Raw genomic sequence first — 102,054 nt, forward strand, 5'->3', positions numbered from 1 at the left:
AGTTAAACAAAATAACATACACAACACCTCTGGCACAGAGATGTGCTTAATAAATGAGCCTGTTTCCTGCCTTAGAGGGAAGGAGGACTGGGGAATTACGCATGAGCCCAGAGATAACTTGCCGTCATGCTCAGGAATAGTCATGAATTCTATGGGCCAGAAGAGATCTGCATCTTGAAAGCCCTGGGAAAGTCACCCTTCTCTAAGATTTCATTGTTCTTTAGCCATGAAACAGAAAATTTCTGCCTTAAATTTCAAGCTCCCTTTTTCAAATCACATAAAGCAAACAATATAAATAATAATTGCTCAGTAGGTTGAAAGACTGTACCTTTAAAAGCCTCATAATGGGAGAGTCAGAAGGAACTAGAGATCTCAAACTCAAATGACCAGAGAGCACGAGGCAGGTGACATATATTTGTGAAGCCAGCTGGAGAGAGACTGCAATGAGCTGGAGAGGGTGTGTATTGACTTACGGCTTTCAAATAAAATGTAAAATAATTATATCATACAGAGCTCTTCTATAGCACCCATTTGACCCTGAAGGCTGTGGCAAGTTAGGAGTCCCCAAACCCCTTACTTAACAGAGACCAAGGCTGGGGCCCAGAGAGAGGCTGTGACTTGCCCAAGATCATCCAGAGGCAGGCCTGTGTCCATACTGGAACTTCTTCCCTCCCTCAGACCGAGGACAGTTTGGACACTTCAGAGCCGGTGTCAGCAGCTCCTTAAGTGGAAGAATTTCTTCTCCTTCCCTGGGGTGAATGAAGAGATTGGGTGACAGGTGGCAAGGCTGCCTGCCACCTCTCACCCTGGTGTGCTGGTCTCCATCACCTCTCTCCATAGCTGTCTCAGGAAGAGAAGTTAGCTTTCCAGTGCCTTCTGGGCCTCCCACCAGCCAGGACAACTTAACCAGAGGGACTAGCTAGGAAGCCAGGGATACCCCCTGAAACTTTTATCTGCTCTTCACAAGACCCACATCTGTAAAACAAAGATAAAACAACACATTTTACAGATAATAATACCCACAGCAAGCACTTACATTACTATGTCCCAAGCATCCTAAGCAGTAGGAATCATCATCCATTTTGCAGATAAAGAAACTGAGGGACGAAGAGGGGAAGTGGTTTCCCCCTTTCCCTCTAGACACCCTAACTAGTATGTGGCAGAGCCAAGAGCCATCTCAGACCTTTGCCTCAAGTTCTTTCCACTGCATGCTGATGTCTCCTTGGGGTGGGGAGCACCGTTAGGGAAGAAGCTGAACCTAACTGTAGTGTGTTTTTGAGGCCAGAGGGATGGGAAGAATTCTCTCTGACTCTGGAAGAAAGAGACAAACTGTAATCTCAACAGCACAAATCTCCCTGCCTCCACTGACTCAGAGCCTCTCTCCCGGGCAGTCTGCAGACCAGAACATGGACTCGATGTGCCATCCACGGTCAACGCTGGGGACGCGCTAGGCCCAGCGCACATTCGGGGCTGCTCACCTTGTGTGCTGAGAGCTGGGTGTCTCAGTGGGTGTGGCCCTCTTAAGATGAGCTCCCCGCTTGAGCCTCTGCTGGGAGCAAAACTGATGGTTCCTGCCTGGAAAGTGGTTGCGGCGCCCACGCGGGGTCTCTTACAGTTCCGAGGGTAGACCCTGGCTACATCACTTCCTGAGCCCACCCGGGACTTGGAGGTAGCTCTAGAGACTGGAGGTGGGGGTGGGGGTGGGAAGGGGGCGGGACCTCACTGGAGTGGGGGAGGCCTTGGTGTAGTGCGGGGACATCCTGGGAGGAGTTAGAACAAGGAGGGCGTGCGGAGGAGGGAAGGGAGAGGAGGCGGAGCTGGGGGACCCAGACAGTTAAAACGGAAGGGGGGAGCACTGGTGAGGAGAGGGTGGTGAGGAAAGCGGGAGGGTGGGCGGGACAGAGCTGATATTGAGGGCCTTGGGTGGGGACGAGGCGACTTCTCCCCTGCGTTCCCAAAGGTTCATGGTCAGGAATTCTCTGCTGTGGCATTCTCCCGAAGGGCCGGTCGGTCTGAACCCGGTCCAGCAATCTCTGAGCCTCCCTTCCCCGGCTTGGAAGGGGCCGGGGGGCGGAGCCAGAGAAACGGTAGGGGGAGTCTGTCGTCGGCGCCCCTCCAGTTCCCGCCCCGCAGTCCAGCTGAGAGAACAGATGGATGAAGCCGCGGCTCACCTCGGGGACTCCTTACCCGCTGTGCGCCGAGATGCAGACTGAGGAGGCGATCTGGAGCCCCTAGCTCCCCCCTCTCCCCCCGGGCCGGGGGGAAGCGGTAGCTGTGTGCCCCTTTCCGCGAGGAGAGACCGGACGCGGACCCCACGAGTCCTAGAACTGCTGGGGCCGAAAGCCCGCTTGTCGCGCGGCGCACCCATCCTCAGGGGCTTGGCCAGGACTCTTTCCACACCGAGACCCCTTCCTGGGCTTCCAGCCTGGGTGCATCTGGGGAGGGAACCCCCTCCGGGCAGCGCCCCGCCCCCCGCCCCCGCCCCGCCGACGCCGCATTAGCATGAGCGACGCAAGTGGCCCGGGCACCACTCGGGGGCCGAGACTCGCCGCGTCACAGCCCCGAGTGTAAAGGGAAAAAAAAAGAGTAGGCAGCGGAGGAGGAGGCAAGAGCCGACGCGAGGGGAGGGGAGAGCGGCGGGGCGAGCAAACCGCGGGCTGGCGGCAGCAGTATGCCCCTCGGCCGGCACCGGCGGCCTCTCAGCGCTGCGGGGGCGGCTCCCGGCGCGCGCGAGGCACAGCGCGCTCAGGCTCCGGTCCCGGCCCCTGGGCCAGCCCTCCTTTCCTGACTAACCCTGAGCCCAGCGGCGGCGGGCTCGGGGCTTGGTTCCGGACAGCGGCGGCGCCTCGCCGTGTAGGGTCCTTGCCTTTTCTGGCGCGCAGGGTCCCCCGAAGTTCCGCGCCTTCGTCTCTGCACTGCAGGGCGCCCGCGCCCGACCCCGGCGGCAGCGTCCTCGGAAGAGCGGCGGGGTGGGGGTGATGGAACCGGAGGCCCCGGCGGGTCAGGCCCCGGCGGCAGCCAGCAAGCTGTCGGAGGCGGTGGGCGCGGCACTGCAAGATCCCCGGCGGCAGCGGCGTTTGGTGCTGGTCATCGTGTGCGTGGCGCTATTCCTGGACAACATGTTATATATGGTCATCGTGCCCATCGTGCCCTACTACGTGCACGCGGCCAGCGAGAAGCCCACCCCGACCCCCAGCCCAACGCCGCCCACTCCGACCAACGCCAGTGCCGTCACGGTCAACACCTCAGAGCCCCCGACGGCTGCTATGCCGGCCAAGTCTATTGTGAAGCCCCAACACCCCAGGGACAACGAGGACGTGAAGATCGGGGTGCTGTTTGCCTCCAAGGCCATCCTGCAGCTGCTGGTGAACCCCCTGAGTGGGACCTTCATCGACCGCATGAGCTATGACTTGCCACTGCTTCTGGGCCTGGGCGTACTGTTCGCCTCTACGGTGATGTTTGCCTTCGCGGAGGACTACGCGACGCTCTTCGCTGCACGCAGCCTGCAGGGTCTTGGCTCAGCTTTCGCGGATACGTCTGGCATTGCCATGATTGCAGACAAGTATCCGGAGGAGCCAGAGCGCAGCCGCGCCCTGGGCTTGGCGCTGGCCTTCATCAGCTTCGGAAGCCTAGTGGCGCCGCCCTTCGGAGGGTTCCTCCACGAGTTCGCCGGAAAGTCTGCGCCCTTTCTGGTGCTCGCCGCCGTTTCGCTGTTCGACGCCCTATTGCTGCTGGTGGTGGCCAAACCCTTCTCGGCCGCGGCGCGGGCGCGAGCCAACCTGCCAGTGGGCACGCCCATCCACCGCCTCATGCTGGACCCCTACATCGCAGTGGTGGCAGGCGCGCTCACCACCTGCAACATCCCCCTCGCCTTTCTGGAGCCCACCATCGCCACGTGGATGGAACGTACGATGGCAGCATCCGAGTGGGAGGCAGGCATAGCCTGGCTGCCGGCCTTCGTACCGCACGTGCTAGGCGTCTACCTCACCGTGCGACTGGCGGCGCGCTACCCACACCTGCAGTGGCTGTATGGCGCCTTTGGGCTGGCGGTGATCGGCGCCAGCTCGTGCCTGGTGCCTGCCTGCCGCTCCTTCGCACCGCTAGTGATCTCGCTCTGCGGCCTGTGCTTCGGCATTGCGCTAGTGGACACCGCGCTGCTGCCCACTCTCGCCTTTCTTGTGGACGTGCGCCACGTCTCGGTCTATGGCAGCGTCTACGCCATTGCCGACATCTCCTATTGCGTGGCCTATGCGCTTGGGCCCATCGTGGCGGGCCACATCGTGCACTCGCTTGGCTTTGCACAGCTTAGCCTTGGCATGGGCCTGGCCAACCTGCTCTATGCGCCCGTCCTGCTGCTGCTGCGCAACGTGGGCCTCCTGAAGCGCTCCCGCTCGGAGCGGGACGTGCTGCTGGATGAGCCACCGCAGGGTCTGTATGACGCTGTGCGCCTGCGGGAGCGCCCCATGTCCGACCGGGAAGGCGCGCCTCGCAGCCCGCCCGGCCCCTTTGACGCCTGCGAGGAGGACGACTACGATTACTACACGCGCAGCTAGCGGCCCTGCCCCTCCCCTAGGCCACCCACCTGCTCCCCAACCCACCCCCACCCGCGAGTCAAGGGGGCTCCTCTGGGCAGCTCGGGCTCAGGGCTTGCCACCTCCAGCGAGTACCCAGCCCCTCGGCTGTCTTTATTTCCCCGGCCCGAGTCCCCTCTCTAGAATCTCTTCTGTGTCCTTTCTTTCCTCCAGCCGGGCGTGGAGCACCTAGGCACGTAAAAACTGACGTGCTTCGGGAAAAGATGAAGAGACGCGCTGGCCGCCACGTCGGGGCTCCCCGATGTAGAGCCGCGCCTCTGCCTGTCCTTCCTTGCGTTCCTTCCAGTGCCAACTGGGCCCGCTGCACCACGGTGCCTCCGGGCCGGTTCAATAAACTATATCTGTGCGAGGCCGAGTCTCTTTACTGATGGGGGTGGGCGGCCGGGCAAGGGACCAGGGAAGAACGGGAGGATGAGCTGTGCCTCTAGCCCCAATCCCAGTCTCAGTCCAGCGGGGACGCTGGAAGCCCGTGGCTCTTTTGCAACCCGGAAAAGGAGATACGGAAGAAGCGAACCCAACAAGGGCTCTCAGGCACGAACACTCTGGTGCACACACCGCCCTCAGCCCGCCGCAGCCCCTCCCTCACCCAAGCCCAGCGCTGCGCTCCGGGGCGCCGCCCCGGGGAGCCAGAGAAACCGCTCCATCCGGGTGCGCTGGTCCCGCCCCTTAAGGACACACCCTGAATCAGCCACAGAGCTCTACACTAAGGCGCCCAAGCTAGCTGGTCTTCCACTCGAGACTGGCAGCCTGTCCCGTCCAGGCTCCAAGAGAGAATGGGTCCGAACTGTTACCGGGCAGCCGAAGAAAAACCGGCCGTGTCTTTAAGGGCTCGGTATCTGGAAACTGCGCGTGTGGGCTCTGTGTGTGTGTGTGTGTGTGTGTGTGTGTGTGTTCCCTAGAGAGCTAGACTCCATCCTACGAGGAATACAGGGAACAGTTGTCGATGTGTCAACTGGTCCTGGCTGTGCAGACTTGAGTCAGGGCTGGAGAGGATGCGAGTATGTGAGCTGATACCAACCTCCACCCTCCCTGGTCCTGAGTAGAAGAAGCAAGACCCTGGGCTGTCAAAGAAGTCTCCCCACCTTGAATGTGGGTCCCCAGAGTCCCAGGCTAGCATTTGTCCAGCATTCCCAGCCCCGCCGCCTGCTGAAGGCCACAGAGTCCCCGGATTCCGCCATGGAGAGGCTGCCGCGTTGGGGGTATGCCTGTGTGTTAGACAACGTCTGTGGGGGTCTGCACTGCTGGTGTCTGCACGTCTGTTCTAAGTCTGCGTGTCCAGCTCTATGTGCGTTTGAGCAGGGTCTGTCTTTGTGGGTCTGTCTGTGTGTGCCTGCGGTGTAAAGATCTACAGGGGAGGGGGCACGCTTTGTCTAGGAGAGATGTCTGCCTCTGACTGCAAGTCTCTAAGCATCCCCAGGTGCGTGTATCGCGCGTATTCCTTATAGTACCAGCCGAGATAAGTGGGAACAGAAAAGGAGGGCCTGCAGTGATGGACAAACAGACTTATTAGTAGTACTACCAATGTTATTATCATTATTATATTCTAAAAGAAGTTGTAATAAGGTTTGAACCTGCCCTAGACGGTGGGGAGGGCACAGATTTACCCAGACTCAACCCTCCCCAGAGTTCTGCAGAGTCAGCCAGCCTCTGCTAGGATAAAGGGGATGGGGGAGCGCGGGGACTGGGAAGGCTGAGCTGAGGGCGATGGGCACCGGCGGAGGCGTGTTTTGACCCCTCTTCTGGGGCCTGGATTCTGGTGCCTTTCTGAAAGCTCTATCCGGGAGGCCGTCAGAGCACGGGATTGGGGTCGGGGAGGTGGGATCCCGGAAGGCGGGAGGAGGGGGGAGGACGGAAGATGGAGAGGGAGGGAGGCAGGGGTGGGGCTGGGGGAGGGAGGAAAAGGGAGAAAGGGGAGGGAGGAGGAACAGGATGAAAGCGGGGAGGGGACTGGCGCGGCCGGCTAGCTCGCAGCCAGTCGCGAGGCCTGGGGACCCGGCGACGTCGGAGGCTCTACCACGGACCCCGGCGGTAGCCCCAACCCCCGCACGGCTGACGCGCCTCGGAATCCCTTCCGGCTCACATTCTAGCCCCTAGTCCTGCTGGGTGCGATGAGGCGGCAGCAGAGAGGAGGAGAGCAGGAGGAGAGCAGGTGAGCAGGGCTGGGCTCCGGGAGCGGGGAGCGGGGAGCGGGAGCGCGGACCGGGAGCGGGGAGCTGAGCTTACGATCTGAGGGAGGCTGGGTCCAGGGACTGTGCCGGGGGGAGAGACCCCCAGAACCTGCGGAGTTCCCCCAGTCCCCCGGGCAGCCGCCGTCGGGGAAAACCAGGAGGATGCGGGATTCCCTGGCTCTGGTGTTTCCCCACTCGGGGTGGGGACAGGAGGACAGGGGGCTAGATGATGATGTCGAATTTAAAATGTTGTGCAAGTGAGAGTTGCGAGTTAAGATTTGAGGTAAAATGAAGGCTGCATTCCGTAAGATAGCACCTCAGAAAGCTGAGACGCTGTTCCGAAGAGGCGGTGGGGAAGGGCAGTATATACGTGATTTTGGTGAAGGGAGAATACATGCAATCAAGCACATATTTTCCCAGAGAGTTTCTACTAGTCTGGCGAAGCTTCCTGCCAGTCACCAGGATCAGTCTTCACCATGAAGGACTGTAGCAGACCCATAAAATCAGCTCCTGAAAATATTTTATCCGCAGACCTGTGGTGCCGGTCCCCCCACCCCCATTTCTGTTCTTCACCCTGGACTCCTTTCAGGGGGTGTTGAAGGTCAGCAGCTGCAGCAGCACTTGATTTAATCCTTGTGGAGGTAGATGGCAAGTGCCAGTTTGAAGTTAACAGGGCCCCCTCATGGTTATAAGTTCAACAATACTTGGGGACACCTTTCAAGACCATTTTGTCCCACAGTACTAGGAAGGCTCATTCCTAAGTCTGGTGAAGATTTCTCTGATAAGCCACTTAATGTGCAGCTACTGGACTGGGTTTATCAACAGTAATCAAAGGGCTCTGGACCAACCTGTCTTACTCAATCTGTTATGGTCGAGGAAAAATTCCCTCTTGTTATATCTTCCCATATCTAGAGTTATGTTATTACAACCATTGATTGCATTTAGAGCTATATATTTGATTAACTGCTTCAAACCACCTAGTCATCCTTATATTTATTGGTGGTTCAGTCACACATTTGGTAATGCAAGAAACAATAATCTTGTAATACAGGTAAAGTACAAATAATATAGCTAGCAGTATTATTAAAGTCATAAGTAAGAATTAAACCAAGAACTTCCATTAGGTGCAATCCAGTATATCCCCCTTTCACTTTTCACTTTCATGCATTGGAGAAGGAAATGGCAACCCACTCCAGTATTCTTGCCTGGAGAATCCCAGGGATGGGGGAGCCTGGTGGGCTTCCGTCTATGGGGTTGCACAGAGTCGGACACGACTGAAGTGACTTAGCATTCTATTCCAATCTTTATCTTTCAAGGACGTTATATATTGGCACTATCCATAAGGCTCTTACCTGATTTTCTAATTACTAGGCTGGTTATCCTTAGTATAATTTAATTGTTCCCAAGATAAAGGTTCCCCTTAAATCTTAAATGACCACAGCCTGGTTTTAACCACATAAATCCATCCCATAATTGTGGGAGGTTTTACTCCTTGGCTGAATTTGTGCTTGTTTCTCTGATTGATCTTGAATAACTTAGAGGAAAATTCATATTTATGGCCAGTACCAGAGCAGGTATTATTAATTGACTAGGTGAGAGGATCCCATTTAGTAATATCAAGAGTAGCCTGAACGGGACTGAACTTTCTTTCTCTAAAATAAAATTTTTTAAGGCTTGTCCAGTTAGAGCTTTGGAGTGGAGAAATCCACCTAGGTAATCTACACGTGCTAGACACAGATAATCGGCCCCAACCCAGCAATTGGACTGATTTTTTAAAAACTAGCTTAGGATTGTCTCCATGATAGAAAACATTTGGTCCATACGCAAAGGTCCAAGAAGTCAAGAAAACATTATAAATGATCATACAAATCAGGTCCTGCATCTTGGGTAAGCTGTCTACTTTTGATGCTGTCTTCTCATCCTGGTATAAGTATCTGAACATCTGAACATCCTTTTAAGGTGAGTTTGAGGTCAGCAGTCCTCTCTATAGACCAGTATGGTGTAGGGGCCTTTGCAAGTGGGAGATAATCCAAGGGTCAGTTTACCTTCAGATTCACCATATATGAGCTACTTAAAGAGTACCTGAGAAAAAGTCCTTTCATCCAGGCTGGAGAAGGTACTTTAAAGTATGTCTTGTCCAGTATATATATAATATGTATTTTATATATATGTATATAAAATGTCCAGTTTATATAATCCCCAAGATCATATCGTGGAGCATCTGATCTTCATCCAAAGATTACTGAGATAAGCTTCAGAAACAAAACTTAGAGTCTTCTTTCAACAATTCAATGAAACCTTACATTAGTATAGCATAAAGACAAGGGACTGTGTGGGATGTGAGTCAGTAAATACAGACCTCCATTAACAAAACTGGGATTTAATATTCATTGAAATATAATCTTTTTATCTCCAAAGTTACCTCATTTCTACCACATATATTCCAATTAAGACTAATCTGTTGCAAAATAAGTCTGATCTCAAAGAAACTTGGCCTGATATTTAGATAACTATAATTGATCAAAAGTTTTTGCATTGTTGAAACTTTTATAAGGAGTTTCAGATTGAACTTTAAAAAACAAACCTCTCAAGGCTAGGAAAGTCACGGCAAAGACTTATCACGTGTCTCACATTACAGATCTAGGTGAACTTCTCCCTTAGCAAGGTCCCCCAAATACCTTGAGATTTTTGTACCTGTTGGTGAGGTAGCTTTCCTTATTTATCTGATAAAGTTGCTGGAAACGTAAGAGGTTACAATCTCTGGAGGGAGCAGATAGAGAAAAAAAGATAAATGTTTCAATTCTGCTTACAAAAGTATAATTTACCAAATTATTCTGAGTCCTAATTAGTTTGAGGGGAAGATTTTCCTTACCCCTGGAAAATGCAGATTCAAATTTGTAATTTTTCAGACAGAAACCATAAACGTCATAGTCATATTCAACAGTTCACGTATTCTTATGTAACTAATTTTTGTCAACAGTTTGTGAAGCTATCAGGTTTCTCTTTAGGATTTTTCAGTTTCTCACCTAGTTCAGCATTATAGTCTGAAAGTCAGAAACTTGTATTTTTCCAAAGTTCTTTCTGTTAATCTTTTTGAAGAGGCAGCATTTTGCAAAGGCACCAGAATGAAATCATAACTGTCAATAATGACAGAAGACTTAAGAAGGCACGTTTAAAGTCTGATTACAATACACAGAAACTTGGTTACTGCTCTGACAGACAACACTGTAAGATAATAACCAGAATTGTGACTGATACCATTTTAGCAGAACATACCAGATTTTAGGAAAGCTATATAAATTTTAGAAAAATTTTATTAGTAACATTTACCATTCAATATAACCTAAGAATGTTTATCAGTCATTTGACAATGCTTCCCGTGTAATTGACATACCAAATGAACACAGTTAGTTTAGTATCTCTCTTTGGGATGTTTCAGGGGCCCTTTGAAGCATCCCAAAGTTAGCGAGAGGTCAAAAAGACTTTATTAGAATTTGATTTAGGAAGTTTGGTCAATAAATATCAAAAGAGTTTAGAACACCCAGGCAAATGGGATCATAGGTCACTTGAGAAACAATAATTACTCACTTAGCCAAAGTTACATTAGAAGACTTCAAAGGCAAATACAACAGCTCACTTAAGAGGTAAAGAAACTTAAAATCTGTTATTAAAGGCAATTCAACATCTTAAGAAAAATTGTTCCATACACAAAATGCAGGGGAGAGTCAGCCCTGAATTTTCTCAGGGTCTACTTGCCACAAAGCTTCCTAATTTTATGTAGCCATCACTTAATTTGCTTATCCCAAACCTGTAAGTCAGACCTAATTCCTTTTCCCATAATGAAATGCAATTCCATTTCTCCTGCCTTCTTCACTGAAAACTCATGTTCTACTTTCCTTAAGCAACCATGAACTGTCCTTTATATTACCATTCTATAGGTTGGTGAACATAAGTACCAGTTATAATTTCTGAAAATATTTACTTTCTTAGAGAGACAATCTCAGGATGGCACCAAACATATTCATTATTAGTCCAAATATCTTTAGTTTCTCTGTAAGAGGAAGTCAGTATTCAGTAATTAATGTTTTAGTGTCTTATTTTATTTGGGACTGAACTAGCTGTTCAATAAACTTAATTTAGCACAACTCTAAAATTTCAAGTTGTTGACTGGAGGAACTAAAATAGATAGACATTCCTAAAGCATAATTATTCTTAAGAGAGTTTATCAAAAGCTCTTATCTAATTTACATTATCTTGTCTTAAAAGTTTCTTCACATTGAGTTATTTTCCTTGCTGACAAATTTGTAACAGATATAATAAGATCTTATTTAGCTTATATTAAATCTAGGCGCAATGAAGGTATTATACTGATTATTATATTGGTGACTCTTAAGACATGTCTATATTAGTTAGATCAACTAACTGAAGCATGAATACTAGGTACTAATTTAATATTTAATATTTCCCAGTTCACATGAACCTGAAATTCATTTTTCTTATATTCAGAATGGTTTGATTTGTAAGCACGTACTCTTCTTTAGGCCAACTAACTGAGAGCTCATTACAAATTAACTTCAGCAATATTATCCAAAGACAAAGACACATGCTAAGATAGTATGCTTTTGCTGCAAGAAGAGGCATTGGCTTCACTGTCTCTAGGGCCCTTACCAATTTGACCTTGCCCTCCTCATCCTCTCAAAACTCCCATGGCACTAGGGCTGACTCTCCCTTGAATGTTGCTGCTTCTGCTTTGCAGTGGGTAGCCACGGGCCTATGCTTCAGGGCGCTCACCTGTCTAAGGACCTCCTAGTCCCAAGTGTTGTGGCATGGGACCCACAAGGACTCTACATTCTCTGGCAGTGCTGCCAGGAAACCCCTGGCTCCCCCACCCCTGGGCCAGAACTATCTCTCTTTCTGGATGCTCTGCTTTTGAGTTCGCTGTGCCTTGCCCCCAACACCCACTCCGCCACCTTGCCCACCTGCCAGGAGCCAGCACGGGGTCCCCGCCCATGACAAGGTCATGTGGGAGGGTTCTGGTGGACAAGGCGAGCCCTCTGGGCCTGCCTGAGCATCTACCCCAAAACCAGAATCTGTTTTACTATTTTACGACTTTCACCAACTCTTCTGACATTAACGGGGGGCTATCCCCAACCACCTTTCTCTGTAAGAAAATCAAGTTAAAACTCTAGTTAATAAGTCTCCTGGACATAATAGGAGTGTTTCAATTCAAACCCCTCTAATGACTTTCTAGCTTGCCTGACAGGTTTGTTCAGATTCACAGCCTCCCAACCACTAGAGGCACAGGAAGCTTAAGATATTCTAACAATGCAGAGCTTCTCAGAGAGTTAAAATTGTTAAAATAGAACTAGTAGAGGATTTCTTTGTTGAGCTAATGCTTGCTGCCAAGTTTCCATATCCCTTACCTACTGTGTCCCTGGGAGTGTATTGATTAATATAGTTGGTGTATAGAAATGTAAGTAGTAGCTTTAATGTTTGTAACCTTGGACCCTTGAGTTAATTTTTTCTTGTTATAGCCCACCACACTTTTGCCCTATAGGAATGCAACTTTATCTAATGCTTTCGGAGAGTGGCGCCTGACTTTAGAATAATCACCTTTAGAGAAAAATAAGTTTTCTGAAGAAAGGGTCATAAAACGTTACCAGGCCTCCTGGCCAGAAGATGATGTAAATCACCTAAAGCTTATGCATATGATAAGTTTGCAGAAAGAAAGCCTGGCTTCGATAAGGATCAAGGACTGCTGACCTTGCATGACTCTACCCCCGCCCCGCGCCCCCCGCCCCCTCCCCACCCCCCCGCCATTATCCTCTATGCACAACTTAAGGTATAAAAACTACTTTGGAAAATAAAGTGTGGGCCTTGCTCATCAGGCTTGGTCTCCCCATGTCGTTCTTTCTCTTTCCTTTTCTTATTCAGGCTGATCCCATGGAGCGCAGGGGCTCTCTGCATTCACTTTCCTGCCTGGGCTTCTAAGACCCACTCGAGAAGGTGCCTAAGGTGGGGCACCTTCCGCAATTCGAGAGGGCGCCTGCAGCCTACGTGAACAGAGCAAGTCCCGTGCTGGGGCTTTATTGACTTTCTGCGTAAACCAAGGAATATCAGCCTCTTTTCTCTCCTCTATTTTCTTAACTGCAAAATTCTTTCCTTAACTCTTTATCTACTCTTTCGCTGATGCCGTCCTCCCGAGGGAATCCCTACATCCAACCGGGGCTGGACCCTGGTACCTGCCTGAGGGTAGAATGGGCTAAGCCTTAGATCTAGGCTCCTGGGAGATAATAGGGGTTGGATGAGTGGAAACCATGGGTGGGAGCTTATGCTGAGTCAAGCTTATGCTTAGGGGCAGAGGTTGGGCCCCACTAGCCTTAAAAACTAGCTTTTGCCCCTCTTGGCCTGGCTCACTTCTACTGCACCTTCAGAATCAATCCACCTCTTCCTAGGCCTAGTCAGGTGGCCCCTAGGGCCTGGGCTGCCCAGCTTCCCTGTACCATCTCCCACAGCATTCTCATGCCACCTACACGGGGAGCCAGCAGACTCAAGACCGCCTGTCACAACCCATCCAGCAGGGTCCTCCCTGCCGCAGCCACAGGCCCGTCTGCAGTCAGCCTAGAGTGCCTCCTGGAGCCCAGAGACTTAGAGGACCTTGTATTCATTCATGGACATGTGCATTCCTTGCACTCAGCCACCCAACACTGATTTTACTTCATGCCAGGCCCAGGGCTAGGGCCCAGAGGTGAGGAACTGAATATGACAGGTGCAGTCTTACCTGGAGAAGCTCACAGTCAGTGGGAAAGAGAGGCTTTAGCCCGCAAAGCGCAGGCAGAGACAGCACGAGGGCTCTGCCAGCGGCCCTGTGCATTTGGAGCCGGTTAGCCCAGCCCTGCTGCCTGCCATGCTGCTCTGGGCTGGTAGGTCGAGGCTGGATGACCACAGTCTTGTGGAGCAGGGGCCAGCCGGAGACTCACTTCAGGTCCCACCCTCTCCTATTTGGAGCTGCAGAGAGGATGCTGTGGTCAGGGGGACTGGTCTTCCCAGTCCCAGGGAACCCTACTGATCAGAACAGGGGCAGGGGGACAGGCTGTGGGAGGTGAAGGATCCTGTGGCAGGTCTGGGTGGCTGTTGTGTTGATGCCTGTCTGCTTCTTGGTCCCCAGGTCCACACCTCTGCGTCCACAATCAGAAGCCACCAAGATGCCCATCTGTGAAAAAGCTCCCCCTAAGATGGCGGCAAAAAGTCCAGGCAGTGAGGAGGAGCCTGTAAGTGATGTTCAGAGCCCCCTCTCTCATTCCTGCTCTCCCCATTCGCAAGCCCTTGCTTCCAGAACAGTACCGTCATGTGAGTGTATGTTCCTCGGTTCTTTGTCTCATCACAACAAAGATTTGGAGTGATGGACATTAAAGCCCTTGGCGCGTCACAGCTCTTGGGTCTTGGACAAGCCGTGTTATAGCTCTTAGGCAAATCAGTGTTACAGCTCTATTTTATTTAGAAGATAGCAGGAGAGAGAGAGAGTGAGAGAGAAAGAGAGACAGAGAAAGAGCGCACGCACGCGGGAGAGAGTCCGTGAGAAAGCGCTTTGGCTCCTCCTTTTATATGTTTTTTCCTCCACCTGGGCCTGCCCTATGCAAATTGGGCTTAGCCAGGAGTGCTGTTTGTTCTGCCTGAACTCTTCACTCTGGTCCTCGGACCTTCCTTTGACCTTCCTTGTCTTTTAGCCACCGCCATTTTGGACTCCTTTTCCCTATTCTACCTGCCTAACATTCCCCCCTCAAGAGATGGGAGGCCCAATTCTTTGGGAATAGGGGTGTCGAGATCTTTCTGGCTACTTCCTGCTGAACTGGGGTGGCGAGGGGTATTGGGCCTCCCCCTCTTGCTAGTCTCAATCCTCAGAGTCCTTATAGCGGTGTCCAAGGGTGTGTGATATTTTCCGTGGTTGGCTGTAGTTTTATATCTTTGTTGAACTGGCATTGCATGTTGTAGCTGGTTGACCTGGGCAGAGACGAAACAGGTTAGACAATTAACAGTACATGGAATAATCATAACAAGGACTAGTAGGGACATTGGTCAATTTTAAATTCACATGGCCAGAATGGCTCAAGTCCCTCCTTGTTCAGGGATCAGAAGATCTATCTCCTGTCTGTTTTGGAATACAGTCTCTGTCAAGCTGTGTTGGCTCTTCAGAGTTATCCTGAGAAATCTTATTCCCAGAAACCAGATTTTGGGGGTGTTCGTTAGAATGGCACTCATTGGTAGTCCTGAATAGGTATCTGAGATCTCCCAGGGGCTCACAGGTGTATTGAGTGTCCTCTTCTGTTTTCTTCCATGGCTTGACTCGTAAGTACTGAATTCAGGAGTCATGTCCTGGTACCTTGACTGCTGTGGGGGTAGAAAGTATTACAAGGTAGGGGCCCTTCCATGTGGGCTGGAGTTGAGCCTTTGGGGACCCATCTTTCCAGACTTTAATTAGGACTTGAGTTCCTGGAGCATATAGTGGTAACTCTTTAGAATCTTTTGGGTCCTGGTTCATACCCCACAAGCGTATATCCTGTTGGAACTGCCCAATGGCCATGGTATAAGACTGGAGGGTCTGAACCTCTGGATCTAGGAAGAGGTCAATGACATAAACAAAAGGTCTCCCATATAGCATCTCATAAGGAGTAAGACCAACCTGTTCCTTAGGGGCAATGTGGGTGCGGAGGAGAGCTATTGGTAAAGCCTCCTTCCATCCCAGGGAGGTCTCCTGGGTTATCTTTTTTATCGCTGATTTTAAGAATTGATTGGCTCTTTCTACTTTTCCTGAAGATTGAGGCCTCCAGGCACAATGGAGATAATACGTAATGCCCAATGCTTTCGAGACTCCTTGGGTGACCTTAGAAGTAGATGATGTCCCATTGTCACTTTGTAATGACCTGGGCAGACCAAATCTTGGAATGATTTCATGCAGCAGTTTTTTCACCACCTCCTCAGCCTTCTCAGTCTGGGTGAGAAAGCCTTCAATCCATCCTGTGAATGATTCTATCATAACTAGTAGGTATTTATACCCTTGAGAAACTGGCATCTGGGTGAAGTCCATCTGCCAGTCCTCTCCTGGGTAGGCCCCACGTCGTTGGATGGGCTGGGCCAGCTGGGGTCTTCGAGCTCCTTGAGGGTTGTTTAATTGGTAAGTGGGACAAGAGGAGACCACCTGTCTTACAGTTGTTTGGAGGCCTGTTCCTCTGAAGGACCTTTCTAGTAATCTTTGGAGGGCCTTTTCTCCTAAATGAGTGGTGGCATGTAAGGAGTTAACCAACTTCCATTGGAGGTTCCCAGGCAGAAAAAGGAGTCCCTCCTTTTGGAACCACCCCATATGATCTTGAAAGCCCTCGCTCTTAGCTTTAAGAGTCTCACCTTCAGTATATGAAGGAGTTTCTGGCAAATTAGTCTGTGGAACTAAGGTGGCAATCCCTGTTAGGTCATGGTTCTGTAATGCTGCTCTCCTAGCTGCCTGATCAGCTGCTTGGTTCCCTCGTGCCACTTCCGTGTTCCCTTTTTGGTGTCCTTTACAGTGGGAGACTGAAACCTCAGTGGGCAGGTGGACCGCCTCCAAGAGTCGAAGAATCTGATCACCATATTTGATTGGGGACCCTCGGGTGGTCAAGTGGCCCCTTTCTTTCCAAACAGCCGCATGTGCATGTAGCACCAGAAAGGCATACTTGGAGTCAGTGTAAATGGCTATTCTTTTTCCTTTTCCCAGCTCTAAAGCTCGAGTCAGGGCTATGAGCTCAGCTAATTGGGCTGAAGTACCTGGTGGCAGAGGCTTAGCCTCTATGGTCTCAAAACTGGAGACTACTGCATACCCGGCTCCTCTTTTTCCATCCAAGACAAAGCTGCTTCCATCGGTGTACCAGATTTCCTCAGGATTGGTCAGAGGATCTTCTGACAATCCCTCGCAGGGTTTTGTCCAGTGGTCCAAGGTTTCTAGACAAGAGTGAAAGGGGAGAGAGCCCTCGGGGGTAGACAGGAGGCTGGCTGGGTTAAGAACCTCACAAGGGGATATAGTGAGGCCTGGATTTTCCATCAGCATTACTTGATATCTGAGGATTCTTTGATCAGACATCCATAAATGGCCTCTCCCATTTAGGAGTTGTTTTACTTGGTGGCTGGTAAAAATAGCTAGTTTGCTCCCAAAGGAGAGTTTTGAAGCATCTTCTATCACGATTGCAATAGCTGCAAGATTTCGAAGGCAGGGGGGCCAACCTCAGGAAGTTGGATTGAGCCTCTTGGATAAAGGCTGGGGCTCAGATCCCAGCCTTTGAGTTAACACTCCCAAGGCTATTCCCTCTCTTTCATGGACATAAAGTTGGAATGCTTTTTCTGGGTCTGGCAACCTCAAGGCAGGTGCCTGAGTTAAGGCCTGTTTTAGTGTAGCCTCTGCCTTCTTTTGAGGAGTTCCCCACATCAGTGGGATTGAATCATCTCGTCCCTTTAAGCTTTCATATAAGGGCTGGGCAATTAGACCATAGTTGGGTACCCAGATTCTACAATAACCAGTTAGCCCCAGGAAAGCTTGCAATTGTTTTCAAGTCGTAGGGGAGGGCAACTGGAGGATTCCGTGTACCCGATCAGAGGACAGCCTCCTGGACCCATGTGTAATCTGAACTCCCAGGTAAGTGACCTTTTTCTTGACCATCTGTGCCTTAGCATGGGAGACTTTATGTCCCCTTTCTGCCAAGAAGTTTAGAACCTGAATTGCATGTCGTTGGGCACTTTTCTCATCTGGAGAGCAGATTAGTAGGTCATCTACGTATTGTAATATTTTCCCATTAGGTCCCAGGTCCAGATCTAGGAGATCCCGGCTAAGGTCCTGTCCAAACAGGTGGGGGCTATCTCTGAACCCCTGAGGTAATACTGTCCAAATCATCCGTTGGTGTTTTTCTCCTGGAGCTTCCCACTCAAAGGCAAAAAGATATTGAGATTCTTTAGCCAGTGGTATGCAAAAAATGCATCTTTGAGATCCAAGACTGTAAACCACTTGGCACTGGGTGGGATTTCTCCCAAGATTACATAGGGATTGGGTACTGTGGGATGGAGGGGGACTACAGCTTCACTTATGATCCGGAGATCTTGAACCATTCGCCAGGTTCCGTCCTTTTTTCTTTACTGAGAGGATTGGGGTGTTACATGGCAAACTGGTGGGGACCAATAGCCCACAAGCAAGGAATTTATTTATTAAAGGCTGTAGTCCCTCCCGAGCCTCTCTTTTGAGAGGATATTGTTTCCGATTAGGAAACCGAGTGGGATCTCGGAGGACAATGATGAGCGGTTCAGCTTGGTGGGCTCGCCCAGGAATCCCCTGGTCCCACACCTGGGGGTTAATTTTGTCTTCCCATAGTTTTTGGTCCCTCTCTACTGAAGGTGTAATGGGTTCTTCAGTAGTGACCAGGGGCTGTAGAGCTCTAGGGGCTGAAAAACTTCCCATCACAAGGGTGGTCCCCAGTTTAGTGAGTATATCTCTTCCCAATAAGGGGGTAGGACACTCAGGGACCACCAGAAACTGGTGGGAAAATATTTGTCCATCCCAGCAACAAAGAAGTGCTCGGGTGAATCTTTTAGGAGTTGCTTTTCCCGTGGCACCCAAAATGGTACAGGTTTGGGAGGAGAAGGCTCCGGAGTAGGAGATCAAGACAGAGTAGGTAGCCCCTGTGTCAACCAAGAAATTCTCGGACCTACCTGCCACATCCAGTTGCACCCTTGGCTCCAGCCCGTGATGGTTATCTGTGACAGCGGGCTGGCTGGAACGGGCCGCTTCAGTCCTCTTGAACCATCGTGAGGGTAGGCTTGGCGCTTGACCTTGAGGCTCTTGGGTCCCGAGGGCAGAGTGCCGCCCAGTGTCCCAGTTGATGGCATTTGTGGCAAGCCGTTCTAGGAGACTTGTCACGGTTTGGACACTCTTTGGCCCAATGCCCCGCCTGTCTACAGATCAGGCATCTGTCTTGTGCCTTGTCCTTCAAGGACTTCGGGTTTGCCATAGGGCTTCTCTGGAGGGCGGCCAGCATCTGGGCATGCCTTGTCTCTTTCTTTCTCTCCTTATCCTGGGCCTTGGCCTCCTTCTCCTGTTCTCTGTTATAAAAGGTATTGGTGGCTGTCTGGACCATCTCATCTAAAGAGGCAGCAGGATCCTGCTGTTGTAGCTATTGTAACTTAATTCTGATATCTGATGCACATTGGGACAGGAATTTGTCCTTTAAAATCACCTGTCCCTCGTAAGAGTCTAAGTCCAGATTGGTAAACTTTTGGAGTGCCTCTTTTAGCCTCTCCAGAAAGGCAATGGGGTTCTCATTGGGCTCCTGAGTTATTGCTGAGACCCGGGCATAGCTAATTACTTTTTGTTGGGCTGCTTTCAGTCCTGCCTTCACACAAATTAGAAAATGATCTCTTTCCCAGATGTGCTCCGGGTCCTTATAATTCCAATTAGGATTGGAAGAGGGGACTGCAGTTTCCCCTACTGGGTATCTATCACTGGACATGTGGAGCCCTGTTGCATACCTCCGGGCTTCCTTTAAGACCCTGGTATGTTCAGGATCAGATAAAGTTTGACTAAATATGACCATGATGTCTTTCCACATCAAGTCAAGGGCCAAGGTAATATGTTGGAATGTATCTATATATTTGCCTGGGTCATCTGTATAGCTTCCCAGGTCTTGTTTGATCTGCCTTAGTTCTAAGAGGGAGAAGGGCTTATGGACCCGGGTTGGTCCGAATTTTCCTCCAGTTTCAACTAAGGGACATACTCGAGCTGGCTTTTGTGGAGGAGGTGCTCCCGGATATGGGGGCACGTTTGGATACGAGGAAGGAGCACCAGGCAACTCGGGAGCTGTGGGAGGTGAGCCTTCACAAGGGGTTCCTTTTCTTGGTTGTCTGTGCCTAACACCATATGCCTAGTGGGCTTACTTTTAGGGCGTACTACAATCCCATACTTAAGACAGAGTTCCTTCATATCTCTTAGTTGGAAGAAAATTCGGACATAGGGGATCTCTGTCCATTTCCCTTGTCTTTTGCAGAATAATTCTAATTGCAGGATGGTATTATAATTTAAAGTTCCATCCTCAGGCCAGTGTTCCTCGTCCCCCAGTGGATACTGTGGCCACTCATTGGCACAAAAGAATTTCAAACGACTTCTCCTTAGAGCTAGAGGGTCGAACAGCTTCCAGTTATCAAGGATGCATCTCAAGGGCGTCTGTCGGGAAGCGGATTGGTTATTTCCCACCTGAAAGACAGTCATGACAGGGAGAAAAGAAAAAGACCTCTTTCGACTTCCTTAGGGTGAGTCTTTCTGAAGCTTATCCTACCCAGAACTGCTGCAACCTGAGAGCCAGGCGTCCCTGGGCCAGGGTGCAGATCCCCAGGCAGGCTGAGGCGTGACAGCCTCCTGGGACCCCTGGGACTAGAGGATCCTCGAACAGGTTGAGGCGTGACAACCTTTCGAAGACCGATCCCTAGGCAGGTCAAGGCGGGATGACCTCCTGGGACCCCCCGGACTGGAGTTTGGGCGTCCCCAAGATCTCCAGTGTGACCAGTATTGGATAGGATTAGGGGGTTGGATATTATAGAGTATTTCCCTCCCAAGGCCAGCTATTTTCTGGTTGTCTCTCCAGAAGATTGTAGAGGCAACCTTGTGGGTCTGGATGGGGCTCAGGAAAAGAGCATGAAACAGGAGGGAAGGGGGCAGAGCACAACCTTTCAAAGAATGACATAGCACAAGGGTATAATGTAAACCAATTAAAATCAATTGGGTCCAAGATGACAAGTCAATTCAAGTAAACCTTAATCCCCAATCTATAAGCCAACAGACACCCCAGAGGACAGCTCAGGTGTCAGAGGCGACAGCTCCAAGGCACAAGGTCACGAGGGAGGAGAGGGTGGTTCCCCAATGGCTGAGACAATCCTCTCACTAGCATATGAATTCCATCCCTTCACAAAACCTAGCCAGGCCTAATTCCATGGCCCCAGCCCTTGTCTTCGGCAGTGGTTCACACCCTGAAGAGTGGCTTCTCTCTGGATTCTTACAAATCCACCTCTTTGTCTCTCAATGAATTTTTGCAATGAGACATCAGAGCCTGAGTTTCATTAGTTTTGGCTGGGCTTGAGTCCTGGGAGAGAACTGAAGGACAGGAGGAAAAAGCAGTGGGAAAAACGTGCCAAGGAATCCCCTTCATAGCCCGCCAGAAAATTTGCTAAATATCTGACCGGTGCTCAGTTTCACTGGTCTGAGCCTTGGCACAGAGAAGAGAAAGGACAGAAGAACCCCCACCGGCTTGGGTAACAGCTACTGGGGCCCAGCAGATAGCGCCTTTGGGACATGCTGAGGAGTAGCCTCTCCAGAGTCCCTAATTGTGCCCCCTGCCACCTGCCTGTTCGCGGGAGGTTCGAGGAAACAAGAAACGAGATTGTAAAGGTCCCTCCAGCCATAGGAGCGAGGACCTCTTACCTTAACCAGAGGTCTTCTGGAATCTGAGACTGGGCCGCGTGAGCTTTCTGCTGAGTTCGTTTTTCGCTGTCCCGGTTTCCAGCACGATGGGCCTTCCCCTGCGCTGGGTTTCTTCACCTTCCGCTTCTAGCGCGGGAGCTTTGCTGAGTTGGGCTCCTGCTGTGCTTGGCCTCTTCCGCGCGGAGGTTGTTTCAGCCAGGTTAAACCCGAGTCACGGCACCATAGATGTCACGCGAGTGTATGTTCCTCGGTTCTTTGTCTCGTCACAACAAAGATTTGGAGCGACGGACATTAAAGCCCTCGGCGCGTCACAGCTCTTGGGTCTTGGACAAACCGTGTTATAGCTCTTAGGCAAATCAGTGTTACAGCTCCATTTTATTTAGAAGATAGCAGGAGAGAGAGAGAGAGAGAGAGAGAGAGAGCGAGCGTGCACGCACGCGGGAGAGAGAGAGTCCATGATAAAGCGCTTTGGCTCCTCCTTTTATATGTTTTTCCTCCACCTGGGCCTGCCCTATGCAAATTGGGCTTAGCCAAGAGTGCTGTTTGTTCTGCCTGAAGTCTTCACTGTGGTCCTCGGACCTTCCTTTGACCTTCCTTGTCTTTTAGCCACCGCCATTTTGGACTCCTTTTCCCTATTCTACCTACCTAACAGTATTAAGTGGGACTGGCCTCCGAATCTTGCCTGGCACCTAGCCCTGTGCTCTCCTGGGCATGAACGCCAGCTACAACCCTGCCTCTAGTTTGCTGAGGAGGCTGGGAGGACCTGGCGGAGCTGGGAGTGTCTTCAGGGAATACGGAGGGAATGCTGACGGCTACCCTCAAAGCCAGGGAGAGTCCTTGATCTGGGCCAGGTACTCTCTTTTCTCTTGGCGCCTCCCGCTCTCCAAGTTCCACTTCCAATGGCTTTGAGCCCAGTGGAATTGCCTGAGGATGAGGCTGAATTCCCTGCTCTAAGCCTTGTCGCATCGCAGCCCCTGGAGCCTTAAGGCTCCAACTTCCCCGCTAGTTTGAGACAACGCCATCCTTCCCTGGGCAGGCATCCTCCTTCTGTATCATACTCACCTTCTAAAGTGAGTGTGCCACAGCTGTCTTCTTGACACCTCTTTACCCCAACCTGCACCCCAGGGCTTCATGTGAAAACTTGATCAGAACTTTCTGGCTTCTCTCTGTGAAACTGCTCATCAAGTTGTCTAGACAAACAGTCTGACAAATACTTCTGTTGTCTCTCCCTTTGGACTGCAGCTGCCTTGAGAGCAGGCTCTGTCTCTCCATTGTCCCTGAGTTCAGCCCAGGACCTGGCTCATATAAATTGCCCAGAAATGTTTATTGACCTAAGATCCCAGGACCCAAAGGCCCTCCTTTGTACAAGCCCCTGTCTCTGTACCCAGGCAAAGTCAGAAATCCATGAGAGTCTGGGCAGAACCCTGAGGGGCTGAGACATTTCAGCAGAGTTCCTGCTTCATTCCGTCTTCCACATCACTGATTCCCCAAGACCCGGGCTGAGTCACTGGCACAGCCCTGAAGAAGGGCAGCTCCAACCAGACCTGCTGCCACTTTTGCACAAGTCACCAGCTGGACTGGGCTTTCTATACGTGTTTCCCCACTCACCCACCACACGGATCCCCAAGACCCCAGGAGAGAGAAGAGGGTGGGGTCAGGGGGCTGGACCTGGCTCTCTGGGAGTGGGCTGGGCCACCGAGACTGCTGCCCAGACCCATCCTCAAGTGTTCCCCAGGGCAGCAGGAGCAGCCCATAGTTGGCAGTGCCACCCTTCTCCCTCCGCCTAGGGCAGTGAGCTCTAGAGGAACAGGCTCAGACAGGCGGATCCCCTTCTCTCATCTGGGCATGTGCTCCAGCTCACTCACACTCGCAGGGGGTGGGGGGTTCACCTCAGCCCCTGCAGCAGCGGGAGCAGAGCACAGGTAAGTACGCAGTGGACCCCCTTCACTGCACAGCCCAGCTGGGGTAGAAAATTCACTCCCTTTACCACCCCACAGAGGACAAACCCCGGAAAGAAGGCTGTCTGCTCTTTGCCAGCTTTGTAAAGTTTAGTCAATAATATGAAAAATCCTGGCTTCTCATTGTGACCGGCTAAGTGAGGAAGAATGAGAAGGATGGATGGAAAAGGAAGCAAGGACGAGAAAGGCCGAGGAGGAAGGAGCAGGAGGGCTGTCGGTGGGGTGGGGTGGGGGGGTTATTTCAGGGCCTGACTCTGCCACTGAATGTCTGGATGACTTTGGAGTAGTCTCTTCACTCTTAGGCCCTCAGTTTCCTCACGTGAAAACTGGACAAAAATTCCTGCCCAGGCTAAGCCATAGCCCTGTTGAACACACACGATTCCACAGTGATAGAGTTTGTTAACTGGGAAACCCACGTCAGGAGCACGTGGGTGAGGAGTTCTACTGAGATTCTCGAGATGCTTTGGGACCCCAGGAGTTATGGGTTTTCTCTTAGCAATCCCTTTGGAGGTAGAAGGATAGTCATATCATGACATTTTATGATGTGCCTAATGGGGCCAGTTGTTCTTCTTATTTACCTGTGCCCCTCTCAGGTAGGGATTGTTGTTTAAGTCCTGTGGATAAGGAAGCTGAAGCTTGGAGAGATTAAGAGTGGAAGAATCATCCCCCATCCCCGTCCCATGCCCACATGGAGCTAAACGCCCCTCCCTGGGTTTCATAACAGGGAGGGATTTAATAAGGAGTCCAGTGCACGAGTCACCCTCCCATATCATGAATATCAGACTATCATGCAGAATTCTGGTCATTAAGGCAGGCAGTGAGCTATTCCTCTCTCCATCTTTCACCTGTCCAAACCCCTCCATTAGAGTCACACCCTTTGGGCCCAGAGATCAGTTGGATTGTGGAGCCCCAGCTGGGAACAGCTCCTAAACTAAGAGTGGCCAGCAGTCAGTATCAATAACAGGACTGTTTCATCTTAGACTCATTCTTAATGGTTCATAAGCACTTTCACATCCATGATCACTTTGATCTTATAAGAAGTGGAGTTTCTTCCTCCCATTTTACAGGGGAGGAAACTGAGGCACAGAGGTAGGGGTGATTTGCCAGAGATCACACAGATGGCCAGCAGTTTGTTCTGTGTGGTGTCAGCACCAGAGTCTTCTCCTCTGCACTTGGTCCCCTGCTAGGGGCAGGGCTGAGGTGCGGGAAGAAGCAAACAGGCGTCTCCTCAGTTCACAGCCCTGCTGAGCTGAGCTCTAGAAACAGACAAGTCCCAGGGTAGGGAACAGGGATGGGCAGATGGAGGTAGACACAGGGGATCAGTCTGCGGACAGACGGGGGCCACACTTAAGGTCAGGCACAAGAACCTGTGAACCTTGTCTTCCAGGGGCTGCCCAAACTCCCTGTGCCCCCACTGCAGCAGACCCTGGCCACCTACCTGCGGTGCATGCAGCACCTGGTGCCCCAGGAGCAATTCAGGAGGAGCCAGGCCATCGTGCAGCAGTTTGGGGCCCCTGGCGGCCTTGGCGAGACCCTGCAGCAGAAGCTCCTAGAACGGCAGGAGAGGACTGCCAACTGGGTAAGAGCTGCTGGGGCAGCAGACGAGGAACCCATGGGGCAAGGGGCAGAAGCTAGATAAGAAGATAGAGGGATTTGGATAAGGGGCAGGTGGGTGACCAAGATGGGGCAGAGGGAGGGACAGGCATGGGAGAGACACAGAGGGATAGTAAGGGGCAAGGGTGAGAGGCTGAGAGGGGACAGATGCAGATAAAGATGGGGTTATGGGGAGAGACAGGGTACAGAGATGGCGGACAGATGGGGGCAGATGAGCACTAGGGTTGGGAGCAGCAGGGGTAGCATGAAGTCAGGGGCGAGGGATGAAAGGCAGGAATGAGACACTCATAAGATTGGGCAGGGGACACGATAGAGCGGCACACACGCAGGATGAACACTGAGAGGGAAGAAAGGAGATGGCGTTGGAGGAGGCTGAGCGACAGGCGGGACGGCTCAGGGAGCCACAAGTTCCAGCCCGTAACTGGGGCTTAGTGTATGTTTGTGGAATGAATGAATGATCTAGTGAAGGGTCCCCATTTCCCTTCCTGGATGCCAAGGTGGGAGTGATGTGTTCCCCAGGCAGGGTGTGTGTGGCCCCTGGGCATAATGGCACCCTCCTTGGCAGGTGTCCGAGTACTGGCTGAACGACATGTATCTCAACAATCGCCTGGCCCTGCCTGTCAACTCCAGCCCAGCTGTGATCTTTGCCCGGCAGCACTTCCAAGACACCAATGACCAGTTAAGGTGAGGACACCAGGCTCCCGGGCTCATAGCTTGGGAGTCTGCCTGGAGGAGGGGGCCTGGCCCCACCCCCAGGAAGGAGAGGCTGAAGCTTGTGCCTTGGCTGAGCTTTCTGAGGCCAAATGGCCCTGAGACAGTGGCCATCCAGGCCAAGGGGTCAAAGGAAGAGTAGGTGAGGGGCACGTGGGTAACACACACGGGGTCTTCCTCAGGTATATCTATTTGGGGTGCAGTGGGATGGGGCGGGGAGGTCATGGGCCCCAGGTGCCCCCATGGCAGTCTGGCCTGGCTGAGGTCCTGGAAGGAAATCTGTAGTCTCTTGATCCTGCCGGTGCTTGAAGCTGGGGCTTGCCACTGGGATGTGCGGCCCCAGTCTGATTCAGAGGCCTCTGCTCCCTGCAGCCCCCAGCTCTGAGCAGAGGTTCCCGGGGAGTGGGAATGGCTCCTTCCCGCCAGCCACCACCAGAGTGTCTGCCATCTGCTGCAATTTCAGAGCTCACTGAGCCGCTAGAACGGCCTATGGGTGCGCTGATGACTGCGACAGAGGGGCCATTTATGCAGGAGTGGAGCAGGGCGGAGGGTCTCTCAGAGCCAAACCCAGGTCTCTGGCCTCAAGACCAAAATGTGGCACAGCGTGGGGACAGTTCAGAGGGAGGAAATAAAAACACGAGGCAGGCTGCACCTTGGCCTCTGATCCAGGCTGGAAGACCCCCGCCCCCTCCTTCTTCACCCAGCCCAAGCAACCTGCTGGCTGGAGGGGGAGGGGGTTCGGGAGCCTTCCCCCTTCCCCTACAGCTGGGCATTCCCTGGACAAAGGAAATATGTGGACAGATGAATGACTTCTGTATACAGTTCTCAAAATTGCGTTGAAGCGGGGTGTTTTCCTCCTGAGGCAATTAAGCCAGGTTCATTGTCCATGGGCAGTTAAGATGACAGGGTCCCATGGTAAGGTTTTCTGGTGACTTTTTTCTAGCCGACAGCACCTGGCTTTCTTTTACATTAGCACTAAGGAGACCAAATTACTGACTTTTCCTGGGAGATTGGATCTCCCAGAACCCTGGGATTTTGGCCCAGTCCAGTCCCAGCACAGGCGTTCCCCTGGAAGAACACCGCCCCTAATGGTCTAGCCTCCTCCTGCCTGCCCCGTGGCCTCTCCTGGCTTCCTCTCCCTCCTCCTCTCGTTCACCTTCCGATTTCCTCTCCTCCCCCAAGTTCTCTCCTCAGGACCATTTTTAGTCTGTGTTTGTGAAGGTTTGTGCAGGAAACTGACAGCCTGGGGGTAGGGATGGGGCAGCAGGAACCCTAGCTGATTACTGCACCGTTAGGGCCAGTCATCTGGTGGGTGGCCCATGAGCATGGGAGAGACTAGAGGAGCAGGGAAGGACGGGGAGGGGGAGAGAGAAAGAGGAGGAAAGAATGAAAGAAGAAGGGGGAGAGGAGGGAGGGCCCCTGGGCCCCAGAGAGGAGAGACTAAGGCCTCATCTCTCTGCGCAGGTTTGCAGCCGACCTCATCTCCGGCGTGCTCAGCTACAAGACCCTGCTGGACAGGTAGGACTGAGCCCCCCTGGGAAGGGCAGTGCCCTCTTCATCTGGCTCCTGCCACACTAGCCAAGGAGCTCGTGGAGGCAGGGACCGTGTCTTTTCTCAGCTCTGTGTTCCCGGCTTCTGTCACTGAGCAGATGACCCCCTGCACATCTCGAACATCAGAACAACCTTTTGAACTCTGACACCTACAACACATGATGTGGCAACCTGGAGTGAGTAATCACTCTGGTTACTATAGACTCCTGCGTGTCAAACGGAAATAATAACGGTGGCCGCCTCTTGGGGCTGCGCCACTGTCCTGTGAGATGATGCCTGGGAGGCTTTTGGCCCTAAGCCAGGCACAGCAGCTCTCTGTGCATTTGTGTGCTTCTGCTCCCCACCAGACCTCCCTCGCTGGGTCTCCAGGCCTTCCAGCTGCTGCCTCCCCGTGATGTTTTCTTGTTGTCTCTCCTCCTCACCAGGAGCTCTCTGCCACCCCCCAGAACTCAGTGCTGATGACCCTCCGACTGATTTCAGAGAATCTCATCCTTTACCTTGTCCGGCTGAGCAGCAGGGCGAGAATGGCCTAGGCCCCCCCCCACAACTTTGTACCTGTCCGTCACTGACAGTCTAGACCCCAGACGCCCACGTGTGTGTGTGCACACTCGCACGGACACACATACCCATACACGTCCACATGTAAGCTCCCACATCTAATCGCTGTAAGGGTTATAAAGCTAGAGCTTTATGCCATTGCTCAAGGGCCTGCTTTGGACCCTTCCTTCATTCACTCATTTATTCATCTGCCCACTTTTCTTTTTTAAAGCAATTTTTTCTAACTGGAGGAAAAGTGCCTTCCAGTATTGTTTGGTTTCTCCTATTCAAGAACGCAAGTCAGCCATAATTATACGTATATCACCTCCCTCCCACTCACACCGCCCCCAGGTCGTCGCGGAGCTCCGGGCTGGGCTCCCTGTGCTCCGCAGCAGCTTCTCCCCAGCTGTCTGCATGGCAGTGCGTGTATGTCTGTGCTACTCTCTCCATTCGCCCCACTGTCTCCCCACCCCACTGTGCCTGTGAGTTTATCCTCTACATCTGCGTCTCTGTCCCTCCCTGCAAATAGGTTCATCAATAGCATCTTTCTAGGTTCTGTGTATATGTGTTATTACACTGAATTTGTTTTCTTTTTCTGACCGACTTCACGCTGTATCACAGGCTCTAACTTCATCCACCTCACTAGAACTGACTCAAGGTCATTCTTTTTTATTATGCCTGATAATATTCCATTGTTTCTATGTGTCACAGCTTCTTTATCCGTTCATCTGTCGATGGACATCTAGGTTGCTTCCAAGTCCTAGCTACTGTAAACAGAGCCACTGTGAACTTTGGAGTACATGTCTTTTTCAATTATAGTTTTCTCAGAGTATATGCCCAATGGTGCTATTGCTGAGTCATATGATAGTTTTTTGTCCCTAGTTTTTAAACAAATCCCCATACTGTTCTCCATAGTGGCTGTATCAATTTACATTCCCACCAGCAGTGCGAGAGGGTTCCCTTTTTTCCACATCCCCTCCAGCATTTATTGTTTGCCGATTTTTTTCACTTTTAAAATTGATGCTGGAAAGATGAAGGGAAATAAGGCCCCATCCCTGTCTTCAAAAGGTTCTCAGACTATCTAGCGAAACAGACACATAAACAGCACCAAATACAACTGCGTCCATCCTCTCTGAGCCCCTCACTCGTGTCTGACCCCCTGACATCCCCACCAGGGCACCTCCTAGTCACTGCAAACTGAGTCATCCCCAGCGGACCCCCGGGCCCCCTCCCACGGCCCAGCAGGCTCTTTACCTCGTCCTGCCGTCTCAGTAAACGTGCTGCACAACCCCGGGGTGAATCCAGGATCCTGTAAGTCACCCATGGTATCTTTCTCTCTCGCCTGCTCATCTAGTCCAAGCTCAGGGATATCACACTCCCTCCAGAACCCATATTTACACCCTCCTCTTATTCCCATCACCCTCCCCAGGCCCGTCACCTTCCCAGCAGCCCACAGCCTCCTTCCCGTGACCGGCTTCCACCTGTTCTCCACCTGGAACCGGGGCCATTATGGCAACAAAGCGGATCAGATCATGCCCCTGAGGGCTCTCACTGCCCCAAGAATGAAATGGCACCGACTTCTGCTGACAAAGAGGCCACAGGCCTCCCCGCTTCTCTGTCCATCTCTTTACTCAGCTTTAACTGGCTTCCTTTCATCTTTGACCAGTGTTCCTCAAACAATCTATGGTGAAGGGCCAATATATATTTTATTTAGTGAAATGTTTTTGAAAGTGAAAGTGTTAGTTGCTCAGTCTTGCCCAACTCTTTGCAACCCCGTGGACTGTAACCCACCAGGCTCCTCTGTCTGTGGAATTTTCCAGGCAAAAATACTGGGGTAGGTTGCCATTTCCTACTCTAGGGGATCTTTCTGACCCAGGGATCGAATCCAAGTCTCCTGAATTGCAGGCAGCTTTTTTTCTATCTGAGCCACCAACTGAATTAGCAGAAAACCGGTATATAGATACAAGACACAAGAACTCTAGTTTTATTGTTGGAGTTAGCACAAATAAACGTCCTCTGTCAAGTTCTTACAAGTTTCTGAAAGCTCCCCCTGGAGTCCCACAACCAGCCTATCATCAGCTGGTCATTCCAGTTCAATCTGACACCCACACTTGGAGCAGCAGGACAGTGGGATGCTCCGCCCAGCCCGCCTGGGCCTCACTCTGCCCCAGCTCACCTCGTGGCTGCCTCTTGACCCCAGGGCTCGGCTTTCAAGTCTGATCCTCAGTGAGACCACCCCTGGTCGCTCCTGGTCCCTGCCCTCCCAGTTGCTGTCCCCTCACCGCATCTTGCTGCCTGCCTGCTTCTTTGCGCCCTTACATATCCCAGATCTGGGCCCCGTCAGAACAGGAAACTCAGCTCTTGTTTGCACCTGCTCCCCAGATGCTCCAATGGTGCCTGGTCCAGGAGACTGCTCAGTCACATTTGTTGGCTGAAAGGAAGGAAGAAGGGAGGGAGGAAGGGAGGGAAGAAGAGGCAGAAAGAGAGAGAGAAAAAAAAAAGGAGGAAGAGGAAGGGAGGTTGACTGTGGAGGAGAGGGTGAAACAGGAAGAGGAAAGACAGAGGGAGAGAGAGTGAGAAGGAGGAAGAAGAGGAAGTCAGGGAGGAGGAGGAAGGAAGGAAGTACCTGAGACATGCTGAGATCATAGGAGAAAGAGAGCTTTCCACCTTGAACTCAAAGGAGGCTTCTGGAAGAGCTGATGAAGGAGTAAGCTCTCAAAAGAGTGAAGGGGGTCTTCTAAACAGATCAGTTGAGTGCAGGGCTGAGGGTGAAGGCGTGCCAAGCAGAGCAGCAGTGGCAAAGGCCCAGAGTGGCCAGATCTGTACCTGCCCGTGTCGTGCATGAGGCTGGAGTGAGGGAGACTAATGGAGGCCGGAGAACACGAGGGTCTCCCTGGGGCACTCCGCTACTGTAGAAAATGGGAATCTAGCTCTTGAACGGCCATCATCATGCAGTTCTGGCGTCAAGTTAGAGTAGAACCGATTTTGATTCCCAGCCTCTCTTCCCTCCCTCCCCCACCAGCCACTCCATCCCCACCGACTGTGCTAAGGGCCAGCTATCAGGGCAGCCGCTCTGTATGAAGCAATACTACGGGCTTTTCTCCTCCTACCGGCTCCCCGGCCACACCCAGGACACGCTGGTGGCCCAGAAGAGCAGTGTCATGCCCGAGCCGGAGCACGTCATCGTGGCCTGCTGCAACCAGGTAAGCGGCCCCTTGCTCCTGCAGCTTCTCGGGCCTGGGGAGGGGTGCACATTCTTCATCCCTTCCTGCCTCTCCAGGGGTTCAGCCCCCTCCCAGAGTCACACGGTGAGCTGGGCAGGGTGGCCCCGAAATGGGGTCTCCTGATTTCTGTCCGTCCCATTTCTCTCCACTGGTTGGATTTTAAGAAGGAGGAGCGTCGTCAGTCGAGATGCCTTTGGTAGGCTCCCATTTCAGTCCTGTCCAGCCAAGTCAGGTCCAATGAACTGCCTGGATGGACTGAGGGTCGTCAATGAGACCCAGCATGTCTTCAGCCCTTCCACATGCAGTCACCCAGGTCGTGGCCTTCCTGGAGACCACACACAGATGGACAGCTTACAGACTGACTGTCTGGGCATCCACGTCCAGGTGGGCCTGGTATCTGTCATCCCATCTGATCTTAGGATGACCTTGCAGAGGAGGCCTTGGATCTCCATTTGACGCATGAGGAGATGAGACTTAGGTTAAGTGGCTTGTCCAAGGGTGAGAAGGACTCCTCCGTCTGCCCATGTCACAAGCCCACGCTCTATGCCCTGCAGCTCTGGTCCTCAGACTGGGCTCCAGGGAAACAAAAGAGCCTGTGGGGGCCCCGGGGATGCCAGACAGTGTACTTCATATACTGAGGCTCCACATAAAAATTTCATCTGATGAAAAGCTGTTTGTTTTCATTAAAATCCGTTTGTTTTCATTAAAACCCAACTTTGACACCCACCCAGGGGCTCCCCTGGTATTTTTTTCTATAGTCTTTTCTTCTTAGGTTCATTTGACATTTTCCGTCTAAATTGGGAGCCCTAAGTTTGCCAACAAAAGATGGCTGTTCCCAGGTTGGAAGCCCACCTGACACCTGGCTGGCCACAAGACAAGAAGCTTTCTCCACCTTTATTCAAAAGTCAAACCCAGAATATCCCAGCGCCCCCCCGCCCCGCCCTGCCACACACACACACACCATAGTATCCATCCCTCCCAGAAATGCTAAGACTCCCGCTCTGAACCAAACCACCTGTATGCGGCTCAGGGCGTGGGGCCAGCACACGCCAATCAGCAGAGAAGGGACCTTGACCTGGGACTGTGACTAGAACCCTTTACAATGCTGAGGCTCTAGCTGCGAAATCACTGAGTGCCGGTTCACAGGCCTCACCTACAGAGCTCACGCGAGTACACGTGGATAGGTACACATGCACGCGTGGAGCATTTCGTGTGGTGTTCTTCCATTTTAATCTTTCTCTGCATATTTTTTGCTGCCATTTTTTTCTCCACTCACCAGTGTGTTTGAAATCTATCCCTGTAGCTGTATCTAGAGCTAGTTCATTCCTTTTAACTGCTGGATAGACATGCATTGGACAGGTGCTCCACGTTTTACTTAACCATTCCCTTCCTGCAGAACATTTGGGCTCTCTCTACCAATTTTCTACTGCAAACAAGGTTGATATGCACATTCCTTTATATGTCTCCCAGGGCACAAGTATATGTTTCTCTAAGCCTTAGACTAAAGTATGCATTTATAAGAGCAGTTACTGAATCATCGGGCACGCACCGTTTTCAGTTTTGATTGACACAGCCCCCCAACAGCAAGCAGATGTATCAATTTCCACTCAGTTTCCCACAAACGTAATGGTTTTACATCAAATAGGAACTGTAGAAAAGAAACACTCTCTTTAGTTAAGTTTAATCTGGCCTTTGATCTGGGAGAGCTTGGAGTCCAGCACAGTTGACAGTGTCGGGCTGGTCCCCACGTTGTGGCTCTTCTGAACCGTCGATACCTTGGGAACCAGGGGCCTGAGTGCCCCCCGTCCTGCTCCCACATGGAGGCTCAGGGAAGGCCTGACGTCTAGGGCGGGCTGCCCTGAGTGAAGTCTTTGACCTGTTTCCCCCACAGTTCTTTGTCTTGGATGTTGTGATTAATTTCCGCCGTCTCAGTGAGGGGGATCTGTTCACTCAGTTGAGAAAGATAGTCAGAATGGCTTCCAACGAGGATGAACGCTTGCCTCCAATCGGCCTGCTGACGTCAGACGGGAGGAGCGAGTGGACTGAGGCCAGGACGGTCCTCATGAAAGGTTAGCAGCAGCGCCCAGCACGTCTCCATGCTCATCTCATCCTCACACCCATTGGCCTCCCTCCCTCCAGGGGTGTACCTCATCCCCATTTGCCATAGTGTGGGAAGCTCAGGCCTCCTTCCAGTCCAGGACCCAATGGCATATCCTGCAGTTGGCCTGCGGTCAGCTGAAGGCATCTTTTGTACCCATGTAATTCATCTGACGGCATGCTGACTTTCTGGGTGAGGCTGACTAGACCCGGAATCCGAGGATGTCTGGGAGCATGGTTGGGGGCAAGGTTTTTGAGTTGAAGGAAGGCCAGCTGCAGTGAAGCAGTGGTGTTTTACTGGTGGGCAAGGAAGGTGCTCATTTCCGGGATCTGAGTTGCTGGGAGAGTTGTCAGGTAGGGGTTTGGGATGGGCCCACCTCTGGAAGGGTAGTTGGCTGCCTCCTTCACGTGATTTCTTGGTCCCAGAATTCTTCATCTTCAAGCTGATCTTATCCTTCTGGCTGCTGCTCTTAAGAAAGTTTCTAAGCTTTCCCATAAGAAATCCAGCAACAGTCTTACATTTTTCAAATTGTCCTTCTGGAAACTACTTTTCAAACCCAAAGCGAGCCCTGTTCTCAGGAACTGGGTGGAGAGTCTTGCTTTCTTGCCTACATTCCCAGAAGAAGGGTGGGACATCTTTGAGCCTCTGTCTGCCCCTTGGGCTTTCATTCCAGCCAGGTGACCATTCAGAGTTCTTGAGTGTCTGTAAGCTGAGGACCTGGGCTAGGCCTGGGTGTGTAAGGGACAAAAAGGATGGAGCCCTTGGCCTTGAGCAGCCCCCTCGATAGGAATCGGGGATGGATTCAAGTACATAGTAATGCAGTGTCTACCCACGTAAGGCAGTAGAGCCAGTAGCTACCAAATAAATGCTCCAGGACTTCAGAGAGGGGAGGGAGCCCTTCTAATTGGGAGGCTTTTGAAAGGCTTTGAGGAAAGAGGTGGGAATTGAACAAAACCCTGTGACATGAGAGGGACAGGAGGGAGGGACAGTGTCCAGGCAGGCAGACCAACTGCAGGCAGAGTTAACCGCCCAGCAGGGCCATATCTGACCTGCCCAGTACCGTGAGGAGAGCAGTCTGGCCGGCAAAGATGGCTGTGCTAGACGTACCGGGAGAACGAGAAGGTGATGAGGCTTGACCGTCCAGCAGCAGGCACGTCCTTCTCCCTAGAAAGCTCTTCTTCCAGGGCTGGCTGGCTCCTTGCACTGTTCCAAGCTCAGCTTAGGGGTTCACCCCAGACTCTCCTGGAATATCCCCCACCTCTCCCCAGCACACTCTGCCCCTTGTCCTGTTTTTCATCTTGGTTGCATTTCTTACTCTCTGAAGTCAGTTTTTTGTCTGTTTGATTCATGCTGATTATCTGTCCCTTTCCCACACCGCCACCCAAGTCTGTAAAACCCAGGATGACAGGGGCCTTACCTGGCTTAACTTCTGAATCTGCTGCCCCAAACACAGTTAATCCCCAGTCATGCTTGTTAAATAAAGGAATGAAGGACACTAAGGATACTGGGCCCCAGACTTATTTCCCACTTACCACTTAATTTCCTTTCATTCAGTTGTTGGGCACCTTCCAGTGCTTGGTCTTAAATTGGAGGCTGTGTGGATCACAGGTAGGTGCCAGAGGTGACCCTGTTCTTACCAACCTAATGGCCATGTGGGAGAATTAATAAGTTATAATTTGAAAGTGAGTTAATTCCCTCAGGAGACCATGGTATAATCAAATCCTACTCTTCTCCCCTCCAGGGACAGAGACAGGCATCAGAAGAATTGCCTCTGCTTCCAGGAGGCTTCCCACTTTATTAGCAGGCCAGGCCCAAGCCATCACCCCGCACGACTGACCAGGATTGCCTTGGGGTCTGAGTGCCTGGGTGCGCTAATCGGAATTAATTTGTTAATGGCACTTGATCTGGCTTTCTGAATGGAAGTGCTGTTTCCAAAGGAAGCTGACAGAAAGGAGGAGAGTGCACACACGGCTTCGCTCTGGAAATCTGATTAATCCAGTTAGCACTGGCTGTGTCATCTGCACAGCGGGAATCTGATCCTTCACTGAGCTCTCCTCTCTGGAGCGCCCCTTCCCATGGAAGGAAAATGGGGAAACCACTTAGGAAATGATTTGAGTGTTAAAGTGAAAGATTCAGGCAGCTTGGGCTAGAGTTGAGAGTGAAGATGGAAAGATGGAAAGACATAGGTGGGGTCTAGAGAAGTTTCAAAGTGGAAGCAACAATAAGGAAAAGAGGATGAGCTTTTTTTTTTAATAAGTTTATTAGAAATTTATTTCTTTTATTGGAGTATAATTTACAATATTATGTTAGTTTCTGCTGTACAACAAAAGTGAGTCAGCTATATGTATGTAATGTCTGCTCCCTCTTGAGCCTGCCTCCCACCCTCTCCATCCCAGCCCTCTGGGCCATCACAGAGCGAGAGCTGAGCTCCCTGTGCTGCGCAGCAGCTCCCACTCGCTGTCTGTCTCACATCAGAGCCTATGTACGTCAGTGCCACTCTCTTTATTCCTTCCACCCTCCTAGAAAAATGGTTCTGATGAGCCTATTTGCAGGGCAAGCATAGAGACACAGATGTAGACAGTGGACTTGTGGACACAAGGGAGCCCTAGGTTTTTGATGTGAGCCTCTGAGTAGGTGGTGGGACCGTTCACTGAGATGAGAACCAGCCGAGGATGGTTCTCAATGCTGCAGGGAGAAGTCCTCTCCCCGTGTGCCAGGGAGGCGGCGCCTCGAGCCATCTAAGTAGAGACGTCAAGTTAGATCTATGTGTCTGGAGCTCAAGGGAGAGGTCGGTACAGAGATATAAATTTGAGAGCCATCAGCACAGAAGTGATATTTAAAGTCATGGACCTTGATGAGATCATCTGGAAACAGAAGATGGGGCCTTGGAGGTCAGTAGAAAAAGATGCAAAGAGGATAGAGAAAGAGCAGCCTGTGAAGTCAAGACGAAACCAGGAGATGAGTCACAAAGATCCAAGAGAGAAGGAGAGAGCCGCCAACTACCTCGGATGCTGCTGAGAACTCTCGGGAAAATGGGACAGAGAGGAGACTCTGGGCTTAGCAACCCTAAGTCAGCCATGACCTTCACCAAAGTCAGACCAGAGTACTAGACAGGGGGGAAGGTGTATGCGGGTGGAAGGCATCCCAGAGTAGGAAGAAACTGGTAATGAGACAGTCACTGAGCAGAATCAGTTAAGGGTGGATGGTTCTTTTCAGACATTTTGGTACTAGAAGGAGCAGAAAACCAGGAGTGATTGGAGGAGGATGGGGGTCAAGGGAAGTGTTTTTAGTAGGAGAGGCAAGTGCATGGAAATGATCCAGTAAGTGAAATTGTTAGTGAGGAGAGAGGAGACAAATGGAGGGCTGGGATGCTTGCAAAGGCAAAAGGAGATGGAACACAGAGAATCAGAGACCTTTGACTGATACAGGGAAACTGAACCTGGCCTGAGGCCAGCAGAGCCATGTTGAGGGGGGTTCTGGAGGCAGAAGAGAATGTGTGATACAGCCTCATGGGAAGTGAGAAAGACAACCTGCTCAGGAAACTTGCTGAGATTCATGGACTGTATTGAGCTCATATTTGAGGGCCATACACTTTAGCATTATTTTGCAATCCCCCCTCTCCCCCACATACAACATTGAGGTGCTGAGGTTCAGGCAAGGAGAAGGTGGGTTGCTGAGTTCAGCCAAGGTCAGTGAGTATAACTGAGGGAGAGAAGGCGGGTGTGGAGGGGAATGGCTACAGTGCTGGAATCTGAACTGAGTGAGCAGGTGCGTTGGTCTGCTCAGGCTGCCACAGCAACCTACTACACACCCTTGTGGGGCTTAGACAACAGCCATTCATCTTCTCCCACTTCCAGAGCCTGGAAGTCCAAGGTCAAGGTGTCAACAGAGGGGTTTCTTCTGAGGCGTTTCTCCTTGACCAGGATGGCTGTCTCCTCCCTGTATCTTTACATTTGTCTTCCCTCTATGTGCAAGGATGGCTGTGTTCTCATCTCTTTTTCTTATAAGGACACCAGTCATGTTGGATTAAGGTCCCACCCCAGTGACCTCATTTTAATTACCTGTATAAAGACCCCCATCTCCAAATATAGTCCCTGGGACAGGGGTTAGACTTCAACTTAGGGATTTTGCGGGGGGACACAGTTTAGCCCATCATAGGAGGGAAGTGAAAGATGGAGGCGGGTGGTGGAGAGTGGAAATAGGCAGTGGGGCCGAAGGGTCCTGGAGTGAGTGGTCCTCGTCAGTGAGACGAGCTGCAGTGGGAGGTGACAGTGTGTGAGGCGGGAATCAGTGTGTGAAGCGGGAGTCAGAGTGGTCAAGGTGTGGGGAGCTTGAGCTGATGCTCCAGAGGGGCTTGGGTCTTGGTAGTGATATGCCTCCAGATGTGGTGGTAGGAGTAGGTGCTGAGTTTGACTGTCAAAGGTGAGAGGTCAAAGGGCCGAGAGAGGAGGATGCCAGCCGGGCCACGCACAGGGTGTTCAGGCTACCGAAAGGATGATGGGAGTGGTGATGGTGAGGAAGAGCTTGAGCCAGGTCCTGGTGGTTGGACATTGTGAGGAGGCCAGAGGAGCACAGCAACAAGGAGGATAACGCGTGGGGGGAGGAGGAAAGCCCACCGGCTGCAGCTCCACAGAGAGAGCCGGAGGGTAGGGCGAGTCATTCAGAGCTGGGAGGGGTGCCCCCTGCCCATCTGCTGCTGGGCTGAGTGTGAGGGAAGATGACAGTCCTCGAGGAGGGGGTGCAAGGAAGTGGGCCCTCAGAGGGAGCAGCCTTCAGTTGCGGCAAAGGCTGAACAGAACACTTTCAAAGAAGGTTAACAGGGCAAGGGGAGAGCCAGTCAAGCACTGTGGAGAGTCCAGGAAGGAGGAGAGGAGAGCAGGGGAGGATCAGGTCCACCCAGGGGACACTGGAGTATCAGGGGTGGGAGCGCTGGGGAGGGCGGCCGTTGTTGGAAATGACGCTCCCAGAGCGCTAACCTCTGCAAAGCCTCTCTCTCTCCTGGTTCCAGGAGCAGCTGCTGACTGTGGTGAGGCCTGGGGTCTTCCTGGCTCTCGGGAGAACCGCCGCTAACACTGGAAAATGGGTTGAGCTTTCCAGGGCATCTCAGCTGAAGTCCCAAGGTCTCTACCTCCCTTCCAGAGACGCCAGCAGAGACCAGTGCCCATGGGCACTGGGCCCAGGCTGGCATTATGCAGTAGAAAGTTTCAGCCAAGCTGAGCTCCACTTGTCCTGGTGGCTGCCTAGACCAGGAAGCCTGAGCTCAGACAAAATTCCCCCTTGAATTTCCACGGGGTCAGCTGACACCCACAGGGGCGGTTGATTGCATCAACCCGCTCTCCTTCCAGTGATGGCCCCTGATCCCCCAACCAGCTTGGCCCCCTCTGTAAGCTCCCAGGCTGCCCAGCCTGACCCTTTGCCAGGACATTGAGAGGGTGGAGCTCGCAGAGGTCCAGGAACGGCCAGTGGGATGCAGTCCACATTGAGGGACCTCCAGCGGGGAGCTGAGGGCTACAAGACCTGCGAAGACTGTCTCTGCCCCTGGGATTTGCTATCTTGCTGGGGAGACTAGAATAAATGGAATCGTCAGGACAAGAGCAGGCAGGATAAAACCAAAGGGAAGGTCTCCCTTAGGAGTCCTGTGGGAATTTGGGGGCCTCACCCCTCTGCATCCTGTGCTAAGTGAGACTTGAGGCTAAACCAAGGTGGGTTGAGGTCAGTGTGGCTGGGGCTAGTTGACAATATGAGGGTCATCCAGAGAGCTCAAAAAAAAAAAAAAAAATTCAGAAAACCAAACCAGATTCTTGGGTCCTGGTGATTTTCCAGTGGCATTGGAATGAGGCTAAGGAATTCACATTATTAAAGCACCCTCAGGTACAGTCCAGGTTGGAACCCACTTATTCAGACGTTAGCAGCCACCATGCATGGAGGTTCCCCTTATTGCTGGGCCCTGTCCTGGCTGCTTTCTGTCCCTTGCTGCTGCAAGTCTTCAGAACAGCCTGTGAGGTGAGACTTGCACCCCCACGAGCAGAGGAGGCTGTGTCTCCCACAGGTTAGGTGGAGGGTGGTGGAGCCGGGAGTGACCAGGGAACATCTGTCTCCCCAACCTGACATCTTCAGGGCCTGGCACTCGGGGGTGAGATTTGGGCCTCAGGAGGGCTGTGTGCATCCTCTCAGGACCTCCCTCCGCACCCAAGTGAAGCTATGGCCTTCCTGAACCCGGGAGGAGCCAACACCGTTATCCTGGTCTAGAAATTTAATTAGACATCCAGCCCTGAGTCTGGAAGACTACAGCACTTGTCAATTTGCAGGAAAAGGATCGCCAGCTAGGAGATCCGCCCCTCTGCTGGCTCGCCTGCCCGGGTGCAGTGCAGCTCCTGTGAACAGACTTTGGAAGCAGATGCCTTCGTTTGCACAGTCCCGTAAATATTTATTCCCAGCAGCCAATTAGAGCTGAGCCACAGCTTTCAAGGAGGGAACTGACAGAAGGTTGCTGTGTCTGCAGAGGGCCTCTTCGGTCATGGTTTACAAGACCCACTCGGGATGGGGCGTCTTGCTCTTTAAATATTGTTATCCAGAGATAGGCAAGCCTGCTGATTTTAAAACCAATTACACATTAGCAATAACAGCCTCTCTGATTTAATTGCCCCAGAAATATCTCCTGGCTCTTGAAGCTGAATGCTGTTTTCTTTCTTTGGGCCAACCCCTCCCTCTCATAGTGGAAGCGTGAAGGCTTTCCTGGTTGAGAGCAGCCAGACAGGGAGAGGCCTCTGGTCCAAGGCAAGAGGTCTGGGCTTGACTGGCCCCTCGCTGAGGTTCTGGAGTCTGGCTCCTTAGGCCCAGATGGGGAGGTGGCAGCCCATCTAAGGGATGCAAAGTTGGTGTTCCGTGCCTGCTGCACAGAGGGCGATCACTAAGGATACCTCTTATTAGATTCAGGGAAACACTCTGGGGATGTTCTCCCAAGCCCAAAACCACCCTGAAAAAATCCAGTGAGCTGAAAATGGACTTGTGTGGATGGGCACTGCTCTTGCAGTCAGTGACCTCAGACTGAATGGCTATCGTCCTGGTGTGGAGCCCTGACTCTTGCTGACTCTGGGGAGCTCTTTTGCCTCCCCCAGGCTCCCCAAACGCCACATGCCCTGCATGGACACACTCCAGACTCCTCTGCTCTTTCATTTCTCCCTCTGTGCCATCTTTCTGGCCCTCACTTTCCATTTCACGGGCAGCACTGTGCTGTTTGGTTTCAAGGCAGCTGAGAGGTTGTGGGTTTTGGGTTTGTTTGTATTTCCTGCCTTTCTCCACATACCACCCCTCCCCTAATTCTGAAATTCTGAAAGTATGATAGCTCTTTAAATCTGTCTTTGTGGGAAGGGTAGCTGGAACCCAGAGGGAAGAGCAGTTCTTGGCTACTGACTTCTTTTTTAAAAAAATTAAATTAAACTTCTTTGGAGATAATTATAGACGCACATGCACTTGTATGAAATAAACGCTTGTACCGTTCAGCCTCCCCACCCCCACCCCGCAGGGAGTGGTAACATCTTGCAAATCTTCCAGTATCACAACCAGGACACTGAGGTTGATACAGTCAAGACAGAGAACATTTCCATCCCCACAAGGACCCCTGATGTCCCTTTACAGCTGCACCTACTTTCCCTCCAACTCCAGCCCTCCTTAATCCCTAGCAACCACTAATCCATCCTTCATTTCTAGGATGTTGTTTCAAGAATGTCATATAAATGGAATCATGCAGCATGTGACTTTCTGAGATTGGCTTTTTTGCTCAGTATAATACTCTGGAGAGACCCATCCCGGTTGTTGTATGTGTGAATAGTTCATTCTGTATTCCACAATTTGGATGTTTCAACATAAGTGATGTAACCATCCACCCATTGAAGGACGTCTGAGTTGTGTCTACTTTTTGGCTACTACAAATAAGCTACTGTGAATACATGCATAGGTTTTTGTGTGATCATAAGTTTTCGTTTCAAAGAAAATGTTCAGGAATGAAATTGTAGGTCATATGATATTTGCATGCTTCGTTTTACAGGAAACCATGAAAGTGTTTTTTAGAGTGACTTTACCATTTTACTTGGAGAAGGCAGTGGCACCCCACTCCAGTACTCCTGCCTGGAAAATCCCATGGATGGAGGAGCCTGGTGGGCTGCAGTCCATGGGGTCGCTGAGGGTCAGACACGATGAGTGACTTCACTTTCACTTTTCACTTTTCATGCATTGGAGAAGGAAATGGCAACCCACTCCAGTGGTCTTGCCTGGAGAATCCCAGGGACGGGGGAGCCTGGTGGGCTGCCGTCTATGGGGTCGCACAGAGTCGGACACGACTGAAGCGACTCAGCAGCAGCAACAACCATTTTACTTACCCATCAGCAATGCATGAATGATCCAGTTTCTCTTCATTGTCATTATTTTTTATTTTTTATTGCCCTCTGGTAGGTGTGCAGTGATCTTATTGTTGTTGTAATTTACATTTCACTGATGACTAATGATGTTGAATATTTTTTCATGTGCTAATTTTCCCTCTATATCTCAACTTTTGGGAAATATCATTTCACGTCTTCTGCTCATTTTCTAATTGGATTGTTTGGGGCTTAGGTTTCAGGTTTTGGATTTTTTTTACTGTGAGTTCTGAGAGCTGCTTATATAGTCTTTACTAACCTTTTATTGGATATGTGGCTTTATATTTTCTCCCAATCTGAGCTTATCTTTTCATCTTCTTAGCAGGGTGTTTCACTGAAGAAATGTTTTTAGTTTTGATGAAGTCCAATTTATCAGTTTTTTTCTTTTGTGGGTCATACATTTGGCAACAAGCCTAAGAATTACATGTCTAGTCCTAATATCCCAAAGATGAATTTTTCCTAAAAGTTTTATAACATTGTCCATTTAAGCTGACAATCTATTTTGTGCTAATTTTTTGTAAGGTATCAGATTTTTATCCAAGGTTTTCAGGGAGGGATACCTATGGATGTACAGATGTTCCAGTAATATTTGCTGAAAAAGCCATCCTTCCTCCATTAAATTACTTTTGCACCTTTGTCAAAATCAATTGGGCATATTTGTTAGTCTATTTTGGGGTTTTCTATTCTCTGCCATTGATCTATATGTTAATCTGTCTGCCAGCACTGCACGTTCTTCGCTATGTGATAAGTCTTTAAATTGGATACACTGATTCCTCCAACTTTATTCTTTTTAAAAATTGTTTTAGCTATTCTAGTTCCTTTGCCTTTTCACACAGATTTTAGAATAATCTTGCAGTCTACAGATGCAAAAAGTCCTGCTGGGCTTTTGATGGGAGCTGGTTGAGCCTGTGCACCAACCTGGGGAGAACTGGCATCTTCACCACACTGAGTTTTCCCATGCACGAACATGATACATCTCTCCACTTACTTAGATCTTCGATTTTTCGCACTGGGTGTCTTGTAGTTTCTTTGTATAAGCCCTGCATGCTTTTGTCACATTTACGCTGGAGAATGTGTTTCATTGCGCACGGTCTGAACGACGCTGCGTTCTCACTCTCGGTCATGTCTTTGTCGCTGGTATTGGGTTTTTGTATGTTTATTTTATATCCTGTGAACTTCTAACTCATCTATTAGTTCTAGGTGGGGTTTTCTGGGGGTAGATTCCTTATGATTTTCTACACAGATCATGTCATATGAAAACAGGCAGTTTTTTCTTGTTGATATTTTTCTTTTTATTCCCTTTTCTTGCCTTTTGGTGTGGCCAGACCTTCCAGTACTAGTTGAACAGCAGTGGTAAGGATGGGTATCCTTTCTTGTTCCTTATCTTAGGGGCAAGGCATACAGTCTTTTCACCCTTAAGTATATTAGCTATATGCATTTTTGTTTTGGGTAGATTCTTTTCATGAAGTTGAGGAAGTTCCACTCTATTCCTAGTTTTCTGAGATTTTATCATGATAAGATGTTGAATTTTGTAACTTGTACTTCATCAATTGATCTAATCATGTGATTTTTCAATAGCGTGTTAATACTGTGGATTACATCAGTTGATTTTCAAATACGGAATCAGGTTTGCCTCCCTGGAACGAGCCCCACTTGGTCACAGTACATAGTTTTTACATGTTGCTTAATTCTATTTGCTGATACATTGTTAGCTCTCTTTGTTTCTATATTAATGAGGGTTATTTGTCTGTAGCTGGTTGTTTTTTTTTCGTGTGTGTGGTGTGTGTGTGTGTTTATGGGTGGTGGTGGTTGTTTTTTTTTTTATGGGTGGTTTATGGGCTTTGTCTGGTTTTGGTGTCATGGTAACACTGGGTTCCTAAAATGAATTGGGAAGTGTTCGCTGTTCTTATATTGTCTGGAAGAAATTGTATAGACTGGGGTTAATTCTCCCCTAAATGTTTGGTAGAATTCTCTAGTGAAACCTTTAGGGCCTGGAGATTTGGGTGAGGAGGGGAAACTTTAAACTTACAAATTTAATTTCCTTAATAATTACGGGGCTCTCCAAATTATTTGTTCACATTTTGTGCATGTGGTGGTTTATACTTTTTAAGTGATTAGTGCATTTCATCCAAGTTGTCAAATTCATGTCTGTAGAGTGGTTCATAGTATTTTCTTAATATCCTTTTGATGTCTGCAAGATCCATAGTGATGTCTCTGTTTAATTCCTAGTATTGTGTCTTTTCTTTCATTTTTCTTTGTTAGTCTTGCCAGGGATTTGATTGAATTTTTAAAGGAACCAGTTTTCTTTCCATTATTTTATTTTTTTCCTATTTTCAATTTCACTGATTTCTACTCTTTGTTATTCCCTTCTTCCTACTTGCTTTGGGTTTATTTTGCCTTTTTTCACTAATATTTTAAGGTGAGAGCTTATATTACTCATTTAAGTCTTCCCCCTGTTCTAATGTCAGCATTTGTGTTACACATTTCCGTCTTAACAAAGCTTTAGTTGTGTCTCATAAATTTTGATATGGTATATTTTTGTTTTCATTCATTTCAATGTTTGCTTTTTAATTTCTTTAAATTTCTTCCTTGATCCATAGATTATCTGGAAGAGTGTTGTTTACTTTCCAAATGTTTGAAAATTTTTCTTTTATTTTTCTGTTATTTAAAAGAAAAGCTTGATTCCAGTGGTCAGGGAACACATTTTTGCATAATATCAATTATTTTCAATTTGTTGAGGGTTTTCATGGCCTAAGATATGGTCTACTGTGGCATATATGTCACAGGGGCGCTTGAAGAGAAGCATTCTGCTGCTGATGGTGAAGTGTTCTGTATACATCAGTTAGATTCTGTTGGTTGATGGTGTTGCTAAGTTCTTTGATATCCTTGCTGACATTCTGTGGTTGTTCTGTTAAGTATCAAGAGAGGTGTATCCGAGTCTCCAAATTATGGATTTGTCTATTTCTTCCTTCAGTTCTGTTAATTCTAGTTTCAAAAAATAACAGAGCTATGTTTGGTTGATACACATTTAGATGTGTATACACAAGATGATGTCATCTTGACATCAAGACTGATCCATTTGTTTTATGTAATATCCCTCAATATCTCAATACCTCTTGTATCAATACCTGTCTCTGAAGTTTACTCAAATCTGATGTTAATTTGTCCACTCCTGCTTTACTTTCATTAATATTTGCTTGATACGTCTTTTTCCTTTTCCTTTCAGCCAGCTTCTATCATTATATTTGATGTGAGTTTCCTGAAGATAGAATGTAGCTTGGATATACATTTATTGGCATCCTCATAGCCTCTAGGGGCTGGGAGTGTAAAGATCACCATGAGCCATAGAGTAGAGAAGGACTGGAGAGATGCGATGGCAGAGTTTCCTCCCAAAAGGGGCTATGATTCCTTTGTCTGCAGAGTAAAGATGCTCAGCTGCGCCTGACAAATGTTTAGAAGCTCTTAAGTATCTGAGAGGAGCCCAGCGCCTCCCTCCCCAGACTGTGTGAGGCAGGACAGTAGAAGTCTGATGTGGGTCCTTTTCCCAGGGACTAGACCAGAGAAGGCAAGTGTCCCAGAGAGGGCTGTGTGTGTGTGTGCGTGTGCACAGGTGGGTGTGCTGGGGATCGGCACCTGAGAGGTCTGCAGACCTCCAAAGGCAGAGCTGCTGTGTTCATTTTCTCTTCGCTCACCTTAGTCACAGACTGGAAACTTTCAACCTCGAGCAGAAGCTCTAGGGTCCTCCAAGGCTCATGGCCTCTGGAATTTCTGCATCTCCAAAGTTGTCGACTCCCCAGGCGTGGGTGGCAGAGCAAGCTCCTCCTATTACTCAATTCTGACTTCTACCTATTAAGCAGGGGCTCCTTGAGGAAGATTGATTTACCACATTAAGCGAGCCTGCCTGTGCTCGATGAGGATGTCACAAGACAAACGGCTCCTGCCGTGTGCCTCCGGCCCACCGCCCCATGTTTCCATTACGCTGGGGCCAGAGTCGTGGTGGATGAGTTTGGATGTAGTTCATTCTCTGCCTTACACGATAAACTTGTCAGCGCCTGGCCGATCAGCTGCTCGTGCGCAGGGAGTTCATTTGGAAGGCCACCTGGCATCCTGGCTCTGCTGTCCTGCTCCCATTTCACTCTGTTTAATGAGCCAGGACCCGGTTCCTGTCGAGTGGTGCTGAGCTCCGGGGTCCTGCTCGACCTGCATGCAGCGGTGGTGGCTCAGCCCCTTCTCAGGGGTCCCTCTGTCTTGCCTGGAGGTGGCTGGGGCACGGATGCCCAGGGAGCTGTCCTTTTATGCCACCAGCTTCGAGCCACCCAGCTGAAAAGGAGGGTGCCCAACCCTCACTCTTCAGCCAGCGGCTGCCTCAGGCCTGCTCCCCAGGCTCTGAGCTGGACAGGCCTGCCGTGGGCTTCCCAGGGAGCGGAAGCCTGCCTAGTCCACACTGCCCTTGGGGCTGTTTCATAGGCAGAGACCAAGCCTGGGCTCTCAGAGCCCACTGAGACACAGGCCGACGTGTATAGCACTGGGGCTGCCGTGGTCCCCAGGCCCAGGCCCTCCCCAAGCGGCCAGGCATCATGGACAAGCTCCACTCACCAGCCTCAGAGCCTTTTCCAGCACTGTGACTTCCTTCCTGATGTGTTCCTTCCTTCCTCTCCACTTCTCCATTGTGAATCAGACCCAGGCCTGGCCAAGGCCTCTCTGAAGTCACCAGCCACCCTGAGCCCAAGGACCCCCAGAATAACCCATAGTCCAGGGCCGGCACCATGGCTGTTGGCAAGGACTCCAGTAGCAGCCAGGGTGGGGGAGTTTTGCAGAGGGTAAGGAATCCCTTTCCTGTCTCCATCTCTCCTCCACCCCTTTCATCCTATGAAACTCTCTGCCCCAAAGGGCCTGGAAGTCTGAGCTATGCCCACAGATCTCAGCCTCACCTGTCCATGCACGCTCAAGTCCATTGCCAGACACAGATACTTCCTGTGCCCACCTAAGCCAGAGAACCAGGCCCTGCTCTCTGTGAGCTCAAAGCTTGAGAGAGGGCAGCCAGATCAGGATTTTCGGGCTGGATGGTCAGTGGCTGGGGTCTGGGGCAGCTACAGGGTCCCACACTGTAAGGTCACGCATTGTGCGGTAGGAGGCAGTGTGTGTAGAGGTAACTGGTCTGGCGCTGGCTCGGGTTCTATGTGAGGCCAGCCTGGTGGAGCAAGCAGAGGGTCCTTGTCTGCCCTGGGCAGGCACCCGAGCCAGCATGTTACTGGGGTAAGGCGTTCGGGGTGGGGCAGGAGCCCTCTGGGTTGCTCTCACCCACACAGGATGCAGGGCCCACACTGTGATAGGGTTTGGGATCTCAGGAGCATTTGATGAGTAGAGCTTTGATAGACAGAGGAGAAGGGCTCCCACCCAGGGGGTAGCCGGCATGATCTGAGGGGATGGATGTGCGCGGTATCCAGGAGCAGCAGGAGCTCCTGTGAGGTCCATGCCAGGATTCCAAGGAGGTGACCCAGTGGGGTAGCATAGGCGAGCCATGGAGTCCAGAGGGGGGTGTTGACAAGTTTGGAGTCTATCTTGTGGGTAGTAGAAGTTGACTCAGGTTGATGAGGGTGAAGCGGTGACTGTATCACACTCAAGGGAGGAGGAACGGGAGTTTCCCACCTCCCCTCTCTCACGCTGACCACCACAATGGAGTCTCATTGAACGTTCAAACCCCAGGGCTGGGACCAAAGCCTGGAAGTTGATCAGAGGAGGCAGGAAAGTCCAAGAGGCCAAGTGGAAGGTGATGAGTCACTCTGGACACATAGGGATCAAGAAGAATCTTGAACACAGAGGGCTCCCCTAATCCATATTCCAGACGAGTGTGAGGGGAGGAAGACCCAAGGCGGGGCTGGCTTGCTGGCTAGCCTCATTCCAGAGTGGAAGGCCAGCGTGAGAGACTTCTCCTTCCCCCAGGATGTGCAAGAGGAGGGAGGAAGGCGATGATAAGGACCACAGTCTCCTTTCACTGGAGGACATCTGTGGACACCTCTCGTGAACCTGGAGAACTCACCCCGGCAGAGCAGGGACTGCTCGAGTGCCCTTAGCATCTGTGTGTCCAGGAGGTGCTGCGGAGCCCCAGGGAAGGGTCTCAAGTGTTGCCTCACTCGAGGCTGCCTGTGCCAGGAGCGGGGAGCAACCCAGAGAGCCTGGGATGAGGCCAAGAGGAGGGAGGAGCAGACAGGAGCTCCTCGATGGCCCCTCCAGGCCCTTAGCTGGACACAGGAATGGCCGGACAGGCTCCAGACGCGGTCTTCACTGGCATGTCGGCTGTGGATTCAGCTGCCCCCTGACTGGGGAAGGTGCTGCTACTCCTGGCTCAACCCGTGGGCAGGACCCGGCTGGTGAACGAAGGCTGCGGGGAGATCTGAGCCTCAGGGTGTGGAAGTCACACCTGCTCCCACACGTTCCCTGGACTTCAGGAAGGCATTTTCCAGATGACTGTGACACACGATGGGTATATTTCTTAGCTTAAGGCTCTGAAGAGAAAGAGAGCTCCAGACCTGGGGGCTGGGATGGGATGGGGGTAGGCTCTGAAAAGAGGAATTCAGACTTAGTCCCTGGGGTTCCAAAGGGAGGGGGAAGAGCCTGAGTGGAGAGGAGCAAGTGGCTGCCGAAGCAGAGGGCTGCATACCCGGGCTCAGAATTGGGGAGCACAGGAGGGCCAGGACCAGGACAGGGCTGCCCAGAGATCTGCCTTCATGCTAGGACAGGAGGGAGCTGAGAGCTGACTCAACCAACTGCCTTCTCGGAAGGATCTTCAGCCCCCAGAATGTTTCTATCTGACACAGAGAATAGCATTCGGGACAGGGACCTTAAATATCTGCCGAGACAACAGAATTAAATAAATGGGAAGACTGTGGCAAACCAAGGCACAGCTTCTCAACTCCAGCTCATTCCTGCAGCGTGAGGACGTGGATCCAGCATAACTACACGGTATAAGATTAGTATTAGAATTGGTCACATGTGACCAAAAATCCAAAATATTAGTATCTTAAAGAAAACAGAGGTTTCTCTCTCTCTCTCCGTCTCTCTCATATATACCCAAACCGAGCCCTCCAGAGCTGAGAGATGGTTAGAGTTCTTCCATCTCACTCCGAGGATGTGGGCTGCACCCTCCTGGCCGAAAATGGAGGCTAGGGCTCTGGCCACCACACCTGTGATCCAGGCAGCAGGGTAGAGGAAGGTGGAAAAAAGAGCAAAGAGAATGTGCTCTCTGTATTTAAGGAGGTTTCTTGAAAGCTGTCAGATAGTGTTTCTAGATTTTTGTTGCCAGAACTGAGACATGATTTCCCCCAGCTGTGAGAGAAGCTGGGAAATGTAGCTTTAGTTCTGCTCATCTATGTGCCAAGCTACAGACCAGGTGTTCTATGACTGAAGTGGGTGTGGGTATTAGAATATGCCATGTAACGCTCCTTTGCCTCCATAACACGCACCCCATCTTCTCATGCATGGAAACACTGGGACTGGGGGAGGGGTGTAACCCTGCACCCCATCTAGCCCAGAGGTCAGGATGCCTGGGCGATGGCAGCCCTCACCATCGGGTCCTGATGCCCCACCGCCTGTGTGCGATGGTGCAGAAATAACAGTCACCACAATGAGGACTCCTGATTGGGAGAAAAGGTATCTGGCCCCACAGTCATGGCAGCTGTGGCCATAGTCAGGTCCCACTGGGCAGGCTTTCAAACCTTCTTACACTCAGGAGAGGAAGCTGCCTGGGGCAGCCCATCTGGCTGGCCCAGCTCTACTTTGGAGGGAACTCCATGCCCACTGTCCCCTGTGGAGAAGTCAGGCTCTCTTAGTGACATGTCTTTTGTACAACTCCGTGACCTTTATTTGTCCTGATGAACTCTGCATGCCTGAAACTGCCCCAGTGGGCTCATCTGGCTACAGATTCAGGGGCACACTGGCCCTTCCACCTGCCCTTTGCATAGAAACAACAGCTGGGGTGAGGGGTCACCTGCGACAGCAACACCCTCACTTCCAATTTTCATGTGAAATTGACTAATTAGAACTTTTTGGCAACTAATGTTTGAAAATCACAATTCAGGACAAATGAACTTGCCTGTGTGCCAGACGTGGCTGGCAGGTGTGAGTAAGGGGGCCACTGGATGGGGGAACTGGGGCTCCTCTGACACAAGCTGGCCTGGGAGACTAATGCATCTGGGGAAGACCCCATGCCACCCCCTTCATCTTGGCGGGCAGGACTAGTGACTGCACATCTTGGGGCAGAACTGGCTACAGTCGGAGGGCAGGACTCTTACAGGGACCCTGGGGGTGTGCCACCCCCGGGGGGTGAAGCTCAGGACAGCAACCTGGACTTACCAGCCCACCCCCTGGGGTACAAGGGAGGGGGCTCAGGATTGGCTCAAGGTCTGGGTGTCCATGAGTATCTGTCTACGGTTTGGGTTCTGTAGAAGGGACCCCAGGCCCAGGGCTGGGCAGGTGCTGAGTCAGGCCGTGCTGGCCCACCCTGCAGACTCCACCAACCGGGACTCTCTGGATATGATTGAGCGGTGCATCTGCCTGGTGTGCCTGGATGCCCCCGGAGGCGTGGAGCTCAGTGACACCAACCGGGCGCTCCAGCTCCTCCACGGTGGAGGCTGCAGCAAGAACGGGGCCAACCGCTGGTACGACAAGTCCCTGCAGGTAAGCCTCCCCGTGGCGTGGCCAGTGGCCTGCGCCACCTCGTGCTCACGTCCAGCAGGCTCGCTCAGTGGCCTCTGCTGCCCACCCAGGGTGCGCATATGGGGCCAGAGAAACCGAGGAGATGTGCTCTTCGTGTTGGCCCCTGGATTGGCCAGAACTCTTCTCGGGAGCAAGTGGCGAAACCTAGCGCTAACTCCCTGACTTTCCTGCAGCCTGTGCTCAGCCTAGGGGGCCTCTGGGTCAGACCTGGGGCTCATTCCCCATTTCCCATCACACACTGTCAGGTGGGGGCAAGCCAGGGACTCCCATCAAACCAGCCCTCAAAGCATGCATCAAGAATCACGTCTGATGCCAGAAGACAACAGTTTCTGAATTTCCATCACCCTGGCCCCGACATTTCAACATACCTCCCTTCATCCCTGAGGAGTACGGCAGCCCAGCATCTCCACAGAAGAGTCATAAAATGAAACAAAGCCATTCACAGATTTCTCATTCACATGACGTCAGCCCAGAAATAAGACATTCACTTTGGCCTAGAGAAAAATACTCACAAGGATGGGGATGAAGTTCGGGCCATTCTTTCCCATCCCCCGTCCTTTATCTCCAGCACGCTGACCCTGAATCGAACCTTGTGTATTTGTAAAGCTCCAACACTCTCACAACGACTGCATTAAGTGGTACCCAACCATGTTTGTGTTTTGGTTTGGTATCGCTCAGGTTTTGGTTTAGCTCCCACTGGTAAGCTTTTCTAGACTGCCTCGTTTTTCTCTCTCTGTCCCCTGCATTCTGCAGGTTATCCTTTTTGTTGGTTTGCATATTGATTCTGCTATTTCTGATGAGTTCTCTCCCTGCTGTGCTGGCTATTTAGCCTCCACCAGTGGTGTTAATGGCTTGCAATCTTTCATGGAGCAGCTGCGGGAATGAAATGATATAATGGATGTACAGGGCCTGAAACATCGTAAGCTTTGGTAGTGGTTTTTAAAAGGCACTGTTTTCCACACTTACTTTTAGTGACAGGAACAGGGAAGCACTGATGTGTGAGTGGGCATGCCCTCCCCTCCTGCCTTATGTGTGCGCACTTCTGGGCTCTTTTTTGCAGGCAGGACAGATTATCAGGGGAGCTGGAGAAGCCCAACAAGTTCTGTGAACCTGAATGGAAAGGTTTGAGAGCAAGTCTCAGGACAGAAAGCAGAGGGCATGGCAGAGAGAGAGAGAAGAGCCTGCATGGATGGGCCTGGAGAAAACCTCTGTGGGAAGTGTGCTTGTTTGAAGAAAAGGAGTAACAATTCTGGGAGCTGGCATACTGTGAGACTGGGGGAGACTGGGGGTCAGCTCAGAGGTGTGCCTTGCCACAGTTCCCCGAAGGTCTCACAAAGATTTCAGGAGCTTGTGTATTTGTTTGCTTGTTGGTTTTTTGCTTATGGATGATGGGTTAGTACCTCTGGAGTGTAATGCTGTGCTGAGGTGGACTTCAAGGCAGCCTGACTGTATTCAGGTTATGCTTTTAGAATCAAGATCTCATTCTTTTCGTGATTTCCTGCTAGACCTTTGCACACACTGAGCATCTCCCTTTCCGAAGTCAGCTAAATCCAGCCTTTGTATAGTTAGAAAAACCATGAGTAATCTTTATAGCTCCCATGGGCCTTACATAGACTGTCTCTCTAATCCTTGTATTGATCCTGTGAACTGAGCCTTATTGGATCCATTTTAAACGAGAGCAAACTGAAGCCAGAGGTTGATACGACTTGTCAGAACGCTCCCGGCTGGAAGGTGGTAAGCGCAGAACTGGAATCAGGGGTCCTGACTTGAAGCCCAGGCAGCAGTGAACGGGCCATCCCTGACACACCTTTCTTTCACTCCTATCAAGAGATATTTTATTCTCCTGGGAATCTGCATGCCACCCAAATTGGGTCATCATCCTTCATTACTCATTTAGAGAAGTCATTAAGCACCTACTATGGGGTGGACACTACGTCCTGGGGATAATATCAGTGGTGGCCAACCACACAGTGTCCATCAGAACATAATCACACAAAGCAGACCCGGATGGTGGCCCTGATGTGTGCTGTGAAAGGGAAACGGGGCTAACAGGAGCCGAAGGGGCTTGCCCAGGACCTAAGGAGAGCGTGCACAGCCTCAGCGTGAGCACTTAGCAATCGCTGGGCTACCTGAGCCAGGCAGCTGTGGCTCTATCTTCACTGCCCAGGGCACTACCCTCTTCTGGGAGGAGGTCACACAGTTTCGAGCTGTCTTGAGGCCCCTCTATTCTCAGGCCATGGCGACTGTGTTCTTCTCAGGAGATGATGTGCTTTGGTGTTCCTGGAGAAAAGGTCTCCCTGAGAGGTGGGGAGGTGGGAGGGATACAGGGGTCCTGACCTGGAGCCAAGCGGCTGATTTGGAATACTGACCCAGAGGCCTGCTCACTTCTCTCTGCTATTGCAGTTCGTGGTGGGCCGAGACGGCACCTGTGGCGTGGTATGTGAACACTCTCCTTTTGACGGCATCGTCTTGGTGCAGTGCACGGAGCATCTGCTCAAGCACATGTGAGTCTGGGGGCAGGGCCCCTCCTGAGCCACTGAGCAGCCACGGGAGGCAAAGCCGGACTGCCCAGCAGTGGCCAAGCTAGGCCAAGACAAATGTGGGCGGCCACTGTGGAGCTGCATCAGTCTGGCATTGTCCTAGCAAAAGACGAATTTGAAAACCAGCTTGAATGAAACATCATATGCTTTATCGATCTTGGACAGGAGGGGCAGACTGAGCAACAAGTTAGCGCAGTTAGGGCGATATTTGGCCAAGAATTCTCAGCTTTAGGGGAATATTTGCTCTGGTCCAGGGAAGCCCAGGTCGATGTCTATTGCTTGTCCAGTCAGGTGTGGGCCCACTGTTGACCCAGAATGGAGGGAGCTGCACCTGTTTCTCTCCCCTCAGCCTGGGTCTCTCTCCCTACCTTCCAAGGTCTCCAGACTGAGTACTTCTCTGTCCCTTGGATACACTGGGTCCCTTCCTCCATTCATGATTCTGCTCATTCTCTCCTCCTAGAATCTTCTCCCTGAATCTGTAAGTTCTGAATCTCTTCCATGATTTAGGGACTCTGTGCGTGCATGCTAAGTCATGACTTAGCATGACTTCAGTCATGTCCAACTCTTTGTGACCCCATGGACTGTAGCCCACCAAGCTCCTCTGTCCATGAGATTCTCCAGGCAAGAATACTGGAGTGGGTTGCCATGCCCTCCTCCAAGGGATCTTTCCCACTCAGGGATTGAACCTGAGACTCTCATGTCTCCTGTATTGACAGGCAGGTTCTTTACCACTAGCGTCACCTGGGCTTCCCTAGAGGGACTCTTTAGGATCACTGAAAACCCACACCAGCCCTCACCGACAGAAAATCACGATTTGCTTCTTCCATTTGTCCCCAGGTTTTTTTTTTTTTTTTTTAAGAGTTATTGGTGTAGCATGGTCAAACAGGAAAACACGAAAAGAAATCCTGGGCTTTGCAGTCAGGTGGAACTAGATGGAACCCCAGCTCAACCGCTCACTAATTTCGGTGTCCTCTAAGAGCTTCGGTCCGTTCATCTGTGTCACGGTTGGGTGGGCACACCAAACTCCAACAGCTAAGATGACTGCCAGGCAAAGAAATAAGCTGCCCACAGCCCCCCGGCTGGCAGGCCACAGGAGTCACCCCATTGTCCCGCAGGGTGAAGACCAGCAAGAAGATGGTCCGAGCTGACTCGGTCAGCGAGCTCCCAGCACCCAGAAGGCTGAGGTGGAAGTGCTCCCCGGAAATTCAAGGCCTCTTAGCCTCCTCAGCAGAAAAACTTCAACAGTAAGGAGAACCCCAGGTCTTTGGGGGTGATGCTCCAGGGGGTATCACCATACCACTCCCCCACCCCACCAGCTGCCAAGGTGTCCTAGAAGATTCCAAAGACCCCAGCTCCTCTGCCTCCCCTCACCCGCCTTCGCCCACCCCCCTCATGGAAATGCAGTCAAACTAAAGGCGAGTTGCACCTCTCGGGGAAATAACCTTGCCGAAGTATCCTTCATTTCCATAAAATGCAAACGTGCATCTATTTTTTTCCACAGGTTTCACCTGACTGAGCTGAGTCAAGGCGGGGAAATCATCTCCATCTTCCAGGGGAGGGGGGGTTATTTCCAACTGGTTTGAATAAGTCATTTGAATTCAGGAGATTTCAATTTGCTTGAATTTACACAGCAACTTGACAAGGGGCCTTGTTTCCCCAAGGGGAGCCCTAACGGGACCCCGCAGGAGGCCCCGGGGGGAATATGAGCCCTTGCTAACGGTCACGAGGTGTGCTGGGTGTCATGGTCTGGCAACTAGATACTGACTTTGGCTCTTCATTCCCTCGTTGAATAAATGAGCAGGAGTGCATTCATTCATCCATTCATTCATTCATCATGCTTGTGCAGAGCTCTGGTGTGTTCCAGGCCTCCGGTAGGGCTCTGGGGACACAGAAATCAATGTGCCATGAGTCCCGCCCTCCATACTTTGGTGGAGGAACTGGATCCCCAAAGCAAAAATGTCAGATGCAATAAGCGCCCAAACCAGAGACATGTATTTGGTCCTGAACCCACAGAGGACACTGGAGCTGAGTTCTGCCAGGAGGTAGAGCGAGGGCTTTGCAGAAATGGGCCTTGAAGGATAACTAGGAGTTCGTGGTGCCAGCAGCTGGGAAAGAGACAGGTTCATAAGATCAGGTTGTTTGGAGGCCAGCAAGTGAGAGAGTGACGAGAGCTGAGGCAATGAAGGGAAGCTGGGGTCACACTGCAGAGAGCTTCATGTCCTTACGTTCTGGGGACTGGAGGCTGTGCTGCGGTGGTGTGGAACCCCTGGAGGATTCAGGCCATGGGGTTTCCGGGAACCAAGGAGCCTGTGGGGATGGCGCGGGTGAGCAGGGCAGAGCGTGGCTGGGCTCGGACACCGAGGGATGGGGAGGGTGCGTCCACAGCGAGCTGCTGGAGGTGTTGACGGACTTTCCAGGGGGAAGGAGAGAGGCCTCAGGTGTTCATCTGTAAGGGCTCGTATCTCAACCCCATGGGGCTGCTCTTGGGACATGAAGGTGAGTGAGTTGGTGGTGGGCTGGTGAGCCCTGGGCAGAAGAAAGAGTTGGCTTATTTCAGGGCTTCAGGCAGCTGGCATGTGGTCCCAAGCGCCCAGCTTTCCATTCTAGAGAACCGGAAGAACCAAGCAAGGCCTGTGGGTGGGGAAGCAGAAGCCGTGGGGTCCTGAGCTGCCATGGAAGGTAGGTAGGGTCTGAGGGGCCAGGGCTTGGCCAAGAAGTTTTCCAGATGGCTGGGGTGACTGTGAGCTCAGCCTGTCCAGGGACAGTGGGTCAACAGGACAGACTGAAGGGTGAGTTCCCATGAGAACTGGGCCCTCTCCGAGTCCTGCTGGGTCCTCAGAACCTGGCATGGACCAAGCAAGAGCTGAGCTCACATGACTGGAGGAATAATTCAAGGCCAGGCAGGCAGGGAACACCGAATCCTGAGGGAGGGTGGGAGCAGGGGTCAGGGCTGCCCACCCAGGGCTCTGCACACACACACACACACACACACAGACACACACATGGCTGGTGACCAGATATGGGGATTGCTGCATGTTGCTCCTGCAAGCCATCAGCCCATACCCCAAACTCATTATGAAGGAGACTGGTCAATATAGTGAGGGGAAGGGAGTGGGGAGACCAGTGCTGAAGGTCTATCTCAGCGTGGACTCAGGGAATCTTCCTTCTACTTGACAGTGATTGTGGGCAGCAAAGGTCTGGGCATATCACGGGAGGCTCAGCATCGATTTCCAGGTAAAATGGATTTTCAGTCACCAACAAAGCCTGGATGAGCAGCTTTAGCTGTGGTGACTGTGGCCAGCGGCCAGGCCCCAAGCCTTTCTTCCCACAGCACAATAGGGACGAGTCTCAGTGAGAGATGCTCGCAGCCATCAGAGAAGCAGGCTTTTCCCTGAGCATGGGGGGTTGGCAGGTCTGGCAAGATGGCCAGGAGGCCCAGAGTCCACGGGGATGCTGGACACACTTCACACACAAGTCAAAATGCACGGCCTCCGTAGGCCTACTTCGGGGGCAGTGACTCCCTAGGACTTTGTAGGTTGTTTGCTCCTTGCCCACGCAAATGACCCTCGTGCTTCTGCATCCCTCCCTGCAGCCAGGCCCCCTCCCCACCCCCAGTACAGAACCACTGCCCTATCCAGCCGAGCCTCACCCTCAGTTCAGAGTCCCCCTTGTCGGCATGCCCTCTGCCACTCCCATACATCAAGGCCTGTCTCTGACTGTGTCCTGGACACCTTACTGCTTTGACATGGACCAGGCTCGAGAAACTTCATTAGACTCTGTGGTGAGTGCATTCTGTTTTGCATGCACTGAAAGCTTCTTTCCTTTTTCTTCCACAGAATAGTAAAGAATCTCGACTTCACCGTTTATAAGTTTGATGACTATGGGAAAACATTCATTAAGCAGCAGAAATGCAGCCCCGATGCCTTTATTCAGGTGGCCCTCCAGCTGGCCTTCTACAGGTAAGCACAGCCTGCCCAGGGGGACTGACTGATGAGCTACTCTTGGGTCTAGAAGCATCTTGGAGGGAGGGATGACTCCCTGTGAGCCTAGAGGATGGGGGTATGACCAGGGCAGGCTGCATGGAAGGACCCTGTCACCTAAAGCTGGCAAGCAATGACCCAGGGGCGCAGAGTTCATGGGGGTGGAGGGACGCAGAGCTGACAAAGGCCAGGCAGGTGGCGAGAATATCAGGTGGTTCCCTCTTGATCTCAGCCAGCCCACCTGGGGCACTGGAGCTGTGACCTGTTCCACCCAGTTTTCCTGGTCTTGACAAGGAGTTGGAAGTAGCATCCCTGCCCACCCCCTGGTGGGTCAAGTCAAACATCTGGGGCTTAACTGGTTTCCGTTGCTCATTCCCCTCGCCCCACAGCAGTTCTCCTCCATCCTCTGCCCTCCACCTCCAAGCCCCCGCCATCTAATGTTTGGTCAACTGTAGCCCGCCTTTGCAGGTCTCTGCTTCCACTCTTGTCCTCAGTAATCCTGTCTTCACGAAGCATGAACTTTGAAATATCCAAATCAGATTCCATTACCTACCACCTTGAGCCCCGCCAGTGGTTTCCCATCATGCTTAGAGCAAAGTCCAGGCTTAGAAAGGCTCTTTGTGAACCAGCCTTCCCGGGGCCCTGCCCCCAAGCTCTCTTCCACCTCCAGACCTTGGCTTTGTGCCAGTGCCTCTGCCTACCCACCTGTCACTGCCAGGCTTCACACACCAGCTCCTTCCCACAGCCCAGGTCTCTGCTCAGGTGCAGCCCTCAGAGGCCACCTCGGAGCCTCGGCCACCAGCTCTCTGTCACAGCGTGCTGCGTTCTTTTTCATTCATGGCAGTTGTTATGCATGTGGGCTCCCTTGTTCATGGATTTGCTGACTTTGTTTTCTAAACTGTCTCCCCCAGGCGTGATGTTCTCAGTTATCTTGCGTGCCTGGGACAGAGTAGGCATCAGGGACTGTCAGAGCCCTGAGAAGACCCTGCAGGGGTTTTAGCCTGGGGTGGCATGGTCAGTGTGTGGTTTAGAAAAATCCCTTAAGTAGTAGCTCTGTCCTGGGGAAGAGATGCAGAGTTGGGAGTAAGAGTTGAAGGCAGGGTAGGGAGCCAAATTGGCCTTTTATGAGAGGTGAAAAATTACGCAAAATAGATCTTCCTCAAGACAGGGCTGGCTCCTGTGGGTCCCAGCGTTCCAGAAGCAGCAGCTCATAAGCTAGCACAGGTGCTGTGTGGTAAAGGGCACCACACCCCCGCCAGAACCTGCTTGTGGTCTGCAGTCAGAATGGGCATACAGTGACTTGGAGAAGGCCCTGGCACGGAGGCATCACTAATGAGTGGGTGGCATCCCAGACTCCAGTGTCCCTCGCAGGGGGTGTGACCCACGGGGAAGGCCAGAACCTGCTTGTGGTCTGCAGTCAGAATGGGCATACAGTGACTTGGAGAAGGCCCTGGCACGGAGGCATCACTAATGAGTGGGTGGCATCCCAGACTCCAATGTCCCTCGAAGGGGGTGTGACCCACGGGGAAGGGAGTGCAGCCACTCTGAGTGTCATCGGTCAGGTTGACATCACCCCCCCCACACACACACACAAGGACTGTGCTCACCGCCAGGCATTGGGCTATGGAAGGACCCAGCCTCTGGAACTGCAGTCAATGCCGTTCTGACACTCAGATGGCATGTGGCTGAAATGGGCCATGAGGTCAGTGCCCTGCTCGTGCCGTGGCTGGGGACACTGCTGCCCTGGTGCTCAGCACTTCAGAGCTTCAGATCCAAATCCCAGAGGGGATGGGGACAGAGCCCCCTTCCTCTACCCTCCAGGGATCTTTGCTGTCACTGGACATGGCCAGGAATAGATGAGGCCAGAGGCTCCCAGGCTCACTGAATAGGCAAAATACCACCTGCTGCCTATGGAATGAATGCTTCGGAGTTTCAACTGTAACCAAAAAAATTTTTAAATCTGCTTCTAGATTCAGCAGAAACGCGGAAGCTGCCTAAATTGGGGCTGATCAGCTACCAGCCAGTGGTGGCGTCTACTTCTGTGCTCAGCATGGTGTTTGCTCCGAGGGCTGTAGAGATACAGGAAATGAGCTCCCTGCCAGAGTCTTGGGCGGGGGGAAATGAGACATGAGTACAGGAAATGCCACTTTCTCGGCAAGTCATACAGTGTCAAGCACTGTACCCAGTCAGACTCTCGATTCCCCGCTCCTGGAACTCACCCAGGGCGAGGGAGACTTGCCTGGAGGAGGCCAGGATACCAGGCCACCGCATGCGTGTGACTTTGGGTGTCACTGCCCTTCTCTGAGTTCTGTGTCTTGCCCCTCCCTGACCCCTTAACACCAACAGCCTTACTGACTGGTGGGAAAGGTGTTTGCCAGCCTGGTGTGCAAGCCTAAGGGTGCTTGCTCAGTTCACATATCTGAGAAAGAGACTTGCCCTGACTGGCGGGGCCAGCGGTCACAGACGTGAGGAAGGAGAGACACAGCCCTGGTACCCATGGGTCACTTTGGAAGCAGCACTGCCCCTGGACGGTGGGCCTGTGCAGCAGCTGGCACCCATGGCCACCAAGGCCCCCTCCTTGCCTCGATCCACAGTCATGCTTGAATTGTTTTTAAATAAAACAGGATTCCCTCAAGAGTGGGAATGATGAATTATTCCATGCTGTGCTATTAATCACTCACTCATTGGGTCTTGCAGAAAATTCTAGGTTTCCCACCAGATTGGGACTTTAAAAAAAAAATAATAAAAACAACTACCAGTCATGTCTCCCTTATATTTTATATCCACACAGTATCACCCTCACAGGAAAGTGTGCTCAGCTCTTCATATCAGAGGCTCCCCAGCATTCATCTTTGGGGAATCTCCTCCAGAATTCTATTAGCATTAAAATGAAAGACTGCCAAGTGAAGGCAGGACTGTAAAAATCAAGGCAGGCGAGGCTATTTTTCCTTCAGCATTTACGACTCCCTGAGAAGGCAGCACCGTCTGCCGTTCCCCCTTCATCCTGTGCAGGCTCCACGGGAAACTCGTGCCCACCTACGAGAGCGCCTCCATCCGCCGGTTCCAAGAGGGACGGGTGGACAACATTCGATCGGCCACGCCGGAGGCGCTGCGTTTTGTGAAAGCCATCGCTGACCACCACACAGCCGCCGTGCCGGTAAGTCTTGCTGGCCTGAGGGGTCTCAAGGAGGTCAGTGGGGCAGCTGTGGGCCGCCTGTGGCTCAGCCCCGGGACACCCAGCTCCTTTGGCTGGTCTGTACCTGAGCAGCCTCTTAAAGCCCCGTGCACTGTGTCTCTGTCCATTTATAGGATTCGGAGAAGCTGTTGCTCCTGAAGGATGCCATCCGAGCCCAGACGGAGTACACGGTCATGGTGAGTGACCTCGCCTGAGCTCAGGACCCCGGCTGTGCCCAGAGCCGGGGCCGCAGCACAGCCTCTGGGTGACAGCTGGGCCACCTCCTATGCAGCGACTTGGTGAGGCCACCTTGCCTCCAGAGCCTCCTCTTTCTTATTTTTAAAAGCTGCGTAACACAGCACTCCTGCTTTTTATGTGGATTTTACAGGAATACAATGACTGGTCTTTGAAACAACACCAGTAATAACAGCACCGACATGTAAAGCACCTTACAGCTTGTGTAAGAGAAGGCAGACCTATATGGTCTGCACAGTCTCGGGTGAGGCAGTGTTTTTTCCCCCCAGGGCTGTTTCTGCCTTCTTATTCTCCATGTATTTATTTATTTATACTGCTTGTGAATACAAAGATTTTTTTTTGCTGAAAGTTAATGGTGAAATTGAAATGGTAAGGGAAATGCTTTCCTGGGTTAGGAAAATAATATATTTCCTGGCACTGCAAAGCCATCATTTGCATACAAACCAAAAATAAGCTACTGCTTGGACTGGTGATCAATATATTAATTGTGAATCATTCTGATATAGTCTCTGAAGGATCATACAATCTATGGAAAGGAATTTACTTGGTATTTACTCTGTTTGCTATCTATATATCTGAAAGCAAGCACAACATAGATCTGGGTTTTAGAACTAGCCAGCATAGGCTTTTCTCCAGTTCAGTTGCTAGGTCCCTGATCCATCTAAATGGGTGTCTGTTCTGTTTGGGGAAAGTCAAGCTTGCTGTCATGTCTTCTGTGGGTGTCCTTTGTTTTTCTGCTCTATGCCAGGCAAGGCGTTAGGTGCTGGCAAATAAAAAACGAAGCCCTTTCCTTGGGGAGTTCACTACGTAGTAGGGAAAAGAGGCCTTAACTGTTTCAGGAAGTAGCAGAGAACATGGAGGAGTAAGTTCCTTCTGCTTGGGAAAGCCAGGTGAGCTCCCCAGAGGAAGTAGTGCTTCATCCGAGACTTAAAGCAGGAGGTGTTTGTCAGTAAAGGCAGACGGGAAGGATGGCCCTAGAAGGGAGCAGCGTGCGCACAGGCAAGGGCTTACAGTTGTTACTTATCGAGCTCTCTTTCTAGTAAAACTATTGGAGGATGTAGACCACTAATGTAAGAGAATAAAACACAAAAGAGAAAATCACAGACTTAAACATCAGAAGATTCTACACCAGGAGGAGGTCGAGAACAAGGATGAGAGCAAAGGGAGGTCCCAAGCTGACAGCTGTTCAGCAGACCCAGGGAACAGTCAGTCCACAGAGAAGCAAGAAGTGAAAGGAGAAATTAAACTGGTAAATTGTCTGATACATTTTTATGCATTAAGGGAAGTTTTACAGTTCTGGCTGAGGACTTACGAATCAATAAATTGTAGATGCATAGAAAGATAAGCAAGTGGGAAAATCATAATTTAATCATTTACAAACTGTCAATTCTAGGGAACACAAAAAAACTGATTAAGGAAATCTAATCCTAACACACGCAGGACTCAGGACTCAGCTGTGAATACTTGCATAATTATAGCCATGTAAACACTGAATGTTGATCAAGTGACAAGGAGTTCAGATCTAACTCTGTTGGAAGCATTGGGGAGTGGAAGTATATTTGGGAAGGAGGGTATCAAAGAGCCAAGTTTCATCTTCTATAATAAGGAAATTGAAAAACGCAGTAGCAGCAGTCTAAGCATAGTATTCAGAACTAAGAAAGCCAGTTGCTAGAAGGTTCCAAGTGATTGCTTCTGTGGAGAGGGACTCAGTGCTGGCAAAGTGACATTAAGTCTTTGGCTTATTTGGTGTTTCTTTAAACTATAAATATACAACTTTGACAATTTAAAATTTTATGAAAACTTTAGGGAAATATTCTCCAGAGCATTGCCATAGGGCTCTGCTGTGTTAACTGTTTTAAGTTGGTGGACACAACTAAGTAGAAGAGATCAGGGATGGGGAGAGGAGAGCCATAAGGATGCTTTGTAGGTCCCTGGTTGGATGTGCGGGGTAAGGAAAGAGATCAGGGATGGGGAGAGGAGAGCCATAAGGATGCTTTGTAGGTCCCTGGTTGGATGTGCGGGGTAAGGAAAGAGATCAGGGATGGGGAGAGGAGAGCCATAAGGGTGCTTTGTAGGTCCCAGAGATCAGGGATGGGGAGAGGAGAGCCATAAGGATGCTCTGTAGGTCCCTGGTTGGATGTGCGGGGTAAGGGACGGAGGAGTCAGGGATGGGGAGAGGAGAGCCATAAGGATGCTTTGTAGGTCCCTGGTTGGATGTGCGGGGTAAGGAAAGAGATCAGGGATGGGGAGAGGAGAGCCATAAGGATGCTTTGTAGGTCCCTGGTTGGATGTGCGGGGTAAGGGACGGAGGACGAAACCAGGAAAGCTCCATGTGTCTGGCAAGTATATTTGGCAGAGGTTCTGGAGAAGGAAATCCCAAGGAAAGGAGCGGACGTGGTCCAGACACGCTGCCACGTCCCCTCAGCACCGTGTGCTTCTCCTTCCCAGTACTTACGCAGTTTGTGATCCGAGTTTATTTGTATGATTGGTTAATACGCCTCCCACCCCACCCAGGGCTCCAGGAGGCTGAGTCCGCGACTGCTTTGTGTTCCAGCAGCTTCTCAGGCACATAGTAGGCACTCAGTTAAGGTTCTTGAATGAACAGAAGACCGGATGTTGAGTCATTTTGCTCGTTACTACTCATGGCTCTGATCCAAAGAGTCTGTTGAATCAACCCCAGTTGCTACAGGAACTTCAGAGATGGTGAAAACCGGGGTGGACTGGCTGCTGTACAGTGTAGCTGCTCTCACAGATCTGCACAAAGCAGTCAGTACATAGCGGCGACCTGAGAAATTAAACGCGCGTCTACTTCATAGCTGGTCTGTCTCACAGCTCTTCGCCTCTGTCCTAACGGGGCATGTCCAAAGTGAGTGGTGATTGTATAACATGTCTTTTCAGCCTATAATTAGGTGTGTTTGGAGAGACTGGGGCCCCTGAGTCATCTTTATGCATCCATTCTCACCTGAAAGAGAACAGCTGTCAAATTCCAAAACGTACCTTGTAAACCTGAACAAAGTTCACTGTGGTCGAAGATCTCCGCCTCTGTGGGGCCTTAACAGCTAAGGGGCCATCTCATGTAACCGTGAAACCCCCAGGAATTACTCAGTTACCCTGATGTTGATCCAGAGGTTATTACAAGAGGCCAGAGGAGGGACTTCCCTGGGAGCACAGTGGATAGGAATCCACCTGCCAATGCACAGGACACGAGTTCAGTCCCTGGTCCGGGGGGATTCCACATGCTGTGGAGCAGCTAAGTCCGTGAGCCTCAACTCTGAGCCCACGTGCTGCAGCTACCGAAGCCCAGGAGCCCTGCAGCCTGTGCTCTGCAGGAGGAGAAACCACGGCAATGAGAGGCCCGCACACCACAGAGAAGAGTAGCCCCCACTCACTGCAACCAGAGAGCGCCCACAGAAAGCAGCGAAGATGCAGCATGGCCAAAAAGAAAATAAATACATTAAAAAAATTATTTTAAAAGAAAGAGGCCTCTATGTCTCCTTCAGCCCCACAAATTGCCCCAATCAAACATGTAATCTGTGCAAAACCCCTGTGCCTGCTGCACACAGCCTCCTGTGGGGAAGACAGAAAAGACTGCCCTGGCTCCACTGTCCCCTTCCAGCCACACCACCACCCCTGAGCTCCTCCTGTGTAGGAGTCTCCACTGCTATTCTCTTATCCTTTGATAAGATTTCAAGTACCTGTGACAAAAAGAAAGACCTTTTCTTCATCCAACAACCCTTGAAAATGTGAGCTGAGCCTCTGCTAAGCTGTCTAGCTCCTGTCTCAAAATTACTCTTAGATTATGAGTCCAGTTCAGTTGAATTGATTCTGAGCCTGTGAAACAGCAGCCAAGATTCGAGGACACCTCGGCACCCTCTGCCCCTCATTCCTGGGGCTCCTGCTGGAGGATGAAGTGTTGGTTGTGGTGAAAGCCCATCAGTGACAGCCTGGGGTACCCCTGCCCAGGCCTGGATGGGTTCCAGCCAGCACCTGTGCTCCTGCCCAGGTTCTGCCCCTGAAGGGGTGCCCAGGAGGGCCAAGCCAGCCCTGCTGTTTCCACTTGGAGCATGAGGGGTTATACACACTGAACCTCGGCAGGGACCATGCTGTTGGGGGGCGGGCAGTCAGACTCACTGGCTTTTAACTCGGGCATCCTCATCTAGAACCCTAACTGCTCTGGCTTATCCCGGGTGTGGAGAAATACACAAGGAGCAGAGATCATGTAGGAGTGCTTGGTCCTGGGTGGCCACCACACACGGATGTGGTCCACAGCAAGCACTGGGTGGGCAAGAGCCATTAGAGTCCCCACGAGCTTTGCAGACTAGAGAGGAGAGAAGGAGGGGAAGCCCGTGTCTCAAGTCCTGTTCTCTGTCTCAGGCCATAACAGGGATGGCCATCGACAACCACCTGCTGGGGCTGCGGGAGCTGGCCCGGGAAATGTGCAAGGAACTGCCCGAGATGTTCACGGATGAAACATACCTGATGAGCAACCGGTTTGTGCTCTCCACCAGCCAGGTACTGCCCCAGCGCAGCCAGCACCTGAGAGCATTTAGTGGAAGCAGTGGGTTTTCTCACAAGCTGAGTGATTACAGCCCACTGCTCGGAATCAGCCCGGTCCTGGCTCTGCTTCCAGTGAACTGCATGCCCTTCAGCAGAAGGACCAAAATGCTCAGAGTGCTGGTTTCCCCATCTTCTAAATGTGCGTAATCACAAATGCCTCCTTAGCAGCGGTGGGCAGGATGGGAGAATACCCACTCTGGTGCCCTAACCACTAGGCATATTCTTCCAGTGTTGCCCAGGAGGTGGTGTCCTCTGGGCCCAGAGGCAAGCCCTGGCTCAATCAGATGCGATGATGTAGGTAGAAAGCCCAGACCCCCCGTGCTTGGCATGGACAGGGTCCTCCAAGCAGGTCACAGACCTCATCATAAGGGGCAAGTCCGGCATCTCCTAAACCAGCGCTACCGCCTTGCTCTGTTGGAGGACCGCCGACGCAAAAGCAGAACACGATCTGTTAGAGAAAGGCAGCCATCTAGAAGAGAAGATACCTACCCCCCTCCCCACACCCCGCCCTCCAAATGTCAGTTTACTGAAACTCCGCCTCATCTGCGAAAAGCAGAACGTGGGCAAGAACAAGGGCTGATAAAGTTGTGTTTGAGGATAAGAGCCCACTCGGTAATTTCGTTTTGTCATTACGGCAGTGAGCTTGCAGCCGTGAGTAAAAGAGGACAGAGCACAGCAGCATAAATTCTTCAGGAAACCATCCGTGGGCACGAAGTGCCTCGGAACGCTGTATGGCCTTCGGCTGTGGCACGGCAAATTGATCTGACAATGAGGTGACTCTATTAGCAAGACTAATGGTCTGTTCTGCCCCATTAAAACGGCCAGTGTCATTTCTGAAGGCCTGAGCACACAGAGCCTGTGGGCTTAAAACACACACCGCCCTGCACCTCCACAAGAGCGTGCTCCATTTCCGCTCTGAAACCAGCTAATACAATTAATTCAGGGTGTGGTGGTATTTTTTTTCTCCAACTGCAATGAACATTGATGGCTTCAATGCCTTCAGAAGCACTTTTTCTTGGCTTGTGATCTGCATTATAAAATCGCAGCCCTCTGAATTCAAAATGTATCAGGTACATAACTAAAAACTCCAGTTGATGGCAATCTCTGAGACGCCCAGTGCTGGGTAATTGTGCGTGACCAGGCTGTGGGGAGAAAAGCAGACCAGCCAGGCAATACTGACAGTAATTAAGGATGTGGGAAAAAATCGACAGAGAAGAGGAGCCAGATTTCCTCCAGTTCATAAATTACTCCCTCTGGGAAGCCATCTAACTGTTGGGTGCCACCAGGGTGCCGTTTAGTAAATTGCTCTGATTGCCTGGGTGATTCAAACAGCCCCCAGGTGAAGGAGAGATTCGGCCCAGCACCGGGTCACTCTGGGAGCTTCCAACTCCACGAGTAGAGCAGGTTTCACACCAGGGAGGGGCTTATGGCCTCCCTTCTGATTCATGCAGTTAGATGGGTTTGTTTTGATGACTCTGGCTGTGGCCATGCATGATGAAGCAGTCCGTTGATGTGCTTAATTCAGTCACACACCCAGGTGGGCAATAGTCAAAGAGGAGCAAATATCTCCTTGAGGCTCCTGGACTGCTAGAACATCATGCTTTGCGCAGACTTTCAGAACAAACAACTTCTGACCTGTCCTCTCCTCCAGGTACCCACCACCATGGAGATGTTTTGCTGCTATGGTCCCGTGGTACCCAATGGGTACGGTGCCTGCTACAACCCCCAGCCAGAGAGCATCCTTTTCTGCATCTCTAGCTTCCACAACTGCAAGGAGACATCATCAACCAAGTTTGCCAAAGCTGTGGAAGAAAGCCTTCTTGACATGAGACGCCTCTGCAGCCTGCCACTGTCTGCCACAGGCAAGCCACCGGCAACAAAGGAAAAAGTAACAAGGCCCAGTCAGGGGCACCAACCTTGATGGCTGCCACCAGCTTTCAACTCCTCAACCCAGCATTCTGCAGCTGCCAGACCCCGCCGAACCCCTTGCTCCCAACCTTCACCCCAGCTTTCTGTAGCTTCTCTATAACTCCAGACCCAACACAGACCACATTGAGGCATCACACAAAGCTGGACTGGTAGGAAGAATGCATCCCTCATGAGGCATGGGAATCGTCATTATTTATCAAGGTGTCCTCGGGCCTGTGTGTTGGGAAATAAGACTAGCCTGGCTCTGAGGCGGCCCGGGTGAGATGTGGAAGCCACCACTGACTTCCCTCTGTAGCCACAGCAGCTCAGTATTGGTGTGTGCTTCCCAGCAGGACCTAGCATGTCCAGTGAAAGAATGAGTCACCTTATTATGTGCAATGCACCCAAATGAACCATGAAGGAAGAGGCTAACCCCAGGTCATTGCTTTGTGTCCCTTGGGGAGGAGTAGAGGGCTTTGTTTTCAGATTCAAAGCAGTCTGATCCTGGCATTCAGAGCGACCCGCCCTGAGACATGTGGCCCTGTAAGCAGTACCCACCCCTGACACACACACACACACACACACACACACAGCCCAAGTTAATTTAAAATACAGTGATCTGGGCCTGCAAACACTTTTCTCCTTTTGCCTCCCGGAAGCAGCCTTCCACTGAGTTCAGAAAATCTGGTCTGGCTATTCTGAAAGGGGAAGAAAATGGTCTGCCATTTCCCTGGAGCAGCTCTGCTCCCTGCTTTCTCCGGGGGCCTGGCAGGGCCCGGTCCACCTCCCCAGGGATCTGCCACTTGCTTTTTTTCTGGTTGCCTTCCCACTCGCCTTCACAAAAAACATGCCCTGATAGGTGATCTGCCTTTAGGAGGAGAGCAGGATGCTTCGGGGGTTTCTGCTGCTGCTGTTTACTTGTTTTGTTTCGTTCATTCTTGAGAGGCTTTTAAGAAAAGCACTGTGACATTAATTTCAGAATACGGTCTCAGTGGCCTAAGCTGGACATCCGTGGATAGCTGGGACTAAAATGCATGTGGAGGAGCCGAAATCAAAGCTCTTAACTGGCCTGGGGGCTGAGGGCACAGCTGGTGAAGAGAGGGGCTGAGAGGAGGGAATGGCTGTGCACAGAGCCAGCCCTGATGGAGGGGCCAACAGTCCACAGAACTGAGCTGAGAATGTCCGGGGAGGCAGTGCTCATGGAGGAGATGGTGAGAGGCACTTTCTGCTAGGGCATATTTTTATGGGAAAGCAACCAGAAAAATCAAAACTGCAAATAGCCAAGGCAGCTTGCTTCTGTCCAGAGGAGGTGCAGAACTGGGCTCCTATCACACTGAGTTCTGCCATGCTTCCTGTGAGTTTTCCTAAAAAAAGAAAAGCCCTTTACTCCTCCCACAAAGACACAAGCCAATGACCTCCCCATCCTGCTCTGTATCACCCTCCACTGTGGCCCGGGGACCCTTAATGTGTCTCTTCTTTGGAGCACTGTGCAAGCTCTCTGCCCTTTGACTAACATAGAAGCAGGCAGGCTGAGATGGGGGAATATTTTGACCTTTGCTGGGACCTTTGATAACACAGACAGCCCTAAGCTGTGAATTCCTTGAGCCAATGGTTTCAGGCTGAGAATTTCTATTGTATGATCCAGGAGATTCTGGCACTGCCCCTTCAAAACCATTGGTCTGCAGAGTCCACGCTGCTTCCCTCGCGTGTCCACCTTTCTGCTCCCCCCTGGAAAAGCACAGCCCAAGAGTCCCAGGGGTGTTTGGAGAACTGCTGTCCACCTGCTGTAAGCCGACTCAAAGCTACCTACTTGTTTCCAGCAAATGACCACGGTGGAGATCCAAGTTCTCTTCTGGTTTCTCTCCAAAAGTTTCTGGGTGGGTAGACAGCTCTGGTTTGGGGATCAAGCAGCCTCACTGGTCTTGGCCAAGAGACTTAAAAAGCCCAGAGACTCAAGTTCTTCCATCATCAGATGGGGACAAGAGCATCCCGGCCTTGTGAGCTTGTCAGGATGGTAGGTCACGTGTGTAAAGGGACTTGCATGAGCAGGTGGGCACTGGTGCCCGCTGTCGGGATGATGTTACCCCAGCAGGCACTGCTCAGGTGATGTTTGTTTCACACTTTCTCTCAAACACTCATTCGTCAGAACCAAACACATCTGCCATTTTCTGAGCTTGGGGAAAGGGAACTGACTGTGCATTCCGATATCAACCATGTGTGGATGGCAGACGTTTGGCAGGAGGGAACAGCTCCTCTCTCCGAGGGAGGGGCTGGAAGCTGGTCTTCCCCCTCCAAGTTCAGGTGGGTACACTGAGCCTTTACATAAAGGCAGTGCTGAGCCATGGCCTTGGCCATCTCTGTGGGGACCCTGGTAAAGGAGACTGTCCCAAGAGTCCTCAGAGAGATGATGAAACTTGGAGACTCAGATTTGGGGGGACAATGATGCATAATAAAAATGTATGTGGCCACCTTACAATACTGCTAAGTTGCCAAAATATATAAAGTTGATATTTGAGTTCTATTTTTATAAAACAGTTCTAGATTTATGGCAATATGTACATGTGTATTTATAGCCTTTTGATTTTAAGTTATAGTTTTGTGCTTTAAAGAAATATATGTGTGATGAAAGAACTGTATATTGAAAGCACTATATTCAAATTATTTAAAGACTGTAAGTCTATATTCAATAAACAGTAATGCCAAGAAAGATGGCATTGGCTGCTGTTGCTGCCCAGAAATGCTATAAAAACTTGTGTAGTAAATTCTGTCAGCTGGGTCAACAATTCATTCACCTTTGTCTGAGGTCTGACAACAGCAACTGCTGCTGCTGCTGCTGCTAAGTCGCTTCAGTTGTGTCCGACTCTGTGTGACCCCATAGACGGCGGCCCACCAGGCTCCCCCGTCCCTGGGATTCTCCAGGCAAGAACACTGGAGTGGGCTGCCATTTCCTTCTCCAGTGCATGGAAGTGAAAAGTGAAAGTGAAGTCGCTCTGTTGTGTCTGACTCTTCGGACCCCATGGACTGCAGCCCACCAGGCTCCTCCGCCCATGGGATCTTCCAGGCAAGAGGACTGGAGTGGGGCGCCATCGCCCTCTCCGGCAACAGCAACAGTGGGTGTCTAAAACACAGGAGCTGGGAGAGAAAGAGCAGGAGAGAACTTGGTTTCTCCCAGTGTGTGGCATGTGTAGGGTGAGGGACAGAGAGGTTTCAGGGGTATTTGTGATCAGGTTGGGTATAGAGATGGGTGTCCCCACTTAAGTCTGTAAGAACATGCATGAGCAGAGTGAAGTGGAGGGAAAAGACCCGGTTTGGAGGCGGGATGCCCGAACTACAGACACAGCTCCGCTCTAACAGCAGGATGGGCTGACTCTGGGGTGTCACTTTCACCTCCCCGGCCCTCAGTTTCCTCATCTGTAAAATGGGAATATTGATATCAGCACTACCCATTTCCAGGTTGTGGCAAAACGACGTAAGATAGTCATTGTTCGAAAATTTGGAAGTGATATAAAAATTCGACATTCTTATCGCAGGCTCACAAGTACATGTGCATACACTCCCTGAACCCTGCATGGCCCTGCACCCTGCACAGATATATTCCAAACTGCAAAAGCCCCTCCACAACCCCAAGAACCCACAGAACCTGAACTGTTGTTGCTATTGTTTAGTCGCTCAGCCATGTCCAACTTTTTTCAACCCCGTGGACTGTAGCCCACCAGACTTCTCCGTCCATGGAATTCTCCAGGCAAGAATACTGGAGTAGGTGGCCATTTCCTTTGATCCCCAACCCCGGGAATGAACCTGAGTCTCCTGAATTGGCAGGAAGATTCTTTACCTGGGAAGCCTGAACCAGAACCAAGATCCCTCCACATAGAAGCCCAAATGCTTTCTGAAAAGCCCAACAGGAATCTTCAAGTGCATGAATTTGTGGATTGGGATGCAAAGGAGGCATTATCCAAAAAGACAATGGCTAAGAATATTCCAGGAGCAATGAAGGGGATACGAAGGAACAGGATGAAAGTAACGTGGCTTTGCTCTTGTTGGCTCCAAAATAACCAGATGTAGGTGACAGAGAAGAGTAACAACAGGCAAGCCAACCCCCAATGAGCAAAATAATGCCCCCCCTCCTGTTTGTCTGAAGGTCCTGGAGGTGGACATGGGTACATTCAGGTAGAAATGTAAGAGGCATCGCTCCCAGGTTCACAAGAGCAACCACAAGTTTCTAAATTACACCTAAGCGGTTCCCTTGGGGACAGAGGGAGAACCAGTACCGTGGCTTCCCTTTATAAACTGAGGCAGCCTCTCAGCTTCTCTGTTTCTCTGAGTCTTCCTTCCACAGCAGCCCCTTGAGTCTGCAGGGTGGACAGTGTGGCATCCTCCTATCACGAGAGAGCGCCTTCCTCAAAGCCCCGTTCACCCTCGTGTCCTAAGGACCAGCTCTCTCTTTGCTCTCTTCTACTGCTTCTTCCATCTCCTCGTGGGATTTCACTTCCTATATCTGTTCCTTTCATGTCACTGGATCCATCTGTCCTTGGTCTCTTACATTTAAGAAACTGCAAAACAGCAGGCTGAACTGATAGAGGAGGGCCCCTTCCACTATAAAAAGATACACACAAAGAGGAAAAAAAGTTTAAACACATAGTCAAGTTCAAAACAAAGAAAATAAACCCACATTCTAGGGGGGAAAAAACCCGCTATCCAAAACAGAGCAGTGAGCAGGAGCTAAAGGTGTATCGGAGCAGATACAGACTCCAGCAGTCGACAGTGGTCTTCTCCACCCCTGCAAGCTGAGAGGACATAACCTCAGCCCAGCCAGGGTCAACACTGAACCAGAACCTCAGAGAGGTGTCCTAACTCTGTAAAAAGAACTAGAAGCACTCTGCCCATCAGTCCACGCGAGCACTGAGGAACCATGCTATTCACATAGGGCTACAGATGATGGGTAAAAGACATCCACAAGAACTTTCATTATAAATTTATGCTATATGTGGATGTAGAATCTGAGTCTTATCTCTAAAGCAGGAATTCCAAACCAATAATTTATTCAAATTGCCTAGGTCAGTAAGATCCAAAGGACCTCAGCAGGATCAATTACAAAACCAATTTCCACAACCCTGAACACACCAAAACCCCCATGGGGGAAAACACTCCATTAAAAATGAGGTCACGGGCAAAAAACACAAACAGCACAAGAAATGGCTTATAGGAGGGAAAGCAGCAGATAAGACAAATAGGTGAACAACACTGCAAAGGCTAGAGAAAAGAGATGACTGAGAGAGCTATGAAATAGATTCATTTAACACTGCAAAGAAATAAAATCTATGGAAAAGGGAGAGAATAGGGGGAAAGCACTATTTAAAGAGAAAATGGCTAAGAATATTCCAGAATCCAAAAAACACATCATTCTAAAACCCATGGTCAAAAAAGAAATAATAGTGGAAATTTTAAAATATTTAGAGCAAGAAAATAGAGATACCTCATATCAAGACCTCTGGGATAGGAACTTCCCTGGCAGTCCAGTGGTTAAGATGCTGTGCTTTGAATACAGAGGGCCCTGGTTCAATCCCTGGTCGGGGAACTAAAATCCCATATACCTCATGGAGTGACCAAAAGGCTTATTAAAAAATAAGATAAAATAGATGAGTAACAGGGATTTACTGTATAGCACAGGAAACTTTATTTTTTAAAAAAGCCTCTGAGATACAGCAAAAGTGATGCTTTGAGGGAAATTCATACTTACAACAGAAAAGAGGAAAGACTCGAGACTGATGAGTTAAGATAGCTTAAAAAAGTAAGAAAAAGGATCAAACAGTAGACTCAAAGAAAGTAGAAGGAACAGTAAACTCAAAGAAAGTAATAAAGACAAAAACAGCTATCAATGAAAGAAAAAATAAGAACAACAGAGAAGCTAACCAACGGAAAAGTTGATTCTTTGAAAAGACTAACAAAATAGACAAGTCACAGGTAAAGCCAATAAAATAAAAAAAGAAGGTCAAAAACAAGTAATATTATGAATAAAAACTCACCTAACCACAATAAAGTAGACAATAAAAAGATGGCAAAAATTCATCAACCAGTTTATGTCAAAAATGTCAAAAAACATTTTTGTTTTTTGACAAAACAACTCAGATTGAAAATTTCTTAGAAAAATATAATTAAGACTGATGTAAGAAGAAATACAATTTCTGGATAGTGCTATAATCTTAAACTGACGTGGTGATTTAACATCTTCCCACTCAAGGGATAAATAATAAAAAATTAATAGAAATCATAAGACATGGTTAAGGTAGCTACATAAGATCAATATGTAAAAGTCAACTTCATTTTATACAACAATAAAATCACACGCTAAACATATGACTTAGGGAATTCCCTGGCAGTCCAGTGGTTAGACTCTGCACTTTCACTCGTGCGGATGAGTTTGATCCCTGGTCAGGGAACTAAGATTCCACAAGCTACACGCTGTGGCTCCCCCAAAAAAGAAAAAAAAATACATGACTTGCAGTAAATCTAACAAAATACATGCAAAACCATACACAGATAATGGTAAACAACACTTAAAGGCATTGCTGCTGCTGCTGCTGCTAAGTCGCTTCAGTCGTGTCCGACTCTGTGTGATCCCACAGAAGGCATTGAGGAAGATCTAAATAAAGGAGAGGGGTGTGTGCACACACGTGCTTAGTCGCGTCTGACTCTTTGTGACCCCATATGCTGTAGCTCGCCAGGCTCCTCTGTCCATGGGATTTCTCAGGAAGAATACTGGAGTGGGTTGTCATTTCCTACCCTAAAGGATCTTCCTAACCCAAGGATCTATCTTTTATGTCTCCTACATTTAGCATGTGGGTGCTTTACTAGCATCATCTGGGAAGCCCCATAGGAGAGATATTTCAGTATGGTATATAGGAAGGCCTCAGAAACATTCAGTTTTCCCTAAGTTGATCTCTAGATTCAATGCAACTTCAGGAAAAATTCTCAGTGGGAGAACTTCTGTTTCTGGTTACAATAGAGTAGTTTAATTCAGACTATGCCTCCTACATAAGATGTCTTTAAAAACCTGGCATATATATTTTTAAAATCTTCCTGAAAATCATAAAAGAGCTAACTGGATTAGGATCAGGGAGAGGATGAGAGCGAGCATTGCACTGAGATGCTTTTTCTCTGGAGCTATCTAGTGATCTTGAATAGGCAACCTAAAAGATGAGATGCAGTTTTGAGTTTGCAGTTAGGCTTCCAAAAACTGGAGTGTTAAACACCACCAAATGAATCTTGGTAAGCCACCACCCTCATTGGGCCAGGATCCAAAAAGACTGCACCACAGAAATGAGGGAAAAAATACAAATAAACCAACCTCCACATGGACTGCAGCCCAGTTTCAGGCCATCTGGATGGCTAAGCAAATCTCAAACCCTGAAATTGTATTAAGATGATCCTGGGTTGCTGGTGCTACCAGGCCCTGGCAAGAAGTGAAAAATAAAGTCTTCCATAGAGGAAAATAACATCATGCTTGGCCTCAAATTATTTCTACAAATAAGTTTTCTAATACAGTGTCCAGTACACAATTAAAGTAAACCAAGCACTCTAGGAGACAAGACAAATCAACAGAAACTAGCAGAAATAACAATAGAAAAGGACACACAGGGTCTCCAGATAGTGGGATTCCCAAACACAGAGTATAACACGGGTATTTTTATAATGATCAAGAAGATAACACCAGGCCTAAGAAACTTGGCAAGAAATTCAACTGTATAAAAAAGTGGCACAGCAAATTTGAAAAGGAACTAAACTAAAATTCTAGAGTTGAAAAATAAACAGCTGAAATAATGAACGAGATTGATGGGTTTCATAGCATTTAAGACACAACTGCAGAGAAAATTAATAAACTGGATTACAAGCAAAAATGAACATATGTATACACACATACACAATCCCAAATGAAGCATGGAAGAAAGAAAGGAAAATGCAGGAGAGAAGAGACTGTGAGAATAATACCGTGGGAATGCAATGGGAATGCAATGAGAATGCGTTGAGAAAGTGTAACATACATTTAACTGGAGTCCTGGAAAAGTGAGCAAAGGGGCCAGAAGCAATATGTGAAGAGATAATGGCTCAAAATTGTACAAAAACAGATGAAAGACTTAAATTCACAGTTTCAAGAGTTCCAACAAATACCAGGCTACAGAAATAAAAAGACATCATACAGACCTTACAAAGGTTTCCAGTTTATACCACGTGCCTGACTTGCCTGGGAAGGTTACTTGGCCATTCCAAGCTTCTGTTTTGTAAATACAAAACATAACCTACTTCATAAGAACGGCAAAATGATTAAATGAGATAACACTGAACGTGTTAGCTTGTCGCCTGACATAAACTTTATGTAACTAGCTGTATAGGTCGTTAAGTGCTATTATTTATCATTAACACTTGCCACACCAGGTTGAAATACCGTGTTTACCAGCTTGTGTGGGTTGCGAGAGCAAGTGGCTTCCGACATCACATTTTTCTGCACCTCAGAAGTAGGCACACAGTAGGTGCAGGCATTCAAGATTCCTCATCCCCAGTCCCCACGCCAGGCACTTGGTTGGTCATTTGGGGTGCAGGTCCTCCAGCTCCACCCACAACCTCTGTGGCCCCGCCCACCCCGCGTGACCACGCCCACCCCCGCCTAAGGCCAGAAGAGCAGTTGCCTAGCAGTGTGTATTGCGCTGTAACCCCAGCTAGAGGCCTGGCCATGCCCGAGAACGCGCAGGTCATCATGCGCTATGGGCCATACAGCTCAATCGGTCTGCCAGTGGAGCACCGCACCTATCGCCTGGAGGGCCTGCTAGGTAGGCAGCCGAGCGCCAAAGGGCCATCCAACTGCCCGTGCTCAGGGGCACCCCAGCCTCTGAGCATCTGTGCAGCCTGTGCCCTCTGCCTAGACTTCCTTCCTTCCTACTTTCTCTGGAAGTCTTCCCTAAACCCCTGCTGCCTAGTATTAAGGGAAGAACAGACATACACGGTGACCCCACTGGGTGCTGAGTAGCAAATTTCCTGAATAGAGAGATTACATGCCTTGCTTTACACATTGGGGAACTGAGGATCAGGAGTATTAAGTGACTTTTCCAAGGTCACTTGGCTGGAAAATGGCAGAGAGTCTATTCCTTGATCTTTCATTCATACAATAAGCCTTATTGAGCAACTTGTATTTGTTGGACACTCTTCCAGATACCGAGGACACACCGGTGAACAAGATGCAAGACCCTGAAGTGCGTGTGTCCTTGTCGGCTACTAATTGTCAGCTGTGCCATGCTTCTGATAGAGCAGCATAATCATAGTGGGACCTCCCACTGGCCATAATTGGAGGGGAGAGGAAAGAGAACTAGACTTACTTGCCTGAATTACATTTGAGTTGAGCTTTAAAGAATGAGGAGAAGCTAACTAGGGAAAAGGAAGGAAGAGCATTCCAGGCAGTGGGACTGATGTCTGCAAAAGCTGCAAGCATGAACAAATGACCTGTGTCTTTGTTGAACTGATGGGAGGATGAGGCTAAGAGGTGGACAGAGGCCAGATCCAGCAGGCTGCATTGTGTTAGGCAGGGGAATGAGACTGTGGCTGCTGCACGCAGGACAGATTAGAGGGCCAGGAATGGAAGCAGGGAGATGAGGGGCTGCTGGGGCGGTCCAAAGGAGAGATAACAGTAGCTTGGGCCAGAACGGCCATAAAGGGGTGGTGGATTAAAGTAAAAGCATTGGTGCTCCCTAAGAGGATGGAGATGGGAAGAGCAGGTCAGGAGGATGTGCTTCAGATCCAGCCAGTGTCTGGCTAGAAAACCCCAGAGTTCACAAAAACACTGCTTGAGCTCGTAAAATCAGCATGGTTTAAGTATACAAAATGAACACACAAACATCAGTTGTAATTCTATATCTAGCAATGAACAATCTGAAATGGAAACTAACAACTCTGTTTACAATAGCATCTAGAAGAACAGAATACATATGACCAGATTTAACCAAGGAGATGCAAATCTTATACACTGAAAGCTACAAACATTGCGAAAAGAAATGAGAGAAAATCAAAGTAAATGGGAAAATATACCATGGGCATGGATTTAAAGGCTTAATAGTGCTAAGATGACAATACTTCTCAAAGTGGTGTACAGATTCAATGCAATTCATATCAAAATCTTGGTGATGGTTTTTTGCAGAAATGGAAAAAGTCATCCTAAAATCCACAGGTAATTTCAAGGGATTGAGACTAGCCCAAACGATCTTGAGAAAGAACAAAGTTGGAGGTATCACACTTGCTGATTTCATAACTTACTCAAAATTATAGTAATCAAAATACCATGATACTTTCATAAAGATAAACATAAAGAGCAATGGAATAGAATCTGGACAGTAAATCATCACATTTCCAGTCAATTGACTTTTGTCATGAGTGTCAGGACTATTCAATGGGCATATTTTTTATTCTTTTACAAGTTTTACGGGAAAAACTGGATGTCCACATGAATATCTTTTGAATAAAATTAGACTCTTATACTCCTTGGAAGGAAAATTGTGTCCAACCTAGATAGCATATTCAAAAGCAGAGACATTACTTTGCCAACAAAGGTTCGTCTAGTCAAGGCTATGGTTTTTCCTGTGGTCATGTATGGATGTGAGAGTTGGACTGTGAAGAAGGCTGAGCGCCGAAGAATTGATGCTTTTGAACTGTGGTGTTGGATAAGACTCTTGAGAGTCCCTTGGACTGCAAGGAGATCCAACCAGTCCATTCTGAAGGAGATCAGCCCTGGGATTTCTTGGGAGGAATGATGCTAAAGCTGAAACTCCAGTCCTTTGGCCACCTCATGCGAAGAGTTGACTCATTGGAAAAGACTCTGATGCTGGGAGGGATTGAGGGCAGGAGGAGAAGGGGACGACAGAGGATGAGATGGCTGGATGGCATCGCTGACTTGATGGACATGAGTCTGAGTGAACTCTGGGAGTTGGTGATGGACAGGGAGGCCTGGCATGCTGCGATTCATGGGGTCGCAAAGAGTCGGACACGACTGAGCGACTGATCTGATCTGAGACTCTTATACCATATTTAAAAACTAACTCAAAACGGATCAGAGGTCTAAATTTAGAAACTAAAAAACTCTTAGAGGAAAGCTTAAGGGCAAATCTGAATGACCTTAGATTTGTCAAGTATTTCTTAAACATCAAAGCATCAGTAACAAAAGAAAAAATAGAACAATCGAACTTCATTACAATTGAAAACTTTTGTGCCTCAAAGAACAATACTAAGAAAGTAAAAAGAAAACCTAGAATGGGAGAACAGGTTTGCAAGTCATGTATCTGCAAGCAGGACCTCTCATTGTCATCGGAATGCTTGGTAGGCTTCCTAAACCAGCCTCCCTAGTGCTCGCCAGTCTCTCCTGCATTTTTCCATCTCGGTTCATAGCAGTGCCATTCTTTCGCTTAAACCAAAAGCCCTGCAGGCATCCTTCTTGCCTCCCTTTCCCTCACACCCACCTTCGTCTAGCAGCACATCCTGCTGCTTCTATCTTCAAAGCATCCTGCAGAATTCAACCCTGTCTTACCTTCCCTCTCACCACCCTCTGGCTCTTTGTCCAAACCAGTGTCAGTCATCTCCTGCCTGGGTCACTGCCCTGGCCTCCTCACTGAGTCTCCCGAGTGCCCTGTGACCACCTTGTCTGCTGTAGTCTGTTCTCAGCCCCAAAGCCAGGCGATGCCACTAAACCTGAGTGAGAGTGCGGCCCTTGCCTCCTAGAACACTGCGGTTGCTCTTAGCTCACTCAAGGGAGAAGCCAAAGGCTTACAGTGGACAGCCAGGCTCCACACGGCCTCCCTAACCTCATTTCCTCCTTTTGCTGCTTAGCCTCCCCTCCTGTTCACTCTACTCCAGCTGTATCAGCCTCCTCGCCGACCTTGAACACACCTAGCCCACTTTTACCTTGGAGCTTGGAAGTACTCTACTTGGGATGCTCTTTCTACACATTCCTGCCTGGTCTTTACTCCCTCAGCCTTCAGGTCTTTCTCGAAAGTCACCTTCATGGACAGGTGTTCCTTGAGCACCTCCATTGACAATGTCGACACTTCCCTCTGCCTCCATCTTCTTTATCTCCCTTCCCTCCTCTTTTATTTCTTCCTAGTGCTCATTAGTATCCAACATAGCTATGTTTCCCCTATTTCTCTTGTTATCCTTCTCTCCTACCAGGATTTCAGGGTAGCAGGGATTTTTGTCTGCTCTATTCTCCACTGTGTCCTGGAGTCTGAAACTGTGCCTGGAATATCTTAAGGATGGATAAATCTTAGTTAAGATGAACCTGCATAGAGCTGAACACTGGAACCACAGAAGGTGAGGCTGTGGAGGAAACAAGGGAAGCTGGAGCTGGGCAGACCACAGGACGTGGGGCAGGGGTCCCGCTGAGCGGGAAAGACAGACAACCTGGAGGCGTAGGGTAAGATATGAATTCCAAGAGAAAATGGCGAATGGCCACCACACTGTTAGCAGGAGCTACCTTTAGAAAAAGATGAATTCATGACTGATGGAGAACATAGGAAAAGAGCGTTCTCAGAGCCCTGTGATGGGAGGGGAAGTCGGCACAGTCACTCTGAAGGGCAAGCTGGCAGTGTCCTGAAACTTAACCATACACTGTGGGATCCAGCTGCTCCATTCCTCAGTTACACAGATACATAAAAGCTCACACACACACGTGGAAGCGTGCCCAGGAGCGTTTTCTGCATTCCTTGGTCATTGTGAAAAGTTGGAAACAACCAGAAAAAGGAACGGCTGGATATATTGCGGTTCATCCATCACGTGAAGCACGTGAACTGTGGCAGATCTGTGTATACTGACAGGCTGGATCACCACAGCACAGTGTTAAAAGAATAAGCATACTCCTGAATTTTATCTACACTATGAGCTCGCTTCCACTGAAAAACACAAAGAGGGGAGGAAGTATTATAAGTGATTTTTAAATTTTTGTCCTTTATTTTCTGTAATTTTTAAGGTTTTTGAGAAATCACTAGTCTGCATTACATTTATCATCTGATAAAACTGAGAGTTTAAAATACTTTTTGGCAGCCCAAGTATTCTAAGAAGCAAGAAAGGAGGTAGGTCTGAGCATCAGTCTGCTGGAAGGTTGGGGGGAAGAACTGTGTGAGTCATCAAAGGTACTGATGGGTCTTTGCCCCTGACAGTTTAGGTTCAGAAGGTGGGCTGAGGCTGCAGCAGCAGGAGGTGAGGGAGTGGGTGAAGATGAGGAAACAAACAGTCCAGGCAGCTCTTCCCACAGTAGGGGAGGGGAGGGAGTATTTTGAGAAAATTGAAGGGAGAATTTTTATGGTTGAAGGAGACTTGAGTATTGCAAGGTGTCAGCAGGTGGTTGATTTTTAAAGTTAGCTCTGTATATCCCTGAATGGTAATTTATACAATACTCTCAGCCAATATTTACTGAGGGCCGGTGACGAATTCCAAGGTGTTAACAGAAGCAAAGCAGGGAGCATCTGCTCCCCTTTCTCTGTCCAACACTCCCCCATCACTTTAGACCCAACTAACATGGTGGCATAGTGGTTAAGGAATCCACCTGCCAGTGCAGGAGACACAGGAGATGTGAGTTTGATCCCTGGGTCAGGAAGATCCTCTGGAGGAGGAAACGGCAACCGACACCAGTATTCTTGCCTGGAAAACCCATGGACAGGGGACCTTGGCAGGCTAGAGTCCATGGGGTGCACAAAGAGTCAGACAGGACTGAGCACGCAGGCCCGCACATTACACCAGGCACAGAGAGGTGCCTTTGCAGACACGTGTCTGTGACACCTGCCTTCACGTTCTGTGCGTTTCTCTAAAAATCGTAGTCCTCCATCATTTCCCGAAACCCTGCTGGCTTTGGAAATATGCCTGATCTCTCCTGAACTTACCCTGCCCTAAGCAATCTGAAACGTTTAGTTCTTTCTTTTTTACCATGAATTATAAAAGCTCAGCAAATATATCCTGACTATGGCCTCAAGACTGATGAAACTAAACCAACTCATACTTAACAAAGAGTGTTAATTTCCCTAGCCACAGTTACCCCTTGCCTGCTGTACTTAAGTCTGCCAAATGACCTGCTGCAGAGACAGAGACTCAGGAGAATAGAATCCGTCCTTATTTAGCTGAGATGCTCTGGGTGCCATCCTCCTGTCCCTAGTTATGCATTAACTGCACCTGTTAATGTCATCGACTTTGCATCTGTGGTGAGCAGAGGAGGGGGAGATGCCTGTTTGTCTGCCTTGACTTCCTAAATCATTTGTAGATGGCACACAGCTCCACCAGTATTGAGAAGAGGGAGGCTTTTCCATATCCCTCCAGTTCACCCAGCTCCCCCATGAAGAATGAGGTGCCACTTCAAAGAGTCAGGCTATCTGCAGGTGGCCTTAGAGCTTCTGGTTGATTTATGCTGGAGTTTAACCACTGCCTTTGCAAAGACTTTGTTGCACAGAGTATATTTATCTGACCTTTCTTTGAATAGGCAACCATAGCAGCTCATAGGGAAAAATGTGTCCTCCACGTAGAGAGGTGGCATTTGGATGAACCGCAGGAATCTGGTGCTTCTCTGGGTTTGATCCCTTAAGCCTGTGCTCGCTGCCCCACCGCCAGGCTCAACACACCCTGGACTGTGGACTGGTGAGAAGGGGATGGGCATCTGAGGATGAGTGGACAATGTAGACGCCGAGGTGGCTTATCCCTCTAATAAGATGCGGATTTATGTCAAAAGGGTCCTTGGAGGTGTCCAGTGCCATTATGAGTCTGTTTATTCAGTGAGCTGTATTAACAGGCCCCTCCCTGCCCCGGAGGGAGATGGATTGTGGCCAGTGAAGGAAACAGAGAGCGTTATAAGGCAAATTGAAGAGGACTGTTATGAGGACTTCTTCCTGGGAGACTTCATCTGCTCAGATATTGAGGCAGATTCCATTTTTCAGCACCACCCGCCACCTCCACAGGGTGGGTTATTTGGTAGATGAAACCCGACGTCTTAGGTATACCTTGCGTGAAAAGACTGCCACTGTTCTCATAAAACAAACCCCAAATCCAGAGGCTCATGTGGGGCTCGGCCAGATGTGCCCCGCAGAGAAAGGACCATGTCAGATCGTGGGGGGGTGGGCACGTCTTCCCAGATCTCCTACAAAGCCTCTCGTCCCTTATCCTGTGGTCACAGAGGCCAGCCCCAGACAGAACCTGCGCGCCTTTTCTCCAGAACCCCCAGGCTTGGGGGTTGTTACGATAGAGGTGGAGTGTAAGATGAGAGTGCAGAAGCTGTTTTGTTCCTGATTTTTTCCAGTCAAATTGAACTACACGTCCCAGGAGTGTCTTCAGACAATGCACAACCAGGGTCGTGAAAACCAAATTTCCTCCCCCTACCAGTTGGTAGCCTCTCCCTTTCAGGCTGTGCCCCCCTCTCCGGAGCAGGCACTGCCAGGGGGCACAGGGTCCCCAGAAAGCCGTCTATAGAGTTTTTATGCCTTTATGCCCTAGAAAATCCCTTCACTATTCCAAACTGGGCAGACAGCTTCATTTAAATAAGTCCCTGCTCCAAACTGAGTGCCTCCCTCCAAAGGGTTTAAGCATAAGACACTGAAATAGAATGCAATAACACAAATATGCCAAAGACGTGGGTGTTCTGCAGAGAGAGATGTTAGCAGACACGAGGACAATTAGGGCCACCCCTGGGTGCCCAAGGGGTGCTATCTTGCTAATGGAGATCCTCGCTGAGTTGCTTTCTGAAGTTCCTTTCCAGAAGTGAAATTAAAATCACACAATCAAAATGTTCACAGTTGGGGCTGGATGTTCTTGAACTGATTGAAAGATGAAGAAGTGGACACGCCAGCGTTTTGAAACAGCAATTGTCTCTGTAATTAAATGCAATTAACTATCATAATGTTGGCTTTTCTCCACCTAGGCCTGATTGAGATGCTGAAACTTTGAAAAACATGCCGTCCTCCCATCTGATTTCTCTTTCTGTCCTCACCAAAATTCTCACCGACAAAGACTGCCAAATGTGGTGATTTACTGCACAAACTCCAACATGGAGGTTATAGTGTGAAGATACCAGGACCTGGGGAGAGATGTGTTGGAGAAAACAGAGCTCCAGGCTGTCCCATGCACACCATTTCTCCTAAGCTCATATACCCTTACATTTCCGTAATAAAGAATAAACTTTTTATAAAATAAATAACAATTTTCCCATAGCTTATCTCTAGGGAAGGCACTGGTGAATGTAGCAGCTAAAATGCAGATTCCAAAGGGGAGAATATAAATGTAGCCCATTAACTCTGAAAGCATTCTTTTCTCATTATTATTAAAAAGCCTAGAATATGCTAAAAGAATTTTTTTTTAAGTTTCTCATCATCTCACCACAGAGATAACCACTGGATAGTTCCCTTTTTCCTAATATACACACATACTTTCATTACACTGAATACATATTTTTAATACATCTTAAAACGTAACCCTGATTTTTTGCTTATATTATAAATACTTTTCTTGCTATTAAAAATTCATAGACTTTTTTAAATGTCAAAATAAAATCTTATCATGTGCCTTACCACCATTTACTTGACCATCTTCTTATTATTGGGCATGTAAGTGATTCACAGTATTTCATCATTAATAGTATATTCCTACAGAAAGAAGCTTATTGTTGTAAAAGTCTGCCTGTATTTCTGATTTTTTTTTTGTAAGTGCAATTTCCTGGGTCAGAGATTAAAATCATTTTTTTAATTCTAATTTTTAAGGCATTTGAGACTTTTGACATTTACTCCCAAATTGCCCTCCAGAAAAGTGACCAACTGATATTTCCATTATCAGGATAAGAATTTACCTAATTTCCTATATCCCCTCCAACACTGAGTATCACTCAAAAACTCTTCCTAAAGAAAGCTCATATTTTCACTGAGCATGTGGCTCTGGCACAAATCACAACCCAAACCAAAATTTCTCAGGTCTCTGGCTGTGCTTTCCAGCAGAGTGGAGGGCATGTCAGGCTGTACCAGGTGGGCACCCACCAGGGATGTTGAGTCACGGCCATGAACAGCTGGAGAGCAGGCCAGTCGCGGACATCCGTGAAGACATCTGCACGTCAGGTCCATCTGTCCCCATGGCACCCACATCCTTCTCCATCTTTTCCAGCTGTGTTGGCTGAAGATGGACACCAGGTCCTCCTGGAGAAGATAGAAGACTGGAATGTGGTGGAGCTCATGGTGAATGGAGAAGTTGTCTTCCGCTGCAACATCAAAGACCTGGAGTTTGGTAAACCCTTCCCGCCCGCACTTTGCTTTCTCTAGGGCACGTCCATTTCTAGTTTAGCAGTCACTGTGTTCCGCCCAGATTCAAACTGGGTTTCTTTCTCAGTTTTAAATTCTTACTCTGTCACGCACGAATGAGTGCATCCTAAACCACGCACAATAAAGGGCATGATGCTCTGGGCTTCTTCATGGGACGTGAGAACAGAAGAGGGTTGGAAAGAAAATGAAATTTAGCTTTGGACTACAAATGGGGCCACGTGCATTTAGGGAGAATAGGTTGTTTTGTGTTGTTGCTTTTCATTTTAATAATGTGCGTTTTATTATTACTTGCTTTGAAAATGGTTTTGGCTCCATTTGATTATTTTATCTAGGCTGGCTAAGACAATCAGAGTCAATATGCTGGCAGTGCATGGCATCATCAGCCACAGTCTATGGATTTCTTTGCCCCAGAGAGCTTTTGGCTTAGCAGGCTGGCATTGTGCATGCCTCACTCCGCTCAAAGTGAAAGCTTTCCCAATACACTAATACTCTATTAAAGGCTAGTTAACAGTTTACATGCCTGGAACCTTCAGAAATGCTCTCCTAGTAGAAGCTGTGTGTATGTCTTCTATGACATGACATTGTAAAATATATAAAGCTGGCTAAAATAAAATTATATCTATGTCCCTAGGAGGTGACGGTAAACTAGACCCACTGTGCAGAGAGGCCAGGATAGCTGTACTAAATGCCTACTGATCTTCTCGTGGGAACAGGCATCTCGTGTCAACAGAAGAGCAGCTGCCTCCGGCCATTCTTCAGTTCAGACAAAAGCAGCCATTCCAGGCCTTGGATGCTGGGCTCAGACAAGGCAGCACCCCCGTCCTTCAGCCTGCATAGGTTTCTCACCTGGCTGCAAGGAAACAGAGCCCACAAAAGTAATAAACCTCACCATTTGCAGCATCTCTCAACCTCAACCCATAGGGAGAGTGAGCCCTCCAATATCAGGTACACATCGAGCTGAAGGAAATAATAAAATGCAATCTAATAACAAAACGCCATCCCTTGCTAATAACGCAAAGTTGCCAGAAGCATCAGAGGCTCCACTCTACAGTAAGTGAAGAGCTAGGAAGTGATAAAATTAAAGACAAGGCAGGAGGGGGATGGTGGGCGGGAGGATACTGGGCTTTGAAAGTCTGAACCAAAAGTTAATGTCAGTATTTGGAAACCTGCCTATTCCTACAGGTTGACTTCTTGCTCCCAGGGGAATAATATTCAACATGCTATATACATACATGCTATACAATTACCTAATGGCAAATATCTAGTTATTTTCCTTTAAAACAAGCAAATGATCTCTGCCTTCTTTTGCATTAGCCAGACCCACAGGCTGGTCTGTACAGGGCCCAAAAGAGGCCAGGAGAGAAGGGGAAAGTTGCTCCCCATTTCCTCTGGAGGAAAACAAAGTCGATGAAATTAAAGAAGAGTTTTAGCTGTGGTCAGTGCCAAGCTCGCCATGTCAAAATGGTGTTCATTTTCCTTTAGGCTCTATGTACCAACTGTAGCATGCATTCTTAGCTGTAGAGTAAAGGAGAGGGGAGAAATGTAGACGTTGATCTAACGATGTTAAACGTGAGCTCATGGCAAGAAAGCATCACTGAAGAAAGCCGGATGCAGAAGACTCTGGGCACTGTGTGAAAGAGAAGGGCTTTCAGGGCCTGCAACAGGCAGCAGCTGGCTCTGGGCGCACGTCCCACAGGGAGGCGGCTACCCTGCTCCCTACAGCCTCCTGCACCTGGAGAGCCATCCTCCCCATTGCTCCAGGGAACCTCAACCCCTACCTGCAGCCCAGAGCTTCAAAGGAGTCTGGGGCTCCATGAAACCACTTGGACAAGTTCTTTCTCGCATGTGATGAAATAAGGGATAGAATTTTCATTTTCAGCCCAAGCTTCACTTACCAGATTTTATTCAGAGATGACGAATCGCTTAGGACGCTGGAAATATTTAATCATCTTTCCTGTGAACCTGAGACTAAAAACAAGGCTTCCTGGTGTCTGGTGCCAGTTGTCACACGGCTTTTGTAACTCTGGATTTAGTCCCTTTTTTCTCAAAGATCCGTTTAAGTGATTGTTTTCATACAAACCTTTCACTAGAAGAGAAGTACATTTTCGTTACAGTAACATGAAACAATGCAGGTAAAGCATTGGTTTATTTCAATCTGGGTTTCTTCCCGTTGTGTCTGGATGTTCATTAAGAGCTAGCCATACATAGAAATAGATTTCACCAATTTGGGGTCATGCCATACACATCCATTACATATCTCTTTTTTAAACCTCAGATTTTATGTTGAACTTCCTTCCTTGTGACTGAAACATTTGCTGACTGTCTAACCATTCTATCTTGAATCAGGAAATTTCTTCCTGCTTGAATAGTGATTCCCACTTTTACTGCCAAAACTTCTTAAGGCTGGGAAATAAAACTGCAGGCTTCCCCATCTGCATTTGATGTGGTAGCTTCAGCTCCTCAGTGTTAACTGGTACAAGGGGTCCACTCTGCAGTCGCTTTGCCCTCCTCTGACACACTCCCACCCTGGTCTGTATTTGTGCTTCAGAGCAGCCTCCACCCTCCATGCACCCAACCTGCTTTCCCTTCCCCATGGCCAGAGCAGAAAGGCTGGTGAGGGGGAAATTACACAAGAGTCTAAGAGAAAAGAAAACAAGTGCAGACAGCTCCTGGGAGATACGTGTGCCCAGGATGCTGTGCTCCAATTAGATCAGAGTTACATGATACATGAATCGGCATTACCGTGAGAATCCCAGGGTTACTTCTGCGTGGTAGGTTTGGAGAGGTGGGTGGGGGGGGGTGTGGAGAGAGGAGGCCTGCAGGACTATCATTTCTTCCTTTATGTGAAAGTTTTCAGCGATGGAATTTATTTTTACTTTGCTTATGCGTATGTGCGCGTGCGTGTGTGCGTGTGTGTGTGTGTGTGTGTGTGTGTGTGTGTGTGTGTGTGTGTTGGGGAGCGGGGTACTTTTCAAATAAGCATTTAAAATGAAATCAAGAATTTGGCATAGAGGTGGTCTGTCTATATAACCTAGCTCTGTCATTGATTAAGAAGAGCTTTTCCTTTGGAAATGGAATCATTTTCTGATCTAAGGAACCGTTACTTATCCTTCTCCTCTGCCTCTCTCTGCCTCCCGTCTTCAAAAGCTATCTCCCTGCAGTGACACAGGAAGCTCAGCTTGTTCCCAATTGAAGGCAAAAGTACTCCATGCTTCAACAAACTAAACATTTGGACTGCCTTTTAATGCTTTTAAAGTGCCACTTAATTAAATCACATTTAAGTTTTGTAAGACGTCGAATCAATTTCTTTCCTATTGGAACGTGTAAAGAAAGTGTCTTTTCAGACTAAAGTTAGAAGCATGCTGCTGCTGCTAAGTCCCTTCAGTCGTGTCCGACTCTGTGCGACCCTATAGATGGAAGCCCACCAGGCTCCCCCTTCCCTGGGATTCTCCAGGCAAGAACACTGGAGTGGGTTGCCATTGCCTTCTCCAATGCATGAAAGTGAAAAGTGAAAGTGAAGTCGTTCAGTCGTGTCCAACCCTCAGTGACCCCATGGACTGCAGCCTACCAGGCTCCTCCATCCATGGGGTTTTCCAGGCAAGAGTACTGGAGTGGGGTGTCATTAGAAGCATAGAACTATCTTATTAGTCTTATAATGAAATTTGGAATTGGTAAGCTTTTTTCATCTAGCCTTAAAATTTTTTAAAGAATGGAAATTTTTTAGGAGCCACCCGGGGCTGCTTCCACCTGGCTGTACTTGCTCTTGTGGGTTCACCCTTTAAAACCTTGACAAGCAAAACTTATCAAGAGAATTGTGTCACAGATCAGTCTCCAAGGTAAGCTGCTGGGCTGTTTGAGCAGTGAAAGATGAGAAGGACTCTGAAGGACTCCCGAGTATCCCGAACATCCTCGGAAGCAAGGTAATATCCTGGGATTTGATGCTCAAATCTCCCCACACCAAACATTCATCCCCAGCTTGTGGGCTTTGTGGCACCACGGAGGAGAATAATTCAAACGACAATGTGTGTACACCCTGTGGGTGCAAGGTTTCCAGAAGAAACACAGAGTTGGCCAGATCCAGGCAAAAGATGAGAAAATGCTGGCCCGGGTCAGTGGCAATAAGGCATGAAGAGATTTCCTCCCCACATCTCTTGAACAGTTCATGATGTTGTTGTTCAGCCACTCTGTCACATCCAACTTCTTGTGACCCCATGGACTGCAGCACGCCGGGCTTCCCTGTCCTGTCCATGGGAAAGTGTCCATTTGTGGTTACTCGTATGGTAGTGTCGGAGAAGGCAGGGGCACCCACTCCAGTCCTCTTGCCTGGAGAATCCCAGGGATGGAGGAGCCTGGTGGGCTGCAGTCCATGGGGTCGCACAGAGTCAGACACGACTGAGTGACTTCACTTTCACTTTTCACTTTCATGCATTGGAGAAGGAAATGGCAACCCGCTCCAGGGTTCTTGCCTGGAGAACCCCAGGGACAGGGGAGCCTGGTGGGCTGCCGTCTATGGGGTCGCACAGAGTCGGACATGACTGATGTGACTTAGCAGCAGCAGCAGCAGCGTGGTAGTGTGATTGATGGCGTCAGTCCTGGATGTGAACTGAAGCTCTGAGTCTGGACCGGAAACCCGTGTTCTCCTCCATGGAGGCCAGAGGTCACCCTGTGAAAGGACGAGCCAGGGCAGGCCAGGCTGAGTGGCACTAAGCTGGTAAAAGGAAACAGCAGAGCAAAGAGCTCAGTGACTGCCCTTGGCCCTGGCTTCCCCTCCCTGGGGCAGAGGGGCAGGACGCTGCAGAGGGTGTCATTTCCTGATAGGAAATGTTCCTTCTCTGAGTGAGGTATTGGACTACCTTTGGCTGCATAGCTACGGATCTTTTTCAAAGTGCATGTTCCTGTTTGAGCAGTTATTCAGAAGAGGTCAAGAGCTGAGATCCAGAAGAATGGTGTCAACTCCTCTTAATGCAGGAGTAACAAGTTGGGGGGAAGCTCAGTCCAGCCTACATTATTAATGCCTTCAATGTATAATATTTAAGACCAAAGACTCTGACTCCAGGGATGCACTGATATTGTGGGCTCCTGTCAGCAGTATCTGGGCTCCATTCCTTGGAGTCCAGATACATACAAAAATTATTTGCCTGTATAGGCTTAGGGCTTCCCAGGTGGCCTAGTGATAACGAGCCTGCCTGCCAATGCAGGAGATATGAGACTCGGGTTTGATCCCTGGGTGGGAAGATCCCCTGGAGTAAGAAATGTCAACGTACTCCAGATGCTTATCTGGGGAATCCTGTGGACAGAGGAGCCTGGGGGACTATGGCCCATAGGCACACAAAGAGTGGGACACGACTGAAGCAACTTAGCACACACCACACATATCCATTTAATAAAAACCCACACTTACATGATTCCAGCTTGTGCTTCATCCAGCCCAGCATTTCTCATGATGTACTCTGCATATAAGTTAAATAAGCAGGGTGACAGTATGCAGCCTTGATGTACTCCTTTCCTGATTTGGAACCAGTCTGTTGTTCCATGTCCAGTTCTAACTGTTGCTTCTTGACCTGCATACAGATTTCTCAGGAGGCAGGTCAGGTGGTCTGGTATTCCCATCTCTCTGAATTTTCCACAGTTTGTTGTGATCCACACAGTCAAAGCCTTTGGCATAGTCAATAAAGCAGAAGTAGATGTTTTTCTGGAACTGTCTCACTTTTTCAATGATCCAGAGGATGTTGGCAATTTGATCTCTGGTTCCTCTGCCTTTTCTAAATCCAGCTTGAACATCTGGAGGTTCACAGTTCATGTATTGTTGAAGCCTGGCTTGGAGAATTTTGAGCATTACTTTACACGTGTGAGATGAATGCAAGTGTGTGGTAGTTTGAGCATTCTTTGGCATTGCCTTTCTTTGGGCTTCCTTTGTGGCTCAGCTGCTAAGAATCCACATGCAATGCAGGAGATCTGGTTCCATCCCTGGGTTGGGAAGATCCCCTGGAGAAGGGAAAGGCTACCCACTCCAGTCTTCTGGCCTGGAGAATCCCATGGACTGTATGGTGTCACAAAGAGTCGGACATGACTGGCGACTTCCACTTTCGCTTTGGTTCATCCTGGGGGCTCAGATGGTAAAGAGTCTGCCTGCAATGCGGGAGACCCGGCTTCCATCCCTGGGTCAGGAAGTTCCCCTGGAGAAGGAAATGGTAACCCACTTCAGTATCCTTGCCTGGAAAATCCCGTGGTTGGAGGAGCCTGGCAGGCTACATACCATGGGGTCACAAAGAGTCGGACATGACTGAGCGACTTTACTTTCACATGATTAGGTCTTTTAAACTTTGGGTAAAAGCCAGTGCAAGTATCCTCACTTGGCTGGGTAGGTAGCTGATTCTAGATGGGGGGCAGGGGGAGGAGGGGGCAGGTAGGAGGGGGCAAGGAGGAGGGCAGGGAAGGGGAATGGAGAGGGCAGGCAGACCATATAGAGCTCGTGTCAGATCTCAGCCTAGTTCAACCTGCAGACATCTGTGGATTCTGCCATAGAATCCTAAGGTCCCTCTTCTCGGAGTGTAGAGGGTCTAATTGGATGCGAAATGCCTAAGCACATGTTAAAATGCATATCCCTGGGTTCCATTACTGCCAAATTAAACCAAAGCTTAGGACTGGAGTCCAGAAACTGTGGGCAAGAGCCCATAATATCAGTGCATTCCTGCAGTCAGAGGCCTTTGGTCTTAAATACCACATATTGAGGGCATCAGAAACGCAGTCCAGGCTAAGCTTCCCCCAACCTGTTAGTCTTGCGTGAAGAGGGTGTTGGCACTTCCCATTCTTCTGGGTCTCAGCTCTGGACCTCTCTGTATAGCCACTCAAAGAGGAACACACACTTGACCCTCCCCAGGAGAACGAGCCCCTAGCAAGTTGAACCAATGTTACTAATATGAGTGTTTTTGAACAGGGGAACCTAGCTTAAGAACCACACCTATGATTTTTTATAAAGTGTTTCTTTTTTACCTTTTAAACTTAGAGGCACATTTCTGAACTCCTGTAACTATTGGGCTACAGGTTATCCCCTGAATTCATTGTACTTATTCATGCCTTATATTTCATGCCTTTTAAGTCCTATCACTGACCTAGAATTCATCATACACACAGAGCCATCTGGTATAGGATACCCCAGATTGGAAACCCCCATACTGCTCACAGCTCCTCAGCGCAAACCACATCTCTCTTTTTGCTGCCTTCCACCTCCTGGAATGCCCATGCTGTGTTCAAAAGCCCCTCTCCTTATTTCTCCTTCCTCCTCCTAGATATCCAAGCAGACTCATCACAGAATGACTTTCAGGGATTCCCTGGTGGTCCAGTGGTTAGGACTCGGCAGTTTCATTGCTGGAGCCCCACGTTTGATCCCCAAGGAACTAAGGTCTTGCAAGCAGCACGTCACAGCCAAGAAAGAAAAATCAACTCCCCTCAAGTTAATCTAGAAATGTAATGTTTGCCAGTAGGGATTTTTGGAAATAAGGAAAACTGATTATAAAGTTTACATTGAAATACGCACAAGCAACTAAATTTGATATTTGGCAAAACTAATACAATTATGTAAAGTTTAAAAATAAAATAAAATAAAAAAAAATAGAACGAAAGTTGAAATTGATAGAGGAATGTAGGTTTGATAAAGGGCTTTCCAAATAAGTTAAAAAAAAAAAAGAGCACTTCTTCTAAAAAGTAAAAAGCACTTCTTCTAAAGTCTTTTAGAAAGCTAGATTCCTCTCACCTTTATCCCAGAATAAATTCCTGATGGAGCAAATATTTACATATAGTAAATAAAATCACAAACTTGAAATTTTTTATAAACTTGGCACAAAGAATCCCTTTCTAAGTATGAACTCAAAACCCAAAGACATAGACAAACAAATAGACAATTCACTTGATAAGAATAAAATTTTTTTGTATTTTTAAAAATGCAACTAATATCAAAACTTAAAGTACAGATAGGGAAAAGTATTTTCGACTGATAGCTTTAATCTATATGGAGCTCCCCCAAATCAATAAGAAAAAGATTAACAACCGAACAGAAAAAAAGGCAAAGGACATGAAGAGACAATTCACAGAAAAGGAATTATAGATGGTCCTTAATATAGGAAAAGATGTTTAACCTTTCTCCCAATAAGATCAATGCAAATCAAAACTGAGACAGTGCATCAAAAATGGTAATAGCCCTCCAGTTGAGAAGGACGTAGGAAACAGGCGTGTGTATGTCGCTTGCAGCAGTAGAACAATTTTTATTTTTGGCCATGCTGTGTAGCGTACGAGATCCTTATTTCTGACCAGAATCAAAATGATACCCGCTGCATTAGAAGCCTGGAGCCTTAAACACTGGACAGCTGTGGAAGTCCCACAGCGGTATAAATCGATAAAAGGTCTGCAGAGGTATCTGGCAATATTTGTGAAAATTTTAAAGCATCTTTTGATTCAATAGATTCGTCTTATCTTAAAGATATATATGTGCACATACAATTTTTTTTAATTTATTTACTTTTAATTGGAGGATAATTGCTTTACAATGTTGTGCTGGTTTCTGCCATATAACAACGTGAATCAGCCATAGGTATACACCTGTTCCCTCCCTCTTGGAATTCCTCCCACCTCCCATCCCATCCCACCCCTCCAGGTTGTCACAGAGCAGCAGGTTGAGCTCCCCGCACTACACAGCGACTTCCAGTGAGCCATCTATTTTACATATGGTCACACATATATCTCATTGCTACTCTCTCAGTTCGTCCCACCCTCTCCTGTCCTTGCTGTGGCCATACATCTGTTCTCTCTGTCTGCGTGTCTATTCCTGCCCTGAAAATAGGTTCATCAGTAACATTTTTCTAGATTCCATACATATGTGCTAATATAAGGTATTGGTTTTTCTCTTTCTGACTGGCTTCACTCTGTATAACAGGCTCTCGGTTCATCCACCTCACTAGAACTGACTCAAATGTGTTCCTTTTTATGGCTGAGTAATATTCCATTGTATATACTAATATATACCACAACTTCTTTATCCATTCACCTGTTGAGGGACATCTAGGTTGCTGGCTATTGTAAATAGCGCTGCAGTGAACACTGGTGTACACGTGTCTTTTTCACTTATGCACATACAAATGTTTACATGTACAAAAAATCCTTTCAGCATGACTTGTAGTAAGATTGCCAGCTGCCCCATATCCACTAACAGGGGATCAGTTAAATAAACCGCAGTTCATTCAAGCAATGGAAGCCTGTTCATCCTGCAAAAAAGACCAAGAGAGATCTTTGGAGCACTATTATGGAACAATCTCCAAGATATATTATTTAAGGCAAAAATCGCATGAAAAACATGGCTCATAAGAGTGTACATACTGTTAAAACTTGTGAAAAAAGGAGAAAGAACATATGTAGATACACTGGATCTGCAGGAAATACCAAGAAACAGGCTTGGGGTTGCCGAGGGAGAGCAATGAGAGGAAGACGGCCTCACGAGGCATGCTTTTCACTTTTTATTTGTGTATGTTAATTTGTATGTAATAACATTGAATAAAAATAACATAAATAACATTTAAAAAAATAACGCTTCTGGGTTTAGATTGACAGAGAAACCAGATCCCAACAGAGCAGAGGGTTGTTAACAACACAACAAAAAGAATCAGCTAAAAGACTCTCTGAACTAAAGAGAGAGTCTGCCTTCAGTACGTGGAGGCAAATCCAAAGATCAGTCACCTCAAGAAATGATGCCGGGACACTTGGACAACACGTGCAAAATGAATGTGACCCTGACATCACACTGTATAAAAAGATAACTCAAAATGAATGAAAGACTCATATGTAAGAACCAAACCTATAAAACCCTCAGGAGAAAACACAAGGGTAAACCCTCATGGCTCTTGGATAAGGCAATGGTTTCTTAGATATGACAGCAAAAGAACAACGAAGAAAAAAAAAAGAAATTACACTTCATCAAAACTTGAAACTTTTGTCCTTCAAAGGATGGCATCAAGAAAGTGAAAAGATAATCTATAGAAATAGGAGGAAAAAAATTTAATGATACATTTGTTAAAAGACTTGTATCTAGAATACATACAGAATTCTCACAGTTCAATAATAAAAAACCAAACAACCCAGTTTTAAAATGGAAAAAGGATCTGCATAGACATTTCTTCAAAGAAGATGGACAAATGGCTGACACAGCATATGAAAAGCAGCTCAGCGTCATTAGCCATCATGGGAAATGGAAAATCAAAACTGCAATGACATGTCATTTACATACATCAGGCTATTGTCAAAACATCAACACATGTGGTGAGGATATAAAGAAGACAGAACCCTTGTACCCTAATGGTCAGAAGTAAAGTGGTGCAGCTACTTTGGAAAAACAGCCTGATCGTTCCTTAAAAAGTAAAGCACAGAATTACTCAGATTCCTCTCCCAAGAAAAATGAAAACTGTTGACAAAAAATTGCCTATGATTATTCACAGCATTTATTCATAATAGCCAAAGGTTGGAAACAATCCAAATGTCCATCAGCTGATAAGTGGATAAACAAACTATGGTATATCCATACGATGAAATATTGTTTGGTCATAAGAAGGAACAAAATACTGGTCCATGCTACAAGATGGAAGGACCTTGGAAATATTCATGTTCAGTGAAGTAAGCCAGTTATAAAATACCACATAATACATGATTTGATTTGTATGAAATATCCAAATAGTCAAACAGGGAAAGAAAGCAGCTTAGTGGCTGCATCAGACCCTGGAGAGACAGGGAGGGTGGAGAGAATTGAGGAGGTGATAAACTGTGAGGTTTCTTTTTGACATGATAAAAATATGCTATAATTGATCGTGGTGATGACTATGCAAGTCCATGAATATACTAAAAACCACTGAATTGTATACATTAAAATGAGTTAATTTTATGACATGTGATTATACATCTATTGTGGTTTATAAAACCATTACCAAAAAAAAGTCAGTTACCTCCTTGCTCCAAACCATTTGAACAACTTGAAAAAGAAGATACTGTCTCCATCTGCCTACAGGCGCTGCTTTTGTAAAGGTGCCCGTATCACGTATATGTGACCAACTGCATGGTGTGTATATGCCGCGTGTACACAGATTTGCACAAGCACATATACGTCAGGAATCTTGCCCAGGGTCACTTGCAATCAAGGCAAATCGATAGGAGGGAGAGTTTTATTTTTACTTTATATATTTCTATGTTGTTTGATTTTTAAAGAATCAGTATTTTCTATGTTATTAGTATACAATAAAAACAGGAAACGGCAAAATTTGAGCTTCTTTACTGACGCCTATCAATTATGGGCCCTTTGCCAAGTGCCATATGCTGTTCTAACCTCCTGTTGTACCCCATCTCCTCTCACCCTTAAAAGACCCTTATACAGCCCTACATAGCATTTTCTCTCATTGGGCAGGAAGACTGAGTCTCAGAGGAGGTAAGGGACTCAGCGAGGCTCTCTCACACCGGTGAGAGGTGGCTACGTCCGGAAGCTGAGCCCCTGTCCTCAGCCTAAGCATTCAGCTTCACCCCTCCCATTACTGGAATGGGACTCAAGCTATTTTTGTAATTTTCCCCAAACCGACCTCCTGAGAGTCTACTTCAACAATAATAGAGGACAGCAATAATCCTGTTAAAGTGTGCATATAAAATAAATCAGGCTTGGGCAACAAATTTCAAAGTTCACCAAAATCAAGTAAAAGCCTAAATAACATCAAAGAAGGCTCATAGCAGCTGGTGATCAGGCTCCAAGGCTTGACAGATTCTTGTCTTTAAAATGTTCCAGTCAGTTAAATATTCATTAGGAATTCAGAACCGCTGGGGAAATGGGTTAAATGAGTTAAATGTACTAAAGACCATGATTCACAGAGAAAAAATATCCAGGGCTTCTTGTTGATTACCGTACTGTCTGAAGTGAGCAGGGGGCGGCGCTAAGGCCACGCGTCCCGTGGCATTTGAATAGCGTGTGCCTTCCTGGAAACTGTCTTCAGAGAGACATCTACTTCCTCTGGTTTTGAAAAATGCTCCCAAAACATCCAACAGTGTCTCGGTGGTTTTCTGTAGAAGTACAAAATAAAACTAGTCTGGTGTTTCTAACTATGTCATATAAAATGTTTCTCCGTCTGCTCCAAACATCAGCACATTATAAGAAAGATTACTTGTTTGTGTATAACTGTGAAGGGGTTTAGAAGTGTTTCTAAACATATTTCTATACCAGTACCCACATATTTCAATGGACATGAACTTGGGCAGACTCTGGGAGTTGGTGAAGGACAGGCCAACCGGGCGTGCTGCAGTCCACGGGGTCGCAAAGGTCAGACACGACTTGACAACTGAACAGCAACATCCCTCATATTGGCTCACCCATTATTCTAGCTGGACCATAAAGAAGGCTAGGCACCAAAGAAGTGATGCTTTTGAACTGTGGTGCTGGAGAAGACTCTTGAGAGTCCCTTGGACTGCAAGGAGATCCAACCAGTCCATCCTAAAGGAAGCCAACCCTGAACATCCATTGGAAGGACTGATGCTGAAGCTGAAATTCTAATCCTTTGGCCACCTGATGAAAAGAGTTGACTCATTTCATTGGAAAAGACCCTGATGGCTGGGAAAGACTGAGGGCAGGAGAAGGGAGCAGAGGGGATGAGATGGTTAGAGAGCATCACAGACTCAACGGACACGAATTTGACCAAACTCCAGCGGATAGTGAAGGACAGGGGAGCCTGGCATGCTGCAGTCCACGGGGCTGCAAAGAGTCGGACACAACTTAGTGACTGGACACCAGCGACAGAATTACTCTGTCCGTGGCCCTCTCTCCAATCACTCTCTACGGTCACATTCAGTCGCTGCTGTAACCTCCCAACATCTTTCCCAGTCCTTTCTTTGCTTAGTGCTAGATGTCAAAGCCCAGTGGTCTAATCAGGAAATTTTCGTCTTCAAATGTCTTAAGCCGAGTACAATTAGCTTAAGAAAATAGGAAGTATATTGGCTCCTCAACTGAAAACTCCATGTGCAGTTTCCAGTGTGGCTGGACTCCAGTGCTCAGTCAGCTCTGCCTCTCTTGCAATCGGTTTCTCCTGTGTTGGCTTCATGCTCACGGAAGCTGACCCAGAGTAGTGACCCGAGGGTGACCAGCTGCTCCAGGCTGGCCTTTCAGCAGCATAACAGCCCTAGTCGAAGAAAACTTTACCTTCCCAAATGCTCCAGTGGAAGCCTGAGGGCCTGACTCTCATTGGCTCAGCTTGGGTCATGTGTCCATTTCTGAATTAATCACAGTGACTTGGGTTGATTAGGCCTGGAAGACATGCACATTTCTGAAACTGAGAAGAGGGGGACCCAAGCCTATTGAAACCCAAGGGACTGTGTGTGGGAAAGAGGTTCATTTCCCAAAAGGAAAAGAGAGGACCTGTTTCCAGAATACAGAGAGACTGAGTAGCAAAAAACAAAACCCCATCAGTTGTCCCACATCTCGTGAGCATCTCCAGCAACTCATAGACCACCTCTGGTAAACCCAGCATATTTGCTCCCTCTATTTCTCCAACTGGATTCCCCACAGTAATTAAAGTGATGTGTCAACAACCTACTTACTCAGTTTGGAAACGTGGGGACAGCCAATTACTCTTTCACCATCTTCTCTGTTTCTGCTTCTGAAACACTGCTGATCTGCCCTTTTCTCAACAGCGCTTCTGTCCTAGTTTGGAATTTCAATCTCTTGCCTAGACTATTTCACTAGATGCTTCTGTAATTCTATCTCCATTATCCCCTCCTGAAAACCGCTCTCTACGCTGCTGCCGAAATAACCTTTCTAAAGTATAAATCAGACCCTGTTTCTTCCCTGTGCATTTTTGGTGTGTTTGGGCTGCCTGGCATCACGCTGTGCTTGGAGATCCCCACCTTTGGGCCCTGGTGGAAGCTGAGAATTGATGGGCAGGGAACCCACACCTGGGCAATTGGATGCCTTACCCAGTCCTTGAGTCTAGACCTCTTGGCATCAGGATAAAGAGAGTACAGGTACAGTGTTCTGTGGCCCCAGCTGTGGCAGCTACATCCAGTTTCCATTGGCAGCAGGGCAGTCATGCCAACCACAGGATCCGGCAATCAGTGCGGCTAGTGGCACAGGCCACCGTTTCAGTACCCATGGTCACAGAGTCCTTCCAGGTCTGTTTTCTGTGTGACTTGAGCTCTTCCTCTGGCTTGGAGTCTTGTCCCTTTTTTTTTTTTTAAAGCCAGCCAGCTTTCTCAGCCTTTCTGGCGATTCTGTGAGCTCTCTGGCTTCCCCTCACACATTTCCTTTTGAATCTGTCTCAGCCAGAGTCAGCTCTGTGGCTCACAGCTGGGAACCAGGACTGAGACACCCCTGCATGGCTTTAAGATAAAGCCTAAACTCTTCAGCCAGGCATCAGAGTCCTTCATGACGCGGGCCTCACTCCCCTCTCCACTTGGCTGCTATCCACTCCACAGCGCTCAGCGACCAGACCAGGCCCTCCAGGTCCGTAGGCCTTTGCCCTCCTCTTGGGCCCTACTTCATCTGGTAGATGCTGCTGACTCAAACAGCTCCTCTTATCATCATCTTTCCGCACCACATCTCCCCAGCAGCCTGGTGGGCTCCCTCCTGCGGTCTCCCTCAGCCTTCATTCTCCACAGCCTCTGAACGAATGCCCAGCATCTTGTGTCTGTGTGTGTCTGACTCCTGAGAGGGTCATGTATGTGTGAGTGCTCAGTCGCTTCAGTCCTGTCCGACTCATTGTGACTCCACGTACTGTAGCCCGCCAGGCTCCTCTGTCTATGGGATTCTGCAGGCAAGAATACTGGAGTGGGTTGCCACTTCCTACTCCAGGGCATCTTCCAGACCCAGACATCAATCCCGTATCTCTTATGTCTCCTGCACTGACAGATGGTTCTTTACGACTAGCGCCAAGAGGGTCATAGAGCTCCTCAAAGTGGCAGCCCTGTCATCTTCCACGTCTCTGTGCCTCCTGCCCCAGAGCCTGGCACAGTGAGTGTCACCCAGGAAGCCAGCTCCCAATAACACATTGGTCGAAACAGACAGCTCAGCTATCAGCGGTCAGCCCTTGCTGAAGGGGCAGTGTGGCATTCTCGCTTAATAAAGCATGTTGGGAAAGTATTTAAATGCCTCGGAGAAATGTGCTTAGTACAAACTGTTCCTGACAATTTCTTAGCATCTCCCTTTGGGGAATCAGTTGACCTGCTGGAGAAAAGTATCTCCTGGGTTCTCGGGAGCTGGAACACCTCTGGGTCCATGGAGAAGAGGAGGCCTGGCTCCCCTTTGGCCGCTGTGGTGGGCAGTGGCTGTCCACTTCTGCCTCCTCCCCTCCACCTTCTTCCAGGAGCAGCCCTGTGGTTAGGGCGTTACCTCTCCCCTACTCTCGGTTTGACTGGGATCCCAAGCTCTGCTCTGCGGCAGCTGAAACTCATATCGGCTACTCAGAGCACGACACCCTCAGGTGAGTGATGGGCTTTCTTAGGTCAGTGTGAGTTAGGTTTCCTATCACCTGGAACCAAAATGCCAGCCACCAAGCACAACACGATGCTGGGCAAGATTGAACGAGCGCGGCTCAGAGCAGCTGCGGGGCCTGTGGGAGCGGGGGCAGCTCCCTGAAACCTCAGGGACCCCCAGCCCAGCCTGAGGCCTGAATCAACTCCCTACCGCGACAGGAGCTGACTGTTGACACTCAGCTCATCCTCCTCTTGTGTGTGTGAGTTGCTCAGTCATGTCCGACTCCTTGTCACCCCATGGACTGTACTCCACCGGGCTCCTCTGTCCATTGAATTCTCCATCTTCCTCTTAGCCACCCCCAAATAAGCCACGTGCCTAGAGGTAGCCGTGCACAAAGTCACATTTATGGACATTTCCTTAGGGAGAGAGGAAAAGGCTTCTGTTGCCCCCAGCAAGGGATTTTGGGTTTTCAGTCTTCATGTTTGGCTACACGGCCCTCAACAACAAGCCCCCTCCCCCCACCACCTCTCTGTCTCCTCGGGGTCTCTGCCTCCACCCTTCTGGCAGAAGCACTTTCCTGTTTTATCCTCAGACAGCAAACTCCTCCTCCTTGTCTCAATTCCAGGCCAAAAATGGGCTGCAGGCTGCCGGGCTTCCCTGGGTTAGCCGTTCTGGGCTAGGAAACTCTGCCCAGTTCTTCATGTATGTTAATGAGTTCTCAACAACCTGCCAGAGACCAAGCCTGCTAGCTGGAGCCTTAAAAACACTGTTGACCTCAAACTCGGTGCTCTGTGACAACCTGGAGGGATAGGGTGGGGAGGGAGGCAGGAGAGGGGTTCAGGATGGAGGGGACACATGTATGCCTATGGTCGATTCATACTGATAAATGGCAAAAACCATCACAATATTCTAAAGTAATTATCCTCCAGTTAAAATAAATTTTAAAATAAAAACAGATTCTGGAGAGATTAAGTTAAACATCTTAAACTAAGCCACTGGAAAAAACAAAACACTGTTGTAGAGAGTAAAGCAACTTGCCTGTTGCCACAAGGCTGCTGGGCAGTCAGGACTCAAGCCCAGTCTGCCTTCGTGACCCAGAAGAAGCTCAGAGAACAGCATGGCCAAGCCGTGTGCCGGTGGGGACGGGGAGAGGCTGCCGAGGTGACTGGGAACACCAGGACTCACTTCATCAGACACGGAAAAGCTGTCAGAACACATTAGGGCTTTCGGCAAAGAAACAGGAATATGTGTTGTAGAGTTTTGCCTGAGGAAAATGATGTAATGGTGATATGTTTGGGGAAATCACTCCCTCTCCCAGCTTGTTCAGTTTGTCACAGTGATTGTTGCTGTTTCCCAGGGAGCTTGATTTGCTAGTAAAGTGAGGGGTGCCCACCCTGGTGTCCAGAGATGCAGCCTGGAATGTGCCCTTGGTGGTCAAAGCACATTCCTACGGGCTGTAATGTCTCAACAAAAAAATGCTCCCCAATTCCTTTACTGAACACAATGAACTTGGGCACACATATGTTTGAGAAAATGCTCTGAAGGTTGGCCAGACAGAAACGCGTGTGTCACTTACTGAAATGGGGACACAGAAAAAAAAAAAAAAAGGCTGTTTTGTCACCAACTCAGTAAGCATGGTTCAGGGTGGAAATTCAGAGTGTGAACACTAACTCCCTCCTTAGGATTTGTGTGGCTGAGAAATTACTCAGTCCCGCAGTTCTCAGTGTTTCCATCTACAAAATGGGGGTGGTAATAACAGCTTCCTCGTGTTGCTATTATGAGGATCAAAATGAAAGAAAATAAGGAGCAGAGCCAAGATCCCAGCACACCGTGGATCTGTCTGGAAACATTCAGGATTATTATGCTTTATTATTATCTGGAGTATCTCACTGTTACTCAAAGGACATACATTACTTTTCCCATCAGAAAAAAGATGAAGTTTGGTTTTTAAGTTCCTCTGCAGAAAAGCAGAGCATCTGTTTCTTTGCCCTTTATTTTGGGTCCAGCAGTTCTGAGAAGGAAATGAGTATTTTTCACTTTGCACTTCAGCTGGAAAAGAGAGGTGATAAACAGCATGGGAGACAGATTATTTGTAATAGAACTCAACTCTGTCCTCCAATTCTTGAGAATGCTATCTTAGTATGAAAGTCTCCTTGGGTTTTCAAAGAAACAATAACTCACATCACCTCCTATCACTTCCCACATACGAAGAAAACCCAACAAGCTCACCTAGACCCGCTCTGAGCCACCTAGTTAGACACCGAGCAACCATTGTGGATGGATCACTGTGGCGGGTGCTTGGCCATACTGCCTCCCTTAACTCTCACTCACCCTTAGGAAGAAGCCCGAGTCCAGGTAGCAGTGTGGCTCATGGCACAGGGCAAGGGCACCAGACCCCATCCACTGGATGGGAACTCCAGCTAGTGACCTAAGGACCATTACTCAACCTCCCTGATCCTCAGCATTCTAACAGGCAGTGTGAAAGTAACATACATCTCAAGGCACACAGGGAGAGTCTAGAGTCTGGAGAGTCTAGAGTCTAGACAGTGGCTGGCGCAGAGAAAGTCCTTGATAAACATTAACTGTTGCTGTTCTCACACCTGCCTTGTGGCAGCGAGAGCAGATGCCCGTCTATCGCTTCTTCGGTTCAACATCCATATTCCCCTCTTCTAGAAGCCATACCCCAATTTTATTTTCTAGTTCCTCTTCCATTTATTGAGCAGAGTCTTGGACAAGTTGTCAATCAAATTCCTCCAAGAAAGATATAGATGACCCAAGAAATGCCAATCAGATATTC

General features: G+C 49.2%; 3 protein-coding genes across 3 annotated transcripts; all 3 read left to right on the plus strand.

Annotated features, from left to right (window-relative positions):
* The first annotated feature begins 2,547 nt into the window (after positions 1-2,547).
* Positions 2,548-4,941, plus strand: SLC18A3 (solute carrier family 18 member A3). Its single transcript, XM_019953763.2, has one exon. It carries the CDS (start codon positions 2,979-2,981, stop codon positions 4,551-4,553), a length of 1,575 nt encoding a protein of 524 aa, XP_019809322.2. The 5' UTR covers positions 2,548-2,978; the 3' UTR covers positions 4,554-4,941.
* Positions 4,942-13,931: 8,990 nt separating this feature from the next.
* On the plus strand, positions 13,932-69,212 carry CHAT (choline O-acetyltransferase). The gene is made up of 14 exons (XM_070781951.1): positions 13,932-14,031; positions 24,585-24,776; positions 25,377-25,495; positions 26,987-27,040; positions 30,633-30,813; positions 32,726-32,903; positions 49,853-50,022; positions 52,465-52,565; positions 53,717-53,845; positions 56,438-56,560; positions 59,594-59,738; positions 59,891-59,953; positions 64,386-64,523; positions 66,220-69,212. Exons 1-14 carry the CDS (start codon positions 13,966-13,968, stop codon positions 66,487-66,489), a joined length of 1,929 nt encoding a protein of 642 aa, XP_070638052.1. The 5' UTR covers positions 13,932-13,965; the 3' UTR covers positions 66,490-69,212.
* A 5,969-nt stretch (positions 69,213-75,181) lies between these two features.
* On the plus strand, positions 75,182-84,800 carry C28H10orf53 (chromosome 28 C10orf53 homolog). The gene is made up of 3 exons (XM_019953759.2): positions 75,182-75,298; positions 83,628-83,747; positions 84,414-84,800. Exons 1-3 carry the CDS (start codon positions 75,202-75,204, stop codon positions 84,476-84,478), a joined length of 282 nt encoding a protein of 93 aa, XP_019809318.1. The 5' UTR covers positions 75,182-75,201; the 3' UTR covers positions 84,479-84,800.
* The last annotated feature ends 17,254 nt before the right edge of the window (positions 84,801-102,054 follow it).

The sequence above is a fragment of the Bos indicus genome, chromosome 28 (genome assembly GCF_029378745.1).
Source record: "Bos indicus isolate NIAB-ARS_2022 breed Sahiwal x Tharparkar chromosome 28, NIAB-ARS_B.indTharparkar_mat_pri_1.0, whole genome shotgun sequence".
Classification (NCBI taxonomy): Eukaryota; Metazoa; Chordata; class Mammalia; order Artiodactyla; family Bovidae; genus Bos; species Bos indicus.

Bases quoted from the DNA above. Each gene is read 5' to 3' on its own strand.
- CHAT (XM_070781951.1), top strand. From the start codon at position 13,966: ATGCCCATCTGTGAAAAAGCTCCCCCTAAGATGGCGGCAAAAAGTCCA. The intron at 14,032-24,584 runs GTAAGTGATGTT...CTTGTCTTCCAG, and splicing joins CAGGCAGTGAGGAGGAGCCT to GGGCTGCCCAAACTCCCTGT. The intron at 53,846-56,437 runs GTAAGGAGAACC...TTTCTTCCACAG, and splicing joins TCAGCAGAAAAACTTCAACA to AATAGTAAAGAATCTCGACT.
- C28H10orf53 (XM_019953759.2), top strand. From the start codon at position 75,202: ATGCCCGAGAACGCGCAGGTCATCATGCGCTATGGGCCATACAGCTCA. The intron at 75,299-83,627 runs GTAGGCAGCCGA...CATCTTTTCCAG, and splicing joins TCGCCTGGAGGGCCTGCTAG to CTGTGTTGGCTGAAGATGGA. The intron at 83,748-84,413 runs GTAAACCCTTCC...CTATGTCCCTAG, and splicing joins CATCAAAGACCTGGAGTTTG to GAGGTGACGGTAAACTAGAC.
- SLC18A3 (XM_019953763.2), top strand. From the start codon at position 2,979: ATGGAACCGGAGGCCCCGGCGGGTCAGGCCCCGGCGGCAGCCAGCAAG.